Source organism: Arachis stenosperma, chromosome 5 (genome assembly GCF_014773155.1).
Source record: "Arachis stenosperma cultivar V10309 chromosome 5, arast.V10309.gnm1.PFL2, whole genome shotgun sequence".
Taxonomy (NCBI): domain Eukaryota; kingdom Viridiplantae; phylum Streptophyta; class Magnoliopsida; order Fabales; family Fabaceae; genus Arachis; species Arachis stenosperma.
In genome coordinates this window covers 1,201,276-1,345,454 of record NC_080381.1, presented here as the reverse complement: position 1 = coordinate 1,345,454, position 144,179 = coordinate 1,201,276, and the positions used below count along the sequence as shown (strand labels likewise).

The window sequence follows — 144,179 nt, the reverse complement described above, 5'->3', positions numbered from 1 at the left end:
TAATAGCATAAAACAAAAGGGTGCTGAATAGTCTGTATATAAAAGGAATCAAAGCAAGCACAGAAGTCATTATTTCTCTCTGCTGCTATGATGAGACTTTAATTTCCATCACATGATCCATGTTAATGAATTAAATACACGGTATGTATTTCAAAATAGTAATGCCATTTCAATATTCTTAATTGGTGGAAACTCAGGTGCAGTCGACTTCACGTGAAGTTGATACTTGAGAGCCGTTAGATGATAATTTTTATCTAATGACTCTCAAGTATCAACTTCACATGAAGTCGACTTCACCTGAGTTTTCACCTTCTTAATTTCTTCCCTACACCTTTCACAAATTCCGGTTTGTTGTGCTTATAATATACGCAACGTAACACCGTATGTTAGATCCAATTCAGATAAATAAGTTGTATTTGTACATTTGGTACTTCAAAAATTATAGACACAGTAGCATGGTTGCTCTTACTTAAACTAGAAGGCACAGTTACCCATGCCAACTAGATGAGAGCAACCTCTAACTGAAAATGAATGGTCCATACAGTTGGGTTGTCCTTAATGGGAAAAACACTTTCTTCATGGCCTGCTCGCTGTTCACATGCACACCCCAAATAATAATACTTATGATTAGGTATGAATATGATATACCAAGCTGATTCAGTTATTGCTGACTCAGCAGGGTGGTTAGGCTGTTATTACAATTTACAGCACCGGGTATTCAGTTAGGAATGAACTCTCATCTTGTGCACTCCTCATCAATATTTCATAATGTAACTACTTATTCATATAGAAAACTAACAAGTTACATTATTGTGCTATGAGCTTGCATATAAACAAATTTTGACAAGTCAAACGTTAATTAATATAATGCTTTAAATTTGATATGTTATTACCTAAATCTAAACTTCCAATCACCCACCTCTACCCAATAACTATACTTTAAAAGACTTAACTATTTCTGTTTTAAGCATATAATCCAAGATTTGTTCAATATTGACAATTTTGTTGCATTAATATATGGACAGTAGTTAGACTCCATTGGTTGGTGTACCTGTTGACAAATATCTAAAAGCTAAGGTGAAGACGATATCAGAGGATATATGAATTATAAAATAAATTTGATTTATACATAATTAAATTGATGAAATTATAAATATAATTTTTATAATAGTCTATCTATATATCTATATATATTAGTTAAAACATGGTTAATTATCTGAATATTTTTATTAGGTAATTATATCAGTATACCAAAATTGAATTCGAAAAAAAAAAAGTTTACATTGCAGTGCTGTACAAAATAATAACATTAGATGAGAGATGGAACATAAACAGAGAGGAAGTGTTTTAATTTGTTCATATACTATTAATCAATCATTTTAAGTCTTAAACCTTTAGTTGATTTGGCTGCAGATACATTGTACCTCTAATTCTATTTTCTTCGGTTATATGTCTTGAACTCATATTTGACAGCTCATGCGTTGATGTCTTGATGATATATAATAGAGGACTTTGTAGCCTTGGTCAACACCCTAAATCGCTAATTAATTATTAATAATTAATCATCTAAATTAAAACTTAGACTGAACATACAGGCCTATGGATCCAATTACACGGTGGCTCTGTTATTAATAATTCTGTACTCCATTCTGTTGCATGGCTTCTCTAATCTCTAGTCTATATATGCCAAGACCTGCATGTATTGTAACAAACAATTCAATAATATTCATTCACTAATAAATCCATATCATCACCTTTGATCAAATTCTCTCTGTCTTTATCTTTCTATATCTTTGTTCAGTATTCTATTTTATTCTATTTTTAAAATCAAACTTAAATTTTGGCAATCTTAGTATGGATTTAAACCATTACAAAATGATTCCTAAGCATTTGGCCAACCACGGCTAGATTAAAAACTGCTAAGAGTGTGTGTGGTTCAAATATTATTTTGTTATAAAGATTCTATTTTTATGGGAATCAAATATATCCAAGAGGAATGTGAAAATTAAAATGATGATATTTTGATTCTCTGAAATCAAATTTGGTTGGGAATACCTTTTCAAACTTTGAAACAAACATGAACATATGATATTCCTATCTTAAAATTTCTATGAATTATTTATAATTCTCCCAATCACACACACCATAAGTGGTTTAGCGTTTAATTTTCAGTCACTATTAAAATAAGGAACTTAATCAGATAAAGATACTTAAAACATCTTTTTTAAAGATATTTTTTAGTAATTAAAATTTGATAAATATAATCAATTAAATCGTATAAATTTTGTCAAAATTAGATTAGATAAATTCATTTTTTTGAAAAATTGATAAACCAAACATTAAACCGATCTGAATTAATATTTTTTTTATTAAAAAATACTACAATAACCTTATTATAGAAAATGACTAAAATACTCCAATTATATATATAATTTGACTAAAAGCGGGTATGAATGGCTACTGAAGAATAAATTTGGCTAGAATGATAATGAAAATTGGCTTTGGCTTTGGCGCTTGAGAATACCGGAAAAGATAAAGTGTCTGCTCTGGCTTTGCCACAACAACGGAGTTTTCACAGTTAGTTACCGCTTTCAAAGAGGTCTTACTACTTCTGATTTTTGTCAGAAATGTTATCTTGCTCAAGAGGATATTAACCACTGCTTTAGGACTTGCCAAAAAACTCGTCAGATTTGGATTAGCTTAAATTTGGGAATGACCGCTGAGGACTCTAGTTTGGATTTTGTGTCTTGGATTCGTTCTAATCTCAACAAAAATGAGTTTCTCTTTGCAACGGCCTTTTGGTGGATTTGGAGGGATAGGAACAATGACATCTTCCATCAAGAGGATACACGGAGTAAGGAGAAAATTGTTCATTTGGTTAAACATGCTGCTCGAGATTTCTCTAATGTTGTTACCAACCAAAAACATATTATTCCTTCTTCTTTGAAATATAACTGGGAACCACCTCCAATGAATGTTTGTAAAGTGAACTGCGATGCAAGCGTTTTTGAAAATGAGCAATTAGCTGGCTTTGTATGTATTATTAGAGATAGCATGGGAATTTGGATAAAAGGTTGTTCTGCCAGTATACCTCTTTCTAGTGTTCTCTGTTGTGAGCTTCATGCTATTTGGAGAGGGCTTGTTATGGCTTGGGATTGCGAGTGCAAAGAGGTCATCTGTGAAACTGATAATCTTGATGTGTTTCTTCTTGTTTCACGAGGCACAACCAGCATGATTAGGAATGACTCTGATCTGTTTGACAAAATCAAAGAGATGCTCCAGCGCAATTGGACAACTACTTTAGTTCTCATCCAGTACACAGCAAACAGAGCGGCTGATTTAATGGCTAAGACTGCTGCTTTAAACAAGCATGTGTATCTAGAGTGGTTACTGCCCCCTAATAATTTAGACATTATTATTAGAGAGAAGTGCTACTCTTTCTCTTAGATCTTTTTTCTTTGTGTTATGTTCAGTCACAAAAAATTATATATATAATTTTGAGAACCCTAAATTCTAACATATGACAACAAAGAGAGAAGAGAAGAGAAGGGTTAAAATTTGGAGTTTTCAAAATAATAATAATAATAATAATAATAATAATAATAATAATAATAATAGTAAGAGTATTTTAGTCATTTTTTATAATAAAAATATTATAATTATTTTTTACAAAAAATATTAATTTAGACTGGTTCAAGATGTATTTTATTAATTTTTTTGTTAAATCAATTTATCTGATCTAATTTTGACAAAAATAATACGATTTAATAATAATTATATGTATTAAATTTTAATTATTAAAAAATATTTTTTAAAAAAATATTTTAAGCATTTTTATCTGAATGACTTCCTTAAAATATCTGTCATAAAATAAGTAAAACAATTTAATGTGACAAGTGTATATATTAAATATATAATTATTTATGATCTTTTATTTAACAATTTGATTTTTCAAAATAAATCATTTTAAGACAACATTAAAAAAGAGCATGTAAAGATTAAAAAAACTTTTGAAAGAGTATTGCTGAAAAATGTTATTTGCATTCTAAATTAGTCATTATATATTTGTGAATAAATATATATATATATATATAATTTAATTTATTTTTAATATATATTTTATATTTTAATATATTCTGTTATAATCATACAACATCAACATAACTGAAAAAATATATAGCGGTATCAAAGGAATATATGTGTAATATATTAAAGCTATTAACAAGTTTTACTTGTATTAACTTTTTTGACAAACTTTGTGTTTATGCGTGAGGGATCACGTTACTACCTAATTTCCTATGCTTTATTTTATTTTCTTATTTTTGCCTCCTACACTTTGCTTTGATTTATTGTGTATATGTAGAAACTAGAAAGAGACGTGCGGAGACTCGATTGTTTCTCTTATTTGACGAAACCAATTTCGCTAGGTAAAATGGTTCATACTCATATTAAATACACATTATAATGTTTGGTTAGATTCTATGCTGCATAATATATATTTAGTTCTTTTTGGCTCCTGTCCATGCATATTATCATACCTCTTGACTTATGTTTTGTTGATTAGTATGATTACTACTATTAATTAATTTAATTTAGTTGGTGGGTTATCCAAACAGCGGAAATAGCCCTTAAAAATATATTGAAAGTAAATTAAATGATGTAAGATGTTGAAAATTTGCCGGCATAAATGCATAATTCACCATCTTCAGTTTCCAATTTGACAAACCGTGGTTATATGATGTCACAGTCACACCCCTCTTTGAAGAGCATATCAAACCTTGAGCATGTTAAACTGAGATTCTATATATAAATTGTCAAACATGTGACTTTCAGAAAATTTGAATAAGAAGAATAAAAAAAAACGTGTCACCTGTTCCTCCATTAGAGCATTATTATTCTACCTAAGCATATTAGAAATCGCAATACATTAATAAATGGTGCATGCTGATAGACCTTATGCACGGTAACCAAACTTTCCAAAAATTTAAACAAAAACATATAGAAACAGTGGTAAACTTTCCGAAAATTCAAACAAATAAATATAGAAATAGTGGTGTTCCTATGTAGACAGCCAGTCCAAAGGTATAGTTCGTCGCGCTTGATGGATTCGTCTTTTTTTAAGCTGGGTGAAATATACGGCGACTTTTTTAAAATGACGACAATAAATACCTATAAAAGTACTTCAATGCTAAAGTTAGAATGAGTATAAGATGATAAAGAGGATATTCAGAGTGAATAGTCTCCCTCTTTGTGTAGTTAAGATTTTGTATTTATAGAGTTATTATACTATAAACGATTATTCAATGAGCCTAATATTGTGAAACTGTTAAGGATGTTAGCCTGATTTTGTGATAACTGTTCCTGAACGATATTTGATCTTATACAAAAAAGTCGGTTAAAAAAGAAAAACAAATACCTTTGATTTAGCACGCGTTTTATTTATTTTATTCAAATTTTGATTTATAGATATAATTGGGTCAGATTATAGCTAACGGATCACAGTCTCCAAACTTGACCTGTGATATTTTTTAATAAGATAGGTTGAGCTTTCGACCTATAAATTGGAATCGTAGTAATAGTAGTAGCCCCCAACTCCAAGTAGCTCAACTTGTTGGATTGAAAAAGAAAGAAACAAGAAAAACATTGTAGTGAGAAAGTTATATTGAAGATTGTGAATGATCAAATAGATAAAATAGATAAACAAATAAATAAATAAGGATGGATAAAAAAGTTTAGAAAATGAGAGAATTATGTCTATCTATAAATCGATTATGCAATGAGTGGTAGCCTCCAAACTTAGTCAGTTATTACATCGACACTTGTTGAAAAAAAAATCAATATAATTGTGTGGGGATACTTTTTCGCTTGAGAATAATTTTTCATTGGCATGCATATATAACATTTGATTGATGCAAACTAAAAAGTTTGAAAATATATATTTGCTTTGATGGAATTAATTGTATGATTCGAAAATATAATGATCAATTATCTTGAGAATTGTTTCGACCCACAACAATTTATTACCGAATTTTTTACTCAAAGCAATTAATTATTGAATATTGAGTGAATAATAAAGATGCATGTGACGTAAATAAAATGTGTTAAAAGTAAAATGCATAAATGATTGTAAAATAGAAAAATAGAAGGATGAACCAATCACCCATATATCAAATAACGGTAATTGCTAATAGGGGTGGCAATGGGGCAAGTAGGGGCGGATTTTTGCTCTACCCGCCCCGCCCTACAAAAATCCGTATCGAACCCGCTCCGCCCCTACCCGTAGATAGTAAAATGTTAAATCCTAACCCGCCCCTGCGAGTACCCGTCCCGCTCCTATCATTATTAAATCCAACAAATAAAATTAAATTTTAAAAATTATACAACCATAATTTATATACATAACATAAATTAAAGTAAAATTTTAAATATGATACAATATTATTAATCATTTTACTAATTATTTTATATATATTACATATATTATATATTAAAAATATATATATATACCGGGGTGGGTAGGGCGTTTAACCTAAACCCGACCCACCCCCACCGCCCCTTTAAAACCCACTTCGGTGCGGGGTGGAGACCCGTGGATTCGAGTAGTGTTGTCATCCCTAATTGTTAACTAAGGTTGTTTTCGGATTGATAAAAAAGTCAAGTTTTTTTTTTCAAATTGATTAATAGCCAATTTTATTTTTGAATAGATTGATTGGTTGATTGATCTTGATATATGAAATTATAGCATACATAAATAATGATGAATTAGATACTTCATAAGTAATTCGAGTATATAGAGTAATAGATACTTCATAAGAAGCTATGATGTATTAAAATTTGATATAATAAATTTATATGAACAAACTAGATTATGCATATATATGATTTTTATCGAGGTAGAAATGACTTAGTAATTTAATTTGTTGAGGTCACTTACTTTTTATTGCATTTTGTTGCTGAGCTAATAGGTCGGCCATTATCTAAACCTCAAGTTATAGCGCAATATTTATAAGTTATAACTCGATCTGAGTTAGTGGAGGAGGAGGTGAAGTTTGCTCACCAGCGCAATCATGATTGAGGTCCTAAAAAAAGAGGAAATAACAATGAAAAAAGAAAGGTGAGTTCTATCTAACCCCCTCTAAATCAACATGTAAATTACCCTCTATCACGTGTCATATTTTAATTGAATGTTTAGTTTAATTTGAGTTAATTTAACCCAATAAGAGTTAACATCTTAAATAAAGTAAGGTCAGTTTGTAATTAAATATTTTTTTAAGATTGATAATTATATAATTTTTGTAAATATTAAAAAGTAAATTTATATGTTTTTTACCAAATCAGTATTAATTTGATTTGTTCCACCCTTCCATTGAAGAACACCTCCCTTGGTGAGTGAAGAACATTTTCTCCCTTCCACTGTTCTTTCCTACTCAAATTCGTTCCTGCTAAGCTTCGTCTTCGCCTTTTTAATTTTTTTCATTTTAGTTATTTTAAAAAATTTATACATGTATTTGACTGGAACGTAATTTATGCACATTCAATGGTAGATTTTCGGTAAACAAGTTTTATGGGACAAAATTAGATATTTGGACTCTATACGGTGCAAAGACTCGCATCTTTTGAGAGGACTTCCCTACTTAGATATATTGTGAGATCGAAAGGCTATGATTCACTGGTTACTTTCTCTTTTCTCTTTGTTTTTTTCTTTTTGTAAGACAGACATGTTATCCTCCCATCTTGTGCCATTCTTCCCATATTAATGATACATTTCTTTCCAAATCTGATATAATTTCTTATCATAAATGCTTACAGTTTTAAAATATGACAAACCAAGAGTGGACCAGGAAGTTGAAGTTTACGAACCTATATTGGTAGGATTCATTGAAGCTAGACATCAAATATTCACTCATTGAAAGTAGAGCAGGTCCTTAAGTTGGTCCTGCTGCTTCCACTGCATCAACTAATGCCTTCCATAAATTAGGGTTCTCTGGAAGCATGATTTGGAAGAGAAGTAAAGATTAAGTTTTTAATATTTTAGTAAATTATACAATTACCCATTTTGGACTATAATTTAATTTTAAAATAGTTTAACCATAGTTAACATAACAACCAATTAAAAAACAATATGTCACAGAGGATAATTTACATGTTATTATAAGAAGGGTACGGTATAATTTACCAAAAAGAAAACGTGGGATAACTTAAAATTGACAGAATTTTTCTATTTCTCCTCGTCATGTCGGCCATTTTGTTTCTGGTTTAATAACTTGCCCATGCGTTGGACTTCTATCCGCAACAACCCATTGATAATCAAAAGCTCAGCTTGAGTGAGGAGAGGAGGAGGGTTGCTCTGATCATCTGCTATAGGTCGTGACCTGCAAAAAAGATGTGAAAATAGGATAGAAGAGATGATAGTGGAGTTAGTTTAAAACTTCAGATCCCACTATGGGAGTCAAATGTTTCTGTATAGATAGTCAATTCACCAAATGTTCCTATGCAGACAGTCAGTCCCAAAAGGTATAGTTCACTCTGCTTGATGTCTGGACTCGCCTTCCCTTAGACTGGATGAAGTATATGTCGACTTCTCTTAAACGGCGGTAATGGGTACCTACAAAGGCATTCTAACACTCAAGTTAGAATAAGTATAAGATGATAGAGAGGATATTCAGAGTGAATAGTCTCTCTCTTTGCGTAGTTAAGATTCTGTATTTATAGAGTTATTGTGCTATAAGTAATTACTCAGTGGGCCTAATATTGTGAAACTATTGAGGATCTTAGCCTGATTTTATGATAACTGCTCTTGAACGATATTTGATCTTATATAAAAAAAATCTGTTAAAAGAAAAAATACGTACCTTTGATTTAACACGCTTTATTTATTTTATTCAAAGTTTAATTTATGAGTATAATTGAGTCGGATTATAGCCAATGGATCAAATGGTACATAAACTTTCAAAATTTAGATGGTAGATTAAAAATGATATATAAATATAAAATAAAATTTAAATTTAAATATATCCATATAAAATTATATTAAATAAATCTCAATATTTAATAATCAAAATTAAAATTGATGGAACTGCTTGAATTTGAGAAAGGGGTTGAATTAAGTTAACTTAGAAATGGAGTTTTTATGCTCTTTTTTCGTGAAAGCTAATTATGCAGAAGATTTTTTTTTATTTTGTTTCTAAAACCAGAGAGAAACAGAGAAGGGAAGAAGAGAATGAGGCCAGCATGTATCCTAGTTCGATTTTTAGGTGCCATGAATCCTACATCCAGCCTCCGCCATAATCATGGTGGAATTTTTACTATAATTAATCAGATTACAAACACAAATACTAATAAACTACAACCTAATTCATCTAATATCTTCTACTAAATTTTCTACTCCAAAGCCTAGCTACCCAAATACTGTCCCAACTTGAAAGGAAAACTCACAAATTCAATCTATCACCAAGTGCTATCCCAATTTGGTAAGGGAACTAAACTTATAGTTCAACAAAATCAAATTACACAGAAATATATTTCTTTGGCTGTTTCATGCATCTCTCTTGCCTCTTTTTTATGGCTTTTTCAATTCAATTTTATAAGTTTTTTTCTCAATTACAGAAAGATGAAATTAGATAGTCATAGCAAAGAAAATCTAAAATGAAGCACAAATTGAAGAAAAAGAATTAAACTTAAATATGTTGAGATGATACTTTTGTGTCACTCTCTTTTTCTTGTCTTCTAACTATAAAGTGAGGCCAGTTTTATAGGATGAAACTTGCCCTTTAAATTTCAACGTTGCCTCTTTCAATTCCTTTTTTGATTCTGCCCATTAAAGCTGTCTTTATTGACATGCAATACTTTTTTTATTCTACTCCATTAACTCTGCTTATTGAGGAGCTGCTCCACCCATTCTGCTATCTTTGAATCTGCTGTCTTTTTTGATATGCACAACATTTTTATTTTCATGCCTTACCAATTGCTATCTATAATTCTAAGTTTTTGTTTTGCTATTTCAAATTTTGTTGGTGATCTTCTGCATTTTGATATTGTTTTATCCTTGTGTCATTATTACTTTTTTAGAATGCCAACTGTCCCTTAATAGCGCCAAATATCCTTCTTACTTTTTTCACTTTTGTTCTAACCATGAGCATTCGGTTCTCTCTCTTGGTTCATAGATTCTGATTTCTTTCTTCATAAACAATTAAACATATAATAGACTAAAGCTTTGAAGTTGTAATACTTGAAGTTGTTAAAGAAACATGTAAATGAGTCTGCATCACTTATTAGCACACACAGTTAAACAAACTTAAACTTTAGCTCAGAATATTTATCATCATTTATATATAAACTCAAAATCAATCTAACTCAACAAATATTAACTAATTATACATGACAAAAATTCAATTTATGATTATTTTCCCCTTATTTTCATATTATAAAAATATTTAGTGATTCCTTTTACAAATCAAACATACCAGAAGCTAAGTTTTCTTGAAACTTTCATTATTTTCCAAATTTTTGCAAAACATCTACTCATGTTTCATTTCTGCAACGACATAAAGCTCCACATTAAACTAATGTTGAATTTGGTTTCAATTGTGCATTATAATTAAGGTTCTTAATGGCTGCGTTAAAGGACGACGTTTTGCGGTTGTTAATTTGTTGTATTAATCTGTTATAAAGCTTTCAAACAGTAATGTATCGCATATTCACTTTCTTAACAACCACATCCTGAAACTAGTGTTGATTAAGTGCATAAATATTAATTGCCTAAGAACGGTTAAATTTCTTGTATTCACATATTTTAATTAAATTTTTATATTAAATAATTTTTTTAAATATGTATTTACTAATTATTTTTTAGTTAAAGAAAATAAATAATAAGAATTTAATTGAAAATATTTATCTAATATAAAAAAATTTAATTATAAGCTTTTTAATCTATAAATATTTGGTTTTAAATTCGATAAAATTATAAGCTCTAATAGAATAACTAAATTTATATTTTATTTTCTAATGAAATTTTACAATTTTTTTACCCTATTATAATTAGTTGGTAAGACGTTCATCCATTGTTTTTCAAATTTGTAATTTAAAGGTATATATGCAGTTGAAAGAATTACATATAGATTAATAGATACTAAACTTTCAAATTAATTCATATGCCCTTAAAATGCCATTTAGCTAATAATTTTATATTTAGTAATAGCTAGGTATTTTGATCCGCTTAACCAGAGGTCTTGGTTTGAACTTAGGATGATAAAATTAAGAGTTAATTTTCTATATTTAGTTTCTATAATAACTTAGGAGAATCAAATAAAGTAGGTACAAAATCTTTGAGGGAAGATATTTATTTTTTAAAGTTATATTATGTGTACGCTAAAATCAACTATCAAAGTGAGCTACCAGTATAAAATACATGCTAAAATATAAATATAAATTGAAAATAAGTTAAACCACATATGTATTTATACATAAATACATTGGTGGCTGATTTTGATGTATAAATATCATTTTTGATTTTTTTTAATAAGGATAGAGAATTAATTTTTAATTAGTTAATATTAATTAATTTTTTATTTTAAAATTATTTTTTCAATTTTTTTTAATTTAAGGTTTAAGATTAAAATTTAAGATTTAGAATTAAAATTTTAATATAAAAAATAAAAAAATTAGTGATATTACCTGAAAAATCTCTTTAATTGAACTTATTATCAAATTAGGTTAGTACACTTTCTAGTTCTTAATTATTAGAGATATATAATTATTTACGTATTTTTTTATTAGTTTAAATTTAAAAAAAAAATTAATATCATGGCATAACATAATATTAAAACTTCTATAATTTAAATGTGTAAAGTTTGATCCTTAGCTTGCAGAGTGTAAATTTCAAATTAAATAAAAAATTTTTAATGTAAGACAAATAAAAAAAAGAAAGCATTTGAAATAATTTACATAAATCTAAAATAAAATTCTTATATAAAAAAACTTATTAAAGGTATAATCATACATGTGTTATTACTATCATTTCACCAATAATAATACAGTTTACTAGTAATTCAAATTATTTGACCAGCCACAACACATAATCAAACAAATTATGTGAAAGAAACACGGCACGTATTTGAAATTGAATGAAAAAAGGTGATCAACTCCACAATAAAGGACACAGAGAAGATTGATCAATGAGCAGGTAAAGGCCAGGGCCAGGCTGCTACATACAACCATGCATGTCTTCAGATAATATATAAATCGAAATTTGCAAACAAGAAGAAAATGACAAAGTTAATGACCACATTGATGAGAGAAGCATCAACTCGAATTAATTATATATGCGTTAGCCATGACAACAAAACCAGAAGCATCCTAGCCAGCTGCTAGTTAATAGTTTAGGGTAATTAATGAATGAAATGTATGCATCAAGCCTAGGCAAATAAGCAACATACAGATAAGAAATTTCGGAAGAAAATTCATGCATAGAAAGAAGAAGGTCGCGCCTTGAAATAGGTCACACTTACAAAATCCGAGCCTTTTCATCAGTTGCCGTGTTTATTATCCATGAACAAAAAATGATGGTGAAAAATCTGAAAAACAAACTTTAAAAATTATTAAATTATTTAAAATACAAAAATATTATTTATATATTAAAATTAGTTACTAAAATCAGCTACTAATATATTTATATATAAATATCTGTTATTCAATTTATTTTTAATATGTATTTATATTTCAACATATATTTTAATTTATCTGTTGTTCAATTAATTTTTTAAAAATTTAAATTAATAAAAAAGATAAATAAATAATTATATTTGTGACAAAAAGAAATAATGAGAAGCACAGATTTTATATCATGCCCTAGACCTTATTAAACATATATATATATATATATATATATATATATATATATATAAAATTTCCATGAATCTAGTAGTAATTCCCAGCATGCAGGTTGCTTCCTTCATGTTTTCATTTGATTATTAATCTATTATTTATTATTAATTTTATAATTAATTAAAATATGTCACATATTTTTTTTATTATAATTAAAATAAATTTTTTTTCTAAAATTAAAGAGCTATTTTTTCTATTTTTCTTTCTCTATTTCTCTATTTCTCTGATTCTTTTATCTGTTTTTTATATATTATTATCAATAATTAATTACAAATTTGACAATCAAAATATAATATAATATTCTTTAATTGTAATTAAAATTAAAATTAAATAGCTATATTATATTACTAATTTAACAACCAAAATATGTCACATGACACTCTCTCATTAAATTAAAAAAAATATTTCTCTCTAAAATTAATAAACTCCATTATTATATCCTCTTATCTACCTTTCTCACTCTATATATAATTTATAATTTATATTACTAATTTGACAAACTAACATGTGTCATGAAATATTCTTTCGTTACAATTAAAATAAAATTTTTCTCTCTAAAATTAACAAACTCTTTCTCCTTCTTCATCTTTGTCTCTATCTTTTTATTCTACAAAAAATAAAATTAATAAAATAACATAATTTAAATAAATTCATAAATTATAAAAAATATATTGAATTTATAATTAAATATTATTAAAAAATAATTTTGTAATATTATTCATATAAAAATATTATTATTATTATTATATGCATATTTTTTTATTTTTTATTAAATTTCAAATTTTTACCGCTTATCTTTTTAATCTACATTTTTACTTCTTTTTCTTCTAAATATTTATTTCATATAACTTGAAGATAATACTAATATTGTGATTAAATTAGAATCAAGATTCAATTATTTTTTTTAAAAAAATTGAGTTATTTTTATAATTATCAATATAATTTTTTTATACTAATATCTAATTATATTTTTATATAGATAAAGAAAAAATATTATTTTTAAATGACAAAAGTAAAAATTAATTATTTTTATTTATACAACAGATTTAATAGCTAATCAAATATAAAAGTATATACATTAAATTCTTTTAAATTTTAGATAATGAATATTAAAATTAATTATAATAAAAAATAAATTATTTCACATAAAAATAATAACTAAAAGATTTATTATTTAATTTTTTTTATCTACAAAAATTTTTATCTTTTTAGTAGATGAGACTTTTGTCTCTTATAATCTTATTATAAAAATAATTTGATTATATAAATTTTTATGTCATAATCTATAATGTTAAAATAAAGTTAACGTAGTTTTAAAAAATCTATATTTTCATGATTATTAAGGATAAAAATATTAGTTTATTTATTAAATGTAATTTAAAAATGAAAAGCAAGCAATGGCATTACATGTTGAATGTTGACAACTATATATAAAAGCACCACATATATCATGAAATGCTCAAAGCAACACTAGTGTTCCTAACAAGAAAATTAATCTCTCTTTTGGAGTTGAAACATCATAACCATTATTGTGTAACATCTGAAATCAATCAATGGGAAGGTCACCATGCTGTGATGAGAGTAGCGGTAATGTAAAGAAAGGGCCATGGACAGCAGAAGAAGATGAGAAGCTGATTGATTACATAAAGAAACACGGTCATGGAAGTTGGAGAACTCTTTCAAAGCGTGCTGGTCTCAACCGATGCGGTAAGAGCTGCAGACTCAGGTGGGCTAACTACCTTCGTCCCGATATCAAGAGAGGCAAATTCACTCCAGACGAGGAGAGGATCATCATCAACCTTCATTCTCTTCTTGGAAACAAGTCTGTATATATATCACATATATACTTTTTTCATTTCATTTTTTTAAGATAAAAATTCAGGTGCAGTCGACTTCACATGAAGTTGATAGTTGAGAGCTGGTAGATAAAAATTTAGTCAAATCAGTCAAATCATCTAACCGTTTTCAATTACTAACTTCACGTGAATTCAACTGCACCTGAGTTTCCACCTTTTTTTTTAACTTTTGGAATAAGTGGTTTTAATCGAATTATTTCATTAATTATGTTTGTTATAGGTGGTCAAAGATTGCAAGCCATCTTCCGGGAAGAACTGATAATGAAATAAAAAATTTCTGGAACACTCACATAAGGAAGAAGCTTCTGCAGATGGGTATTGATCCAGACACACACAAGCCAAGGACTGATTTCAATCACCTCATCAATCTCACACACTTGCTTGCAGCAGCCATGTCCTCCAATTCAGGGAATCCTATGATGAATATGAACACTCCTACTTGGGGGAGAAACCCTAATATTGCTCTACAAGGAGATGTTACTTCTCAATTATCCCAACTACATCTGTTGCAAAATCTGTTGCAAATTATGAACAGCAACACATTTGTTAACATGGGGAATAGTAACCCTAATTATAATCCTTCCTTCAATAATTCATATCTCAATGAATCAAACACACTCCAAGCTGTTGGATTGAAAAGTGAAGGACATGCAAACAACCCTCAACACGGTGGTGGTGCAGTTAATAACACGCAAGAGATTTCATCACAAGGAAATGAAGAAGAAAATCCATTGTTGCCAGCATTAGTAGCATCCTCTCCAGTAGTCAGTGATGGAACCTGCAGCAGCTTCAACCAGATGGAGAATAATAATAGTAGCTGTTACAACACAGCTCCAACATCCAATAATTCCAACACAATCTTTGATGATTTAGAGATGCTCCTTCAGGATGATCAAACATCTGATTCCTACTGGAAAGATATTCTAAAGTATGCCCTTGCATTGTTCCTTGTTATCATATTCTATCTTTTCTTCTTCATAGATATATATGGTCATGTGCAGTCGACTTCACGTGAAAATTTAGTTAAATCATTTAACGACTCTCAATTATCAACTTCACGTAAAGTTGACTGCACCTGAGTTTTCACCTTCACCAAAACCATTTCATGCATTTTTTTGATAAATGATGCTTATATTATCTTTCATGAATATTCCTCTTGTACATTTTTTTTATAATATAAAGATAATTTTTTCCTTCTTTTTTCATTTTTATTAATTACTTATAATACTAAAGATAAAAGATATTTAAAAAAAATATGTGCATAAAATGATGTATATAATATTATTTATTTTTAGAAAAATATTTGAGTAACATATTTTATGTCCTATGTCTACTCTACTTTCATCCTTATCCTGTTGAAAAAGAAGGGGGTTATGCCAATTTAATATTGGTCTATTAAATATACAACAATAATACAAAAGAAATATATTTATGGTTTTTTTTTTTAACTTAGTTCTGAGTTCTGTATTTTTTGTTCTTTCTTCAGATAACCTGATATTTTCCTTGTTACTGTGCAGCTTCACATCTACATATACATCTGCATCAACAAATTCATGGTAGAAGAGAAGATATCGAATCATGGATTCACTTTCAATACAATCAATTTACGGGTCACAATACCACTCACGTATAATGAAGAAATAAATTCTATACATTCTATTCATTCTTTTTTTTTCCCCTTAAGAGTTATTTTTAAATTTATGGCAGGTCCAAATAATTGTAGTTTCTGTACAAAACCAAGAGTAGAGACATACACAACATGCATATTTATTTACATGGGGAGTGGTATATTATTTGTCTGGTTTGATAATGTTCTTAGACAAACTTGTACTACATACATATATATATATATATATATATATATATATATATATATGCTATTTTTTTATTCTCCTCTTCCAAATAAATCATATATACTTTTGTGTTTACGAGTCAAGCATGCAAAACTGCTTTGGCTGCTATTGATTGTGTGACAAATCCAAAATCTATCGACTTAGATTCTCTCTCTAAGTGAATAGGCATAGTTAATTAAAATCAGTGTAACTAATTATCTTTTAAATATTGTGTTTTATTAATTTAAAAAAATAGTTTTTTAATTTTTAAATAATAAATTTTAAAAAAATGATAAAAAAAGTTAAATTTTAAAACACAAATAGTATTTTTCAATTAAAATATGTAGCTAATTAAGCTTTTGAGTTTTGACCTTTTGTATAATGTTTAAGTCAACCACGTTGCCAATATTTCTCGCCGGCTAAAGAATTTTCAATGTAAGTATCATATCAAATTATGAACATAGAGAACTAGAGCAGATAGAGAGAATGTTCATATATAGTGGTTATGAAATTTTAACAACACTTAAAAGATATAATAAAAATTAAGTTCTTATTTGTTTATTATTTAATAATCTTCTTAATTTAAAAGTAAAAAAGAAAGAAAAAATAAAAGGTATAATCAAACTAATAAAAAAAAACATGACCTTAATTTTAATTATACTGTTTAAGTGTTGTCAAAATTTTCTAATAACTATGTCCACCATAATAATAATGATAGCTGCCATATAATTCAACATAATCCGGATAAGATGACAAAATCTGAATTTGCCGTTGAAACTTGAAAAACTACAGTAATATGCCTGGATATTATAATTGTTAATTAAATGTTAATCTAATTTGATTAGATTTTGGAGTTACATTATTATAACTATGAGTATGTTAAATTATAATTGCAAACCTAGGCTGATTATGTTTTGGAGTTTGATGATAAACGTGAATATGTTAGATTATAAATTGAGATCTTCTCCTTATTATTTATAAGTTGGAGTATGCTTTTTAATAATTAAAAAGTCAATTTTAATTCATGTTTTGAAATTTGATATAAGTTGCTTTGAATAGCTTTGTTTATTTCAAGTTTGATTCACGTTTTAGAATTGTTTATAATTTGAATTTTAAAATGTGAATATTTGTATCTGAAAACAAAATAGGAGGTGAGGTGAGTTTTGTAACTGAGTAAATATATATATAATTCATATGAGACAATACAAATTATATAATGAAATGTATCTATATTGTTAAGGGTATAAAAGGAATAACAAAGTGTGATACCTAGTCAATCTATAATGAAATGTATCTAAGGCAAGCTAACGGTGGAGGCTGCCAATAATCTAGTACCTACACCTATGCTCTTTTCCCTTAAGTTATATTCGACAAATTTCAGAACCATTAAGGGATCCAAAATTGGAGTACTGCAGTACTTCACTACTACAAGGTCAAATTTGTCATATTTAGTCTTTGAGGCAAATGACACGGACACGGATATATACGATATGAAAATTAATAAATTTAAAATTCTTATATGACATAGGATATGGTGTATATATAAACTATAAAATATTTTTGAGATAAAATATAATTATATTTTAATATTTTATTAATATATTAAAATATAAATTAAATTTTTAATTATTTTTAATATTTTTAATTATATAAAGTATTTAAAATAGTTTTGTTTTAATAATTAATAATATATATTATTTTTAAATTTATTTTAAGAATATATGTTAAGAATAAGGTTAGCCGACACGTGATGATATTTAGGTGTATAAATATATTTGAAAAAGAATTTTTTATCTTTTATTAAGACACGTTTTAGACATAAAAAACACGCGTATCAAACAAATGTCGATGAATATCATATTCAAAATGTGTCGGACTTGCAAATACGCAAATCATTGAAATGTCCATGATTCATAGTATTTAGAGAATAAGGTTTCACCATTTATGCATTGTCCAACGCACCAAACTGAAAGACAGTCATCAAGAAAATACTTACGTTCATTACAACAACTGGATTTAATGTTTTTGAAATGGAATAACTATAGGTTTCTGGATTTTACAAATAAAGATTGAGTGAGTGATTTAGATGATAGAAGATCAGTTGCAGGCTATTGTATGTGTGTACTTAGAGAATAATAATCTAGTGTTCTAAAAGTGTATGTCGTAAGAAGTAAAAGTAACACATAATAAGTTTAACGTAAAGTTTTGGCTTCCACACAAACAAAACTTATAATATTACAACAACTACTTAAGAAATTCAAAATGCTACAAATATTGTCACCAATTATTTATTGTAACAATTAAAGTGTCTGTCTTCTGGTTGCTAATCCAATTCTTCACAGCAAATACAAACATCTCGAAGTAAATCTTTATTAATGAAAAATAAAAAGAAATTGTACTGTATTCACTATAAAAAAACCGTTAAAAACTTTTAAAATTATGGTCATATATTGTTCTTCACTATTACCGTCAGACATAAATAAAAAATATCAAAATTACCGTCGAATAAAGAAATCTAACACATAATTGGTCGCTATTTTCACACAAAACTGCATTTAAAATGGTGTGATATTCCCACAAAATCCATATTAATTCTGACTATTTGAAAAATTTAGGAATAAATTTAGAGTGGGTGACAAATGACAATCCCACCTAATTTTGGGGGGTTGTTAAAGATATAAAAGAAACCGTAATGATTAATACAGGATCAGTTAGTTTAAGATCACTTAGTGATTATATATGAGTTATTACTTATTAGTTAGCTTGTCTTTTCCTTTGTGGAAGCCGGGTTTGTTATGTGAGCTATTCTCATTGGCTCTGTTGTTAACTGATTTTTTAGTCAAAGCCCATTATAAGAAAAATTGTGGCGTTTTTTTCTTTTTCTTTTTTTAGTTTAGTGGGTTTAAAACCGCCACAAGATGATAAAGCATTTTTATCGCATATAAAGATAAGATATAAATTATGTACAAAAAAAAAAAAAAAAAGATAAGATATAAATTTATCATAATGATTTTGTGAAAAAGTTATATGCATAAAATGTTACTTAGCTTAAATTATATCGATATTATTTTAACCACCCGTTTGTTTTTAAGCTAAAAATAAAGGTGGGTGCTTCGATGTGTCAATGTTAATTATTAGGATGCAACTTGTGATGATCAAGAACACAACATCAGTTATATATGGTCCCCTCTAAAGCTATAATTTCTAGAATAATCGTGACTTGATATATATCGTCCAGCTAGATGATTCTAACAAGAAATCCCATGTCTCACATACATGTCATATCCATGAAATTAAAACCGAAAGTTGATTAGTGGAGAGATTAAGAAAGAGATAATAACTACGTAATTGAAACTAAATAGTAGATTATTTTTGCGCATAATAAATTGATATGACGCTGTACAAAATCTAAGTGTAGATCTGATAATATGACTGCAACAAACTAAATTTGTTTTTTTTTTTTTTGGCAATAGCTGAAAAATGATTTCATATTGTTAAAAAAATAATTAATAAACTCTAAGGCAGCCATATTTCTCAATCTCTACTTATATTATCAAAATTAAGTTCTTTATTTTATTGTGTCAATTATCCATCATCCTAAGATTATTGTTACATATGATTATTTATGTATGTGTCTTTTTATTATTTTAAGTTTTATGGTGATTTTATAATATGATATTAGAATTTTAATTATCTAAAGTCTAAACTTTAAAAAGAAAGATATTATAACTCTAACATATTTTAAAAATAAAATTTCTAGAAAGCATATAAATATGAAATATTTCTCAGTTCATGAGTTAATTTTAGTATTGAGTTAGACCATTCAATTTTAATTCTAATATGATATTAGAATTACTTACAAACATTCATATATTCTAAATGGTCATTTTTAAATGTAAAATTGTATTATAATTTATAAGTTTCATATCTTTTTAAGGATAAAATCTCTAAAATATTTATAAGTGTGAGCTGAGACATCACTCACCTAATAAATTAGTTTTTGAGATAAAATTAAGCTCACTTAATCTCAATTCTAATATAATATCAGAATTTATGATGAATTAATTTTTAGGTTGTTTCTAGAGTCGAATTAAACATATTCAATTTTAATTTTAATAAAAGAAAAATTTATATGTAAAATTCATGGTTGATAAAATAAGTGATGATTATTCTAGAAATTATGAATAACTGCTGCTGTGTGATTGATTAATCACAAGTTGCATCGTGTTATGTACCTAAAACATTATATATCATCGAATTGAAGCAGCACCTTTTGTGAACCTGAAAACAAAGGAGCAGTTGCAATAATAGATATATATGTGTGGCGCCGTGTTCATTATATCTATCTTGTGCAAAACGTAAACAATAATCTGACCTAATTAGTTTCAACGACAATTGTAATTTTTGTCATCTACTCTAATCTTCTACGTTCATATAATTTGATGTGATACTTATTAGATAGAAATTTCTTTAGCCGGCGAGAAATAGTAGTCACTTGGTTGACTTAAACATTATTCAAAAAGTCAAAGGCTTAATTATAAGCTTCATAGATTTATTGACTATGTATGCCTATCCCCGTTAGGACTTAGCTTAGCATCTAAGATGATTTTGGGTTTGTTACAAGATTAGAGGCGATATTGAGTTAATACTCAATTTGACCCTTGAAATTTCAATTGACTCAACTTGAATCTCTAAATATAAATAAGTGACTCACTTAACGTTCTAGATAAGTGTGCTGTTAACGAGGATTAAAGGCTAACGTGAATCACTTATTTAAATTTGGAGGCTTAAATTGAGCTAATTGAAATTTTGGGAGTTAAAATGAATGTTTTTAAATTTCAAAAAACATTTTGAGTATTAACTCAGAGAATATTACAATTAAAATAAATAAATAAATAATTTTTAGAATTCAGAATTATAAATAATATATATGTAACTATTTTTTTTGGAATTAATTAAAGGAGAATCAAAAGAACCAATCAAATATATATTAAATTACAAGTATTTCTAAGGAATACAATTTGCCAAATATGCATGTGTATTTTTCTTGGTTTTGTGCATACAAACTACAATTATTTGGAATAAAAAAATAATGAATGAATAAATAAATTATATATGCATAATTTTTTTTTCAAAATTGTAAATTGATTTTTCTGAGACTGAATGATGATTCCTTCCATCTACCACGAATTCTCTGAGGCACATATTGATGTCAAGCTGAAAAATAACAAGAAAATATATATCAGATTATTATCTAAAAGAGCCTCTATAAAAAAAATAAAAAATAAAATTAAACAGAAATTGGAACGATTATAATATGTTTACATTATGCTACAGGCCATAGCCAATCAAACACTTGCATGTTTTGGTGAAACTGCACCGTATGTACCATATGGTTATGCATAAGAATCTAGTAAGGTGGAAGAAAGAAGTTAACTTGACGTGAAGTTGATAATTGATAGTCGTTAAATGAATTGATAGGTTTGACTTAATTATTATCTAACGGTTTTTAACTATCAACTTCACGTAAAGTTAACTGCACCTGAGTTTCCAGCGTCTAGTAATGCATGCACCTAGAATCTAGAGCAATATAATCAGATAACAAGAACAAGGGCATACTCTAGAATATCTTTCCAGTAGGAGGCAGATGTTTCATCATCCTGAAGGAGCTTCTCCAAATCATCAAAGATTGTGTTGGAATTATTATTAGGTGACTGTGCTGTGGATGTTGGAGCTGTGTTGCAACAGCTACTATTGTTATTCTCCATCTGGTTGAAGCTGCTGCAGGTTCCATCAGTAATTACTGGAGAGGATGCTACTAATGCAGGAAACAGTGGATTAATCTCTGCTTGATTAGTAGTGTTGCTGAGTTTGTTATAGCATTCAAGCTCTTGTGTATTTGTTGACAATCCATGTTGAAAGAAGTCACTACTGTTGTCTGATTGAGATAATAGACCAGTAGTAGGGTTTGATTGTGATCCATATTCTTCACTTTTCAATCCAGCAAAAGGTTCTACAGTTTGAAGGATGTTTGACCCGTTAAGATAAGAATTATTGAAGCTGGGGTTTCCTAAGGGGAAATTAGGGTTATTCCCCAGATTAACAAATGTATTGCTGTTCATAATTTGCAACAGATTTTGCAACATTTGTAGTTGGGATAATTGAGAAGTAACATCTCCTTGTAGAGCAATATTAGGGTTTCTCCCCCAAGTAATAGTGTTCATATTCATCATAGGATTCCCTGAATTGGAGGATATGGCTGCTGCAAGCAAGTGTGTGAGATTGATGAGGTGATTGAAATCAGTCCTTGGCTTGTGTGTCTCTGGATCAATACCCATCTGCAGAAGCTTCTTCCTTATGTGAGTGTTCCAGAAATTTTTTATCTCATTATCAGTTCTTCCCGGAAGATGGCTTGCAATCTTTGACCACCTATAACAAACATAATTAATGAAATAATTCGATTAAAACCACTCATTCCAAAAGTTTAAAGAAAGAGTTGACTTCACGTGAAGTTGGTAATTGAAAACGGTTAGATTATTTGACTAATAATTTGACTAAATTTTTATCTAACTGCTCTCAATTATTAACTTCATGTGAAATCGACTGCACCTGAATTTTCACCTTAAAGAAATGAAATGAAAAAGAAGTATAAATGTGATATACAGACTTGTTTCCAAGAAGAGAATGAAGGTTGACGATGATCCTCTCCTCGTCTGGGGTGAATTTGCCTCTCTTGATATCGGGACGAAGGTAGTTAGCCCACCTGAGCCTGCAGCTCTTACCGCATCTGTTGAGACCAGCACGCTTTGAAAGTGATCTCCAACTTCCATGACCGTGTTTCTTTATGTAATCAATCAGCTTCTCATCCTCTTCTGGTGTCCATGGCCCTTTCTTTACATTACCGCTACTCTCATCACAGCATGGTGACCTTCCCATCGATTGATTTCAGATGTTACACAATGATAGTTATGATGTTTCAACTTCAAAAGAGAGATTAATTTTCTTGTTAGGAACACTAGTGTTGCTTTGAGCATTTCATGATATATGTGGTGCTTTTATATATAGTTGTCAACATTCAACATGTAATGTCATTGCTTGCTTTTCATTTTTAAATTACATTTACTAAACAAATTAATAATCAAATGGAAATATTGAGGAAGCAACCTGCTGGGAATGACTTTAATTTTTTTTGTATATTGAAAAAATATTGGTGTAATATTCACTCATTAGATTTGATAATGTTTTTTAAAATTATAGGAACAGGACAATACATCCTCTTTATATTGATAATACACCTCTTTGTATAGTATATTTTAGTTTAAAATATACAATATAAATAAGACATATTATTTTACTTTCACAATTTTAAAAAATACTATAAAATCTACTAATTGAATATTACACCAATATTTTTTTAATATACCAAAAAAATTAGCCGCTCGAAATTACTAGAGTCATGGATATATCCTTTTTTTTTTCCCCTTCCCTTACTTTTCAATATGATGATATATGGATTGCTTAGTTTAATAAGATATAGGGCATGACATAAAGTCTGACGATTGTGCTCCTCATTACATAATAAGGATTAATTCTTTCCAAATGCAACTTCTATTTAGAGATTTATTGTTAGCTAATAAATTATTATATATATAAAATATGATTTAAATTTTTAACATTTAATTAGTAAATTAATTATGAGATCAATTTAAATTAGTTTTATACTTTTCATTATTTCTTTCTCTCATAAATATAACTATAAATTATTCATATGTTCTTTTTATCAATTTAAATTTAAAAAAAAAATATTTGGTGACATTTCTATTTGTAAGTGTAAAGAGTATAACAGACTTTAATTTTTATGCGTTATATATTAAGAATTCAATTTTTATATATGTAAAAAAAAAATATAGATATTTAATTACATATTGTTATATTATTAAAAATAATTAATTTTTAAATTTATAAATTTAATTAAATAATTATGTAAAATTATTTACACGTTCAATTCATCAAATTAAACTCATAATTAATGTAAGCTTCTATATTTACATTATCATTAAGTTTTTCCATGTAAATAACATTAACTTTTGGAACAAATAATGTATATAAAAATTAATTACTTTTATCTATATATCAAAAGCACATGGAATTGAAATTTAATTAATAAAAAATAAATTCAAACATGAATAATCCAATATAAACTCTTTACAATATGCATGTAATAATTCAATCTCACCGTTCAAACAATATATATCCACTAATAATTAATATACCACGCAAATGATAGATAAATATTTTCTTGAATAAGGATTATATTAAAAATGTTATTTATATATTAAAAATTAGTCACAAATTAGTTATATATTTTTTAATTTATTTTTAATATATATTTTATTTTTTAATATATATTTTTTTATTAAAATTTATTTTTTGTGGTTGATTTTATGATGTCCTAATAATTACTAAAACATTAAAATTAGCCCAAGATCGTATCAAAAAGCAAGTTGCTTGATTTAATGGGGTCTCCAATCTTAGTTGCATTGTTGTTTTTGTTTTTAGTAAATTGACTAAATTCTGATTCAGGCTTTGACTCACCAATTCTCTCAACATTTGACGATTTTCGATACAATCGAGACAGACATAAAGTAGCTACAGTAGAAATGAACGATCGGCGGCTCAAATTTAATATGATCACAACGATGGACTCTGCACATGGATTATTTCAGCTATATATGTTTTCAAAATTATATGAAACGAGTCTAACTTAAGTTTAAAAATTAATTAAAAAATTAAAAGATTATTGAAAGATATAATTATTTATGTTATATATTTTTATTTATTTAAAATTTTAAAAAATAATTTTATAATATAATATTAAAATTTTTTGTTTAAAAAATTTAGAGTTCGATTTTTAATAAATTTTAAAAAAGCATAAGACAAATAAAAAAATGGTGTAAAAAATTAAATAAATTTAAAATAAATTCTTTTATTTGAAACAAATATTAAAAAGATAATTAATTATGTTTTTTTTTATCAACTTAAATTTTTTAAAAAATAATTTTATGATAAATATCATCCATTTATAATACATCTCTTTAGATTTACAAGTGATTATTTTGAGCGTGCTTATTTTTAGTTAAGTGATTTTATAATATTGGATTGGATTAGATTAGATTTTATAATTTAATAGGGACTTTATTTTTTAAAATTTTAATTTTAATTTTAATATAGTATCAAAATTAAGATAGTTAGAATCGCGTTTTAACTCATGAAAATGCACGAGTTTGTGTTTCTTCATGTAAAAACATAGAGTTGTTTAAATTGCCACTTCTGCCGTCATGTTGCGTTTCAGATTGAAAAAGTTTTTTTCTTAGCCTTAATTGCAGTTCGATCTAACCTAATCGCTCAATCTAAATAGAAGACCATAGAAAATAGGGGAGTTCTAGCAAACTAGCAATAAATTTTTTAATCTCTTAACCTCTCTCATTTTTACAGTTTATTTCTATGGAGAAAATTTCAAAATTTCACTTCTCTTAAGTCTTAATTTCTGTCTCTCTCTCCCTTTGACTCTAACTCTCTATCCTTCTGAAATTTGAATTCTGCGTGATCGAAATTCCCAATTTAGAGTGTCGCTGACTCACCGTGAGATTTGCTGTCGGTGTTGTCGAATCGCACTGGTGATGGTTGGACTGCGTAAGCATCATTTTGCGATTGTGACTTGTGAGATTCTATGACTTGTCTCTTTATTTCTGGTTCGCCTCTCTAGTTTTGGAGTCTGGATCACTACTACTTTTCTCTTCCCTTCACTGCTGCTAGTTTAATCTGTTGTTGTGCTTGTTTATTATTGATTATATTATAGGTTGAATTGCTATCGTCTATCTTTATTAGCTTACTGATTATATGGTAGGTTGATTATATTGTTCAATCTAAAATCTGGTTTTATGTGAATTATAGTATCTCTACGTACACGTAATTATAATATACCATTATCAGATACGTAAAATAAATCTTTTCAATTAGACATTTGTTCATACCCTGGCCCAATAATAAAGGCTCAGGTCCAAACGAAAGGCCTAGTCCAGAGGATTGAGCCTTGCTGAGCACCGACCTTCGTACTAAGAAGTCGGTCTCGACTACGATTTGCTCTAAAGAAGTCGGGACGGAGAATAGTTGGCAGATTAACATCAATTCAAATGAGTAACTGCTCCTAAAATCTCTCTAACCACTTCCACGAGCCATATCTTAACCTTCCTAAGATAATGGGACGATTAACACCCTAAAAATATGGCACTATTCCAACGGTGGTTATGGGCTCACCACTATAAATACACTGACACTCTTCAGGTATCTCTAAGCCCAATACATTCTGAACCTGCTCACACCCTTGCTAACTTAGGCATCGGAGTGTCTTTGCAGGTACCACCCCCATTCACTCACGTACACAAGTCGGAAGGAGGTTCCAGTGTGCAAACCTGCTCGGAAGTTACCATCCGCAGACGATTGGGCCGGCCAAATACAGCCCAGTCCATTAATCTCCGGTTACCCACCGTAACAACATTTATTTTCAATTAAAATGTCTAATTGATCAAAATGAATATTTTTATTATTAATTTAGCTTTAACATAATATCATTAAAGTATGCAATACAGAGAAATATGGTACTGGTGGCATGATGATTTTTTATTTATTTATTATTTGAATTTATTTTAGTGTTGTATAAATTTGTAAATTGTAAATTTATATTTTAATTTGTGAGTTGAGTTACGAATTTGTGTTATGACTTTTAACTTGTTATTATATATATTAGTTATAGTCTTTTAAATAATTTAATTTATTTAAGATTTATTTTATTATTTATAAAATTAATTTTTGCTATCAACTTTTTTGTCATAATTTTTATATTTTACGAGTCACATTTATGTTTTGTTTTACAATTCAATGAATTATAATTTTAAACTAAATTAATGAATCAAAGTAAAAACTACCAGTTTATTACCTTAATCAAAACCTATTAAATTTAATATAATCAGACTACTCACGAATGATTATTCTAGCAATTAAACTTTATAATTCAGGTGTTTATTTATGGACATGAAAAAATTCTACATCTCTTAAAAAAATGATCTCTAGAATATTTATAAATGTAATTCACTCATAATCCGTTATACTAGTTTTTGGGATAAATTAAAAGCACTCAATTTTAATATATGAAATCTTAAATTAAATATATGAGTTTCAACCATATCTGTATGAATGCTTATATAATGCTACATATATATGTAGGTAAAATTAAGCAAATTAAAGGTAGGTAAAATAATCAATTTGGGTTGGTCGAGTAATCAGTTCATTCGTCTACTTAAAAAAGTGTTGGGGGTTCAAATCCTGCCTTATGTATGCAGCAACCCATTGGCCAATGATAAACCCTTAAATGGAGCTCAGATATGCGACGAATTAATTTTTAATCTGTCGGATTGAGGAATACTGTGGGTAACAAAAAAAAAAGATAAAATCAATCTCATTCATCAACTCATTGTTAATGGTTTGAACGAAAACTATGAATGCTCCTTCCACAAATCTAAATTCCCTTCGTTCATATGTTGTATAAGTGAATAAAGGTTTTTATTAGAATTGAGATTGAGTGGACTTAAATTTTCAATATTAATTTATGATGAGATGAAAGATATATTTTTTTATAAACCTAAATTTCCTTTATTCATGAGTCAATTAGTTATATATGCATGTGAATAAAAGTTGTTATTAGAATTGCGATCGAATGTATTTAACTTAAATTCAAAAACTACTTTATAAAGTGAGAGATATTTCATAATTATAAAATATTTAGAGATTTAGAGCGTAAATATTTATAGAAAAATAAAAGATACCATATTATAATTAAAATTTAGTGGGCTATTTTATAAAATAAAAAATATTTCACACTTATAAATTATCTAAAAAACTTATTCTTAAAAGACATAAAATTCATAATAATTTTGAAATAAGTCAATACTTTTAGTGAAAAAAATTTAAAAAACATACAGTTTTTATTAATTTAAATGCAAGGCAAATATAAAAAGAGTAATGCTATATACAACCACCAAAATTAGCCACCAATATAAAATATATGTTAAAAATATAAATACATATTGAAAATAAATTAAACCACATATATATTTATACACAAATACATTAGTGGCTAATTTTAGTCTACAAATAACATTTCTCATATAAAAAATATTAATGCTTTCTCTTAAAAACGTATCCCATGTATTGAGAAACTCTATATATCCACTTTCTTCTTTTTTTTCTATAATTTTATTATATATAAACTAAGATCCTAATCTGATTTGTCATGGCTCACGCATAATTGAAGTGGCTGCTTTTCTGATCAGTGTAGTGTGATTACCAAGATTAATTGAAAATTATTATAACATGTATGCAGCAGTCTCTACCTGCTCTTTGATCATTGTTCTGGGTGTCCTTATCTTCATTCAATTTCAAATATTCTTGGATAGAAATCCGTGTTCCCTCCATCATCAGTATAGTGTCATATATTTTAGAGGCGGCTCCCTGGCCTAGGGTCTCATCATCACTAACATATCAAATTTTTTGGAGCCATTCAGATTCAAACCCTAGCCTTCTTCATCTTACTTACCTCGTTGTAAACAAGTGTTATAAGCAATTGCTCATACTCTAATTTATTGTTAATTTTGATATTATATTATATGTTTCTAGCTATGTCATCTAGTTGTTATTAAATATATAATTATTTAAGTGTGTTTATCTAAATTTAAATTTTTGGATTAAATGATCTCATAATATAACATATAAAAATTAATAAAAAAAAAATTAGAATTCGATCCAACTTATTTATAAAGGAATTTAATTATGAGAAAAAAATTTCAATTGCTTATGTGATGAGTCATATTCTGCTTTTTCATTACAACTAATAAGTATTTTTGGAAAATAATACTCTTCTATTTCAAATATAGAACACAATTTTTAATACCAAAATTATCAATTAGTCTAGATTAGAAATAAAGCAATAATTATTAAGAGAAAGGAGATTCTCACGTAATACTAATAATAACTACAAATGATCAATATATATTTTTACTTCATACCTTAAGATTATATAGCACGTGAATTCTTTTGTTACATTTACAGAACTAGAATTTGTATTTTATATATATAAGAAACTGTAAATATTCAATATAAAATTAAAAATATGAGAATATATATACTTATATAGAGAGAAAACGGGGTATTCAAGCTAGAATAGTTGTCATGAAATTATTTTTTTTAAAAATTTAAATTAATAAAAAAAGCCATTGTAAATGGTTATATTTTGAATATTTATTTTAAATAAGTATCTCTTTTGAGTTTGTTCAATTTTTGTATTTTTTTTTATTTGTCTAATTTTTTTTTTAGATTCGCCAATAATAAAATAATCAAACTCTAAAAGTTTCAGATATAGAATTTTAATATTATGTTATGAAACTATTTTTCCTAGAAATTTAAGCTTTATATCTCTAAGTACTAAGTAGTGTTGGTCATTAATTATTTCTATTTTATGCTACAAGCAAATTACCAACTTCAAAACGTCATTTAAAGCAAAAATTAAGAAGCCTTAATTATAAGCCTTAATGCACACATGAAACCAAATTCAACGTTCGTTAATCTGGAGCTTCCTGTTATTTTATAAATGAAACACGTGTATACGTACACAAATGGTCTAGGAAAATGGAAGTGGCAAGAAAAATTAGCGAAATTAGCTTACAAATGTGAGTTACTAATAGTGATGAGCTTTATTGGTGTTAATAATTTAACTCATGGACGCATATAACATTGTTACGTTCTTGTTCAAGTGATTATAGCTAGAGGTGTGATTTCAAATAAGTGTGGGTGTGGCACGTTATTTTCGTCTTATTTTACTTGAAATTAAAATCACGTGTTTGATTTTTTTTTTTAATAGAATCTCAGTTAGATTGTTATCTGACCTCTCAGATGTTAGATTGCTCAAGGTTTAATATATATTGTTCAAAGAGGATGTGACATCATATAACCGCGATTTGTCAAATAGAAGCATGATGATGATGGTGAATTATGCCGGCAAATTTTCAACTTCTTGACTCATTTACATCCAATATTTTTTTGGGGCTATTTGGCTATTTGGATAACCAACCAGATAATTATTTGATTAAACTAATAACAATCAACGAAAACATAAGTCAAAATGTATCAATGTATGATATCTATCGACAGGAGCAAAGAACTAACCTATATAATAATATGGTATAGTATCTAACCAAACATTTTAATGTGTATTTTTTACGAACCATTTTACTTAGCAAAATTGGTTTCGTCATAATAAGAGAAAAAAGTATAGCTTGCTGGGTCTCCGTACGTCTCTTTCGATAATAAAGCGAACTTAAGATAGCTTTTGGTAGAGAGATTAAGACTGAAAGATTAAGACTGAGAGACAGAGATTCAGAAGAACAGAGATTGAAATAAATCTCAGTATTCTATTTAGTGTAAAGTGAAAAATAGAAATTGAAATAAGAATGAAGTTCTAATTTAATTTGTACAAAGGATAAAATTGGAATTAATTAATTGAAATGAATATATTTTAAGTATAAAATGTTATTAAAATTTCAATATCCGTCTCTAAAAATTTCAGTCCCTCGTGTCCCTACTTTTTGGAGGTACTGAAATTTTAAGGATAGAGACGAAAATTTTAGTATCAGTCTTTGAGCTAACAAACATAATACTGAGTTTCAGTCTCTCGGTCTCTGTCCCAATACCTCAAAACAAACGCTACCTATAAGAGAACAAAAAAAATTATTAACTAAAAAAATTAAAAAACTTTTAAGTATACCGTCATATCGGTATTTAAGTAATTTTTAATCGTTCATCTTAATTATAAAATATATATATAATATATATAATTAAAATTAACGGTTAAAAATCACTGATACACCGGTATGACTGTACACTTGAAAATCTTCTAAAAAAAACTACAAGCAAGGGAAAGCAAGTTAGTAACGTGTTTCCTCACGCATGAACACAAACTTCGTCGAAAAGGTTACTGCCCTAAAGGTAGGTTAGGTATGCTTTAATGTAATACAAGTAAAACCTATTAAATATATAATTTTTCCCTTGTTAACGGTATTCACCTAATATATGAAGAAAGTCAATTTCTTATAATACTCTGTCAGATCTCTAATGGTCTATATATGACCTCTATTCTGTGTAAAAATTAATGGGTTAATTAATTATGTTGTGTACCTTATTGTTCTGAGATACATATATATGGTATAGATTCATTGATCATAATCTATTGGTAGATATAATATGAACATTAATAAAACTGTGATCCATTTAATATTGAATAATAATTAATATGCAAAGTGTGGTTTTTTATAGAAATTAATTAAAAGATTCACAATATATGTTGAAGTGCAGTTTCCACTTGAACACTCGTTAGTTTAGCAGAGTCACCTTACTTGGCAATGCATTAGTCTACAATAGTTTTGATGATTATTTATTAGTATTTAGTGATTAGGGTGATAACGCATTGGCCTTCACAAAGTCCTCCCGAAACGTATTAGTAAAAGAGAAATGATGATGTTTATATTATATATCTTTTATTTATAATTTTTTTTGTATATCTTCTATATTGTAATAAAATAAATTGTTTATATTTTTGTATGCTTTTTATTAATAACTTTTAATATAAAAAATATAAAATATATTAAAAGGTTTATACAAACATTGTGCATCATTTGTATCAATTCATAACTTTTTGATTATTTCTATTTATGCGTCATTCTGTTACTTCTATTATCAGATTCAAATTTTATTGTATCGTCGAATTGTAATCATGTTTCGAATTATGTTTTATTTTTTCAAAATTACAGTAGTTTATTAGACCTATTCAGTTCTCAGCATGAAAAATTACCAAAATATTGTCCTCTTTTGGGATGATAAAAATTGTGTGTTTTAATTGGACAATTAAACATACAAAGCAGCATTGTTAGTTCTTGGTAAGCAAGAATTGAGTCACCAAGACTTGGGAGACTTTAAAAAATGAGGCAATTAAAGGAGTAACTTACCTTCTATTTTAGAGAGGGTTCGATAAAATTCACTATAAAACAATTACTAATTAAAAATACAGATTAAAAAAAATTTAATTTTTTTCTCTTTTATTCACTTAACGAATTTTCTTGTAAGCTTTTAGATGTTTGTTAATAGGTATACCAACCGATGGCGTCCACATGTTCACATACTCCTGCAACATTTTTTTTTAATATTGAACTAAGTTTGGGTTATACGGTTAAAATAGAAATAATCAATGTCGTAGGCAGATACTTTGTTAGAGGTGGGTGAGTGGAAATTTAGATTTAGGTATAACGTACGTGTATCAAATTTATCAAAAAGCTAAGAGTTGAACAATCAAGTATCGAAACAAAACCAGAATATTATAACTTAACATTCGTTGACTTTCAAATTTGTTCATTCTTGAGAATAATTCTTGTGTGGTGTTCCAAGTATACCAACTATGAAATTAGAATATCATCAAACTATTGCCTACAAAAGAAGAAGATCCCAAACCAATGAAGGCTTCAACACTACTCCAAAAGCTAGACTGTGAAGAAAAGTGGTTTTTTAATAGATAGTTTTAGACACTAAGGAAAACACCATTACGACTAAAGCATAAGACTAGGACTAAACATTGTAGTGAGTGATATTCAAACGATAATGCTTTTGTTATAGCATCTTGTTTCACGGGAATTTTGTTTATTTTATTTTATGTTTGGATTTGTTGGCTTCCTATTGTGTTCTGCTATGGGGTACATTTGTATAAAAATACAATACTTTTGGGTTAATAAGTTTGATTGACTGATTGAAAATCAATGCCAGATAAACATGAACATAACACTAATCTGATGCTTGAATCCTGTTAAAGCATTTGTACGGGTTAATCAACAAAAATTTTGGTTGAGATTTTTCGCAAATTGCTGCCATTTTTCAATTTTTGGTCTGCTATTCAATTGCATGTTTGCAATTAGAGAAAATTGGAAAATAAAAGTGTATTTAGTTTGTGTTTTGAATTTTAAAAGGTTATGGGAAAAAATTAGAAATGGGAGAAAAAGTTATTATTTTCACTACTTGCGTGTTTTTAGAAAATTCTAAAAATAGAAAAACAGATAATAAAAACAAAAAATAAAATGCAACCAAACCACTTTCCCACAACAATATTTTTGGTGGATAGATTTGGATTTTCCTTTTCTTTTGGATGCGCTTTGTTTTCGTTTTCATATCCAGAGCATGTATACAATCCAACTCTTAATGGGCCTCTATCTTTGGCATCTTGTATTGCAAGTCCTAAAAAAAAAAAAACTATATCTTGTATTGTTGTGTTAATATTTAATTGGAGAGGATTTGGTCCTCTCAACATGTTAATCTCAGCTGAACGGTGAACCAAAATATACAAGGTTGCTCAGTGTTCTTAGTGACATGCTGGTGGGAAGAAGGAGACTTTTGACTCTCATCAACACCTCGGCGGTGAGACAAGAAATCCATGTCGCATGGCATCCTCCTCCTCAAGGTGTGTTAAGGGACGAGCAAGGAAAATGAGTTGCTAGGTTCATGTTAGTGGGAGCTGGGTTTCTTAAGTGCTCAGACAAATATTAGGGGATGATTTTAGAGGGGCTATCTTACCCATTTACTTGCAAAAAAGAAATGTTAATCTCAGCTAGAACACTATGATGCACAGCCAGTTTACATTGTTCTAGTGTGAAACCAAAAGCAAAGCACAATAAAACGCTATTCTTCAATGCAGTGTGTAGAATTACATTCGCTAACCAATACCAACTTCCCTACATATCGAAGGTTAAATAACAAAAAGCATTCAAAAGACGACAGAAATAAAGTAAAAATGATAACACAGGAAGAACTACAATGGATCATACTATGAAAGCACATATCATGACACATAGCCACCAGGTCACAGAAAAATTTAGAATCATGCAAGCACCCATTAGCCTTTAGATTAATATAAATGATCATGTACCTTATTTTTCTGCTTCTTACACTGGACCATAAAAAAGATCAACTACACTCGCATCATTTCAGTACCTAATAACTTCTCCATGGGCACTTCTATCAATCAAGATCATTGAGCAGTGCCTACTTATTGATCAATTGCACAGCATATTAATATGAACGTAGTAAACTTAGTAGTGAAATCAGTATATAATTCCATTTAACTGAGTTGATTCAGTACAGCACAATGCACTAACCCAAAATCCGAAAATATATGTTGTTTGCTAATCTACATTATGCACCTCAATAGATGATAAAACTCGAGGTTAAGTATAAGGAAATTATGAAAGGAAAAGAAAATGAAAACCACTGATCATGTGCATCAACAAGAATCTCTTTCCAATATATCAAGCCGAAGAATACCAGTAAATAAGCATCACCATAGAGTAGCACTTATTGGGTAGATCTCTTGCTCATAGTAGACAAAACTCAATGCTTGCTACCCAAAAATGAAAATAATAATAACTTGGTCAAACAAAAACAACTGGAGAAAAAGGCTATCTTTGCTAATAATCCATCTCAATTGCACCAAAAAGCCGTAAGCCAATAACACGAATGTCCAATTCAGTTTGTTAATCATATATTTATACCCCAGCACGACACTGGTGCTGAACATATTTGCTTCAATTCCCAATAGATCACAGTTATTAATCAGGTAATGTCTTTGCATTTTATCAAAGATAGGCAGAAAATAAGAAATTAAGAATTCTAAAAGTAAATCAGATTCAGCCCAAAAATGCCTACAAACTGAGAACACACTACTTTTGAAAATGCACTGTAAACACGGAATAATCAGTATTTCATTTTTATATAGAATATGCATTACCCCACATACAACCAATTAAACTGCACCACAACCTTAGACAATATGCATTACCTCAATTGTAGCCGTTGCATCAGCTGCATTTTTCCAGACTTTTTAGCAATAGCAACACAACCACAATTGACAACCGCAATTGACCACATTTTAAGGCATATTCAGTAGCAATCTCTTATAATAAGGAACATCATGACTTAGTAAACAAGATAGCTATCAGTCAAGTGTAGGTTATAACAACTAACGATAAAATCACAATCATTGTGAATGCAGAAATCAAGAAATCCAAAACGAGGATAGAATTGATCAAAGGAAGAATTAAGGCATCGAATTAAATGCAAAAACAAACAACGTAAAGCAGTTTCTAGCATGAACTTAAGCCTCAAAATACAACTTTCCTAAAGCTTCAGGTATTTGAGAACTATCTATCTCCTGAGCAATGCTGTAAGGAATATACATGTTAAGAGGTTAAAAAACTAGCACAAACAACCCTACCAATTCCACCACTGTACCAACTGGCTACCCCTAAACAGAATGTGCAGCTCATGTCTAACCACCAACTGGTTAATGGGTCCAGTTTGCAAATTCAGGTTACCCAAAATCACCAGTCAATGACAGAGTGCATTATATGAGAAACACATTATTCGTTTGGGAAAAAAAGTAAAGAAAAAGAAAAAGAAAAAGAAAAATCCTCATACTTGAACAGAACTCTCTTTCTCTTCCATGCCAAGACTTGAAACTTGAAGGTTACCCTCATCCCCATCTCCACAAAAACTACCGCTCACAATGGACCTTGAATCATCACAACCCTGCCAACACCTCTCCGAACCGGCACTTTCCTCCGCAATGGCACCCGCTGTGCCATCCTCTTCGGTTTTCTTGCACAACACATCACAGAAAAAATCTGTCAAGACAGCCTCATAGCCAGGCATTTTTGCATACCCTGGGAAGTAATTGATGTCAATAATAAGGTACCGATTCCCATACCGGGAATCCCTAATGACATCAAAATTAAAGAGGTTCAGCTTCATCACCTTCCTCAATCCCCGAGCAATGTCCGTGACAAAGCTCAACGGCGGCATCTCGGTATCACCCAAATGCATCATCTCGTAGTAACTGTCATCAATAGTCTGGTTCGCCGCCAAATTCGACACCTGAGAGAACGAGAGGACCTCGTCCGAGACCTTCTTCTCTTCGGAGACGTCGGGGAGGGACTTCCTCTTCACGCATCTCACGCGCTCGCCGACAACATACACCTTGAAGATGACGCCGCCGTGGTTAACGAACTCCTGCAGAACGATCGGTGGCTTCAGCTTGTTGAGGCCATCGTGGCTGAACACCAACGCCATCTTGTGCGACTTGGCGCTGCCGTCGGCGACGAGCGGCTTAGCGATCACCGGAAACTTCAGCGTCTCCCACGCCTGCCGGTCGAACAGTGTTTCTTTGTCGTAGATCACGATCTGCTTCGGGATTCCAAATGTCTCACCGCTGCAGCGGCACTCGATTCTCAGCTCCGAAACCACCTGCAGCATCGAAATCCGGTTGTGGAGCCGCTCGATCGCCTCCGGCGAGTCAAGAACCGCCGCATTAGGGTTCGCCGCCGCAAATTCCCTCAGCTGGCGCTTCCAGTCGTCGCCGTATAGCTTGTGGAGGAGGCAATCGAATGGACCCTGCTCCGACAATGGTAGATTTGTGTCGACCCTTACGAGGTCGATACCGCGCGAGCGGGCGAGGGAAACGAGCGAGTCGCGGATGAAGCTCTGCTGCTTCTTCGGTGCGAGCGCGTAACCTATGCGGAATCTCCTCTTCCCTTCTCCTCCTCGTTCTTCTCCTTCCGCCATTGAAATCCCTTTCAGTGGTGCTGGTGGTGGTGATTCTCAAGAAAGGCAAGAACGCAAGCAAGGCTCATGCGAGCCGAAGAAAGAATCGCATTCGCAAGAAAACGAGAGATAATAGCGCGAGATTTTGGAGATTTGGGGCGAGAGAGGGCTAGGGTTTTCTCTTTTTGTTTCTTTTGATTTTTCGACGTCGTTTCGATGGAAGAAAAATTTGCAGAAAAGGAAGCTAGAGAAGAGGAAAATAGAAAGGGGAAAAAGGATATGTACGAACGAGGGTGTGGATATATATAGCTTATACACTAGGGTTAGAGTGAAGGGTGGGGTGATAACATAACCTGGCTTAGTTAAGAAAAGGAAGAGGATCGGGGTACACGTGGCGTTATTACTTGGTGCGCTCTGTGGATTCGCGCCGCTTTATTATTGAGTGAGTGTGTGTTTCTGTGTGATACTATTACTGTTACAGCAGAGTCAAAGTCAGAGCCTCATAAGATTTGGAGGGTGCATTGCTAGGATTAACTCCAATGGAGGAGCAATAATTATTAATTAAAGGGGAATAATTTTATTTGTGCGGAGACTTTTTGACTTTGGTCTTCCCAGCTTAGACTAATTAATAGCGTTAGAAATTGCTCTTATTGAACCATTTTTCCCCGTGTTAGGAAATGTAGATGTTCGAGAAGAAAGTGGAAATAAAATATTGATTATTGTTTATACAAAATAAATTCAATTGCATAAATATTTTGTGTATAATTTTCACTTTCAATGCAAGAATTATATTGATAAGTGATCTACACTTTTTTAAATGAAAATATTTTTTCTCAAATAAGTGTTTGGTTTTTTTACTTTTCAAATGAATTAAGATTGGAGTTATAAAAATTTTAAAAATATCACTAAATTATTCTTAGTAACAATATTTATTTTCTTTAATTAATTTACTATTTTATTCAAATATGACTAAAAGATATAATATTGTCACATAATTTGTTAAAAAAATTAAAAATACAGAATTGATTAATATTTACTGAAATATAAAAAATATTAATTACCTAACATTATATTTCTATTTTTATAACATCCAATTGCACCAGAAGAAGCTAAAAAATCTTTCATGATAGCTAGGCTGGGTACCCCTACTGTAGGTGGGTCTTCAAAATTCCACACTCTTTGGCCCGGTGCACTATCTTGAATTATCCCATGCCATTCACGGGATGAAAATATGAAATTGAGAGGTTCTTTTTTCCCTCCTCAGAGAAAAGGACCTTTTTCTCCCGACACTTTGTCCCCCCTTCGTCTTTTTAGGGTCCTACTACTTTCTTAATTTAATTTTAAGTTAAACCATTAAAAATATATTGAAATTATTTATTGTAGATAAAAACATTTTTAAATTTTATTATTGATAAAAATATCATCAAATTATTTTAAAACGTGATAGAAATATACGTTTATAAACTGAAACGTTATATAACAAAAAAAAAAAAAACAATGTAACAAAGAAAATTTTTCACGTGATGACAAGTGAATTTTTCATCTTTATAAGTGAGTCATATTACGATTTTTCATTCAGAACAAATATTTATCACGAGTGAATATTTTCTGCACATTTTTAAATTATTTAAGAATAACTTTATCCATAACAAAATATATTAACATTTTTGTCCGACACTTAAATAATTTCAATGTATTTTTTTGTGAATTACCCTTAATTTTATATGTTAATGTTAAAAACGGTTCTTAAAAGATAATGTATAAATTAATTTAATTTGTTCAAATATTCAACCATTTAATTTAATCTTTAAAATATTAACATGAATTAATTTTACTTTTAAATTAAAATTACTTATATGTATAGCATTCTTCTTTTGTTAATTTCTCATTAATCTGTCACTAATAAACATGTAAAATAAAATTTATTATATATTATATTTTTAACATGTCACTTGACTTTTAATATTAACACATCATTAAAAAATTATAAAAGAATAATTTGACTCGCATGTTTTGTTGGAACAAATTAAAATATTAAATCTTTTAATACCAAATTAACTCATACATAATTTTTAAACATCAATCTTTTAATTTCAAAAGTTTAGACGAAGATTCGTAATTAAGATTCATCAAATGGAGGGCCAAATTAAATTCTTTGGCTGGAAAACAACACAAGAATTCTTTGATGGTGGTAATTCACACGGACAAATTATGTTTGCGTCATATATCTCTATATATATACTGACAAAAAAAATTTTAAAATTTGTCTTATTTAATATTTAAATAATTTTAATTATTTTTTGTTAATTTTTTTTATTATAATATATATATATATATTATTTATTGTTCATATATTTCGAGATAAAGATCGTTTTAAATTTTGTAAATACAGTGAGCAATGTAGTAATGTATATGAAAATGAGCTTAATTAATCTTAGGAATTTTAATTTTAATACCCTTATAATATAAAAAATTTTAGATGATCATCTAATAAAATTCACATATTTAAATGATTTTTTAAATAATAAATTCAATAATTAATTATTTTTAATAATATAATAATATACTATTAAATGTGTATGTATATATACATTTGCTTCTTTCAGTTAATCTTAATGTATATCTAGTTATATACACAAAAAAAGGTTAAAATGGAGGGAAAAGAAGTCTTGCTTAAAAAATGTAGCGAAGAATTGAGTTTTCATTGTTAGAAAAATCACAATGCAGTTTATTTTTTCAAATACTTTTCAATTGTTTTTTTTTTTTTTTAATGCACTTTTAATATATTAAACACATTAAAAATATTAAAACATTAAAAGTAGTTAACTTTTTTCAGTATCCTTCACAAGAGTTAGAAAAATAAGAGAAAACAATAAAAAAAAGTTTGTGTGTGTGTTTGTTATATAAAATAATATAATATAAAAAGATATTTTTAAGTATTAAAAAATTAAAATAATAAAAACATAATATCTTATAATAAATATTTAAATAAAATAAATAATTTTAATGAAAATTAATTGATTTTAATATATTCTAACATCTCTTCTCAAATTCAAGTGATAATGAATTTAAAACTTATTTAAATTTACGAAATAAAAAAATTGTATAAATTGATGGAACGAGTGCAGATGAAATTGTTGGAAGTGCAGACATAACTGTTGAAAGGAAGCGCATATAGAACTGCTGCAAGAAAGTACAGACGAAACTGCCGCAAGAAAAATACAGACAAAACTGCTGAAAAGATAGTGAACTGTCCAAAAACTGCCGAAAAAGCGGCAAACTGCGAAGAGATGGTAAAATATCGAAGGATGACGAAAAATATTTGGTTTCTCTATGAGAATAGGTAAGTAGTGGATAATAGTAGTGTTTGATTCATTAGACTTGAAAAGACACGAGATAGAAAGGATAAGTTAATTTGGGAGGTGAAAAATATTAAAAGAGTGACAAAAATGTAAGAAAAATGACATAGAGAAAAAAGTGTGAAAAATATGATGATTCCACCAAAAAAAAATTTATCTTCTTCAAAGAGAATATCATGGTCCTGATATCATGTTAGAAAGGTAAGAGAGAGTAATAAAAAAAGATTTGTATGTATATTCAAGTTGTATAAAATGATACAATATATACGGGTATTTATAAATGATAAGAAAATCAAAATAATAAATATTTAAATATGTTAAATAATTATAATAAAAACTAATTTATCCTAATATATTCTAACAACAAGTGCTTAGTTAATTAATTCCACATTTAAATATGGGCAAATGATCAAAATAAATCAATTGGGAATCAAATTTACCGGATTACAACTTTTGGAGATTGCATACGCAAATGCATTTTTTACAAAATTATAGAAACCGCGATAGGGTCCCATTGATTCCAAAACCGCTACATCTCCCTAGCAGTTTACGTTGAGATTCGTAATAGTCAGAAACTGCGACAAGGGACCAATGGTTTCTTCATATTTGTGCAAATATGCATAAACCGCGACAGGAGTGTAGCGGTTTATGCTTTAGTATAAATACGCTAGAGGGAGTAGCAGATTATTCACTTTGCACCATTTTAAAATTTTGAGAGAGAGGGAGAGTGAAAATTTTGGTGAGAAAGATAGAGTTCTTAAGGCTTAGAAGATTTGGCCATTTGGATTTAGCTAGGCGCGGGCCCACGTCGGACGAACGCAGCCTTTACTGACTCAACGACGTTGTACACGTTGCCGGCAGCATCAACGAAGATGTAAGTTTGTTTTCTTTTAGTTATTAAATTTCATATAACATAAAATGTAGTATTCGGATTGCAGTAGTTAGAATACATAATTTAAGATTGGCCAGTCTAGAATTTCAAAGTTAAGACATAAAATTTAAAAGTAGGGTCAAATGTTTAAATAGAATGATTATCCTCTTATATTTGAGATATAGGGTTCAAATTATAAGGTTTATAGGGATGCTGTTTAAATATCGTATTTAAAAATTAAGATTTAAAATTTTAACTTTTAAATATTTAAGTTTAAATTTTAATATTATAATTTTAGTTTTTAATATTTAAAGATTAAATTTTTGAAATAGAACTTAATGGTTGTATTTTATATTCTTAAAATTTAAAATTATAAGCTTTGTAGTTTTGTATTTAAAGTTTAAGATTTAAATTTTAAAAGTATAAGTTTAGTATTTGATTATTTTAAATTTTATATTGTAGAATATATGAATTTAAAAGTTGGACATTTTTCACTTGTTGTAAAATACATTTAGATATGTTTCAGATTGAAATGTAGAAGTTTAGTAATTTTGTTTTCCAATCCTCGTATATCTGCGCAACTGCCTTTTGTTTTACCATCCATACCTTTTGTAACTAGGCTTGAATTTGTAGGTTATTTTAGTAGCTTCTTACAATACCTCTATCGTAACCGCTGCATTGGCTCTAACCAACAGAAAGATCCTTGCACAAATGACATGGTGATAGAGCTGTCGGTGATTGCTCGAAATCAAAGTAGCCAAGCAAGTGTGAGGTCCGTTATACCTTCTAACCTCTCAATTACCCTTACACTGCCGAAGTGTAATGCGAATCATCCACGCGCAACAGTTTCCGAACTCCTTATATCTCCCATGATATTTCAGATGATCTGACTCTATCACCCGGTACTCAACTCCACGATGAATGCTATAATCTTTAATACTTAACATAGCTTCCTCCTTAGTTTGGAAATATTGACCAATCTGAAATTTTCCAGAAGGATTTCTCTCGTGAATTGTTTGACCTTCAAAGGTGGGATTTATGTCCGGTTGCTGGCCGACGGCTTCCAAGTTCAGCATTGAGAAATGTGGAAGGTGATGCTCTGACCCAGAATTGGATAGCCCCTGATGTGTTGGTGGGTTCCTAGGAGTATCCTCGTCATTGTCCCCCAAGATGTGAGCTGGCTCATCGTCCGAATCATCCTCTCGCATCGCATTTTCAACCCGATCCGATTCATCGTCACCTAAAAGACCGGGAATCAAACCTGGTGACCTAGCTATCCCAACTGGAACAGATGGATGTTCAACCAATAGACAACCAGGTACAACGATAGGCAATGAAGTAGAAGCACCCCACCGTTGTTGACTAAGGATTCATTGTTGATGCCCCAAAACTGTCGACACTATCTTCCAACTTGGCATACAACTCGTGTATTCTCATTTCCAGAAAATTGCGCCGACAATGAAACAAAACCTGCATGTCTTCGTCCGACCCTATCACAAATGTTTCATACTGCACACCAGTTGATACAACCACAATCAGAATCTTGTAGAACACCTTCTTCACCTACTTCGCCCCACACAACCTGCCTTTTGCAATATACTTGTCTTTAGTTATAACAAAGTATATGTTGACCGGATAAAAACACTCACCGCTTCTTTATCAGTGAACTTAACATCGTGTCTTTTGCTTTTTTTTTTTCCACACCAATGTACTATAACCAAAAAATTCTCCCCACTATCCATTTGTGAATTTGTGAAAATGACTCTTTACCATCACGCCACTCCCTCCTGGTTGGTATTTATAGGTGTTTTTTGTGCATGCATAAACCACTGGACCCCTGTCGCGATTTATGACTAGTACGAATCTCAACGTAAATCGCTAGAGAGGTGTAGTGATTTACATGCATTTGAAATTCGTGATACTCCTATCACAATTTCTATAGTTTTATAAAAAAATGTATTTGTGTATGTAATCTCCAAAAATTATAATCCGATAAATTTAATTGCCAATTGATTTATTTTGGCTATTTGCCCTTTAAATAGTGTATATTAATTTCATTCACAACAATGTATATGTTACTTGACTTTTGGGGGCTTGAAAGGACCAAATATCAAATATGCATGGCTGCTACTTTCTGCTTTAATTTGGCAAGAGATCCTAGCATATGCTATAAGAATAAAGCATGATATATGCTTAAATTCCCATCAATTGCATATATATAGTTGTATGTTCCTACTAAAATTCTACAGAGAGTGAAATGAAATTGATCCTTCTAATCTTTGTAGCCATATGCTTAAATCCCTCATTGCTGGCTACCATTAAAGTCACGATCATTAGGACCATTCTATGTCTCACAAAGTAACTGATCATACTCACTGGAGATTCTTTGCTTTATTCCTAAGACACTCTTTGTTGCTTAAATTAGGTTGTGATATTTAAAAATATTAATAGAATATTAGAAAATATGTATATATAACACTGACAACAAAAATAATCAATATAAACTAAATATATTTTAAATTACTTATTTATAATATTTAAAAATAGTTTTAATAAATGCCTTAAAAATGCTTTTAAAGAATACCAAAATAATTTTCTTTTGTAGAGTTCAAATCTAAAACAACAATTTATAATAAGAACTCACTTTTTAAAATATTCAATAATTTTATAGGACTTTTTTTTTTGGTGATCTACAATATTGCTCAACAGGATAATTAAGGACTAATCTCTCACAAAACTAAACTTTATTTAAGGGGTTTAACCCTAGCTAATGTTAATTGTTACATATATAAACTGATTTATTTTAAATATTTATTTATTTTTTTACCCCGTGCCAAACGGAACCATACCGGAATCAAAGAAAGCAGAAGCATAAGTATATTATACGAAAGTGATAATAACAAATTAAAACAATTAGAGAATTTGAATATCGTTGCCAAATTGGCTTTAAATCCACTTGTGATTTGTAAAGAATAAAGTTAGCTCAGAAAGAAAGAAAAAAAAAATCTCAAATATTACCTGAAAGGTAGATAAAAGATGCTTATTACGTTTCATTCTATTATATTGGAGGAAAACTTAGATTATTTTTTTTAATATATTTTTATAAAAATTTTTAAACAATTATAATCGTAAAACATTATTTTCATTATTTTGAAAAAAATTAACAAGCATAAACTACAACAGAAAAAATCTATATTCAAAATTTTTAAAATTCAAAACAAAACATAAGAGAAGAAAAACCAAAAGTGATTCCACAAAAAAAAAATGGATAATTAAAAATATATTTGAATATAAAAAATTAACTATTAAATTATTCATCTTAAATTTATGTATAATTATATGTATTGTTTATTTTATTTTTAATTTTTATTTTATATTTTAATATATATTTTATATCAATAACTAATTTAATAATTGATTTTTTTTATGTACCATAGTTGATATATAATATTTCACAATATCTTCAGGACAACAATTAGAAGAAGATAAGGTAGACAATCTAGAGGACTTTATTTTTTAAACAAATACTTTCTATGGCCTTTAATCATACAGTTTTATATATCCAAGAAAAAATTCCTCTCTTCTAAACTTTTGTGAAAAAAGAATACCTAACCTAAGGAAAATCTTTATTATTTTACTTTGTTAACTTTCTCTGAACATTTTGGTGATAGTGATATTATTACTCATGCATAAGATAAGAAGGCACATTCCATTCAAATTAAAGTAAATATTCTCTATACTACATGGTATATGCAACTTTTCTTCTCATAAACGGTCAATTTGGTATTGGCTCCATTGTCAATAATTGATAAAATGGTGAAAGAATAGGAAAAGAAAAGAATGCAAATTTTTATTGATTGATTGAATTGTATTATAAATTATAAATATAAAATTAAGTATATATAGAACATTGTCTTATAAAAGATAAAAATAAATAAAGATAAGATAAAAATAAATAAAAATAAGATAAAAAAATAAAATAAAATAAAAAATACTAAAATTATAATTGAATTTATGTATTCTCTTGGTGGTACACGAAACTTTTTTTATTGTTGTAATTTAATAATAATCTAATCAATTGTTAGGAAAATTTTATATAGGACTTATACAGTTTAAATCAGGCACTTCGGTTTCATTAATCATTTGACTATGTAAAGAGATAAATTTTCTTAAAGTACGAGTAATAAAAGTATAAACAAAATAGCTATTGAGGGGCCAAATAACAAACAAATAAAAATTTTGTCCTACATGCAAATAATTGTATGTGATTATGTAAGCCATGTATCTAGCTGATATGTCTTCAGTTTAAAATTTAAGTTACTTTTTTTTTTGGTTAAATTAAATTGTTCAATATATATATAAAATAAAGTTAAATATGGAGACACGTCAAACTCAAATGCAATTGGAAAAAATTACTCAAAGATATGAACTCAAGTATACAAGTTGGGATCTGACTAAAATTCTGTTAAATAGTAATAAAAATTAGTTTGATATTTTAATTTGTGAATTTTAAATTTTTATAAATTATTAATAAATTTATTTTTATATTTTTTTATTTATGGTAGTTAAGTGAAAAAAGATTCTTATTAAAAATGATGTCACAAAAAAAAAAGTAATTGTAATGCAAATATTTTTTAAAGAAAAAAATGACGTCAAACAATAAATGAAATAAAAGAACATTAATAATAATGATGATGACTACAGTCGAGATAACGACGATGATAAGTATGGTTATATAATAAAAATAGTAGAAGTAGAAGTGATAATTATGAAGATGAATAATATAGTGATAGTAACGGTCATATCCTTGAAAAGAACTTTGTGGAGTTTAAAATTCCTACAAAATATAAATGATTCTCCACAAAAATAATTACTATTACTATTTTATAGATTTTTTAATAAATAGATCGTATTGTTCCAAAATGAATAAGTTGAGAAATGGTTCCCACAAAAATAATTACTATTACTATTTTATAGATTTTTTAATAAATAGATCGTATTGTTCCAAAATGAATAAATTGAAAACCGAAGTATCTATTTTTTTTTTTTTACAGGAATAGTCTTGTTCTTTTGTGAAAATAAATGGGGATAGGATTGGTCTTTATTCTTTTGTTTTTTCGGCCTTGTTGGGCTCTTTTTATTGGTCTCCTTAAGTAGTAGCATACTCAGTAGCGAAACTCTCAAAAATTAGATTTGGTGCTCCATATCTTTTTGGTCAGAAGAACTTTTTGGTGCATGGTATATTTTTGGGGAATAAACCATGGAAGTTTAAGATTTACATAATTTATTTTTCTTTTGGTAGATTTTATGAACACAATTACTATATTTTGGGGGCAAACTAGGGGTACTCCTTTTTGTTATTGACCCAAGAGAGGGACAAAGTTCTCAAATGCAGCCCAATCAAGTTTTAGACTCTTTAGTAATGAAGGAGGCTCCTTATTTGGACTAGAGTTGGGTTAAAGACCATAAATTTGAACCCTAAATCTTCTAACCATATCTGACTCACAAAATAAAAAATGGTCCCTTCTAATGATTTGTTTCTTAGTTATATAATATAATATTTTTTTATATATTAATTATTCATATTGACATGTATTATATTAAATAATTTAATTAAATATATCGAATTATTTAATAATTATTAAATATTATCTTCACATAAATACATCTTTATATGAGTAATTTTTTTATTTTAAAATCGTTTTAAGATATACGTAATGGTTAGCTCACAAAATCAATAGACTTATTTTTAAATTCAACTAGTAATTATAAAAATCTTTATAAATGGATATAATAAAAAACTTCACAACAGCAAAAAAATACTTGTCTTTTAAAAATATGCACTAATTTTTGTTATTTGTGCCAGCTCACTTTTGCTCTCTCTATAATTTTTCCATAGATAGTAATAATAAGTTTAACTTGATAAGTTAATTGATTAGGCTCAACTATGTATCGTAGCTTAGATAGCGTTTGATGGAGAGATAGAGACGAAAAAATTGAGATTGAGAGACAAAGATTAAGAAACAAAAATTGAAATAAATATCAGTATTCTGTTTGGTGTAACTCCGCCTATGTTACACTTGCGGTACATAGCCGGTCCCAAGCCCGGATAAAGGAGGGGGGTTGTGTTAGGTTTTCGACAACCAACATAAAATTATAACCGAACCCCCATGACATGAATCAAAGACATTATTGCGATAAAGCTAGGTCGTTGCCCGGAAGCAACGCGCCGTATGGCTCGAGTACGGTGTCGAAGCAAGAGCCGCTGCATCGGTGCGCGGATGTAGTGTTAAATGAGCAAGGGTTCTCGCGTTTTCGTGAACAGACGAGGGTAAATAAGCTAGTTCACAAAGGAAAAGGTAAAGGTCGAAGCGACAGAAGGTTGAGATTTGGGACATGGAACATAGGCACTCTAACAGGAAAGTCCATGGAGGTGGTGGACACCATGACAAGGAGGAAGATTAACATTATGTGCCTACAAGAAACGAAATGGGTTGGTGCAAAGGTTAGGGAGTTGGATACTTCTGGTTTCAAACTTTGGTATACAGGAAAGGTGAAAAATAGGAATGGGGTTGGAATAATTGTGGATAAGCAGTGGAAGAAGGACGTAGTGGATGTCAAGAGGGTGGGAGATCGGATCATCTCTATCAAACTTGTGGTGGAGGGAGGTGCTTTCCATGTGATTAGCGCCTATGCACCGCAAGTGGGTTCGGACGAACAACACAAGATAAGGTTTTGGGAGGATCTAGAGAGTTTGGTTCAAGGCATACCTTTGGGAGATAAGATTTTCTTAGGAGGAGATTTAAATGGCCATGTTGGGAGAGAAGTGACTGGATATGGGAGTATTCACGGAGGCCATGGTTTCGGGGTGATCAATGCCGAGGGTAAAACTATTTTGGACTTTTCCTCAACTTTTGATCTTCTCATCGCAAATACATGTTTTAAAAAGAGAGACGAACATCTTATAACCTATAAGAGTGGCATGACAAGCTCTCAAATCGACTTCTTCTTGTTGAGGAGTGTCGACCGGAAATTTTGCATTAACTGTAAAATTATCCCGGGAGAGAGTTTGGCAACACAACATAGGGTGCTCGTCATGGATTTTCGCGTTGAGCAAAAGTTGAGGAAAAGACATCATACGAAGAACCCAAGGACGAGGTGGTGGCGGATGAAAGGTGAGGAACAAAGAAGCTTCCTAAGACGGGTAGGAGAAGAGGCAAAGTGGGATGGGAATGGAAGCACGGAAGAGATGTGGAGGGAGATGACAGAAGTTATTAGAAGAACAGCAAAAGAAATTTTTGGTGAATCTAAAGGAATAGGACCAAGAGACAAGGAGTCTTGGTGGTGGAATGCGAGTATACAAGAAAAGATAAAGATAAAAAGGGAATGCTTTAAAGAGTGGTCTTTATGCCGCAATGCAGATAACTGGGAAAAATATAAGGCGGCTAAAAAAGAGACAAAAGTGGCTGTAAGTGAAGTAAGGACAAGAGCATATGAGGGTTTCTACCAGTCTTTGGGCACGAAAGAAGGAGAAAAATGTATATATAGAATCGCAAAGAGTCGGGAAAGAAGAACGAGAGATTTGGATCAGGTTAAGTGCATAAAGGATAAGGATGGAGAGGTGTTGGCTCAAGAGGAGAAGACTAATGAAAGGTGGAAGAGTTACTTCTACGAGTTATTTAATGAGGGACAGAAGACTCTTCCGAGCCTTGGTCGATTATACACAAGGGAAGAAGATCAAAACTTTGACTACTATCGAAGGATTCGAGACTTCGAGGTAAAAGAGGCTCTAAAGCAGATGAAAAATGGCAGGGCAGTAGGACCTGATAATATTCCGATTGAGGTTTGGAAGGGTTTTGGAGGAAAAGGCATCAACTGGTTAACCAAGCTTTTTAATGAGATTTTAAGGTCAAAGAAGATGCCTGATGAGTGGAGAAAGAGCACCTTGGTACCTATCTACAAGAATAAGGGGGATATACAAAGTTGCGGAAACTATAGAGGGATTAAGCTTATGAGTCATACTATGAAGTTATGGGAAAGGGTGATAGAACGGAGGTTGAGAAAAGAGACACAAGTAACAGAGAACCAATTTGTATTTATGCCAGGCAGATCTACCACTGAAGCGATATACCTATTAAGAAGGATGATGGAGAGGTATCGTAGTAATAAAAGGGATCTGCACATGGTGTTTATTGATTTGGAAAAAGCGTATGATAGGGTACCAAGGGAGGTCTTATGGAAGGTTTTAGAAAAGAGGAGAGTAATGATCGCATATATTCGGGCAATTAAAGACATGTATGATGGGGCCACAACTAGTGTGAAGACTCAATGTGGTGTGACAGAGGAATTCCCTATTGGTATAGGATTACACCAGGGATCATCCTTAAGTCCATACATTTTTCACATTAGTCTTGGAAGTACTCACAGAGCACATCCAAGAGCCTGTGCCATGGTGCATACTTTTTGCCGATGATATCGTCCTTATGGGAGAGTCAATGGAAGACTTAAATACGAAGTTGGAGTTATGGAGAGAAGCTCTAGAAGTGTATGGTCTGCGCATAAGCCGTAACAAGACGGAATATGTGGAATGTAAGTTCAGTCTGAGAAGAGAAAACTCCAATATAGAGGTGAAGATTGGAGAAAACATCCTACGAAAAGTTAAAAGTTTTAAGTATCTTGGGTGCATCATACAGGATAATGGTGAGATTGAACAGGATGTAAATCATAGGATCCAAGCAGGTTGGTCAAAATGGCGGAGTGCATCTGGGTTTTATATGCGACAAAAAAGTGTCTTTAAAACTTAAAGGTAAATTCTATCGCACCGCTATAAGACCGGCTATGCTGTATGGTACGGAGTGTTGGGCGGCTAAAGGGGAGCACGAACATAAGCTGAGTGTGGCAGAGATGAAGATGTTGAGATGGATGAGTGGTCATACGCGATTGGATAAAATAAGGAATGAAGATATAAGGGAGAGAGTTGGAGTAGCACCCATTGTGGAAAAGATGGTTGAATCGCGTCTCAGGTGGTTTGGACATGTGGGAAGAAGACCGATAGAACATCCAGTCAGGAGGGTGGATGAGATGGAAGATGGACAAAGAGCGAAAGGCAGAGGAAGACCTAAGAAGACCATCCGTGAGGTGGTCAAACGAGATCTACATGTAAACGGTCTCTCTGTAGACATGATACATGACAGAGTACAATGGCGTCGTTTGATTCATGTAACCGACCCCACTTAGTGGGACAAGGCTTTGTTGTTGTTGTTATTCTGTTTGGTGTAAAATGGGAGACAAAAATTGAAATAAGAATAAAATTCTAATTTAATTTGCACAAAAGGTAAAATTAGAATTAATTAGTTGAAATGAGGGTATTTTAAGTATAAAATATTATTAAAATTTCAGTCTCTATCTCTAAAAATTTTAGTCTCCCGTGTTCCCACTTTTAGAAGGTACTGAAATACTGAAATTGTAGAGACAGAGATAAAAATTTTAGTACCAATTTTTGAACTAACAAACATGATACTAAATTTTAATCTCTTAATTTCTATCTCAATATTTTAAAACAAACACTACCTTAATGAAATAGATATATAATAATTCAGCACATGTGAGATGTCTACGATATTGCAAATGAGCATGTGTGCAAAATAAAAGGAATCAAATAATATGCTTTTTTTTTTGGGAGAGAATCAAATAATATGCTAGGAATTATAAAAGAACAAGAAAGTAATTGTCTAATTGACCTGTATATCAAACAATAGTCATTGGCATTCAGCGACCTTATCCCTCAAGTTATTATTATTTGGGTGGGTTTTAATCATCGTATTTTAAGCAATCTTTATCATTTTTTTTTAAAGAAGATACAATATAAGCTTCTTAGTTTTTTTTTTAATATTCATCATGGATTCTAAAATACTAGTACATTTAACACTTTTTTTTTCTTCTAATTTTATAATTTAGTATTAATTCAAAGGAGATCGAATTTACCAACTTCTAATTAATAGAGTCACAAGAATAGATTTTGTGTGTTCTTTATTGTCAAGTTTAGTTGGGAGAAGGGTGTTGGGAAAGAGACAAAAAACGAAAAGGGAGAGGATTTCAAGGGTTTTTGTTTGTTTGGATATGAATGGAAATGGAGGTGAAGAAAAGGAGAAAGTGAGAAAGAGAAATAGTAATGGAGGAACCGGTGAAGTGGAACACTGCAAAACGCACATGGCCGCATTGGAAGCTCCGCACTCATTAAGGATTCACACTCACTCCCAATACCACGTGTTTTATTCCTTCTAATCTTTCTACCCACGTGCCACCCCAACCCCCGCTGTTAATTAAAACGCACCAAAACACATTAATAATTAGGGTAACACATTAATAATCTTTCAAAGGATTAGTATTATTGTTTATTCTAAATTGGTTTTTGTTACTGATTTGTCACCTTATAATAATTTTTATTGTCATAATTTAATCTTAAATATTATTATTTTTTGTTTGTAATTGACATTTTTATTATTAATTTAATAATTATTATTTTTATTTTAATAATGAAATGGTCATAAGTCATAACATGAATACATTCATCAATTCTATATCTATAAAAAAAAATTTATATTTAATTTAAAAAATAAACACATAATAAATTCTATTTCATATCATATATTTTATATTTATAGAATTATTATAAAAACATACGTGATAAATTTTATTTCACATTGAACATTTTGTAATAATAAAATTCTTATACCTTTTAAACACTTATTAATTTAAATGTTAGAGTATTTTTTACAGGTATCTACCTCCTATTTATTCTCTTATTGTCGACGTATATCTCATCTTAATAAAGAACTTATAAGTATTTATTGACAGACAAATTATACACCAATCAATTTCAATAAGAACAATTATAACTATATTCATCCAAATTGTTCGGAATCAGAATGATTTAGTATAGAACCATCGTAAATTATTTTAAGGACAATTTAATATGATTACGCAAATATACATAATTCGATCCAAAGTAAACTGATTTATTACAAGAAAAGACACTACATAAAATTATTTGAATTAGGATGCTTTACCAAAAACAAGAGAAATGGATAAATTAATTTCACTCAAATCGATTTAGTAGGAAGGTGTTTTCTATATAAACCAATTTCACCTAAATCGCCTTATTGTGAGAAAAGTCTATAATTTAGATAATGATTTATTTCACACGTCTTTTGCTTTTTTAAAAAGAATCCCCCAATTTCTGTACGAATAAAGTGTTCGTAATGGATAATAGAAATTAAAAAAATTAACTATATCAATAAAGAGATTTAAAAAAAAATTAGCGTATACAATTTTTATTGATTTCATGCTAGAGTAAAAATAAATTTTTAATTTATTAATTTTAAAATGATTGTAATAATATTAATGTAGTTATAGATAAAGTTATAATAAGATTTTATGACATATGTTGTATAACATTATTGATATTAATAAAGTTATAGATAAGATTACAAACGATTATCATAATTTGATTCAATTACATATAGCATACTAAATGTAAAAATGTTATTTTGTGATATAGTCAATTCATCGTATTAATTATAAGACTATCAAGAGATCATAGAATATATTTTTTTACGATCGCATTATTTTCTATTTGGAGACTATTAGACTATACCACTTAATTAGGCTCAATTACAATTGATTTAAATTTGATTAGCCTCTGATTAGTGTATTTATTTGTCACTGTGACACATAGCAATCTAAAACTCACACATTCTATATGTCATTCGATGAGTGTATTATTATTTTACAGGATGTTACTTACTAGTTCATACTTCCGATTTATGGCAATTATATCAGTGGATGTTTCATAATTTTGAGTTGTACATTTTTAGTAGTAGACCATCATAAATTTAATTTTAAGAGTTTTTTGGGTGATTTTTTTTTGTGTGGAATGCATCAACAAGTTCACTATTGTCTATGCGTTATTTTAAGATAGCTTTATAGTGCTCTCTCTTGATGCGAGTGAGAATAATGTTAAGATGTATACTCAAATGAGGAATATTTTGTAATTTATTTTGGGTGTAAAACGAAAACATCATCATTTCATTGTATTTACTAATTCAGCGTCAAAAAAAAAAAAAAAAAAAAGTCTAAGGACCACAATACTGACAATAGTGACCAAAAACTCAATCTTAAAATTTACTATAGTACAATTAGAATTTGAGAGACTAAATTAGTAAAAGCCTTAAATCGAAAAAATACTATAAAGTAATGTTCTCGGATAATATTTTTGACTACCTTTAAAATCATTCACATCTTCAAAGTTTCTCTAAGTCATTTTTCGATTTGCTCCTCATTCTGTTCAAATACCAAAATTAATCGTAAGCAGAAAATTTGTTTTTTTTTTTGGTGACTAAGCAGAAAATTTGTTTAGCCATTTAAAAAAATTATTGATCTATCTTAACTCAACTTATTTACAAGCATTTATAGTTTTTAAGTAATAACATATATCTTTAAAAAATATATTAATTAGATCCTTAAATAAAAGTCAGTAACATAAAAAAAATATAGAATCAACATTTGGGTCGTCTTAAGACTCACACAATTCAATCAAATTTTATCTAGATCTATTATCTTATAAATTTCCTTTTCAATCTGCAGTTTCAATTTCTTATAAAAAACAAGTGTGTGATAACCTTCTTATTCTTGTTAAATGCAAAGCATTTGTTGGGGCCATGTGAAAAAAAATTCTCAATACTTTAAAGTGGATTAACAAATATTTCTAAAACTGTCAGAGATAATTATTATGTATTTATAGTTATACAACTTCCTTTACAAGTAAAATAAGGGAAAAGAGTAAAACTTATATTCGTTGTTCATGTAAATTTTTGGGTAAATATATTTTGTTTTAAATTTTAAAAAGTTGTTAAAAAATTATAAAATCTAATTTAATTCAACTTATTCTTGATATTTAAAATATATTTAATTTTATCTTTTGATCAAATTAGACGAGTTATTTTTTTTCATGTTAAACTTATTTTCCTACTTATATTACATCATCCTTATTTAAATTAACTACAAATGACAAAATTTAAACCATAATTTATGATTACCCTTAAATTGGGAAATAAAACCACCATTTGTTTTGTAATTCTAGTCACAATAAATTAAGGATAAGAACTATAATTTTACTTTTATTCATAAAATAAATGATAAATAAATTTTTGATTAATTAAACATATAAAAATATTTATTATTTTTTAAAATAAAATATTTAAGTTTTTTCGAGAAATTAATTTGTCTTTATATATTTTAAATAAAAAAATTTAAATGTCTCGTATTTTAAAAAATTAAAAATATTTTTATATTTTTAATTAATAAAAAATTTATGTGTCTTCGAATTAAAAAATTAAAAATTTATTTATCTTTTTCACTTATTTATATACACTTAAACGGTATATTAGAACCACGATTTAACATCTTATATTTATTATAAATTATAATTCAGTGATAAATTATTAATTATAACCACGAGTAATATCCATTTATTTTTTGTGATTTTAAATCATAATTTATATAGAGTTAAATAAGATTGTGATGTAACTAAAACTAATATAGGAGAATCATGATAATAAAAACAAAAATAATATTTATACATTAGAATTAGTTACTAAAATCAATTACTAGTATATTTGTATATAAATATATATGTGACGTGTGGTTTAATTTATTTTTAATATATATTTATATTTCAATATGTATTTTATACTAATAGTTAATTTTGATGGCTGATTTTAGTGTACATATATCGTTTTTCTAATAAAAAAAAGAATCCCACTAAAAAACTAATGGAATATTTGTACAATGTGTACAATAAATTATTTATCTGGCTCAATATGAGTTAAAAAATAAACATCAAAGATAAAATACTATTAATTTTTTAAATACAATACACTCATATTATCCAAAATAACCATCCAGATACCACGATAATAAACATCTAATATCTTATTGAATCAAATATTCCTATAATCAAATATTCATATTGTATAGAATATAGATACTCTGTTAACTCCCTATACTTCCTCTAAAAAAATATAGGAAAATCATGCGATTTAGTTTATTTTTTAACTCATTCAGGTAAAAAAAAAACCTTGAATTAAAAAATAAATAAAAAAAGAGTGGAGTTTGTTATTTCGTTATACTAGGCTTTTGGGATTCATAAATAAAAACCTTAACCACCAATATTGTTCCTATTAGCTCATTTTTTCTATTTCTTCTTTCTTCTTTCTTTTCTCTCTCTCTCTTTCTCTCGTAGGATAAGGCACAAAGAGAAGTGAGAGAAGGAAGGAACACCAATTCCATTTTTCGTCTTTTCCCTCCTTCGACCGTAAGCCACCCTCAAAAAGATAAACCACACCATGGGGAAGGAGGGTGGCGACACCGTTGGGGAGGTACTGCCGCCGCCGTCGCCGTCGTCGAAGTTCCCATTGAGCGCCTGGGAAACTGCGGTGGCTTCATCGGTGGTTTTGGGATTCGCGGCCGGTATATGCGGCGTATACCTAACGATGCCGGATTCCGATTACAGCTTCCTTAAGCTCCCTCGCACCCTTGAAGATCTTCAACTCCTTAGGTAAAAATTTTATTCGTCATTTTTTCTTAACCTTAAACATTTCATGTAAGTTTAAACATTTAAACACAGAAGAGAGAAAAAAAAAAGAAAAAAGAAATCTTTGACCTACCGACTATTTTTTTATCCTACATTTTTTTCATACCATTTTTTTAAAAATTTTCCGTTCAAGCTGGATTGATAACTTCCTTGATTATTAATAATTTGCTGTAGTTTTTTTTTTTTTTCGGATTAAGTATTCTTAGACAACAATTATGAATCTGACCAAAGAGCGTTAATTTATGTCAAATAATGATTCACGCACAATATTTTAGGGTAAATGCTTTGAGGTTTGATTTTCAGCTGATTCTGATATAATGGTATCATCCAGTCCGTGAAGAGAATGTGATGATGGCAAATAATGATTTTTTTTTTTGTAGGATTCATAATTATATCATAGAAAAAATATATATTTATTGTGAATATAAGCTTCTTCCTTTCCTTCTAGTACTAATAGATCTGGAGATTATGGGGGTAGATTCTAGTGACTAAAATGAAGAGGTTGATTTTGAGTTTAGGTATATTGTAATATTTACATTTGTTATTATTGATGGATGCTAGTGTTGCCGATAAAATTTATTGAAGGGTTATGATTTGGACCCAAAAGATGCAACTTTTACTTGCAAGAATATTCCAGTTGAAGGTTCACGGACTAAGCATGAATTTTAATTATAGTTGTTGCTCTGATCCCTTGAAGAGAATTAATATTTTCTCAATATCAATATCTACCACCAATAACAATTTTTTTTTTGGGGAGGGGGGGGGGGGGGGGAGAGGGGAGTATATTAACCTAAAGAAGGTGGTCCTAGGTTCAGATATATATGTATTATTATCATCATCATCATTATAACTAAATAACAAAGTGCGAATCAAGCTACTTGAAATGTGGTTCCATTGTGATGACTTCCATCTTATTGAATAAGGTTCAAGAGTAATAATGTTGCTTTGCCGAGAATAACACAGATCATGTAATTTTACAAAAAATGCATTCCCATAGCTTGACACTGCTCCTAGCTTTGTCTGCATATGTAATGGATAAATGGAGGAGAATGGTGATTATTTGATGCAGAGGGTTGAAAATTTCAACTACATATAGCAAAACCTGTATGCTATATTTTACTGAAGGTGAACTACAATAGTAACATTGATTATTAATTCAAATTCATTATGCAATGTTCTTGTACATTTTCCCATCAACTTTCATCTTTGCTCTTAACATCAAGATGCATCAAAATGATGGTATTGGTATTTATTCTGTTGAGAGCAACAACATTTGACTCTGCCTTTCTTGTCTTGGATTGGTTTCAACTTGCTTTTCTTTTTTTGGGTGGGGAACATTGATTTATCTTATATTTATGTTAATGCATATGTGGGAAGGGAAGTGTTGATAACGTCAGTTTTTCATCTTTGTAGAGATAACCTTGAGAACTATACAAGTGACTACACTGCACAAGTCCTGGTGGGATACTGCGTGGTATATATTTTCATGCAGACTTTCATGATTCCAGGGACTGTGTTCATGTCGTTGCTTGCTGGAGCTCTTTTTGGAGTCTTAAAAGGCGTAGCTCTGGTTGTGTTCACTGCCACAGCAGGAGCTTCTTCATGCTATTTCCTGTCAAAATTGATTGGGCGACCCCTTCTCTCCTCTCTTGCACCAGAAAAATTGAAATTCTTTCAAAATGAGGCATGGTTTCCCTTCTTTGTTTCTCTATATAGCGGATTTAATCCTATCAACTATCTGAAATAACATGCTTGTTTTTAAAACTTCCAGGTGGCTAAAAGAAGAAAAAGTTTGTTGAACTACATGCTTTTCCTGAGACTGACTCCCACCTTGCCTAATACATTTATTAACTTTGCTTCACCAATTGTTGATGTTCCTTATCATATTTTCTTCCTGGCAACTGTTATTGGACTCGTACCTGCTGCATATGTCACTGTCAGGGTATGTAGCTATAGACACTACCACTCGTTTATACTGATGTTGTAGCAAACTTGTGCTTTTCCAAAGTATTCCTTCGATTCCATATTCACAGGTTGTTTTTACTTTGGTGCTTCCATACATGAATATATCTGAAAACAAAGAGAAGAGAAAAGAAGTATCGTAACCTAGAAACTGAAATAAAGTTCTCATTATACTTGTACTTAATAATTTCACATGTTAATTTGTATTTGTGTTTTGGTTATGCAGGCTGGGTTGGCTCTTGGAGAGCTGCAATCAGTGGGGGATCTCTACGATTTCAACTCAATTGCTACCTTGTTCTTCATAGGTCTTGTCTCGGTTACACCCACGCTAATTAGCAAGAACGAGTCATAGCCATTGACGAAGTGAAGAAGCTTGTGCTGCGAGCCCCTGGATATTCTGATAAGCTAATGCAAGTAGTTCAGTACTGTACATATTTGATTCATAAAAAGGGAAGGAAGTTGCAATTGCAATGAAGTTCTTTGCTATAAGGATTTTTATTGTAAAGTACTGAGATTGTTTTGATGATGGCTCTCAGTGTCAGTGTGGCAAGAAACAAGCGTTTGGCTGAATTAGTTATGGTACATTGTTCATAAGTTTGTTTATGTGTAAAACATACGATTATGGCTAGTTTTTAATGTTATCCTGTTCGCATTGTACAGTAATTTGGATAAAATGCTCATTTCCGAATCACTGTCTTCCCCCATCATTCAGGTTGCGGATTGTCATTAGTTTCATCAATGAATTTTAGAACTTACAGTAATAACATACTCTTTTTTCTTCATTTTGAAAATAATGAGTAATTAAAAATATGGAATACACGTCGCTGAGAGTAACATGCTTCCTTAACAGACTTATAGGAACAAGTTCTCTAACGATTTTACCTTTATTTTATATTTATAGAAACTTTCCATATAATTATCATAGAATTTCAAGGATAAAAGAGCAAAAATTAAAGAGAATTCTGTAGTTAATGCGGTTAGGCAGCTACTTGTAGGCTTCTTGTAAATTGCCCGAAACTTTGGACAAAATTCATTAAGAAAAGTCGGCAATTAAGCACCCATTAATGATTGAGAAGCATTTTCCAACAAAGAATTTGGCACACAAATTCAAGTATTAAATGGCTTGAACCGTGTGATTTCCTTTATTAACAAAGAGGAAAGCAGGGTCCATTCTAACGTTGCTTTAAAACAAGGACTTAAAGTGATATCACATTAATTAATGAAAACATTCTAGAAAGTAGAATTACATATCCAACTTTAAATGAAATGAACGAAGAAGAGGGAGGGGGAAGGGGTTGAGAATACTGTTAAAAATGGATTATAAAAGACAATATAGTTAAGCTTTCATCCCTTTATCTCTATCTACTGAATTTTTTTTCTTATCCGAAAACCCTTTTGCTATAAAATAAATGCACCTTCAATCCCACTGCGTGGTTATTAACTGGGAACACTGTCCAGTGAACAAGTCGCTTTTCTTCCAGCACACGCATGTTTGCTCATCAGCCATTAGAGCCAGGGAGGGCTAACAAGTTTTGTAATCTAAAATCCCTTATAATACTGGAAACGTGCTACCTATTCTTCTTCACCTTCTTATTTCTGAAGGAGCTATCTGGAGTACGACTATCAAGCTTGCGTTTCATCCCAGCTTGTTTTGATGAACCACTTTCTTTGAGCATTTTTGCTTTGGCTTTTCTGGCAGCAACTGATGGTCGTTTCTCCGAGCGTCCTTTTGATTTTTCTCCTCCATGAGCTTTCTTCTTGAAATCAGATTTTGTTGCACGCAAACCCTGGTAAGATGCATTGGATTTTTTGTTTGACCTGTTGATGCTGCTTGAAGGAGACGTCATAGCCAGAGACTTTCTCTTGGCTGGGGTGCCAGGAGCTTGTGCTGGTGATGGCTTTGGCTTTGGCTTTGGCTTTTTCGATGGAGTGGAATCAGCCTTGGCATGACTGAGTCGTAATTCTCGGTCTCGAAGCTTCAAGTTCCGTTTCTTGAGTGCAGAATTAGCAGCTTCCTGCAGTTAAGACAACCCAATTTTAGTTAAAATTTATGGACATGGTTCTAGAGGGCAAGGCTGGAAACAATTTTTGCTGCTCTTTACAGGCAATATCATCCCATTCAATACTAACCTAATTACACCTTAACTGTTACAGCACTCATGCATATTACATATCACCATTGAACTATGTACCTAATTAATAATTATAACCCCCAACCCCGCAAAAAAACAAAAAAGGAAAAAAAAAACTAAAGAACAAATAAAAAACAAGTACAGTTAAAAATAAAAATCCTGTTGGGATAATATATTTGGGTTCAAAATGGCATCTAAAAATTTTTTCAAAACAGCTAACCCATATGAAAATAAGGAAACAAAGCCTCAGGACAAACAATAGTCCAATGCAATTACAATGACCTATGTTCCGGATTAAATGACGGAAAACCTCTACTTCTCAGAAACAGATAACACAAAAAAGCAATCACATAATATGATGGTTTCTCACAGAAATATCAAGTCACAGACAGCTCTGAATTTAACTAGTTATAACATGGTTATTAGCCTAAGCTTTAAGAGCACAAAGTGAGCATACTTGATAAAAAGCATATAGCTATTCGAGCACCAGAACAGCCTACCTTTGTTTTAAACAGCACATAGGCAATACCCTTTCCAACATTAAGATGAGGATCTCTAACAACTCTTACAGCTTCTACACTGGTTCCCAGGTTGGGTATGCTACAAAATAACTGATATAGTTCTTCATCCTGGAGAGAAGGATCACATGTTATATCTATTAGCCTCTGTAGACCCTCAGACATGATATAATTGTGAGACCTCAATCATAATGAAAATTATTGACAAGAAATATACCTTCACATCAAATGGAAGGTTGCCGACAAACAAAGTTCTCTTGTTATCATAAAGTGGAGTACTCTCCCCTTTAAGTTTCTTGCGGGGCGGGCATGCCCTATCAACACGAATATGATTCCCTTCAACCTACATCCAGATAAATAAACAACTTTATAACTTATAAGCAAGCCATCACCAAAATATACAAGGTAAATACAATACCAGATACAATCCCACATAAGTGGGACAAGGACATACCACTGCCATGTTGTGGGACAAAGATGCCTGAGCAGATTCTTCCGTTTTGAAAACAATGTAGGCATGAACACTTGCAAAAAGTAAACAAACATTCATCAATTAGAAATCCCTAAAAATGAGCCCTCCTTAGCAAAGCATTAAACCAATTCTTTATACAAAGAAGGTCCTATATTCCTATTCAATTGAAACTTATAAAAGAACTGCATTTTCTACAAATTAGCACCAATACATATTGCAATTGAAGTTGCAGCTTGGTAAATTGTTCAGTTTAGTTCAGCTCGAATACCTATCAGCAGCATCATTGATTTTCTTCGCAAGGATAGCACCCTTCCTAGGCTTTTTAGTCTGTTCAATACAAAATAGTACAACGTTAACTCAGATTCCAAATTGAAAAAGGATAAAAAAAAAAAGCATTTAAATCTTGAAAGAACACCCAAAAGATAAAAAAACCTACGTCTTGTATCGGAACAGAACGAATCCTCACGGATTCAACCTCACCGAACTTCTTGAACTCTTTGAGCAGGGTCTTCTTCTTCACCTTGAGAGGCAAATTTCCAACGAATACCGTTCTCAAGAGCTTCTCCTCATCATCAAACCCTTCCTTCGATACCATCATATCAGCAGGGTCATGCAGCAACTTCCTCTTGTTCCCAACTTTTCCGTTCTCCAACAAAGACGCTTCTTTTTCTTCATCCACCACCGCACCGTACTTCCTCTCCTCCCACTCCTTCTCAAGCTCCTCTCTTTTTCTCTTCTTCTTCTTCTTCTCCTCCTTCCCCTCATCGTTCTTTTCAATTGCCAAGTCAGAGCCTTTGGCCTCTTCAATTGACTCGTGGTACTTCCTCTTCTTCCCCGAAGCTTCGCTTGCGGAATCGGCGGAGGGCTTCTCCTCTAATGTTTTCCTTTTCCTCTTCTCCTCGCCGGTGTCGTGTTGTGCGGATCCGACATTGTTAGGGATTTGAGTTTGTTCGTTTGATTCCTGAGAAGGTTGAGTGGGCTTTCTCCGAAAGGGGTTGTCGTCGGAGAATAAGGAAGCGAGGGCGGTGCTTGGTTCCGGAGCGGCGGCAAAGAGCGAGGAGAAAATTCCGGCGGCGGGATGGGGCGAAGCTAAGTCGGTTTGTGGAGGGTCCTTTGGTTTCTTTTTGCCCATTGTTTGAATTGGAGAATACACTGAGTCGAAATTCGGGTTTGGGTGGCAGAAAGAAACCCTAGAACTGGACTCTGATTTAACAAGGAGAAAGGTGTAAAAACTAGTCTTAGAATATATATATATAAAACAAAAAATAACAACTAGTTTACTGGCTACTATTATAGAATTATTAATTCTTAATGGTTAATTAGTTATTAACAGTTTATACACAAATAGGAAAAGCCAGCTCAAAAAATGTATTTGTAGGAAAAGTCATGGATTATATTATATGTGAACTAATAATAAGTTCAGCTTATTTTTTTATTGATTCTAATTTAACTTTGTGTCACTATTATAACTAGTGGTAGAATTTGAAATAAAATTTTGGGGTGATAATTGTCAAGATATTTTTGATACAGATCGTATTTAAGATAAGTTCGTCTAACCTTATCTCTCTGATTTGGGTGATATTGCCAGATTTAAAGCCGTTTTCCAGTGTTTCGTTCTAAAGAATTAAGGTCAAACTCATCAGATGCAACTCTTTAAACTTTTGAAGGTTATCTCACTTTCTTCGTGATTCATTAAAGTAGAAAAATTATCTACAGCTGTCGATACTGTAAAAATTATATGTTCTCCTTATTGAATATTAGCCTTCCTCTTAAAAATATATCAATTCTTTGATTTTTCATGATTATTTTATATAAAAATTTTAATATATATCCTGTAAAATATGTAAAAAAGAAATTAGAAGTATAAATATTAAAATTTATAATATTTATTGAATTTTTTTATCAATTTATGCAAATACAATAATATCAATACTTATTGAATATTTTTATCATATAAAAATTTAAATTAAATAAACAGTAAAATATAAAATAATACTAAATTACATAAATAAAAAATACCTAATTTTTATATTTGAACTCAAAGGTAGAGAGAATGTTGCATAAAAATACCTAATTTTTATATTTAAATACAGATTTTAGAGTCAATGTTTTGGCGGAGTGCATTAAAACATCCGTCCAATTTTTGCCGGAGGAGTACAGTGCAGCTCTAGAGCAAATGGTATTTAAAATCAATGATGCATTCTTGGTAAGATGGGCCAAAAGGCAAGGTAATAATTATTGGAATTTGAGTTTTAAAAAAAATAAAGTGAAATTTTTTTTTGCAAAGTTTCAAAATATTAAGATTCAACATGCTTCACACAATGAATTTAAATTTATCAACAATTAAAAAAAATAATTAATAAATAAAACGAAAGTAATAAAGTCTTGTGATGCTAATGAGAAGCTGCATGATTACCAAAATGATATAGGTGTGCAACTTTAGCAACCATTATAGAGATGAGGCCTTATATACAGCGCTGGAGACGGAATAATACAATAAAAAATAAAGACAACTTAATAAGAGTTATTTTAGCCCTAGTATTTAGTGGGAAAACTTTCTTTTTAATTTGGTATTAAGACTTTGTTTTAGGTGTGATTTTTTTTTATTTTGGATATTTTTGTATTAATAGTAATGACTTATTCTTGATCATTATCCTTGATAGCAATATTAAAAAAAATATGACTGAAATGTAGGATTTATTCTGTATTTTTTCTCTCTTCAAATTTTAGAGGAACAGTGAAAATAACAAAAATAGCAAACACTGGAATAAAACAAAAATTAAAAAACACAAACTAAATAATTTACTTTTTCGAAATCACTCCAACCTTTAAACACTAGTAAGGTTGTCGAAATAACATTACGACTCACAATGTTGCCTAATCCAAAAGAAGTTGCAACCATAAGCCTCTAAATAGAGGTCCTTAATCCGGTTAATCATTTTGCAATTAAAACATCACACAAGGACAATTATCCTACAGACCTCCTACCAGATAATAATCAGGTGAATTTGGTGACCTAATCTGTAAAACGGATTTTGTTGGATTTTATCGAATATTATCCGACAATCCAATTCAATGAAAAAAAAAATTACGAGTTTAATAAATTGGACAATCCTCTCTGCCTCCTTCTTGCTTCTTGCTCTGAATTTCTGCTGTGGCTAATTCAATTTTGATAAGTATTAGAAATATAAATTGGATTAGAATTTGATCATCGAATAACGAGTTTAACAATAAAAACATCTTCAAATCAATACCAAGAGTACGACTTAAGAGAGGAATCAATAACCAGTAGTTCAGGAAAAAAAAAAATAGTGGTCCTTCATAATGAAATTGTGGTACAATTAGGCCAGCTGTGTATCGAAATTGAGTAAACAAGAGCATTAAACAACTGGATTAAGACATAACAAAGTTCATGCATATTTGATGTGATGAGTGGTATGTTAATATGACTTGTTCAAAAATCAAAGTGTATATTTTTAGTTTGCAGCGTCCTAAAAGAAACACACAATTTTATAAACTTTTATGTGAGTTTTTGAATGTATATTCTAGAATTAATGTTTTGATAGAGTGCATTGAAATTTTTCGTTCAATTCTTACTGGAGGAGTATAGTATAGTTTTAGAATGGCTGGTTTTTAAAATTAATGAAGCAATTTTGGTGAGATGGGTCAAAAGACTACTGGAGGCTGAATTTTGAAAAAAATAAATTAAAATTATTTTTGCAAAATTTCAATAATATTAAGGTTCAATATGTTTCACATGAGGAGTTCAAATTTATCAACAATAAAATTTTTTTTTTATCAATAATCAGAATAAGAATAGAAAAGTCTTATGGTGCTAACGAAACTGTGCGATCATCAAAATAATTTTCGTGTGCAACTGTGACATTGATTATAAGAATGTGGTCTTTTATACTGTGTGGAGACAAAATATTTCAATAAAAAGTGGAGACAACATAACAAGAGTTATTGTAGCTCTAGTATTTAGTTGGAGAACCTTTTTTTTTTATTTGGTGTTAGTCCTTATATTAGGTGTAATTTTTTTATATTTTGGATATTTTTATATTAGTAGTATTGTCCTATTCGTAATCATTATTCTAATATTCTTCATAGCAATGCCAAAAAAAATATAATTGAGATGTAGGATTTGTTTGGTGTCTTTTTTTTTTTTTTGGGTTGAGTTTGTAACCCAACGATCGAAAAAAAACTTAACCCACATAATTTATATACTACTCCGTCATTTTTTATTTTTCTTTTATTTTTATATATTTTCGACAGTATTTAAACAAACTTGTAATGAGTGATTACATCAATATTCATTGTTCGTGTTATAAAAAATTAAGAGTTTCATTCAACCGGAGAGCGATGGTGCTTTTAATGTATCTAGCATGTAAAAGAAGGTAGCTTTCATCCTCCAGTAGGGATCATAAATGGGAGCTAAATGATTGCATGTAATCAAAATTGATATTTTTGACATTTTTTTTCTTTTCTTTGGCCTCCATAAAATTGTCTTCTCATTCGCTGAAGCAGGTGTGATATTATCACATTATAAAACAAAAAACAAAATAAGATCTTAGTTTAATCAATAGAAGTAGATATTATCACATTGAAGCATATGGTTTTTTTATTTTTTATTTTCCATCAATTATGTGTTCAAATTGTTAATCATATAGCGTAAAAAAGAAAACCAGGTGCGTTGTCGTCCATTACATTAAGTAGATTATGATACTCCTCTTCCCCACATGAAATGACATGTTGCAAATCCAATTGAAGGATTGAACAACAATACTTTGTTTGTTTGTAGAACAAGAGTTCACTCTAATTCATAAACCCACTTAAGATATTTTTCTAATGGAACAGTGAAAGTGAGCGTGATCTATAGTTGTGATGAGATTGCTTACTGTGCAATTAACAAAAAGATAATCCCTGATTGGATTGTGCTAATTTTAATTAGCCGGCATGTGGTTGTCTCTATCAGTCTATCGGTGAGATAAGCTGCTTAACACTAATCTAAATATACTTTTGGATACTGTAGTTTAGTCGGGGAATTGATTAATATTGACGAATTGAGCTTTAATCTTAATATTAAAACTTAAAAGGAGGAGTGAATAAAGTGAAAAGCAACTTGAAAAGTAACAACGGATTAAGAAAATCAAAACCAATTTTGGTTCAAAAAGGTTAAGGTACCTCTCTCTGTTTTAGAAGAGTAATGGCCTAATAGTGGATGAGTTTAACAACTAATTTATTCAGTATCCATTTTGTACTAATTTTCAGATCTAAAGCTACATAGTAAACGAGTACTATAAACGTAGAGTCCACAACTAATCTAAGATTTAGCTAAAAATTATCTCAGAAGAAGATAAAAGATCTGCGTTACTATTGATTATGTAGACATGGAAAGATAATGCCTAATAAAACAAGGCTAAGGATGCTGGGTAAAAACGATTAGCACTATTATTAATTGCATTAACAAAATTTTACAAGTCGATGTCTATCCCAATAATATCTATCATACATAATTTAAGCGGGATCTACAAAGTTATATTAGAATGTTACAGTCTCCGGAAGTGGCGAGATCGGAGGAGAAGGGTGAAGGGACAGAGGCAGCCATTTACTTTTCAGTCTCTGATATTCTATAACTTGGAGCTATTTCCGGTTAGACATATCAAACAACAACGATCCTTATTTGTAACTTTCAGATTCAAATGCCATTTATAGAAAATATAGCACTCTCTACAACCTCTAAATACCAAAAATCACTTTAAAACACAGCCATTAACTTCCTCCTCCTCCTCCTCCTCCTCTTCTTCCTCTGCTTCCCACATGAAGTGGGCGTAGGATCCCAGCACCGTGCTGCACATAAAAAAATATCAATTATTGTTGTAATTACTAATTACTTTACTATGTGATTTATTATTATTATTATTATTATTAAGAAAAGATGGAGGAAGTACCAATCATCAGGAGCAGCGTAAACGGCCTGGTCAAAGTAAGATTTGGCTCTCTCTTCATCTCGCTGCGTCTCCCAAATCAGCGTTCCGTACAGAGAAAGAAGTTCGCCGTCGCCGGGATTAGCGAGGATCGCTCTTCCGTAATATTCCTCCGCTTTCGCCGTGTCTTTCTCAACCTGCAATTTCATCATCCATCATCAGATCCATGAAATTTTCCTCTTACACCTTTTTAGGTGAAAGGATTCATTAAACGAGTGCACTAGAAATTGAGTTTTCATTTTTCAATCACCTCGTGCAGGAATTTCCCGTAGTTTCTAAGCAAAAGAGCGTCCGTAGGGTTTGACTTCAGCATTTCCTCGTAGTATGCGCCAATCTTCATCCTATCGCCGCCGTTTCCTCCGGTCACGGTCGAGATTCTTCTATCGCCGCCGCCGTAGCCGGATCCGCCACCGAATTCTTCATCTTCGTCCTCTCGCACGATCACCGGGAAAGGGTGCGTTCCTCTTCGTTTCAGATCCTGGATAGCGCCGAATCCTTCGCTCGCGGACCGAATCGATGACTCCGACATCACTCGGCGGATTCCGTTTGGCGGAAGGTCTCTACGGCCGTCGGAGTCTAAATGTATCGAGAGGCTCGGCGACTGAACACGGCTGTTGTCACCGGAGAAGGACGCTTGGCGCGGGAGAGCGAGGCGAGGCGAACAGTTCCGTACCGGATTCAGGACCGGCACGGATCCGGTTCTTATGAGAGAAGCTCTCATAGCTCTTATGAGAAGTTTCGAGTGTTTGATTTTTTGGTATTGTGTGTAAGATAAGAGGCGATCACCCCCACCTACTAGAAGAGTTGAAAGGACCCCCTTTATTAAGGGGATTTAATGGAGGGGCAAAAGGGGTATTTAACCTTATAGTGTATGATTGTATTGCATCTGAACCATTAGCAGTTTAGCACCGCTGAAAGGGTTGACCCCCTGATTCTACTAGATTATGACACGTTTTTGTGGTCACACGTGTACCCCCCAAAATAGCAGGCTTTTTCAGCTAATTTATTTCTTGTTTTCTAATTATTGTGTGAATAACAAAAAATACGAGGAGATTTTAGTATTATTTTACATAAAGTTTTCTTATAACAAATCAAATGTATCCTCTAAGATTAATAAGCATGGTACTTTATTTGATTTGCTTTATCATATTTTGAAGGAAATACTAAAGCCAATTTAATTATTATTGTAAAAATGTTATATGTATATTAAAAAATTATTTATCAAAATAATTATTATATTTTTAATGTACATTTTATATTAATAATTGATTTAATTGTTAATTTTGAATGTATATTTAAGATTAACACTATTATAGTGTTGAGTACAAGTTAATTATGGAAAGTTCTAAAGGAGCAGAGACTTTTCTGTGGGAGGGAGGAGCAAGAAAATTGATTCACGGGCAGTTTGTGAAATGGTTTGATGGAGTCCAAATTCTAAATAGTAAATATTACGCCACGTAGAAAAAGATCACGTGATGGAGTATTGAAAAGTAGTGAAGTGAAACTTACATAAAGAAGAATGTGAAGTGAAACTGATGTGGTGAAATACTTTCATGTAGATGTAATATTGTCTTTGGTTGGTTGTTCTTATTATTATTATAAGTGGTTACTCCAATAAAGATTTAATAATTATCATTATGTGAAAATATATTATTTTAACTATTATATGATAAATTATTGGATTTGATTTTATTTGAAATAAAAATGTTACTTTTATTTAAAATATTACAAAATAAATAAGTTATACTTTTTAAATAAAGATCATCATAAAAAAAATGATTTTAACATCTTCATAAAAGTAGTTACCTTATCATAATTGGTGGGTAACTTATGTGATCAATGCAATGTGAAAGTGTGTGTGCTAATGGTTCCTGTTGTGGCGGGTTTAACAAGAATGCCATACTACTCTGCAACTAAAATCATGAATCAATTTGTGTTAGAAGAGCTAATTATATGGAATGAATAATCAACTTGGCTTCATCGAGGGTTAGTTCATTCGTTCGTTTAAGTAAGTGTTGGGGTTCGAATTCTTTCTTGTGTATGCAGCAATTCATTAGCCAACAATAAACTCTTAAACAGAGCTCAGATCCGCGACGAATTAATCATTGAGCTATCGGGTTGGGGAATACCAAAACTATATTTCAATTATACTAATTATTATTTTAACATTGATAAAAATATACTATGTTAATCTTTAACAATCTTAGATAAATCACTTGACAAAAAAAATTGACAGATTAATATATGATTTTTTTTTCCTCAAAAATTTATTTGATTGTACGTGATTAATCTAAAAAATCGATTTAGCATTAACTCTAAAAAGAATAAAATTTAAAAATGGATACATATTAGGTGAAAACTTATTTGCTTGTTTGATCTAGGGTTATCATGTTGAGTTATTTTCTAAAATAATAAAAAATAGATAGAAAACGTTGTCTTTCTCTCAAATTGAATTCAAATTAAACAAAAACTTTAAAAGGCTCATGCTCTGCTCTCAAATACAACTACTCACTACGAATTATAAATATATAATATAACAATTAAATCATATCCATATTTCTTTTTGGGTGACAACACTTTTGTTTCTTCCTATTAGTTAGGAAGTAAATTTTGATATTATATCTTTAATTTACAATCATGGAGTTGCCATATATAAAAGATTCAAGTCCTCCTCCTAAGAAATAATTGGTAGGGACATTAAAATAGGGAAGAAAATTCCGAGACTCATCACGTCATTATTATTGTAAAATCTCCCGTCAACGGAATGGGCAAATGGTATGGTAATAAGAGTGCTTGCTGTGGTTTTCGTGCGAAAATGGTTTTGCATTGCATGGAGATTGGAGAATACAGACAAAATGGTTGAAAATGAATCTTAAAAAAAGGAGAGGACATTGGATAGTAAACACTTCTAGGATAAGGTTCATCTCCTTTGTTCCATTTTTGCACTCTCCCATTTCGATTGACTTTACAAGATAAGATAATTATTGAATTTCTATGCTTCAATTTTTATTTTTTAACTTTTCAACTTAAAATTGAAAAGAAAAATTATTGAATTTCTTAAAATTCATTGATTTTCAAGAATTTGTTTGAATTAAAAGGAAAAGAAATATTTTACAATCACAATATTTAAACTTTTAGAAAATATGCATATACCCACCGAAAAATCTAAACATATGATTTTGTCAAAATTTTGATACAATTCTTCTAATAGTTGAAAAAAAAAATAGAATGCCTTCCATAATATATATAATAGAATGCTTTTCATTGTTTGTTTATTTTCGTCATAGATGCTTATTTATCAGTTTTTTTGGAGATGAAAGATCTTTGTGAATATCAGTAAATATTAATTGCAAAAAAGTTTTAAAATATATAACACAAAATAATAAATATAACACAATTAACCCGAAAGTTAAAATATAATATAAAAATCCATTCATATCATTTTAAGGTTGTTTTTATTAAATACACAATAAATATATTAAAAAATTAAAAAATTTATTTCTTATTTAAGACTTATTATATTGATACCCTAACAAGTGGTTTTAAAACTGAGGTACGGCGAGATGTCGCTTGAGTCACTAATTTTGATGAGATTAACAACTCCTCTATGGTGAAAATAGCGATAAAAAGAATGCACCTCTTACTCTTAACGAGTCTAGAGAAAAATAAATACACAATTTATTTTATATTCAAATAAATTTTTATTACATGAGTTATTTATACTAGTGGGAGAAGAAAAAACCTTCATAACTTGAACGATGTAGGACTAATATATAACATAAAGTTCACTATCCTAAATAATATAGGACTTGTATTCCCTTGTTATAATTAACTAATATAATTAACCTACTAACTCTATTTGCTCCCGCGTCAAAAGCACTTATTAATTAATTTCTTAAAGGGTAAAGTATATTTTTTGTCCCTAAAGTTTGACAAAAGTTTCAAAAATACTCCTATGTTTTATTTTGTTTCAATTTTGTCACAGAAGTTTTCGATTTACATCAAATATACCCTCGACGGCTAAATTTTCAAAAAATTTAAGATCAATATAACAATAATGCATGAAAATTATGCTTGATTTACTTGTGTTGATGATTGATTTTATGAAATTATTATTGAATTGGTCTTAAATTTTTTGAAAAATTAGCCGTTAGGGATATATTTGATGCAAATCGAAAACTTTTGGAACAAAATTGAAACAAAATAAAACTTAAGGGTATTTTTAAAATTTTTTGTCAAACTTTAAAGACAAAAAATATACTTTACCATTTCTTAAAATATTTAACTTTTCTATTTTTTAGATTCATTGACAATTTAATGTATTTATGTACAAATTTTGTGGATATACTAAATTACTAATGAACCTAAAAGTAGTGTGTAAAGAAGAGAAATATTATGAGAATGATGGATCTTTCAATTTTCATTAATGTCCAATACAAACAGGGTTTCAGCAATGCAAACCATCAAAAAAAATTTGTAGACTTCCATACACACAATTTTGGGCTCTTGGTCAATAAGATATTTGTGAATCTGCTACCTCAACAAAAATTGATGACTCTTTTGGATCAGTGGGTTTACCAATAAGTTTGGATGATGGACATATATGTATCAAACACCGAATTAATGAATTATCGATATACCGGATCTCTTTAAGTTGGGCTCTTAATATCTGTTGGGTTTATCAAACTCTCTATATTACAGAAATGGAATTCAAATAATTAATTAATTATTTTACCAAAAAAAGTAATTAATTAATTAATAGACACCGAACAATAAAAAAAAAAAGAAAGAATTTTAGTGTTCCGGACACGATGGTATATTAAGAAAATGATGAAATAGATGTTAATTTGTAGGATGAAATCTTAACGTTAACATATTAGTCATATAAAACATACATAAATGGAATGTGTGTGTATATATCAAATTAGCTTTTGAGTTTGTTAGTATTGAGTTTATGATTATTTCTTTTTTGGTTAATATTTTTCGATCATATTTAGGTTCCAAGTTTTTATGATTTGGATAAAGTCAAAGTGTTTGGCCTATGAATTATATATGTTGTAATTTGCAGACTTTTCCAACTAAGCTTGCCGTTGTCGCAGTTGTCGTTTTCAAAACCAAAGCCACAACTTTGGACTGAGTCATTGTGTACTTGGCAATTAATTAAAGCGGAAGATAATTAAGCTCTCTATACAATTAGGATTAAAAAAAAAAAAAGAAATCTTGTGTTTCTTTGGAATCTTTACATGGACATTGTAAAATTTATTTTATGGTGTGTCAACTTTTTTTTCTTTTTATCCTTTGCAAATCAAACCTATTAGAACATATTTAAGAATTTTACTAGGTAAACAATACCTAATTAACTAATTACCAGTCAATTTGTTAATAATTAGTAATTCTGATTTTTTAAATTATTATTAATTAGTAATTATTTAAAATTAACTATTTAACAGCTGTTTATTTATATTTTTCCTAATGATAAAGGCCAAAAGGAGAGGGTAAAATAATAAACAAGCTAAGAGGAGGGTAACACCACAAAACTCAGCCTTGTGTGCAATGTCTTTTTCTTTCTTGTAATGTTAGATTACACATCAAGTACTCAACGTACATACACATGTCCTGTTTTCCTTTCAAATGTTCATTATTAATATTAATATTCCCTTCAATGCATACAAATATATCCAGAGAGACTATGAACCTTTCAAAACTTGCTTATCGTCATTCTTCTTCCCTTCTTTCACTCCAATTTCCTTTTTCTGTTTTCTCCCAAAAATCCCATCCCTTCGTTCATTTTTCTTGTTACAAGCGAAAAACCAGGAGTTAATACTCAAATAAAATTTTGAAATTTGAGATCGAATTCAATTTTACCATACTCTTAAAATTTTGATTGACTTAAATTGAATTTCGAAATTTATAATCATAACTCGGCATTAACTCTTGATCTGATTTTTATTAACGACGTGTTGATTTGATGCATTAATTTACTGTAATTTAAATTTCTCATTCAAGTTTCATGTGATCTAGACTTATGAACTTTCAGAAGTTTAGCCACTACTTGTAGAACTCCAAAATTTTTTAAACTGAACTTGTTATTGTTGTCTTTGTAAGAATGTTGGGGAGCCAATCAAATTTATAAGAAATCTACTATACATTTCACTCATTTGAAATCTAGACAATAAGTCTAAATCTTGATAAATTAACGTGCAAAATTAACATGCTAATTCAGAGACCAAGCGAGTTACTGTTGTAAATTTTGATATCCAATCTGAGTCAATTATAATTTTAAGGATTAATTTGAGCTCAACTTAAAATTTCAAAGACAAATTGAATATTAACTCAAAAAGTAAGTTTGTTTCACACCAATTAATTAGTTTATTAACATTAAAAATAATAATATGTATTTCTTCGAGCTTAATCACTACAAGAAATTATCAAAATAGTGGTCGATTGTGGTGGTCGTTGTAACTTTGGTTGCTAATTAGAAAATAGCAACCAACACCGGTTGCTAACCGTTAGCGACCGATCTTCAACCAATGCTACCAAATTAGTACAAAACATTATTGGTCGCTAAATAGGTTGCTAATAAAATCGACGACCAATTTTTCAGTTACTAAATTGGTTGCTAATGTCTCTCTCTAAAATCTAAAATCGATCATTGTTATTGATTTTCTAATTATAGATTTTTACTAATTTTACATATACCATTATTAAAATTCGATTTTCATAAATAATTATATTTCAACAAATTATAAAAAATATCAAATAGAGATGAATTTTTTAAATAAATATCTTGTTAGTACCTGCAACCAAACGCATTGGAAGAGGATGCCACCGAGTATGTAACTGCTTTGAGAGTGATTTGAAACCTCATGTGCGTGCTTCAGTTATAGTTGCAAATTGGAATAAGGTGAACAACCAGTAAAAAAAACAAATCATGAATATACAAATTAAGAAATCGAGGCGTTTCTTGGTTTTGGAAACCTGAATGTGAACGATTTTTTTTTCTTTCGTTGGAGGTCCGAGATTGAGAACGGGAAGTGATGGCTCACTGAAAGATCTTGTTATTTGTAAACATGTGTATAAACTCTAGCTACAGATCTGGACGGTGATAAGACGATTTGCGAATTCAGATGACGCCAACACTGCCGGAATCTCAAAGAAGAAGGCGACGACGCCAAGATTTCAGAAGACGGCATTGCAATCAGAAGATGATGAAGATGGCGCTGCGACGAATAAACGACAATGGCGTAGGTAACTCAGAAGACGGTGTTGTGCTTCTGGTGAGTAACTCGGTAACTGAAGGGAGAAAATGAGAATGGTGTGGGTGAATTAGGGTTGGTGACAGTAATTTAGTAACTATTTTATTTTTTTAAATTAGCGACCGATTTAGTGACTAATGAGTTTATAGTGTTTGAATTGGTGACCAAATAATTTTTCATCATATTTTTCGATCGGTTGCTCAATTAAAAAATAGCGACTAACTTTATTCTGATTGTATAAAAAGGTAATCGGTCACTAATTTGATTGCTATTAGTGACCGATTTAGCGACCACTGCCTTAGCAACTACATAAAATTTCACTATTTTTTTATTGGTTGCAAAATCGGCCGCTAAATTAAAAATAGAGATCGATTTTGTGACCAAGAGCCCCAAAGACATGATTTTTCTTGTTTTGGTTGCTAATTCGGTTATTAAATTAAAAAAACAGCAACCGATTTAATGACCAATTTTATTCTAGTTGAAGATCGATTTAGTGATTAACTTTTTTTTTGTCCTGAAAATTTTATATTGGTCACTAAATTACTTGTTATTAGCAATCAATTTTTGAAGTTGTTAAAATCGATCGTTATTCTAATGATTTCCGACGGTGAATGATTATTTATGAGGATATTTATTTATTGTTTACTGAAAATTTTCTTATAACGACTAAAAATAACTCAAGTCTACGTCGTTAATTATAAAAGAAATTTATCGCATGGGTTAACTTCCTTTGAATTAAATTTATTAAGTTGCATATTCAAATATGGTGTTCTATTATGGATTGATTCCATGTGCTAGCTAGGTACATATAGGGAGACGAATAACACTAAAAATAATCTAAAAATACATGAGACACCATGTCATCACCATGAATTACGTACTTGCATACATTATCATTTAATACCGTTTTCTCGAAGACGAAAAGTACATAAATGTGACTATTGAACAAATATTTTGTTACGAGAAAAATATAACTTGGGATGAAAAATTGAAAATAAATCGCAGAAAGAGTAGTCATGGAGATTATCTATTACAATTGTGATCCACCAAAATTCCATATGGTGATGAAGACTTGCCGGCACAAACAAATTGGGATGGAGTAGAAGAGAGTGAGAATTCTAGTGCGTTATTATTGTTTTTGTTAATATAAAAATCTAATTTTATTATAAAAGTATAATTGACACAATAAATAAAAATTTTTATATGTTTTTTTTTTTTTTTTACTTTAGAACGAATGGTATGGATAGATAATATTTTAAATCTTTTAACTTTACAAAATGCGATGAATATAATGAAAAATTTTAAACTTTATAAAAATGCATTGTGTACATGCCCAAAATTTATATTAAATTGTGACATGACACAATTTAGTATGAGGGTGAAGGAATGTACTTTTCTATTACATCGTTGATTTACTCAAATGACACCACCTACTAAATTGTGGTAAAATACGACGATGTACATGAAAGAAAAATATAAAAATACATCAATGTAATTAATTTGAAATAATTAGGACATTCACCTAAAATTTTATTCCAAACAATTTATTTAGGTGATTTATCCAAATTTTTAAATACTAAAAATATGAGATTTCAATTTCCACCTATAACGAAAGCATTTTAATTTTTTTCTCTGATCTCTCAACCTCATAAAATGCATTTGATAGGATATTTTTAAAATACAACTATTATTGATAGTTCAACCAAATCAAATATTCTGAAATTAAATGAAATATAGTTACAATGTTTAAGTTTTCTTATATTAAAAATACATGAAATTTAAAAATATCCCATCCAAATATATCTTAAATTTTATTATTTTACTCTTAAAATATACTATTAACTATTTTTTTAATAAAAGACAAATTAGTTTACCTTAGTCATACAACACCTTAAAATTAATTGATTATACTATATGTATACTAAAATCAATATACATATTAAAATATAAATATATATTAAAAATAAATTAAATTACACATATATTTATATATAAATTTATTGGTGTCTGATTTTAGTGTAGGAATAATATTTTTAAAAATGAATACATAGTCAAAGACGTAGTAATTGACTAAGAGTGAGAGCATAACAATTTAATAATTTAAGAAGGCCACTTGTTAATATGTACTTTTTAAGAAAACACATTAAGATTATTATCAATAAAAAATTTAACATTTCTTATTGAATAAATACATAATAAGTATATTTTTGGATTAATAATATTAAGAGAGTGTTAAAAGCTTTATGAAATTAGAAGAGAAGGAAGAGATGGTAAGATGGTGAGTTAGGTGCATATAACTAGGCACGCCACATTCCCACCAAACTACATTTATAATGGGTTGAAAGTTGAAGAAACTCCAATACGTTCCCCCTTTGTTTTGACCCTTTGACCCCATGACCCCCTCTTTTTATATTGTGTGAATAATAAATGAAATTAGAGAGAGAGAAAGGTGCGTGCGCGTGTCAATCTCCTAAACGACAACTACCTCCTTCCTACCTATCTACCCTCCACACTCTTTGAATGCCCTTCTCTTCTCTCTCTATAAATCAATCTACACTTTCTTCACATAACCCCCCTTTTTATTTTCCACTCTTTCAACACAGATTAAGATCATAAGATGGCACCCTCATTCGACCAGGCCGCTCAAACCGTTTGTGTAATGGACGCTTCGGCCCATTTGGGCTTCGCCCTTGTCCACACACTCCTTCATAGGGGCTACACCGTTCATGCCTCCTTTCAAACACAAGGTATGTGTATCTCCCCAAATGGGAGTATTATTATTCTTATTATTTCCTCTTTTATCTTAATTAATTAATTACTTGTTAATTAGGGGAAGATATGTTGAAGGGGATTTCTACTGACCCAAACAAGCTTAAGATATTCCGCTCAGACCCGTTTGATTATCAAAGCATAATGGATTCCCTTAAAGGCTGCTCTGCTTTGTTCTACTCTTTTCAACCTCCTTCTGATCAACCTGATTATGATGTAAGCAAGCAAGCAACCTCCTTTATTTTTACCCTTCCTTGGAATTGTTATATTATATTATTATTTAATTTATTTATAAGATAGAGTTAATGCATGCAGTTTCTGTTGGGGAGGTTGTGGTTGGGTGAAAATACCAGCAGTGTTTGTTTGCGTTAGTCTTTAAACTTTGGGATATAATATAGCTTCCATTTATTGTGGTAGGCATCATTTGCCTGAATTTTCCCAACTTCTTCTATTCCATGGCAACTCTAATTTCCCTACCCAACGCTTAAGATTATGACAACTAAGCACTTCATACTTCATTCACAGTTTTAGTTAATCATAATAATGTAGCTAACCCATATGTCATTGTCGTCCATTCACTTGGTTAATCCCCCACCCTTTTTTTTAATTTTTCTTTTTGGGTAAGGATATAGGAGTAATATCCTTACTCCAATAACTATCCAATTATATCATTGCTTCTTAGTAATCATATGGAACACATGCAATGGTTCTAATCTCATTAGTAACCAGTGTATTAATTAAGAGAAAATTAAACCACATTAATATTCTTTAAAATATTTTTACTTCCTTCCAAGTTTGAAAGTAAGCAATAAACCAATGAGCCGACCGTCCAACCAAATTAATTTGGCAAAAGAAAGTTGTCAAAAATTGTAAAAAAAAGAAGAAGCTGTAAATACGGTAGAAATTGAATTGAATTGATGAGTTGTCATGTACGCAGGAATACATGGCTGACGTGGAGGTAAGGGCTGCACACAACGTGCTTGAAGCTTGTGCACAAACAGAAACCATTGAGAAAGTTGTTTTTACATCCTCAGCCACCGCTGTTGTTTGGAGAGAGGATCGTAAAGCCATGGAACTAGACTTGGACGAGAGGCATTGGAGCGATGTCAATTTCTGTCGTAAATTCAAGGTATAGTGTCTAACATCTTAGCTTCTAGACAAAAGAAAATTATTTTCCATCTAAAAGCAAAACTAATTGACTACGGTTTAAAAAATATTTCTAATCTTTATTAATTTGCTCGAAAAATAAATCGTTTTTTCATAATTCAAAAATTTTGGTTTCCACTAGTTGAACACCGGGTCTAAGTAGTTTTTTGTTATTTGGACAAATAATTAAAAAGCAGAAAATACATTTAGTTGGTGTAAAAAAAACGTAAATTAGGAATTGTACAAAGTTGAAAAGTAGAGAAGTGAGGAATTGAAAAGTTGGAAAAAGAAAAGCGATAATTAATTAATGAAAAAGTATAGGTAATCAATAATATTGGTAAATAATGTGAACAATAAATATATCAGATGTTCATTTTAATATTAAGATTTAAATGAATAATTTAAAAGTATAGTATATTTTTATTTTATTAGTGGTTGTTCATGTTATTAAAAAAAATCATTGATTATCTAACATTATCGTTGATTAATTAATGAATAGTTGATATCTGTGAAACAGTTGTGGCATGCAATGTCAAAGACGATGGCAGAGAAGACAGCGTGGGCCCTAGCAATGGACAGAGGGATGAATATGGTGTCAATCAACGCAGGTCTTTTGATGTCCCCTGATCTCTCCATCAGCAACCCTTACCTCAGAGGAGCCGCTGAGATGTACGAGGATGGTGTCTTCGTAACCGTTGATCTTCCTTTTCTCGTCGACGCACACATCTGTGTCTACGAGGATGTCTCATCCTACGGTCGTTATTTGTGCTTCAATCATATTATTAACACCCAAGACAATGCCCTTCGCCTCGCCCGCATCTTGACCCCTGATGCTGCTTCTTCCTTGCCTCAAAGGTTACTCACTTTTTCATTTCTAAAATATTTTATTTAATTTAATTTACCTTTTACGTTTTTGGAATTTTGGTCACGTTGACTTTTGTATTTTAGTGTAGCATATTCTCAGGTGACATATTTGACCAAATTTGATTTTGTGCAGAGAGGAGTGTGGGAAGAGTTTTATAGAGCAGAGAATAAGCAACAAGAAGCTGAACAAGTTGATGGTAGACTTTGAGGCTTGAATTATGAATTGAATGATTTTTGTTGGAAACCAAAGAGAAAATACATACTGTGTGTACAATGTTACCATGTTAATTATTAGTAGAATTATTTGTTTGTATGTATGCCCCCATGTCCCCATGATGAGCCACAAAATGAATTTATCTCATTTTTAAACTACAACAACAACAAAATAATTATTTCTTTATTATTTATATTTATTTCTTTATTTGTGCCACATATTTGTCTGCAGTTTTCAATTCCTTTGTTTATGGCTTTATATTTTCTTATTTTTGGGGAAAAAAAGAAAAAAATGTGTTAAATAGTTGGCAATCATCAACTTAATTAATAATTACATTATTTATAGTTAATTAAAATACGAAGTTAATTTGTGTATATATACCGATAGTATAAAAATATTTACACTACAAACTAATGGATTAAAGAAAAATATTATCAAAACATCAAGATAATAATTTTTTTTTTCACAATATTAGATAATTAATTTTTTCTCTTATATTTAAACCAATATAATTAATTTCATTTTTTTTATTAAAACGATTACCTTCTAATATTTTACGGAATATATTAACCCTATATATATGCAATAACCCTCACTAACCCTCACTATAAAAAAAAAAATCAATCTCTTAAATAGTGATAGTACACCATCATATTCACTGTACATTTATCTTGTAAGAGAAATATTAGAAAATCAACAGAAATTATTTTTAATTGATAGTTAACAAATAATATTAAAAATGTGAACTAAAAATATGTTATTACTTATTAGACTGCTAAATTAAAGGCAATAGACTAATAGTTAAATATACTCATCAACAATAATAAATTCGGCTCGTACTCAAATTTTGTTGATCTTCCAATTACTGCTTGTCCTAAAAGTATATTTTAAAATCACAATAAAAAGGAATATTTGATTAAAAATTATTAAAAAAGTAACTTCTTTTACCTTTTTAATATATTCAATATATTAAAAACTATCATTATATTTTTAACATGTTCCCCATATAAAGGGAAAAATTAACTAAATCTTAAATAGAAATAACATGCAAGTTATTTTGTTGGGCCCAATTAAGATGAATTTTGATGTGGCTACTAGGGTAACATCAAACAAAAATAAAATAAAACAAGTTGATGGCGTGACATAATAGAATGTGTTGGTGGAGCAAGCACATGTGGTTGAGTATGAGAAAATTAAATGACCCATCAAAATGCATGGTAGAGCAGAAAGCAACTGCAACCAGGAGACTCTGGAGTGGACCAACACAAAGAACCTTAGCTGGCTTATAAATTCATAAATCGGATCGGTCGGTGGTGGAAAACAGAAAAACTAGAAGATGATGAAGAAGAAGAAGGACTACTAGCTAGTTCCTATGGTTAAATTAAATATAGTTGGCAAAATGAAAGCTAAGACTGTGGTGGCATTGCCATTATTATTGCATAAATGCATATGCAATTAAAACCAAAAATTAAAGCCCTTTTAATAAATCCAGATAATAATAATAATAATACAAATAAAATAGTAGAATGATTTTATCAAGTTATTTTTATGACTAGGTAAAAGTTGTGTGAGAGTGTCTCGTATTGAGATTTGGATACTCTAAAGTTTGAATTTTACTTTAGATAGTAAAGTGTGATCTCTCATCATTGATTTTATAGGTGAGACTAAGAATAAATATGAAAGAAAAACTATTCAAGGGTAGAAGATTACATTTTACTCTTTAAAGTAAAATTTAAACTTTAGAGTCTCCAAATTCCTCGTATTGATTTGATGCATAGTTTTCATCGTTATTAGATAAAATATAAAATCAAATATGTTCATGCAAAAAAAATATATTTCTTAAAATATATAGTGGAATCGAAGAACATGATTAAATTGAGTTGTGCAAAATGCGATGAATGTTGGTAGGTTGACCATACCATTTTTTTCAATCAGCATTTGATGCGAGCTTCTTCTGCCAAAAGTAGTTTATCAAATGTTTTCTTTTAAACAATAAAACGTAGTTGGGTTTAATTTTCGGCCACCTAATAAATTTGTTCCGCGTTGAATGATCGACTTTTCTCTTCTTCCTAAAATTGAATGATGTATTTATTGAAAAAGGTCAACTAATGAAACTACAGCATGGCATACTTCATGATTGTTGCTGGAAGCAGAGCAGAGATGCAGATCTTATGTTGCTGTTTCATTTAATTTTCCTTCAGCCAAGTAGTTAATTAGTCGTTTCGTTTCTTTATCATACATCTTAATTTGATGAGAATAATGTGAATCGGAATATTCCCTAATAATACTTTACTGTTTTTCATTAATTCGTAGTTGATAACTGAGAATTATATAATGTAAGATTGTGCTATTTTTTTCCATTTTTCTTTCCTGCTTAGTCATGTTTTGAAAATAATACTTACGATTTGAAGTGTTTAACTATTTTTCTGGGGTACATATTAATCATCTGAACCATTTTATTCTTCGGTTCTTCCCCCTAAACACATCAACAACACTGTTCAGCTAATTCCCTACATATGTTCATTGAGTTGACTTCCAGCTGCAATTATATTAGGAATAGATTCACATGGGAAAAAAAAAACATCTTTTGAAGAGAATTGATACTCATTTAAAAAAAACAATACATCTTTTGAACGTCACTTTGTCTTTTTTTTTTTTTCACAATATTTCTTAACTTGGTATGTTAAAGAATAATCAGTGGTGAATCAGAATTTTATTTAATAATTTGTAGTTGGCTAATGAATTGCGATATATTTAAGATGTACGAATCGGATCAGCCAGATAATATACAAAAAAAAATTCTAGATATTTGATACAGAGTCAATCATTCTTTTTTCTTTGAGATATGGTCAAAATTGCATTTGGATTGGAATAGTAACGAAAAGTCTATTAGAGATAAAAAATTGCTGAAGAAAGGATAAAATGTTTCTTTTGTTCTTCACTTGCTTATAAGCGCACAAGTTTATTTTTTATTTATATGGGGCCTAGGCCCGTTAAGCTGACAAGTTATTTACTAAAAACTAGCTTAAGGTATTGGAAGTTCTGACAGATCTTACGTTGGGCTATGGGCCATTAAAGTATTTTAAAGAAAATTGGGCCTAGGGCTTTGACCAATATCTAAGATGGACTAAACCCATTTGTTCCGGCGTTTTTGTTACCGTGGTAAAGAAAAGAAAAGAGAAGCCTTTACGATCCAATCCATGATGAAAAAATGATTTTCTGTTTTCGTTTGCTTTTGGTCATATGATTTTTCTGCTTTTTATTTCTATTTTCTTTTCTTTTTTGGGTTTTTTCATCACATGACCGAAAAGAAGAAGCAGAAAATCATTGTTTATAAAAGAAAATAGAAATAAAAAGCAGAAAATCATATGACAGGGAAAAAAAGGAAAATCATGAACAAAAATTGTTCATGGCAGAGGGAGCAAGGAGTTAGTACTACAGCACTCCTAAATAAATCCTAATTTGCCATCCTCGAAAAAAGATATAAAAAAAAAAATGAAAAATTTGTCGCACTAAAAATGCTAGTAATAAATAGTTCCTGATGTAATGTAGTTAGTTACATTTGTATCTGAAAATAAAAATCTAAGAAGAGGTTGTGTAAGTAATAATATCTGTTATGTCTTGTTCATTACAAGACAATGCCATTATTTCGGCAAATCTTACTAACACATGCCTTTGAAATTAAATCCATTTTGGGATTTGGGAACCAAGCTACTTCTGTCTCTAGATCTAATCCAATTCATACCATCTTCTTCTTCTTCTTCTTCATCATTCATAAAATTCTTAAATTTCATCTCTTTCGGATACTCCTAGGACTACCACTAACACTAGAATCATTTCTCCCCTTTCTCTCACCTAACACACACTAAACTCAACACACTTCTCAGCTTGTCCTCGTTTTCCGTGAAATTAGGGTTTTCCGATCCCCATTCCCGGCGATGGATTACAGCCGAGACGGCGACGTCGTTCAAATCATCGCCGGCGCCGCTAATGACCCTTCCGTCTGGGCAACCGAAGAGGACTACAAATTCTGGAACAACGAAGGTGACAGCACGCCTTCCAATTCCGGCGGAGGAAGCGGATACGACCAGAGGAAGAAGGCAAGAAGCTCTCAGGACAACAACGCAACGACGTCGTCGAGCAACAACAATAGCAACAGGGCGAAGGCCATAGGGAAGATGTTCTTCAAGACCAAACTATGCTGCAAGTTCCGTGCCGGAACCTGCCCTTACGTCACCAACTGCAACTTCGCCCACTCCGTCGAAGAGCTCCGCCGCCCTCCACCCAACTGGCAGGAGATCGTCGCGGCTCACGAGGAGGAGAGGGCCAACACCGGCTCCGACACTGTTGTTCCCGCCAGGGAGGAGTTCCAGATTCCGATTTTGGGGTCTTCCAATTACTCCGGCGAGTCGCAGCGGTCTTACAAGGGTAGGCATTGCAAGAAGTTCTATACAGAAGAAGGGTGTCCCTATGGGGATAGTTGCACTTTTCTTCATGATGAGCAATCCAAGTATAGAGAGAGTGTGGCTATAAGCTTGGGCCCTGGTGGCTATGGTGGTGGAGGGGGTGGTGCCGGTGGAGGAGGTGGTGGTGGAGGTACTGGAAGTGGCGGTGGTGCCAGTGCTGGTGCTGGTGCTGGTGCTGGTGGAGGTGGGAATGGGAATGGGCCTAATTCGAAGCCTTCGAATTGGAAGACGAGGATTTGTAACAAGTGGGAGATGACAGGGTATTGTCCCTTCGGAAACAAGTGCCATTTTGCTCATGGTGCAGCAGGTATTCTTTTCATTTGCAAACTAGGACTTGAATAATGGCTATTTAGTGCAGTGGAAGTTTGGAATAATCGTTTTATTTAAGTTGTCTTAGAATTGGAAACTCATAAATGCTTTGTGTTGTGGCGGTCACATATCTCCGTAATTGTTCTTTCAATTGCACCTTGATATTGCGTTGTTTCATTAGAAAATACAGATAAACATGCTTATTATCAGAGACTAAAGCTTATGTTAGGTTCCTTCTAAAATGAAAACAGGGTAGTATGTGACATCCTTATAGCTCTTAGATAGATGTTCAGTAGTAGAAATTGATCGAAACTAAACACTTTTGGCAACTTCTGCATACATAGTGGAAGCAAAGTTGATGAAAAACGAAACTTAATAAAAATATATGCATGCTTTCTTGTCTGTTCCTTTCAACTCTTCATAAGTGAAGTTGAACCTATACAAGAAGAAACTGATTCGGTTTAGAACCATGCACTAGGTTTCTTTCAACCATGACAATAGCCTCTTTCAACTTGCATATTATGCTTGGAGAATGCAACAATAACTTCAAGAAACAAGAAATGAAGTAGATAAACTATTTTGAGAAACCTATTTTCTACCTTCCTTACATAAGGTATATTTTTCATGATACTGAGAATGGAGATTGAATTTAAACAAGGTACCATGATTATTAATAATTAGATGGCATAAAATGTTTTCAACTTCTCATTTTGGAATTAGCAATAAATAAATAAGAGAGTCAAAATCAGCAGTCTGAATCAAAAGCCAACATTTTGCTAAATCTAGGCAAGTTTCAGGAAAAAATGCAAATGTGTGTGAATAACTGTTGGGAAAGATGGTATTTTGCCCAAGTCTTGCTCCCTTCAATATATATTCTATCATCTGATGGCTTTCCCCGAGTCTGTGTCCCTGTTAAGTTCTGTGATTGCTTGTGTGTGGAATTGGTTAGAGAATGAAATTTGCAGCAATTAACTTGAGGGTAGGATGAGTCTTGAGCTCATCCTTAAGGTTAGTGTTGTTATGTTGAGGCCTGGGTTCATGAATATGCTAGTTATCGTCTTCTACGCACAAATTCAACGAATGCCAGCAGTAACTTTTTGTGGCAATGAAATGCTCCTCTGTATTATTAATGGTTGCAATAGAATTTCTCAATTTCACTGTCAATCACACTACTTGTCCTTGAGTATAACTATATTGCATTTAAGAACATTTTGTCTGATGCTGGCACATAGCAACTTAATTACTCTCTAACACTGGTTCTGTCGAAATTGTATCTAGCAAGCCACCTACATGGAAAAAAGTTTGACTCTGGTGTTATGACCGCAGAATTGCATCGGTATGGAGGTGGGCTTGTAGAGGGAGAAAGTAGAGACCCTGCTTCTGCTGCTGCTCCCGACGCGAAGCAGGGAGGCGTACCTTCAAAATCTCCTGCTGATAATGTGGTTGCATCAGTTACCCCGGTTGCTCATTCGGATTCGATGTATCACATGGGAGTTTCTTCGTCGCAAAGGGCTACGATTGTGCTTCAGAGGCCTGGACAGAGAGCGCACCAGAAGTGGAAAGGTCCTGATAAAATCAGTAGAATATATGGTGATTGGATTGACGACATTGAATAGAGTAGAGTGGCAATCCATGCCTTTGTAACGTGAAAAATAATGGAACAGGACTCGAATGATCCTATGTATTACCATGAAACCGAGTATGTAATGTCCCGTTTGGATGAAATGTGATGTGATAATGTATGTTTATGTTCTTGTTGGAAGAGGAAAGAAAAGAAAGAAAAGTGAAACAACCTTGTTTATGCAAGGATTTCCATTCGTATAATTTTTTCGTTCAACTAAACAAACATATTCGAGAAATCACATGTAGGGGGACCCTGCCTAACGGTTTTTTACAAGGGAAAATCTTCCAAAGAGGTCTTTCACTGTCACCAAACAATGGTTATAGGAGTAAAGGACCCCTTCTGGTATAAAATATAGGAAGGTTATCAGGTGTACTAGGAACACTGGTGTTCCAGTTGTTTTAACCGTTGATCTGAATTATAAAAATTATATATAATATATATTAATTAAAATCAACGGTTAAAACAACTGGAACACCGATGTTTTCGGAAACACCTGATAATTTTCCTAAAATATAATATATGTACACGTATTATTTTTAATAGGTAGATTTGTTTTTAGGGCAATTTACTAAATTAAACAAATTGGTTGAAATTTTTACCCAAATACATAAAATGGATTCCTCCTACGTGAATGTGCAAATTCAATTATATGTAATCCGTGGGAGGTTAGGACGGTTTAGGGATTACACGTAAACCGTGGGAGGTTCCCACGGTTTATGAAGAAAGCAAGCTATGCATAAACCGTGGTAGGTTACCACGGTTTATGAGGAAAAAGAGATGAATGTAAACCTCTATGACCTACCACGGTTTATGTGTAAGGAGAGTTGTGCATAATACCCTGAAAGTTGCCACGGTTTACAGTCACTGAAACTCTATATATATGTGAGTGATTGAAGAAGCTCCATGAGAGATCATTTTCACAATGTCAGGTGAGGGAGAGAGTTTTCTAGCCTTAGTGCATTGCTGTGGCAAAATTAAAAAAAGCAAAAGCGTGGGTGTGAAGTTCACTGATAGAGAACCACTGAGTGTTTTCATCAGTTCGTCAAGCTCCTTATCAGATTTGAAGAACAGCATCTTGCAGAAGCTTGGCGTGTTTGGTAGCAAGTGGGTGAAGAAACTATACTACAAGATCCCCATCGCAGTTGTCTCGACCGGTGTTAAGTATGATACCTTTGTGGTTAAGGCTGATGAAGATCTTAGGGTTTTGTTCCATTGCGTAAGGAGTTTTCCGGAGATCAGAATCCATGAGTTGTTCGCGAAGTTGGAGGTCGGTGTTGAAAGTTCTGGGGCATCCGCTCCAGTTCCTGGCTCCACTGCCGCCGGAGGTGCATCTAGTTCCATGCCTACCGTCAGACCGTCTCATCAACCGATAGCATCCCCTTCATTCACAGTGGATTTAGGCCGAGGAGAGGTTGTTGGTTCTGTAACTTTGGAGAATGCAGCAGTCGATGAGCCTCCTCACGATGTCGGCACTGGGGGTGGCCTGTTAACTTATATGGAAGGCTTTGGTGGACCCGATCGAGTAGAGAACGCAATGTGTGACGATGACTCTGAGCAGGAGCCTGTTGATATCGCAGGGGACAGTGACGATGACACAGGTGCAAATCCACATACGCAGCATATGCCTTCAAGTTCTGCCTCTCAACAGTACCCTCCACACTTCTCGACACTAAACTTGGATGCTCTGGCTCAACAGGAGGACGGAGGTAACATAGTCGGGGGCTCTTCTACAGAATTTCAGATCGGGCAATCATTCCAAAACAAGGAAGAAGCTGTGCTGAGTGTGAAGGACTATAGCATCCGGCGAGGTGTTGAGTACAGAGTCATTGAATCAGATCATCTGAAGTATCATGGAAAATGCAAGGAATTCGAGAAGGGTTGTAGTTGGTTGATTCGAGTAGCCCTGCGTGCACGCAAGGGCACTTGGGAGGTTAGGAGGTACAACGGGCCACACACATGCTTGGCAACGTCTATTTCGAGTGATCACCGCCAGCTGGATTACCACGTTATCTGTGCGAGGATTCTTCCGTTGGTTAGGGCAGACGCTGCGGTTACGGTAAAGGTTTTGCAAGAAGCTACAGAAGCTGATTACGGGTTCCGGCCTAGCTACAGGAAGGTCTGGATGGCCAAGCAGAAGGCAGTGGCACAAATATATGGCGATTGGGAAGAGTCGTACGCGGACCTACCACGTTGGATGTTAGGGGTCCAGTCAACAATGCCTGGAACAATCACGGTGTTGAAGACCTCTCCCGTTCGGCTTCGTGGTGAGATTGACGAGTCGACGGTGTACTTTCACCGACTTTTCTGGACATTTCCACCGTGCATTGAGGCATTCCGTCATTGCAAGCCCCTTGTCAGTATTGATGGTACCCACCTGTATGGTAAGTATGGAGGAACGCTGCTGTTGGCAATAGCGCAGGATGGGAACTCGAACATCCTGCCGATTGCATTTGCCCTTGTGGAGGGTGAGAATGCAGAGTCGTGGTCATTCTTCTTGTCCAACCTACGAGAGCATGTAACTCCTCAAGAGGGTATCCTTGTTATCTCCGACAGGCATAATGGAATCAAGGCAGCGCTTGAGGCACCGGAGAACGGCTGGCTCCCTCCCCGTGCTTTCCGAGCGTACTGTATTCGTCATGTGGCGGCCAATTTTGCCCTTACGTTCAAAGGTAAGGACTCAAGGAGGATGCTTGTGAATGCTGCCTATGCAAAGACTGAAGCAGAGTTCTATTACTGGTTCGACATCATGTGCACTGAGAATCCAGCAATGTGTGACTGGGCCAACCGGATGGAGTACGACAAATGGACCCAACATGAGGATAGCGGTCGAAGGTTCGGGCACATGACAACCAACATTAGTGAATGTGTGAACTCGGTGTTAAAGGGAACTCGCAACCTCCCGGTCACATCTTTGGCTAAGTCAACTTACGGGAGGCTTGCTCAGCTGTTTGTGGTCCGCGGACAGGCAGCAGAGGCACAAATTGGTGCTGGGCATGAGTTTTGTCAGGCCTTGGTCAAGGCTATTGATCGGAATATAAGAGACTCTAGGTGCTTCACGGTGACGTTGTATGACAGGCATCAATCCGAGTACACGGTCGCTGAGACAACACCAACCGGGAGCTTCTCACTGGGAAGCTATAGGGTTTCCCTTAAAGATAACACATGCGACTGTGGCCACTTTCAGGCGCTACACTATCCTTGTTGCCATGCCATTGCGTGTTGCGCATACTCCCGCCTTAATTGGGCGTCATATGTTCACGAGGTATATCGTATGAGTGAGGTTTTCAACGTTTACAAGCAGGGTTTTTATCCACCTATCCCTGAAGGACTATGGCCTCCATATGGAGGGCCTACTATCATACCTGACCCTGACTTGAGGCGTGCAAAGGAGGGTCGTCCGAGGGCAACCAGGATCCGTGGTAGTATGGATCAGTCTCAGGAGAACCAACCTAAGCGCTGTGGGTTATGCCGTCAGCCTGGCCATACGCGCAGGAACTGTGACCAGCGAAGACAGCCTAGAGGAGTGTAAGCCTAGAGATCATGCCGTTTATGATGCGTTCTATGTGGTTTTAGTTTTTTTAAGCTATGTATGGTTGGTTAAGTCTTTGACTGCCAACATGTTATTTTAATGCGCTAATTTCGTATTAGTAAATTGCGTTTAATTATATATGTTTGAACTGATTTACTATTCTATCGTTAAAAATGCGCATGATAATTCTGAATGAAATAACATAACATTATACAAGTACAAATAAACTGACAAAGTTCATACTAGACATGAAAATAAACATAACATTATACAAAACCATAAAGATAAGAAGTCTCACTAAGATGCTAAGTAAATAAACTGACAAAGTTCATACTAGACATGAGCATATGACATAACTAATCAGAATCCTCAATGGTGTCACTATCATCATCGTCAAACTGACCAAGCAGGTGACCTCCTGTGCCACACAATGGAGGACGTCTAAGTCGCCTCGGCCTCTGATCTGCCGCTGGTGCTGATGGCTGTCCGGGAACAGCGCTAAATGCGGAAGCAGGTGTCCCTCCTAAGGTGAACCAGGGATCAGACGGGGATGCTGCAGGCTGGTTCAGGTCAACAGGCAGCTGACCCTGAACGTCGTCAACCGGTGGCTGCTGTACAGGGAACTGGGCAGGGTCATCAGCCATCTGTGGCCTATAATGGGTACCATCATCATCCCTGAGCATGTCTGCTATATCCATGTAGAACTCTGACTGAGTAACGGGATCATCGATCTCCATCCCGACAGCCGCCGTAGTAAACTCAGCAAATGCAGGTGGAGGCATGTTCGCAAAGAGCTGAGAGCTACTACCCACGTCGAACGTCCGCTGATCCATAGCTGACGCTGAAACACCTACATCCTCACCAACAGCGTGCTGCGAGCCATCATCCCCAACGGATGGTCCTGGACCTCGAGCCCCTGCACGACCATCCCGCCCAGGCTGACGTCTGGCTCTGCGTCGAGGAACACGATACTCCGCTGCATCCCCATGCTCAGGTCCAGGGAGGTCCTCCTCCAAACGGTGGGCGAACTCCCGCCACTCTCGATCCGTGGTCCTGGTGCCTATGCGACGACGGCGATCGACTCGCCTGTTATCCGGTCTGTCGTAAACGTGCACCCTGGGAGGAGCCTGGGACAACCCTCTGTGACGTGCCTCCTCAGACAACAAAATCGGCCTCGGATCCTGGAATGCATCATCCGGGGATAGGAATCTGTGCGCCACACGGCACCACCAATCCAGGTACTCTGATGATGGACTGGGGTCAGCGACTCGATCAACCCATATGACTGACTGAACCCGAGAGTCCCAATACTGATGCCACTCCCGGTAATATGTGGGGAACCACCGGTCACCACCCCTGCCATCCTTTGCATGTAACCAATCTATGTTGAGAGCCGGCTGAGGGAGATGCTGAACACCGCCGAACTGTGGTAGCACCCTATCAACCTGGTGCCACTCAATCGCCGCAAAATATATCAGGCTAGTGAGGGCAGTCCAAAGCCTACGGTGCTCCTCAACTAGTATCTCGGGATGAATAACAGCAGCAACCTCGACAGAAGAGTAAGGCTCCCACAGAAACTGTATCAAAGCAGTTACAATGTCGTTAGAACAGGAAATATAGCATAAACCAATGCAAGTAAGATCAATATCTAAGTAACTCACATCATGGACACGCAATCGATCCAACAAAAGGCGTGCAGAAGCTAATCTTTGGGCCCCTCCATCGTTTCTCGGCATAAACGTGGCCCACCTACGAATTTCATTCAAATCATGTCAAAATGAAGAATAACACATCATGTTGAATAATTCAAGAACCGAAAAAATAAAACCTAACCTGGAAGCAAGAGGAAACCCAAATCTATCAAATCCACTCGGCCTAAGAGTGGGAAACCTCCAGAAAATCCAAGACTGTAGAAGCTGAAGCGGCCCAGCCAAGTTAACAACGTTTCTGTTTGTTCCACGACAAAGACATCTATACAACCAGCAAAGCGCAGCCGAGCCCCAGCTATATCTACCCAAGTCGTCCAAAGATGCCAAATAAGGCAACCACCGAAGGTGGACCCTGTTTGCATTCTTGTCCGCAAACAGCTGAGAGGACAAAAGCATCAGAATATAGGCACGAGCGTATACACGCACGGTCTCATCACTAGCATCTGCTGGGAGAACCCGGAACCTCTCATGGAACCATGTGTAGCACACTGTCATCTGCTTAACTTTACTCTGTGGAGGTAACTCCCCAAACAACTCCCGGAACCACACCCATGCTGGCCTACCGTGTTCCATAAAATTCTCAAACTCGGTCAGACACCCACTAACGGGCTCACCATCGATCGGCAAACCAAGCTGATATGCCACATCTTGCAGAGTAATACTGCACTCCCCAAAAGGCATATGGAAGGTGTGCGTCTCAGGACGCCACCGCTCAATAAATGCGCTAAGGAGAGGCTCATCGACCCAGAACCACTGACTGTTAAGCCTAGCCAAATGATACAACCCCGCTGTCTCCAGATAGGGTATAATCCGATCATGTAACGGCATATTCTGTTGTCTTCTGACGCCGCTAATAACCCTACCAAGCTGCAAAATGTGGGTAAAAAAAACCTTCAACATAAATCCATCACTAAAACCATCAAAAATAACTTATAAAAAATTACTACAATAACAATAAAAATAATAAAATTAAATTCTACTAACAATAACCATGGTCATAAAAATTTCTAACCTACGAGTAATATTTCTACTAACAATAACAATAATAATTTTAATATTTATATAAATAAGTCTAACCAGAGTAACAATAAGGATAAACATAACAAAATATATTTTTACCAACAATAATCCTAATAATGTCAATTTCTATATATTTTTTACATTTATATTAACAATAACCATAACAATATCAATATTTATATAGATAATATTAATCAGAATAACGATTTAAATAAACACATAAAAAAATAATTTGACAAATAACAACGCTCATAATGTCAACATTTATATAAATAACATTACAAGCAATATTAATAACAATGTTAATGATAATAACTTACCTCTTCAGCGAGGTATCCTGCCACGTGAGCAACGCCATTTAGTCGGTACAAGCGATCCTCAGACTCCGCTGGCTCCATCGGATTCCTCCTTCAAACCTTCAAAGCTTTTCCACAAGCTCCTCTCAACACAACAACTTTCCAAATTTTTGGGTGAAGCAAATGAACCGTGATAGCCTTCAACGGATTACATATTTATATACTACAACGCATAAACCGTGGGAGGTTAGAGGGGTTTATGCATATGCTAACTTCTTCATAAACCGCGGTAGGTTACCGTGTATTATGCTCATATCATTCTCTTCATAAACCGTGGTAACCTACCACGGTTTATGCATGCAACGCAATGTTCATAATCCGTGGGAACCTCCCACGGTTTATGTGTAAACCCTAAACCGTTCTAACCTCCCACGGATTACATATAATTGAATTTGCACATTCAAGTAACAGGATCCCATTTTATGTATTTGGGTAAACATTTCACACACTTTGTTTATTCTAGTAAATTGCCCTTGTTTTTATGTGAATTTTTTTTAGATGATGAATTGTAAAATTAAATTTTGATATTATAAAAATGTTATTTTTATTTAAAATGTGGTTAAATAAATAAATTATATTTTTATATAAAATATTTTTGACATTTTTATTTGAATAGTTTCTTTTTTAATATAGTAACTATTCTAATGAAGATTTTATGATTGTCATTATGTGAAGATATTTCATTTTGATCTTTAGATGATAAAGTATGTTATAATACTTAATTTTTTTAATATTATAAAAATGTTATCTTTATTTAAAATATAATTAAATATATAAATTATATTTTTTTAAAAATAATTACCATGAAAAGATATTTTTGACATGTTCGTTGAAATAGTCCTTTTAATAGGTGTGTTGACTGTTGAGACATGGAGGCAAAAAGTGTTGTTATTTTATATCCAAAATTAGTTATGGAACATTAAGGGTTGTGGTTGTTACAAGTGAGAAAAGTAATGGTGCATATATTAAATGAAAATAAAAATAAAAGGAAAGAAGGTTGATCATATTCCACGTTTGCAGTGCTGAAAGTACTCTCATCCATGCAAGAGAGGAGAAGGAGAAACAGCATAACAAAGCAACATCATTCCTTTTGATTTCTTTTCATCCATCCATCCATGCAAATAATGCAAATGTTACTATGTCGTCTTCTTCGTCTTCACCATCATCAGAATCAGATCACAGAGGAGGAACAGCAGCATCAACAGCATACAACACACCACCAATACTCGTAGCTCTCGTCCTCATCGTCCTCGTCATCTGCTTCGTCTGCTTCACCCTCGTCTACTTCTGCCGCTGCTACTTCGTCAGCATCATCCACACCCTCGCCTTCCACCGATCCCCCTCCGCCAACGCAGCCACCACCACCACCGCCACCGCCACCGCCAACACCATCAACAACGCTTCTAATTCCCCCTTCATGGGCCTCGACGCTTCCCTCCTCCACGAATTCCCCACCTTCCCTTATTCCTCCGTCAAGGATCTCCGCAAGGAGAAGAAGTACGCCCTTGAATGCGCCATCTGTCTCTTGGAGTTCGAGGACGACACCGTTCTCCGCTTGCTCCCCGTTTGCCGCCACGTCTTCCACCAAGAGTGCGTTGATCTCTGGCTTCAACGACACAAGACCTGCCCCGTTTGCCGCACTGATCTTGAAACCAGAAAGTCTTCTGCTTCTTCGATTACTCACGATCATGACAGGCAGAGTGCTGCTGTTGGAGGAGACCACGGTAATGGTGATGATGACGTCTGCATTGACGTCAAAGAAGGCGGCGACGATGACGACGGTAATAACAGATTCTTGCGGTCGCATTCGACGGGGCATTCAATAGTTATGGTTAGAGAAGAAGGAAGAAACGACGAAGATGATGATAGGTATAGGTTGAGGTTGCAGGAGGATGCAGAGTTGAGAGTTGTTAACAATGATATGAAGAAGAAGAAGAATCACCAATACTCGAGAAGCTGCGAGAGTTACAAGGAGATGATGATGATGATGGCGGCGGCAAAGCCCCTTGTTCCGCCTTGTACTAACTGTGGTTATGTTGATCATCACACTCTCTCTGTTCCTTCTTCTTCTTCGCGTGTTGGTGCTAATTGATACTTGATTTAATTAATTTCTTAGTATATATATATAGCTATCTATGTATATTAGAATATTTTTCTTGTTAATCCGGTAATAAAGCCTTTAGGAACATAATTTTTACTTAACAATAGCAACACATATTTATGTATACTCAATTTAAGTAAAAACTCAAGTGAAGTTGACTTCATATGAAATTGATATTTGAGAGGCGTTAGATGAAAATTTAGTCAAATCAGTCAACTTATCTAACGACTCTCAGATATCAACTTCACGTGAACTCAACTGTACCTGAATTTCCACATTCAATTTTGCAATATCTCATGTGTCTTTTGAACTTGTTCTTTTGCTTTTCAAGGTGGAATTGGGACACTTACAAACTCAACGCATAAACCTATTTCATAATTCATGACACAAGTATAGAGATAACAACTTTTCTAGATAGTTTCAATTACTATCAAAACATAATTCATCCACTTCATAGGATCATTTTTTAGACTAAATATTTGGATAAAAGATGAAATGATAGGGGGTTTCACTTCAGTCTTATAACACTAATTTCATTTTCAGCGTTAGGGTCTGTCGCTGCCAATGTTTTTTCCAATTATTGATGTTATAAGATATTGCTTTGACTATTTGAATGACACCATTTTTTAGCTGTATTTGTACTTCTGATGCAGTCTGATACCATTCGTGGAATTAAAGCTGTCACTACTTTGAAGAAGCATTTAATTGAGGATTTAAACTTGATATATGCTTTATCTCCATCTTTAATTATAAATTATAATTTCTTTCAATAAATTTTATGCAGGAAATATATCCTGACAGAATTGGTAAACTTGTTTGCTGATATCCTCTGTGTCATTTTTGTTAGTCTTTCTATCTTTGCTTGTATTATTTATATCCATATTTACCAACTACCGTTGGATATTAAATTATTAACAGTATTTCATATGTTGATGTTAATTTTGTTGCAAGCCATTGGCAGCTATAGAAATACTTTTTTGCCCCTCTGTGTTGATCAATTCAACTGATTTGGCATGCAATTCAATTTCATGCTATATTTTTAAGGTAAATACTTTAATAAAGATTAATAATTGTCATTGTATAAAAATATTTCATTTTCACTATTAGATGATAAATTCTAAAATTTGATTTTCATATACTATAAAAATATTATTTTTATTTAAAGTGTGACAAAACAAATAAATTAGGCTTTTTAAACTAAAATTATCATAAAAAATATTTTTGACATTTTTATTAGAATAGTTGTCTATTTCTAATGCCTTGTAATAGTGTGGTACCGGTTATTATAAACTATAAACTATAAAGTATAAAGTGAATAATACAGGGTTTATTAACGTTGTTGATAGAACATAAATATCAAACAGTAGCGGTCTACTTGTACATGCAATGATTCAATTGCATGTTATGATTAATTCAATTAAACTGTTACGGTAGAACTTTAAAATTAGGTCTAAGCTATGGTCGATTCAATAATATCCTTTCTAGAGGCATATCAATCCATACAGATCGTAAACTAGATCATATCCACCGAATATCTATTCGATTTTTTTTAGTTAACCTTTTAAATACTATAAAAAAAACTTAATACGTGTTCAAAGTATCTTATATTTACTTTTTTTTTATTAAACAGACAAAAAGGAAAAAAACCATAGACAAAATTAAATTAATTGATGGTTAGATTCATATCTAAATTTATTAGATGTTAAAATTCACTCCATGATTAATTTCAATTTCAGTAAATGTTCGCTAGAAGTAACTGCTCTAACCATATAATTTGTAACATTATTTGTATTCTTCTAAATTAAAAGAATAAAGACTCTCCAATTTCAATTCATAATTTTTTGTATATGTTTTGTCAAATTCCATTATAAAATATTCTTACCAAGTATTTTTTAGTTTACCAAAAAAAGAACTTCTAAACCGTCTGTTTCACAAATAACCTCACGAAATCCACTATCTCAAACTAGAAGTAAGCCTCTCCAAAAAAATACTGTACACTTCGATTTTTTCAGTACAACATTTTTTTTGAAGTACTGAGACAGAGATTGAAAGACTGAAATTCAGTATCATGTTTGTTGGTTCAGAGACTAGTACTAAAATTTCTGTCTCTGTCCTTAAAATTTCAGTATTTTAGTATCTTCAAAATGTAGAGACACAAGGGACTAAAATTTTTAGAGATGGAGATTAAAACTTTAATAATATTTTATAAATAAAATATCCTCATTTCAATTAATTAATTCCAATTTTATTCTTTGTACAAATTAAATTAGAGTTTTATTATTGTTTCAATTTCTGTTTCTCACTTTGCATCAAACAAAATAATAAGATTTATTTCAATCTCTATTTTTTAGTCTCTATTTTTTAGTTTTAGTCTTTCTATCTCTGTCTCTCCACTAAACACTATCTTATTAACTTAAACTTCAGAATGTTTTGTAAGTACAACTCCGTTCCTATAAAAAGATCAATCCTGAGTGAAAAATCATCAACTATTGTCCTGTGTTCTACTCTTACAAATTTATATTTCACATAATCCAATTGAATTAGACTGAGGTTTTACGAAGGACTAGTTATAAGGTGGTATTATGTAGTATATAATATGAGGTAGTGAATTGGCAATTTCAAATTCTGACATACATTAGAAATTGTGATGAGTTATATATATAACCTTGAGGGCACATAAAAATTAACGATAGGCATGGATGTGGTTGCACATGCAATTGCATGTTATGGTCTGTGCACGGACATTGATAGATCATGAAAGAAACTCACAACTCATTGTTTGATAGTTGATAAAACTTCATTTTCAAGAAAGTAGAGAAAGAGTAATATATATATATTTATATATATAGAATGGGAGAAGAAGAATGTGGAAAATTGAATGACATGATTTCAAAATGTGAGTGCTTGCAGTTGCAGAGGTGAGAGAGATGTACTTTTTCCGTGAAGGGAAGGCTTTGCAAACCAGATTCACATGGTGAGATCGAGGGGTTCTGACACATTGGACCGTGGTCCAACCTCTCCTCACAAAACTTCTCTCTCCTTTATATGTCTTCATCACCCACAAAACGGTATCTTCTTTTCTCTTTCCTTTCTTCTTCTTCCTATCAACCCCATTATTTTACTAACTTCTTCTAAATTAAGTAAATGTAATTCACAAATTCTCATCCATCTTCTTCATTTCAATTACTTACTTTTCAAATTAAAACTTTCCAAAACTAATATTATACTATTAATTAGGTAAGAAATAATGTTAAGTGCACAATAACACAACGTTACTTTATTTGACTTAGTACATATATATATATATATATATATATATATATATATATATATAATATTTACATTTATATATTCATTATATCTAAAATTACTTATTTATTTTAGTAATAATTAATAAATACAAAATTTAAAAGTTTGAATTATTTTAGATTAATTTTTATTGTTTCTCAATTATTATAAACTAATAATAAGGATTCTGCACTAATTTTTTAACCAAAATAATTACATTCATGTTATATATAAATTTAGCCATCAAATTAATTATCAATCTAAAATACATGTTAAAATACAAAATATTTAATATGTGAAATAACATGTATATATATACATAATTTTTTCATTATAACTCGATTGTAACTACGAAATAATAACAAGTAAAGTATCGTTTTTAATTTGTCCTCAACGTTTGGGATAAGTCCTGTTCATACCCTGGCCCAATGATGAGAGCCCAGGTCCAATCGAAAGGCCTGATCCATTAGATTAAGCCTAGTAAAGCACCACCTCCATGCAAGAGGTCGGTGTCAATCCCGACTTTGTACGAAGAAGTCGGTTGTGAGATTAGCTGGCAGATAAATACTCATTCAAATGAGTAACCGCCCCTAAAATCTCTCTAACCACTTCATAAAGCCATATCTTAACCTCCCTAAGATAATGGGACGGTTATTATCCTAAAGATACGGCACTACTCCAGCGGTGGTTATTGGCTCACCACTATAAGTACACTGACACACCTCAGGTATTCCTAAGTCCAATACTCTCTAAGACCTGCTTGCACCCTTGCTAACTTAAGCATCGGAGTGTCCTTGCAGGTACCACCCCCCATTCCCACGCGAGCACAAGTCGGAAGGAGTTTCCCGAGTTGTGGACACACCAGAAAATCACTTCCATCATACACTTGGGCCGCCAGACGCCATCCATTGGACTAATCTCCGGTTACCTACCGTAGCATTGGCGCCGTTGCCGGGGACCCGAGAGATCATCCATCAATGGCGGAAAGATCCCATGAAGAAGGCCATGTCGAGACAGATTCTGAGCAAGAGAATCTAGACGTAGGCCATGGCAATGAAGACAATGATCAACACCGAGAGGGTACCTCCGGAGTGAAGAATCCGAAGGTAAATTCGTCAGATGGACGTGAATCCGAAAAAGGCGGACCGTCTCACGTAACCGAACTAATGAGTTTGGTTCATAATCGCCTGGAACAATTAGAACAAGAGCGGGAGAGGCAAAAGGAAACCGAAAGGTACCTTAGGGAGGAGATGGAACGGCAAAAAGAGTTGGAAAGAAAACTCTTGCAGCTAGAATCCTCTCTCAAGAACTCCCGCGACGAAGGAGAAGATCGACTCCCAGGCGGAGAAGATCCTTTCAGCGAGGACATAATGAGGGCAAAAGTTCCAACGAACTTCAAAAGCCCTGAAATGGACCTCTATGATGGAACTACGGATCCAAAGCATCATCTTAGCAACTTCAAAAGTCGGATGTACCTGGCTGATACCTCCGACGCTACGAGATGCAAGGCCTTCCCGACCACTTTATCGAAGGCAGCGATGAAGTGGTTCGATAGCCTTCCCCCGAGATCCATCACTAGTTTTGAAGACCTCTCAAGAAAATTCTTGATGAGGTTCTCAATCCAAAAAGACAAAGTAAAACATGCACCGAGCCTCCTGGGAATAAAGCAGGAGGTCGGAGAGTCTTTACGAGCCTATATGGAAAGGTTTAATAAGGCATGTTTGGAGATCCAAGACCTGCCCACAGAGGCAGTGATAATGGGGTTAGTCAATGGACTTAGAGAAGGCCCCTTCTCACAGTCCATATCCAAAAGACACCCCGTTTCTCTGAGTGATGTACAAGAAAGGGCTGAAAAGTACATCAACATGGAAGAGAATGCAAAGTTAAGAGACTCGAGTTCACGACCTGGACCTGCTTCCTCCTCTAGAGAGAGGGAAAGGGAAGTCAGGAAGAAGGAAGAACCCGGTCTCGAAAGACCCAGAAAGTATCACTCTTATACTCCTCTAAAGTCTTCTATAGTGGATGTATACAGAGAGATCTGCAACACTGAAAGACTGCCACCCCCAAGGCCTATCAAAAATAAAAAAGGGGGAAGCCGCAGCGAGTACTGCGAGTACCATAAAATATATGGTCACTCCACCAACGATTGTTACGACCTCAAAAATGTGATAGAAAAGCTGGCTAGAGAAGGTCGGCTTGACAGATATCTCATGGAGAGGTCGGACAACCATGGAAAGAGAAAGCGAGATGATATGGATAGGAGAGATCCTCCACCACAGACCCCTGAGAGACATATCCATATGATCTCAGGAGGATTTGCGGGAGGCGAAATCACCAAATCTTCTCGCAAAAGACATCTGAAGAGAGTCTATCAGGTCGGGGATGAGACACCCGACCTCCCCACTATATCCTTCACAAAAGAAGATGGGCAAGGGATAATCCCCGGGCATGATGATCCCGTGGTGATAACTATGATCCTAGCCAATGCCCATCTCCACAGAACCCTAGTAGACCAAGGAAGCTCGGCGGACATCCTTTTCAAACCCGCCTTCGACAAGCTAGGGTTAGATGAAAAAGAATTGAGAGCTTACCCCGACACCCTATATGGGTTAGGGGATACGCCAATAAAGCCACTGGGATTTTTACCCCTTCACACCACCTTTGGAAAAGGGGAAAAATCAAGGACTCTGAGTATAGACTTTATAGTCATCGATGAAGGGTCAGCCTACAACGCCTTAATTGGCAGAACTACCCTTAATCGACTCGGAACAGTGGTATCAACTCCTCACCTCTGCATGAAATTCCCGACTCCAGGAGGAATAGCAACGGTGAGGGGAGATCAAAAATTGGCAAGGAAATGCTACAACGAAAGCCTGAATCTGAGAGGAAAGGGCAAAGAAGTCCACACCATAGAGTTAGGTGGGACAAGAACCAGAGAAGAGCTACGACCTCAGCCGGGTGGGAAGACCGAGGAGATACAAGTCGGAAAAGAGGAAGGAAAAACGACTTACATAGGAGCCAACCTAGGGGAAACCCTGAAACAAAGGTTGGGTGAACTCCTAAAAGCTAATTCCGACCTCTTTGCCTGGAAGGTTTCCGACATGCCTGGGATTGATCCTGAGCTCATGTCTCACAGGCTCTCGGTTTACCCAGGATCCCGACCTGTACAGCAAAGAAGACGTAAACTCGGCCCAGAGAGGGCCTCCATAGTAGAAGAGCAAGTACAGGCGCTCCTGGAAGCCGGCTTTATCAGAGAGGTCAAATACCCAACATGGCTAGCCAATGTAGTGCTAGTCAAGAAACAAAATGGTAAATGGAGAATGTGCGTCGACTATACCGACTTGAATAAGGCATGTCCTAAGGACCCTTATCCCCTACCGAGTATTGATGCCCTGGTGGACTCCAGCTCAGGGTACCAATACCTATCGTTCATGGACGCCTACTCGGGATACAATCAAATCCCGATGCATGAACCCGACCAGGAGAAAACATCGTTCATCACACCAAAAGCCAACTATTGTTATGTGGTCATGCCATTCGGATTAAAGAATGCAGGAGCCACGTACCAAAGGCTGATGAACAAAGTGTTTTCCCCCCATCTAGGGAGCTTAATGGAGGTGTACGTCGACGACATGTTAGTAAAAACCAAGCAAGAAGTCGACCTCTTAACTGACCTCTCCCAAGTCTTCGACACTATAAGGTTGCATGGGATGAGACTAAATCCCGCAAAATGCGCCTTCGCAGTAGAAGCAGGAAAATTTCTAGGGTTCATGCTAACACAAAGAGGGATTGAGGCCAATCCCGACAAGTGCAGAGCTATCCTAGAAATGAAAAGTCCGACTTGTTTGAGAGAGGTTCAACAGCTCAACGGCCGGCTTGCAGCCCTCTCCAGGTTTTTAGCAGGATCAGCACTAAAATCCCTTCCATTATTCTCCCTATTAAGGAAGGGATGCCAGTTTGAATGGACTCCGGAATGTGAGGAGGCGTTCCAAGAGTTCAAAAAATTCTTGAGCCAACCTCCCATCTTAACCCGACCAGCACCGGGAAAAGACCTCGTCCTATACTTATCCGTCGCAAACAGGGCTGTCTCATCAGCCCTGATCAGAGAAGACGAGGTCGGGCAACACCCGGTCTATTTTACCAGCAAGGTTCTGCAAGGTCCTGAACTAAGGTACCACAAACTAGAGAAGTTTGCTTACTCCTTAGTAATAGCCTCAAGAAGGCTAAGACCTTACTTCCAGGCTCACACAATAAGAGTCCGTACGAACCAGCCCATGAAGCAAATCCTTCAAAAGACGGATGTTGCAGGGAGAATGGTTCAATGGGTGATAGAGCTCTCCGAGTTCGATTTGAGATACGAAACTCGGACTGCAATTAAAGCCCAGTGCCTCGCCGACTTCATTGCAGAATACGCAGGTGAACAAGAGGAAAAACCAACTACATGGGAACTCTATGTAGACGGGTCCTCCAACAAAACGGGGAGCGGCGCAGGCATAATATTGGTAGATGGAAAAGGAACCTAGTTAGAGGTCTCCTTAAAATTTGAATTTCCAGCTTCAAACAATCAGGCAGAATATGAAGCCTTGATTGCAGGATTAAAGCTAGCAGAAGAAGTTGGCGCCACAAAGGTGACAATCTATAGCGACTCACAAGTGGTGACTTCCCAAATAAGTGGGGAATATCAGGCAAAGGACCCCAATATGAAGAAATACTTGGAAAAAACCTTGGAACACCTTGGGCACTTTGCGGAAACCGAGATCAAGCACATAACTCGGGATCTAAATAGCAGAGCTGACGCCCTGTCCAAGTTAGCAAGTACCAAACCCGGAGGGAACAACAGAAGCCTGATTCAAGAGACCCTACAAGAGCCCTCGGTATCAAAAGCAGAAGATGAACGAGAGGTACTTGAGGTAGTCGGCCTAAACCTCGGATGGATGAATCCCTTAGTCGAATACCTAAAATTCGACATCCTCCCTAAAGAGGAAAAAGAGGCTAAAAAGATCCGAAGGGAAGCACAACATTATACTTTGGTGAGAAACGTCCTTTACAGAAGAGGGATATCAACACCATTGCTGAAGTGCGTACCAACCTCAAGAACCACCGAGGTGTTAGAGGAAGTACATAGTGGAATCTGCGGAAACCATCTCGGAGCAAGATCACTGGCCAGGAAAATAATCCGAGCAGGATTCTATTGGCCGACCTTGCAGAAAGATGCCACAGACTTTGTGAAAAAATGCCAGCCATGCCAGATGCATGCAAATTTCCACGTAGCTCCACCAGAAGAGCTCATTAGTATAACTTCCCCCTGGCCTTTTGCAAAATGGGGGATGGATCTGTTAGGTCCTTTTCCCCAAGCACCAGGGCAAGTTAAATACTTAATCGTGGGAATAGATTACTTCACAAAGTGGATAGAAGCAGAACCATTAGCCACTATCACTGCTCAAAGAAGTCGCAGGTTCCTCTACAAAAACATCATCACAAGGTATGGGATACCTTATTCCATCACCACAGATAATGGAACCCAATTCACCGACGCCACCTTCAGAAGTTTGGTTGCCAGTATGAAAATCAAACATCAATTCACCTCGGTAGAACACCCACAAGCCAATGGGCAAGCCGAGGCAGCTAACAAAGTCATATTGGCAGGACTAAAGAAAAGATTACAGAAAGCAAAGGGAGCTTGGGCCGAAGAGCTCCCTCAAGTATTATGGGCTTATAGGACAACCCCTCAATCCACCACAGGAGAAACACCCTTCCGACTAGTCTATGGGATAGAAGCCATGATTCCCATAGAAATCAATGAGCAAAGCCCAAGGGTAATTCTCCATGATGAGGTCGGAAACGTACAGGGGCACAAAGAGGAGCTCGACTTGCTCCCCGAAGTCCGAGAGAACGCCCAGATAAGAGAAGCAGCATTAAAGCAAAGAATGGCTACCAGATACAACAAAAAAGTCATTCGAAGAACATTTGCTGAAGACGACTTGGTCCTAATCAGAAACGACATTGGAGTCAATAAATCGGGAGATGGGAAGCTCGCCGCAAATTGGAAAGGGCCATACAAAGTCAAAGAAGTGTTAGGGAAAGGTTATTATAAAGTAACCGACCTGGACGGCACTGAGTTACCAAGGTCGTGGCATGCTTGTAATTTAAAAAAGGTACTATAGTTAAAAGCGAACTCTGCTCCCTGATGTACTCTTTTCCCAAACTTCATGATTTTTTCCCAAAAGGGTTTTTTCTGGAGAAGGGTTTTTAACGAGGCATCATAGTAGAGGCTAAGGGAAAATATGCTGTCAGAACCCTTAGTAGCAAAAAGTACCTTCTCCATTTATAAAGATCTTTTTCATTTCATAATATCTCTTATAATATCCTCCTTTATTTCTATAAGTCTTTCTACGAAACGCGCCGACTTAAGCTCGACAAAACGTGAAAATCCCATGAACCGACCTAGATGGTCGTCAGGATAAAACGACGAGGTACAAGTCGGTGTAAAGAGGTTATACAAGTCGGTCGTAAAAGCTCGGGAACCAACCCGACTCATAAGTCGGAAAGAGATCCCGAGTAGGAAAACTTGGAAAACTTTGATCCACAGATCAGAGTATAATACCGAGTAGAAGAAAAACGCATCGCAAAAATAACCTAAGTCATGAAAACTCACTAAAACGAAAGTTGAGTAAAAAGGATAACAAAAGAGATATGAGAGCCTGAGAAAGTTTAAAGTTTGCACGAAGGCCTTTGCACGAAAAGGCTCAAGAAAACGACGCAAGCAAACAAAAGGTTTTTCCGAAAAAATCAAACATATCAAAATAAAAAAGCATGCATACGCGCAAAGTAACTCAAACCCTTATTCAAAAAGGGGCGCCCACTTTGATTAGAAAACCCTTATCCAAAAAAGGGAATTTATTTTGCTCAAACCCTTGTCCAAAAAAAAGGGCAACAAACAGAATATTTTGTTTACGGCCTTAAAAGGCCAAAAGCAAATTGTTCACAAACCACCAACAAATAAATATAAGTTTAAAAAAGGGGGACCCACAGGCCGGGCCCCCATATAGCCACAAAAATAAAAAGAAGTCATTTCTTGGAAGCTGCAGAGGAATCACCACCACCAGGAGGAACACCACCAGGACCGAGAGGAAGAACGGAAGAAGAACCGGAGGCATCTGCAGGACGAGGAGGAGACTCGATAATTCTCTGTCCCCGAGTCTTCAGGTCTGACTCGGAAAGGACCTCGGGGACGGGAGGATCAACGATGGCGCCGTCAATAACCACCTTGTCGGGATGGAGCGGAGAAAGATCAAAGTCGGGAGCAACAACTCTGACTTGTTCCAAGAAAATCCTCCAGGACTCCTCGGCACCATCGGCGATAGAGTCCTCCAACTCGGCATATGCGTTCCGAGAATTCAGCAAGTCCTTCCTCACGGCCACAATATCTTGAAATAAGCTGTGGTAGCTGTCTTGCGCCGTCTTCCTCAGATTAGCCTCCAAGGTACATTGGGCCCGTAGCTTACCCTCCTCCTCCTTCAGGTGATCCCTCTCCTTCCTCAACCTATCTCTCTCCTCTTTAAGCTCCTTTTCATGTTTTTCAAAAATACGAAGTCTCCCCTCTAACTCCTCAACCCTTGAGGTTGCACCCAAGGAGCTAAGGGGAGCCTTCTCGAAAATGTCTAAAAGCTTGCCGCAAACACCCGCCGTCCTAAAACTCTCCTCGGCCATGGTGGTGAGGTGGTTTCGAACAGAAACATCATCCATATGTATAAAAGGATAGATGTTCTTTCGGACGAATGCCATAGCATCCGCCTTAACCCCACCATCGAAGGAAGAAGAGCCAGACTCTGAAGTCTTGCGCTTCTTCTTCTCGGGTTCGGAGAGAATTTGGGCAGAAGGGGGTGGTCGGGGCAAGCTCGAGGAAGAAAGTACAATAAGTTGAGTAGGAGTGCCAGTGTTCTTAGGAGGAGGAGGCGGAGGGGGTGGAGAGATGACCACCCCGGACCTAGCCCGGGACTTCGCCTTAGCCTCCCGGACCCTTTGGTAGGCCTCCTGAGCATTCTTTTTTGCCATATCTACAAAAGAAACAACCAATTTACAAGTCGGTAAAATACAAAGTCGGTATAATACAAGTCGGCGGAAACTACTCGGAAATAAAGAATGCATGCACTACCTATTTGAGACTGAACGAAAGTCGGTGTTCCCTGAAGAATTTTCCTGGTATCCAAATATGGGGACCTCCCCCACGCTTCTCGGAAAAACCCTATAATGGCCGCCTCCACCTCGTCTAGATCATCTAGACCAATCTTTTCGCAAGGGGTGGCCGGCAGCCAATAAAGGGGAAAGCGAGGGGAGGAATGCTCGTCCAGGAAAAAGGGATGGTGACCCTCTACGGCTTGAACCTTGAAGAAAAAGTTTTTGAAGTCGTGGAAGGATTCGTCAAAAAGGGTGAAAATCCTCCGACCTTGAATGGCCCGGAAGGATACCCATTGTTGTTTATTGTTTAGCCCACTAAAGGGCTTAGTCATATGGAAAAGATAAAAGAAGATTCTCAAGGAAGTCGGGAAGTCCAGAGCGTGGCTTATAAACTGGTAAATCTTCAAGAAACCCCAGGAATTGGGATGAAGTTGAGTAGGGGCAACCTTACAGTGGTGCAAAACGGATACCTCAAAATCCGAGAAAGGAAGAAAAACACCCAAACGGGTGATCATGCATTCATACATAAAGAAAAAAGGAGGGGCTGCCTCATCAACTCTCCCAAAACAGACCCGGTCTTCAGGACCCGGGATTATTAGCTCATATTTGGGCTCGTCCTCGTCCGAAGTACAGAGCCTATGATGAGTACGAAGGTGGGTGATGAACTCAGCGTCAACCAACGGTTCCTCCCCAAGGACCGTATCGTCAACCCACTGAGAAAGAATGTCTACAGAAGCCATTTTTTACAAAGCAGAAAGTGGCAGAAAACCTACAAAAAGGAAAAAGAAAAAGAAAATCAAAAAACAAGGCCACTAAAGAGGGAAGATTCGAAACTAGAATCTACGGGTCAACCTATCTACTCGCCAAACAAACATGCAAACATAAAGCATGGCATAAATAAAACAAAACTAACCTTTATCCGAAAATGAAGGTAGGGGAAAACAGAAGCCTTCAAACGCAAGAATGCAGCACGAACAAGATAAGGAGAAAGTTTGAAAGATTGCAGAAACGGAAAATGGAAAGAGAGGGAAAGAATTTATAAAAAAAGGATAAGGGGCATAATGGTAAAAAGCGAGGCAGTCATTAATGAGACTGCACCGTTACCAAAGCCCCCAATCCCTAAATGATCCCTCAACGGACACGACGCTTGAAGTGACGTAACTGTCAGAAACCAAAAGTCGCGAAAATCACGTCGGTTTCCAAGATCCGTGCTCTTTCAAACAAGTCGACTACGAACCCGAGTTGAATACTTGAACCCAAACCTTAAAGAAAATTTGGGCTCAAGTAGGGGCACTGTTCATACCCTGGCCCAATGATGAGAGCCCAGGTCCAATCGAAAGGCCTGATCCATTAGATTAAGCCTAGCAAAGCACCACCTCCATGCAAGAGGTCGGTGTCAATCCCGACTTTGTACGAAGAAGTCGGTTGTGAGATTAGCTGGCAGATAAATACTCATTCAAATGAGTAACCGCCCCTAAAATCTCTCTAACCACTTCATAAAGCTATATCTTAACCTCCCTAAGATAATGGGACGGTTATTATTCTAAAGATACGGCACTACTCCAGCGGTGGTTATTGGCTCACCACTATAAGTACACTGACACACCTCAGGTATTCCTAAGTCCAATACTCTCTAAGACCTGCTTGCACCCTTGCTAACTTAAGCATCGGAGTGTCCTTGCAGGTACCACCCCCCATTCCCACGCGAGCACAAGTCGGAAGGAGTTTCCCGAGTTGCGGACACACCAGAAAATCACTTCCATCATACACTTGGGCCGCCAGACGCCATCCATTGGACTAATCTCCGGTTACCTACCGTAACAAGTCCCAAAGTTGTCTCTAACGTTTTAATCGTCCTATTTAAATGATACATAAAAATAAATTTTAATTTTATCCTTCAATAATATTAATTTTTTACTATACATAGTATTTAATTATTTTTGGATCACATCTAAGTAAATTACACTTAATCATATTATTTCATTTTAAATAAATTAATTTTTTTATAATTTTACGCATAAAAATTTTTAGTTATCATAAAATGTTTGTAGAATGATTAGTATATAAACTTGTGGAAAAGAAAAAATAATATATATACAATAAAATATAAATTATACTTTTTGTCTCTAATGTATCAAAATTCTTTAAAATTATAAAAAATAAATTTAAAGTAATGTGATTAAGTGTAATTTATTTATATGTAATTAAAAAATAATTGAATACTATGTACAGTAAAAAATTAAAATTATTGAAAGATAAAATTAAATTAAAATTTATTTTTATGTATCGTTTTTGTCCCTAATGTTTTCGTCCTATTTAAGTCCTAACGTTTTAAAATCGTCTCAATTTTGTTCTACCGTCAATTCTGTTAACGGATCCCTAACGGCGACAGGACAACATTGAGTCAATTTTAAAATATTAGGAACTTAAATATTGAAACGTTAAGGATAATTTTGGGACTTACTCCAAATGTTAAGAATAAAAACGATACTTTACTCAAATAATAACTTAATTATTAAATTAATTATTCATTTATTTCAATCCGGTAACTTTAAAATAATTCATCTAATTATAAATAATAAAAATTCATATACAGTTATTTTTAGATAAAATTAATAATTTTTAAATATTAATTTCTCATAAATACAACTATAAGTGACTTTTTACCATTATAAAGACCCATATTTTTACATTCTACTTGACCGAAGTATAACTGGTTGGACGAAGAAGAATCGAACTTCTCTTCACAAAAAACCGAAATATACCTCGAAATGCTCAACAATACTGAAACAACAAACAAATATATAATCTAATTTAATAACTAATTTTTGTATACACATTATATTTTATAATAGTTGAATGATGCACGTCAAGTCTTTATTTTCCATCAAACGAGGCGTTAATTGGATTCAGTTACATGCATTTGTCTGTTTTAGATGATACGCATTACATTAACTGATTGACTTAGCTTGAAAGATTATTTTCCTAATTGTGAAGTACATGGTGGTCCTGACGATCATTAATGTGATTACAATCTAGCATATCAAAGGTATAACAAGTTCTTAAAAAGATCAGAAATAAAGCACACTATTCACTTGAAAATCAAAGTAACAACGGGTCGGGAAGTACGCACCATGTAGTAGGGGACAGATGCATTTGTCATAACTCATAATAGAAATGAAGTTGCATCCATATACATGACACATCAAAATGACTAAGCTTTGAGGAAGAGGAAAATGTTGATATATGCAAATGACATGTGGAATGTAAACTCTGTATTGTCAAATTAGGAAGCCATAATAATAATTTTTGGGAGGAATCTCTACGTGGGGCATGTGATGTATGTATGTATGTATGTATGTATATGCATGCGTTATGCATATATATACACTTTCCATATCGATTTGGGTCCCTCACTTCACTCTCTCATTGCAGATTCTCTGCACTCTTTCACAGCATCTATCCAATTAGGGAGCCAACCAAAGCAAATTGCAATTGCAATTGCAATTACAAACAATCACTCACTCACACTTTTTTTTATGAGGTTGCGTTTATTTATAAAGACAGGACACTGAGACATAAAATTATGTTTGATAGAGGAGATATAGATAAAGATAGTATGTTCAAAGATACTGAATTAGTAACATAACTTATTTTTTTATTATTTTTATAATTTTTTATAATTATATTTTTTTATTATTATATTTTTTATCTCAAATTTTTTATCACTAAATAAAATACAAAAATACAAAATTTTATGTCTATATCTATCAGTGTCTTATCCTATCCTGTTCTAAAAAACAAACGCAGCTTAATTTACTAACTTTGTTATTGCTGAAAAGTGTAACTCCTTTTCTGTGCAGGTCACGTGCTGCATAATCTCATATCTAAATTTACCCTTTTCTAAATTTTTTTTTTTAATCATCAAGTTAGATTCTGATATAAAAGATTGGGGTGGTGTGTTATGTTACATTGAGAAAGGTTATTATTGTTGAGAGCAAAAAGCAATGGCCTTATTAGAAGATCATCATCATCTTTCATCATCAAATGAGTTTTCCAACTTCGTTGTGTATGATACTATTTCTGCAACCCCTTTTAGCAGCCATGGAAGTTCATCTACTTCTTTCTTGGTAGAAGAAAACAAGGTGGAAGAGTATGGAGAGAGGACAGCAACACGAAAACGGCAATCGGGTGAAGCAGGGCAAGGGAAGAAGAAGAGAAGGAGAAAGCCAAGGGTATGCAAGAACAAAGAAGAAGCTGAGAATCAAAGAATGATCCACATTACTGTTGAAAGGAACAGAAGGAAGCTGATGAATGAGCATCTTGCTGTTCTTCGCTCACTCATGCCTGAATCCTATGTCCAAAGGGTTTCTTTCAAAACCTCATTCTCTTCTCAAAAAAGCTTTTTGAAAGAAATGATTTCATGATTCATAACAAGTATACTAATTGAAAATTGAATGATTTAAAATGTTAATTAGGGTGATCAAGCATCAATAGTAGGTGGAGCTATAGAGTTTGTGAAGGAGCTAGAGCAGCTGTTGCAGTGTCTTGAGGCTCAAAAGTTGAAGCTTGTACATCAAGGAATGGCAGCACAACAATCCAACAAGAATAACAATGAAGATGAGTTGATGATGATGATGATGATGGTGATGGGATCAGCCCCTTTTTCCCATTTCTTTGTGCATCCTCAGTTCACTTGGTCTCAGGCTCCAAACAAATATGCTTCCCATCACAACAAAACTAACAATAATAATCAAGCAGCCATGGCTGACATTGAGGTTACTTTGATTGAAACCCATGCAAACCTCAGAATCCTCTCAAGGAAAAGCCCCAAGCAACTTTCAAAGTTGCTTTCTGGTTTTCAGAATCTCTCTCTCACCATTTTGCATCTCAATGTCACCTCCATGGACCCCTTAGTACTCTATTCCATTAGCGCCAAGGTATGTTAATTCTGTTACTATTATACTTACTATTTGATTAATGAATAATGTTGTCCTTATTTAGAAAAATTCATTGTTTATTAATTCAAATGAAGGTTGAAGAAGAATGCCAACTTGGTTCTGTAGATGACATTGCAAGTGCAGTTCACAACTTGCTTAAAATGATTGAAGAAGAAGATTCCCTTTGCAGTTTATACGGTGAAGTTACCAAATCAACCCCCTCTCCCCTTCAAGACTCACTAGAGAATTCAAACACAGAATATTCTCTTAGCTAGCTCTGCTTTTTCTTTTTAAATTTATTGTCTGTTTTAATTAATTTCTCAATCAGGTGTGCATAGTTTTAAGTGTTAATTATTCTAAGAACTAATGTTGTTTATTAGAGTCCTTCTAAGTACATGTTTTGAGAACATTTTGCACCAAACTTGAGAGTGGTTTAATTTTGGTTAAAATGTAAAAAAGCAAAGGGGAAAAAATAAAAGTACTGACAAGGTTTTATCTTGTTTGCAGTGCTGAATGGATGTATTGTCCTACATTGCCTTAACACTAATAAGTACTTCACTTAGCTTCCTTTGTTTTCTTTCTCAATATGATTATTATAATATTAATCTCAATTTATTTATTAATATATAAACAAGAATGGTTTTCATTAATTGTCTAGCTATTTGGATGAAACTATAATAACAACAAATGCAAACCAAAATAGGCATTTTAATTTCCACCGTATGATGGTGTTGTTGTACTTACATACATTACAAACTTTGTGTTTAAAATAATATATAATATATAATGTATGTACTTGTTAGTTGACTTACTCACTTACCCAGGAAAAAGCTCTCTATTATTATACAGCAGGAAGATGAAGTAGAAAACAAAACTGGCCAGGTATCTAGGTTGTGACCACACTTAATATTTTTTTTTTTAATGTTTATTTTAATTATTTGAGTTGTGGACCGAAGGGATAGTAAATATTTTAGATAAGTCACCAGCCATTACTTTGTCCAGAAAGGTATAATATAAGTAATAAAAAGAAAGAATCAGCTTAGAACATTTAAAGATACATTTTGGACTCATTTGAGTTTGGTATAAGTGGTTATTGTCTTTGTTAGAACTAGCGGTGTGCATGGCTCGGTCCGGTCTGAAGATTTGATCCGGTTTTGAATACTTTAAAGACTAATTTGGTGTGATTTTATTGGGTCTAGGGCCGGCTAAAGATCTCAAAAATAGACCTGATCATTATTTCGGGTTGGGTCCGTGTCTTAGTTTGGGTCACCCGAACTCGACCCGGTGGCCCGGTCATCATACACAATTAATATTTTGTGTTATTAGTGATGGATGATGGTTATTTTTATGTGAAATTTAAATATTGTAAACCTTAATATTTTGTGCTATTAGTCATTATAAGACTATAAGTTAATGTTTTATGTTTAAAATGTATAAGACTTTAAACTAATGCATAATATTGTGTTATTTGTATTGATTTAAATATTTGGAGTTATTAGACAATATTAGTATTGATTATGGTTATACTTTAATTTTAGAGAAGAGTTGGTTCTTGTTATATTTTTCTAAGTGAATTTTACTATGTCAAATAATGGTTGGAGTCTTGAAATTTGGATATTTTCACATACTAGCTTACAAGAAGGTATCAAGATAATGTAATGTTAATGGCCCGATTTTTACCTGATATAATCATGACCCGAAAGTGTATAAGTTTTATTGGATCTAAAGTTGGATTCAGGCCTAACCAATAGGCCCGTTATATATTTCGGACTGGGTCTGTGTTACAACAAATCCGATTTCATCCGACCCATGCACACCCCTATTAGAGATGTGGGTACAAATACATTGAATCATGAAAAAATGTAACACATTTTTTTTTTTTGCATTTTAATAAAGTAAAATTTAACCAATGTTGCTATATATCTTATATAATAATTAAATTTATTTTGTCAATCTATATATAGAGGCATGAATCATGAATACTCATTCGTAAAAGTTCTATTAAGCTCAATTAAGGAAAAAAGGGATTAAGATTTTAATTTAGCCCAATAGTATATATTCTCATATTGTTGGCAAAGAGAAACAAAATGAGAATAATGTATGGATGTAAATTAATTTCATTTTGAGGCTCTACGACATGGTGTTGGTACATTGGGATAAGTGATACGTTTTTTTAATAATTTTGAAAAGAAATGCAAAACTTTGGTTTGTTTTAATTCTTAGCTTCCAAATTTGTTTCTTTGTTTGCAATTGATGTGTTCATTAAGACAGAGTGTCGAGTAGTGAAAGCTAGAAGCAGATACAGACATGCATGGATGATTCCCTACATAACTTTGTTGTAGTGGGGATAGATTTCTTTGCAGTGTGGTCTTAGCTTGCAAACTGCCAAACAATCAAATCATTATATACTATTCCCTATATATTCTTATTACTATAAATTAACTAGATAAAAAATAGATCCTAAAATTTTTACAATATATTTGAGCCGATCAAATTCATTGACAAATTCAAAATTAAATATACTAAAAAAAATGTAGTTTTAAGCTTTTATTTATTGTTCTATGAAAATACAAATAATTAATGGCTTCTTTTTTTTTTGAGTCCCCCCTCCCCAACTAATCATATGACAAAATTTGAAGTTCAATAGGACACATCACCTTCCCTTGTTGGTTACTGTTAGCATTTGAGTTTTTCTATGGATTGATAAAATTGTCCGTTGATGTAAGAATAATGTTTTTATTGTTGCATAATGTATATTAATTTTAATGTTTAAATAAATTGTAAAAATTAAATAGGTTTTATTTTTTGTGACGGTTTTTTGTCACTAAAAATAATTCAAAAAGTTGTCATGAAAATTATCGTCACAAAAAATGCAGTGATAATCATTAATGTCTAGAAGAGTGAAAGAAAAGAAAGCTCATTCAGAATAATAGAGGCCATGGAATTGGTTAACAACCTTTTAAGCACGATATTATAATGTGATAGCCCTTTTTTTCAAAACTACTCTATTTTTATGGAACACTTTCATTATCCACTAGTATAGTTTTTTCTGCAATATCAAAGCGTGGTTCGGCATTGTGAGTTTGTGACCTACCTAATTTCATAATGTTTTGAGTGCAATGCAATCATTCTTGAACTTCTTATGATAACAAAGACCCGAGAAGGTGTTAAATTAAGTCCTGATGGTGGAGTACACAAACTTTTTAGAAAATGGACAAAAAAAAGGAACTAATTAAAATACTTGATACAACAAAGGATGGATTAGATAAATGCAGTTCACTGATTCAGACATGCACAAAATAAGTTGAGTCGTGTGATACATTAGACTTATAACATATAATATATATGTTTGCAAGGAAAAATAACAAAAATTAGTTAATTATAAGCCAAAAATTCGTACATTCAACAATTTAAAAACCGCATGCATATGCAAAATTCATATTAATTAGTTGTTGACTGCTTTTTTTTTATTTATTATTTAATTTTTTCTCGTATTTATCTAAATATAAATAAGAGATACATAGAGAACAAAAGATGAGCAGTAACTAAGTCTACATACAATCTCACCACCCACGATATTTTCTTGATTATTTTGAGCAGTTTAACTTTCAGAAACTAATTATAGCATCTAACTAATTTAGATTTATTGAATGAGCTACTCGTCTACTTAAGCAAATATAGACACATCGAACCTAGGGGTGGGAACGGGGCGGGTAGAGGCAGGTTTTTGCTCTACCCGACCCCGTCCCACCGTACAACAATTCGTCTCACTTCTATCCGCGAGTAATAAAATGTTGAACCCTAACCCGTCTCTGCGGGTATCCGCCCCGCCCCTACTCGTCCCGCCCCTATAATTATTAAAATCTAATAAATAAAATTAAATTTCAAAATTTATATAACCATCATCACATACATAACATAAATTAAAGTAAAAATTTAAATATGATACAATATTATTAATCATTTATTAATTATTTTACATATATTATATATTAAAATTATATATATTATATATATAGCGAGGCGGGTAGGGGCGGGTATTACCTAAACCCGACCCCGTCCCGCCCCTCCCAAAAATCTGTCCCGCTAAAAACCTGCCCCAATGCGGAGCGGGTAATTACCATTCCCGAGCAGATAGGAACGGGGTGGGTACCCACGAATTCGGGTGGTGTTGCCATCCCTAATTCGAACCTCGTTTTATGTATGCAACAATTTAGTTGTTTATAAAGCATTGTTAAATAAAATTTAAATCTGTATTCGATTACTTTTTAACCGAACAAAAAATTATAGAATCTCCTAGTTGTTTTCCTTGATAACCCAAATGCAAAGGCAAACGAGATATAATATCTCTTATCTCACTAAGATCGAGTATAAATGTATAAGACTATTTATTGGACCAACTTGTTTACTTTAGTCGCTATTTATTAGTGAGCTAAACTTAAAATTATAGCATGCTTAAAGTTGGGTGAAAACTCAAGTGCAGTTAATTTCATATGAAGTTGAAAGTTGAGAGTCGTTAGACGACAATTTAGTCAAATCTGTCAAATCATTTACCGACTCTCAACTATCAACTTCACATGAAATAATTCTTCTAAACTATTTTGTTGTTTTGGCGTGTGAAAAAGAGCAAGTATCGAAAGCAGGTAAAGATGATTTGAATGGTTGATGATGGCGGAATCATTCACCATGACTGTATTAAGAAACAGGATTAGGACTTAGGAGAGTTAGGACAACCACAAGTCACAAGTCACAAGTCACAACCTAGTCTAACCCGAACAAAGAACGAACCAATTCATTCCCCTTATTCACCATGAATCCAACTATATGTCTCTTTCATATTACTAAACAGGTTCCTATCATTTCATTTCATGATATCAAATCCATATGCTTTTAATCGGTGCTTTATTATTATTAACGCGCATATATGTATGACTTTAACACAGTTTAACACACAAAAGTCTTGTAACATAAGTACTACATGAATACACATCAATGTAATTTTACATTGTAAACTGAAATATCGACTGATAAAGATTTTTCTGTTCCAAAAGATACATATATGATTTCATAGTTTGATTGAAATTAGAAAGAAAAATGAAAGGGAATCTAAAGATTGATCATCCTCATGGCCCAATTGGAGTGACAAGCAGACATAATAATTTAAGGGCTTGTTGTTCAATAATGAAGATTGGAGAGGACTATGGTCCTTAATACCAACCCTGTGTGTCACCACATCATAAATCAACATCATGCACACATTCATGGTCTACTAATTGGATAGCACAACCAGCACATTATGAAAGGGAAACCTTCAATGTGCCTTCTCCATCCTTATATAGTATACATCATTTTCATCTCCACAATGTTTTAAATGATTCAACTAATATATATTTTTGATGATATAGCAATCAAAATTAATATTGTAATAGTAGTACTTTTATTGTTAATATAGTTTAATACTGTATTGTTATTGAGAACTAGAAATTACCACTGATGATTCATTTGATGATAGAGAAATTCTTGGATAAACCACTCTCTAGTATACACATTTAAATAATTCATTTAATGTATAAATGCATTGTTTAAGAAATTGAGATTAAGATTCTATTACTAGAATGAGACTTGATAGAGAAATCATGTGAAAACTGAAAACAGAATTATGAGAAAGAAAGTGCCAATACTTTCAGTTACCGGGGTGATAGTTCGATGCATAGATTTGGAGCATCATCATAGCAAGAAGAAGAACAACATGTGACTTCCAAGTTCCAAGAATATTGCTACAACAAAGATAAACATAATAATCATCACACTGGTTAATGTACATATAAAGATTCAATCATATCTAGCATTAAGATCTTCACACACAAAATTGGTCAATCTCCTTTTCAATCATCATCATCATATCTATATCAGAAAGAGAATTGAAATTAACATAAAAAAATAAAATAAAATGAGACACTTGTCATCATAAAGGTAAAATCCCCTGCCTTCCCCTGCAATTTCTTCCACTAAGAGAGAATCTTCCACCTGAGAATGATCTCTTCATTGAAATTGGACTCAGAACACAATGCAACACTCTTCTTCTATAGCTTGATTTGCTACTTTCACCCATTGATGATGATGATCTCTTTGAAGTGCCAACTTCTTCATTTGAATCTTGATCATGATTCATGTGAAGAACATCAGCTACTGAAAGTGTAACACCATTTTGAAAGGAATGGTCCATAGACACTGATCTTCTTATTGATTCATAGTAATCCTCATCTCTAATCTCAGCATGCCTTCCCCTCAAATTCCCCAAGTCACTGAAAGCTCTGAATGCATTATTAGTCTTTGGAACTTCTCTGTTACCATTCAGTGCACCTTCGTCCGACACCACATCCAATAATTCATCACTCTCCCTTGTTCCATTATCCACATTTTCATCTACATGAACCACATTCTCAGAAGAACCTCCATTTCTTGCTGAAGAAGGTAGTTCCAACACCTGGGGTGCCGGCGGCAGCGCATGAAATGGCACTGCAGCATTGAAGGTGAAAAGCGTGGCGCGGCAAAGAGGGCAATTGGAGTGAGACTTGAGCCATGTATCAATGCAAAGAATGTGAAAAGCATGGCTACACTTTGGCAAGAGCCGAATGCTCTCGCCATCTTGGAACTCGCTGAGGCAAACGGAACAATCCGTTACCTCAACGAGTCCTTCGCCTTTCTTGTACTTGCAAACAGTTATGGTCTTGATGAGTGCCTCATCTAGACCAGTTGTTGAGGCATGCCATGGCTCATGGAGTGAAGGGTTGTGGTTGTCTTCCAAAATCTCAACATTTGTTACTTCTTCTTCATGTTCTGCTGAGGATGATTCTCTTCTGCCACAGTACTTGGAAATTATGGTGTAGTAACTCACAAGGAGAAAAGCACTTGCCAACACTCCAATGATTGCAATAACAAGAGGTGAGAAATTCGGACCTGAATCTTCATCAGGGAATTCAAATGGAGGAGGAGGAGGTGGAGGGTACACTGTATAACACCACTGTGGACAGTACAAGCTGCAAAATCCTTGAGAACAGTCTTTGCTGTTCACATATGGAACCCAAGTTCTTGGGTTGCCAAGAGATGCCATGACATCAGAACCTTACAACAAAAAATAACTATATACTAATATTTAGTACTAGTATAAGCCATCTAATAATCATGGGGTTTTAAAGGAGAAGAAGAAGAAGAATATGCTATGAATTATAAACCATTAACTACCACCGAGAACAATTGAAATGGAACTTATGATACAAGAGAATAGGAGGAGCTTTTCTTGTTCACTGAAGCAAAAACACAAACAGAAGATGGGCATGAGATATGTTATCATGACATGAAATCTAACTGGTGGTTGATATTGTTATGAGAAGCTTTTTATCTGATAAGAATTATTAACTAGCACACAAGCAAAAGATAAGAGGGGGTAATGTTGTTTCTTATAAGATTATATGTTTGCAAGTGAAAGGGGGCAAGAAGACAGTGAGAATGTGTGTTTTCTATGAAAGGGGAAAAAGATAGCGTGGAAAAGGGGCCAAAGACAATGAAAATGGGAATACTTTTACTTTTTTTTTTATTTCCCCTTTTTCTTTTTTCTGTTCATAGCTTTCTCTGCTCTCTAGTTTTTATCTCTTTTGGTTAACTTACAATGGTTTGTTGTCTAATAAGGACGTGGTGGTCAAGGTCATGTTGGTTGAGAATTTATTAACAATAATCATTTCATTATTTATTTATTTATCTTTTCTTGATGAATTGAATGAGTGCTTTATAAAGTGAAATCTAAAATTAGCTCCAATAAGTTCATTAATGTGTGTTTGTGGAGCCAATTTTGGCCGTCACGTTAGCTTTGTCATTGTGCTTTGACACAAAAGTGTTAAGACTTAAGAGTCATGCTTTTGTTGCTATGAATTCATTCACCGATGTTATGTACCACTTTTTTTTTTTTTGTTTCCCACGGAATCTCCCAATCCGTCAGGCTAATGACTAATCCACCGCGGTACTGAACTCTATTTAAGGGTTTGTCGTTGGCCAATGGGTTGCTGCATGCACAAGGCGAGATTCGAACTCCCGACACTTGCTTAAGCGGACTAGTGAGCTAACCACTAGACCAAACCAACTTGGTTTTATGTACCAGTTTAATGTTGATATTTTGGATATAAATAAGGAAAAGTCTATGAGGCAGAAACTTTTGTGTTTTGTGGTCAGCATTTACTTATCAAAAGAAAAGTGAGTGATCTCTTATCATTAGATGTAATCTCACACCATTAAAAACACTATTGATGGCCAATTGATGGTTACAAAACACAAAAGTTACTGGCCCTATCACTCCTCTATAAATAATTCAAAATGAAATGTCCTAATAACTTGTGCAACTTGGTTAATACTTGAGTTGAGTGAAAGTAGATTGTACTCTCTTGAAAGAAAAATAAAAGATCTCAAGAACAGAATAGCAGGGAATTGATATGTTTTGGTAACACAATGACAAGGTACCATTTTTATTATTATTATTTTTTTAATTTTTGGGTGGGCCTTCAACATATGACTATTCTGTGTTATTCTACTTTGCATATATTCTCCTCATGATTCCATCACTGAGTATGTTGCTCCCCTAACTAAAGCTCCAATGTGGGACTAACTTGTTCCTAAAGAAATACAAGTTAGATTATCATTTTTCCACTTTTTATATGAAAAAAAGTAGGAGATTATATTTGCCAAGTTACACTAAACTATATTTGCTAGTCAACTTTAGATTACGAGAATATATGCTCGGAGAAATAAAGTTACAGTTAAAAATTAAATACTTGGTTTGTGTCTTAAATCAAGTTAGAGTCAGATATATTTGTGACTTGTCACCTAAAACCTAACCAACCATTTTGCTCAAAAGTTGGGACCATCATCATCTTCACTTGCTAGTTGCTATCTATGTAGGAGGGTTTCCCTCTCTCAGAAGCTACCCATTTAATGCACTTCTTGTTCTCATCTAGGAAGTGCCATATCCAATGATATATAACTTGCATAGGATATAGTATATATGTAATTAATAAGAGTCTTTGGGTCTAGCTACCCTTGTTGTGATCACAAGAAGCAAAATAAATTAAAATAGGTTGTGAATTGTGAAATTGTGACTTTATATTTTGTTTTTCCTTCCTTTGATGCACTTCCATTTTCAACCATTCCGTCACAAAATACTACTGTATAATAATAAGGGAAAGTATGAGGAGCCAATGAAATATTTGTACAATGTGTACAATGGAGGTTTATGGAGAGTTAGAGATATAAACCACTTGAAGTACTCGGATGATTATTCTAGATAGTATGGGAGATGTTCATTTTGTAATTTAATAACCCATTATACACATTATACAAATAGTCTATTGTCTCCCTAGCAGGATCCAATAATAATAATAGTACTTCAAGTGGTTTATATATTGAGTTATTTTTTCTTTAGATAGAGGAGAAAAGTATATGTTCTTATAAGTGGGAGAATATTATTTTTCAAAGAGATAACGAGAGAAAAAAAAGAGAATCATTTAAAAGAATGTCAGGTTCTTATCTTATCAGACTATAATGTAGTTAAGAAGAATCTAAGGCTATAGATTCATTTTGACACTAACAAGCAATAAACTTAAAACACATTAACAAATTCTTTGCAACAAACTAAAATGTATGTTAAACCTGATACTGTTATTCGTAATAAAAGTCGCTGAAAAACATGAGTAGGGCCCAATTCTTCTACTAGTGCCATGCAAAGACATAATCATATGCACAAAATCCAATGCATTATTGATCCAAGTCCTTTTGAGTCTTTTGACAAACAGCAAGACGAAAGAATAAAGATGACCTTCATGGAGCCCCTTTACCTTTTTTGGTTTTCAGGGAAATTTTACTTGTATTTAACTATTTATGGTATTAATAAATAAAAAGAAAACTCTTAATTGAGTTTGAGTTGGTTTTATTTTTAAAAAGCTATTAAATTACATATGAATTTGTTTACAAAATTTTCAATATATTCTAAGTGAGAAACGATGATTATATAATTTTTTTTAAGTCTAATTTTTATATATAAAAATATATTTTTTTATTTTTTATCTAGAATTCTTAATTCTAAAAATTTTGCCTATATCATTTCTCAGCAAAGGAAAGCTCTTGATTGAAGCATGATTTCACGTTGTAACCCAACTTCAAAGTTTTACTAGCTCTTAGATCTTATTGTTGTTTATGTGGTCAAAAACGAATCTTTTTTACTAAAGAAAGCTAGGAGCACATGCATAGCTTGAATCCAAATGACAATCATTATGGTAACCATTGTGGCTTTGTTACTCAATAAAAAAATTGGCAAATCGATGAGTCAAGATTTTGATTAATAATGTTTATTGAGATCGAGAGAGAGGTTCGATTAATAGATTTGGCAAGATGTTTGTTTATAAGAATTCGACGGTAAAAAAAAGCTTAAATTAATTTTGAGAGTTATAATTCAATTTGGGATTCACTTGATGGTAGAATAGTTTTTACAGAGTGATGAATATTGCTAAGGGAGTAGTTATTAAGACATGCTTGGCGGAAATTGTTACGAAAGAAAATCTCATGCACTAACTTGTTTTTCATTATTGAAAAGAATGAAAAATTTTTTTGAAAATATTTGTTGAGTTATAATATCTTATATATTATGTATTTTTTGTGTATTCTCACTAAAAAGTAATTATAATAATAAACCTATTATTAATAACTAACTAGCTTCACAAACGGCAACAACAAGAAACCTGTATTCAGCTTCTACAAAAAATTTGACAACTGTGGTTTGCTTATTACTCTTCTAACTAATGAGAGAATTTCCAAACATAAAGTAATAACCAGAATCGGAACGAAGAGTATAACACATATATCAACTGCAAAATATTTCAACTGAGCTGTATGGAAGCATGTATATCTAGATGAAAACAACTTGACTTTGGAAAGACTAGAAGAACTACAAAGGAAGTTAGTTCAATTTTAAAATGAAATATTTCACCTGAGCTGTATGGAAGTAAGGGGCTAATGTATATCTAGATGAAAACAACTTGATTTTGGAAAGACTAGAAGAACTACAAAGAAAGTTAGTTCAATTTCATAAAGAAAAGGCCAGTCCACTGAAACAGGTATCCGACCACTGACCTTTTGAATACTCTTAGTTTGCTATGTTCAGTACTTAGTTTGGATATAAAAGACAAACTTGGTGAAATTTTTCCCACTATGATTACTTCCACTTCAACGAAAGAAGTAAGTAACAATACTATAAAAATTTTATCATCTGAAGTAAAAAGTTCAAGAGCAAGAAAAATAAGTTTTTTTTATTATTAAAGAGAATGAAAAATTCTCTTTAAAAATATTTGTTGAATTATTATAATTTATATACTATGTACTCATTTTTACTAAAAAATAATTATAAAATAATAAATTTATTATTGATAAAGAAATAATCTAAGTAACAGTTACTTTATTAAGTTATCATCGAATTAACAAGTCTCATTAGAGAATTGGTGAAAGATATTTATAAATAAAATAACAAACAAAGATTTAAAGGTTGAAATTCTTTTTCATAAAAAATTCTTCCATGTGTATATACTTTCTTCTTAATGATTTGTGTAATTCTCGTTAATGCAATTTATTTTTTCTAGCAAATAGTCCAATTATTTTACATTTCTAAATTTGTCATTACTTTTTTATTTACATTTACAACAAATTTTATATTCAATTATTTCAATTTAGGAGTTCTATTAATTTTTATTTTAGTCCATCTTTTATAAAAAAATTAACAAAATCTTTTCTTCTTTATTATGACAAAATTAAAGACTTTAATGCATGGTAAATTAGTATCTATAAAAAGAAGTTAGATTTTATTTTTAAATATTAGATTTCAAATCAACCTAAAATTTTTTTACAAAAATCCTTTCCATTCTGATTTGTAAAAAATCTGTTAAACAGTCTTAAACTTTTAAATCAAAGTGTTTTGTGATATTAAACAAGACGTGAATCAAGACTGGTTGTCATTGTTTTTGCATGAATTTTGTGAGGGATGGAAGCAATAGCACTTTTCCTTCCGAAATAAATTTATAGGTACGTTCACTCTATGATTATTTGGTAATTATTGAAAAATTACCATATGTTCATAACACACAGTAGAAGAAAAAAAAATAATTTAAAAAATTTATTTTGTGCTTAAACTTTATTTCAATAATAAATATATAGTTGATTAGATTTAAATATCTGAGTACACTAGTAAATCTTTTTCTCCTGTGATTGTATGAAGGCTCTATGCATATTCATATCGAGACCAACATTTACGGCAAACTCTTTAACCAATAGATATCTGATTTAAATTGAGACAACTCTTTGCACACTATAAAATTCTTCTTTAAAATTTAGACTCACATACATTTATGTGTGTAGAGGTAAAGGAATAAAACCTTGTGTTTTATTCTATATGCATTCCTCTACTATTGGCATATATATATATATATATATATATATATATATATATATATAGTATGAGATTTGTTATTGATTTTAAATTTGATTTTCAATTCAAATTTAAATAATATCTTAAAATTTCAAATCTGAATCTTTCAAATTTTATAAATCATATCATAACAATTCAAAACATAATCGATTTGGATCTCATCCAAATTTATAATTTAAATTCAGAAATAGAATAACTAATTATTCTCAAATCTCATTTAATATTCTCAATTATCATATTATTGTTATATTCTTAGTGCTAGCAAAGAATACAAGAATACAATAATATTCCATTTAAATTAATATAATTATTTATTTGATCAAATCAAAATAATAATTAAATAATTCTACAACAAAGATTAGAACACTCGTTAGTGTGTGACCCCATAAGTTCAATACTAAGCGGGTAGTAAATTAGTCATACTAATTTTACTAATCAAGATTGGCGTCTAGCAACACTCCTCAACGACCCGATAGTATGAAGTAATATATTTTTACTAAGAACCTCAGAAGAACAAAGTATAATTTTTTCCATCTTTTCAACTATTAGTTAACCTTTAGAGTATGGTTTAATTGTCAAACTATAACTTGTTCCCATTATTATAATGAATTGTGAATGACTTAAAAAACTCATTTCTTCGTTCATTCAATCCCCTTAGTCGAGATTTTATTCATCTCAATCATTATAATCATAGAGCTCAAACTCTTTATCGAGAGTTAACGGATCCCTTATTAACTAATCATTAATTCTACGGGTATTTAAATCATACCCAATATCCATTCAACTAGCACCCTAGGGTATTAGGTGTCCGGAATCAAAGTATAATAAATACATTGTTAATTACGATGACAGTCGCAGGTCAAAAGAAATTCTATTACTATGTTCATCTTGAAAATATCCTATTGGCAAATATACGGTAATTATAACCCTTATGAATTCTCAAAGTGAGTAAGTTCAATGACCATATCTTTATATGCACCATCTATATATATAACTTAATAAATGAGATATATTAATTTTTATCCAATGAATTCCATTATATATATTGATCATTTCAAATTATTAATGTCATTTTTAATAATCATATGACCAAGAACAATTTAGATTAAATTATAAAATATTTATTTTTCAATATTATGATAACTATCACAATGATAAATCTCTAAATTTAATCAAAGACGTTATTATATTAACATTTTAATATAATAATAATAACAAATTATTTGACACATAATTAATTGAATTGTGATCATACTCCTTATTCCCAACCATTATATTCACAAAATTAGAGGAATATATATATCTTCTCTTGGTTTCGAACTAGGTAACAAGATAAGAATTGTTGGCAAAGAGAAAGAGTTAGAGTTGAGTTTTAGTAAATATATAAAAATGTGTGTTTTCAAGTCTATTTGTGTGTTATTCAGTTGCAAGCATGTTTTGTGAATGTAAGCTTTATTAATTTTTTTTTGTTCATAATATCCCTCAAATTGACATGTTAAGAACTAATTCGTCACGTATCTAAACACTGTTTAAGGATCTACCGTTGACCAAATGAACAAATAAGCTGATCACTCGACCAACCTAAATTAGTTAATGTAAAGTTTATTTATGTGCCACTTCTTGCATGTCTCTATATGATTTTTGGCATAGCCCAAGCATAAATGCGTTCAATAAAAGGAAAAAACTATTTATATACATATACCAAAGTCTTATCGTATAATGATTTATGGTTGAACTTATTAGTTTCAAACTCAAATGTACATTGTTTGCAACTTCATTAATTCGCAAGATTATTGAGTTACACCCTTAAAAATGTGAGTGGAAAACTTGCTTAGAAATAAAGAAACTATATATGAAGATTTATGTCGAAAATTGATTTCTTAAAAGCTTTTCAACCACATTTTTAAGGGTATTAGAAAAAGTGAACATGAGTGAAAAAGGAGTTATCCATCAAAGTTGTGTATAAATGAGGTAATCCAGCTCCAAGAATCAATTATAAGAAAAAGGGTTAGGATTTATGATTTTTCCAGCTGAGCATCAGAATCATGGATTTCCTCCTTTTCAGTTTCAGCTTCTTTGAGCTTCTCTTGATCCACCAATTCAGGAGCTTGGTCTTCATCCCTTTCAGTTGGAGCTGCTTTGACTTTCTTTTCACTCAACTTAAGACGAAGTGGTCGCTCCATTAATTCCTGCAAAAGGAGAACACAACCAAGTAGACAATGAAACTCAAAATAACACAGAGTTCATCTTAATTAAGAAGTAATTTGGATAAACAACTCAATTAAGTTTTTTTGAACAAAAAACTTAAAACATAAAGAACTTATATTAAAAACAGTTTATAAATAAATTATTTTATACTTGAATTTTTATCATAAAAATACTTATTTTCAAATTAGTTTATAAATAAGATTGATTTATAACTTTTGAAAAGAAAAAAAACTCAAATTGTTTTGACTTTTTCAAAAGCTTTGAAACAACTTTTCAAAAAATTAAAGGCATATTTAAAAAATTATATCAAACAATATTAATATAACTTTTTATAATTAAAAAAATAGTTTTTAAAATTTGTCAAAAGGAACTCTAAGGTAGTGTTTGGTGGAGAGACAAATACTGAAAGACTGAGATTGAGAGACAGAGACTAAGAGATAGAAACTGAAATAAGTTTTAGTATTTTGTTTGGTGCCAAGTAAGAGACAAAAATTGAAACAAGAATAAAACTCTAATTTAATTTGCACAAATGATAAAATTGGAATTAATTAATTAAAATGAGAGTATTTTAGGTATAAAAATATAAGTCCCATGTGTTCCTACATTTTGGAAGCACTGAAATACTGAAATTTTGGGAACAGAGACAGAAATTTTAGTACCAATCTCTGAGTCAATAAACATGATACTGTATCTCAGTTTCTCAGTCTCTGTCTCAGTACTGCAAAACAAACGCTCCCTAAGTACATGACAAAGACTAGTTATATTTTGCTTATTCTGAAAACAAAAGACCGTGGAGGCATGACATGTTAAAATTTATGATAATAATTTAAGAACAAACTTCAAATTCATATACTATTGTGAGAATGTACAATAAGAAGTATTTAATAATGGGCGAAGAATGTAATTTAATCGTAATGACAAAATCAACCTAAATAAACATAAAAATCAATACGAAATATACTTTATATTGATACACAATACCCTAAATATAATCCAACACTTAAACATAGATACCTAATGTCACATAAAAGTATTTCTTCTGATGAACAATAATTTCAGCTAAAGTTGCTCTCTGTATTTAGCATTAAGGACTAAACACAATTAATCATCAAAATAATGAAATTGCAAAATTGAGAAGTACCTTCCCATCCAAAGCAGAAATTGCAGCCTCTGCATCCTCTTTTGTGAGGAAAGAAACAAATCCATACCCTGCAGATCTTCCGGCAGGGCTCTCAAAGACAACCCTGGACGAAACTGGGGTTTTGAAATTATCAGTGAAGAATTGTCTGAGAACGGGTGATCTTACTTTCCATGCAAGGTTGGCTACATATACCACGTGACGTGTCTCGCCGGCAGGGGGACTCGGAGACGGTGGAGGAGGAGGCGGCGGCTTCTTGAATCTCTTGGCAAGCTCTATCCTTATTTCCCTTCCTGATATTTGCTGAATCACAAAACACTTAATGAGCCTCAATGTAAATCATACATAGATATATTGATTTTTTAAGGTAAAAACTTAGGTGAAGTCGACTTTAGTTGATATTTGAGAGTCTGTTATATGAAAATTTAGCCAAATCAGTCAAATTATTTAACGACTTTCAAGTATTAACTTGGCGTGAAGTCGACTGCACTTGAGTTTCCTTTGTGCGTGAATAAAACTTACATGAGAATTGAACTTGTGAACGACAGCAAGAGCCTCTTCCCCTGAAGCCATAGTAACGAAGGCAAAACCCCTGCTCTTGCCTTGTTTGTTCTTTATGATCTACTATAATACTTATTTAAATTAGAGACAAAACCATAACTTAACGGGTAATAATAAAAGAATGTTGGCCAAACAAACCTCGACGTCTGTTACAGTTCCGCATTGGCTAAACAGGTCTTTGATGTCAGCAACGGACATAGACCAAGGTAAGTTGAAGACATAGAGCTTCTTCTTCACGTTTTTGGGTTGTTCCTGAGTTGTAGGTGTGTGTGGTTGTGCTTCTTGCAATGTGGAGCAGAGGAAGGAGAATGATCTTGGTGTGGAGGCATTGAAAGAGAAGGAGAGAGAAGAGAGGTTTGGAGAGAGATGAGTGTTGTTGTTGGAGAAACGGTGAGAGTGAGATGCGAATATGGAGAGTGCTGACTCTAATGTTGCTGCCATTGACTTTGGAACTGAGATGAGAATGGAACAGAAGAGAAGAGAGAAGAGAGCAGAAAGAAAGAGATAAGAGGTTTTGGGAGGATACAATGTGTCCAAGTATCACCATTTTGCTGCTCTCATAAGTCAATTTCATTACAACTGGATAACCTTATTCAGAAACATGCATGGTAAATGTAAATATAATTTGTATAGATTAACCACTAGTATATTTTATTTAGATAAATAAATATATATTTGCAAATACAATTAAAAACCGTAGAAGTTTTCATAATTTCTATACCTCAAAATTTTTATTTTTTTAAATAAAAAAATTAATTTTAAAATTAAAAAATTTAACTTTTATATCCCAAAAATTAGAAAATTTGATTTTTGTATTTTTTATAAATTAAAAGGTTCAATTTTTATATTTTAATTTAAATAATAACATATTTAAAATTAATACTCTAACCATTCATAATATAGATAATAACCATTATAAACCCAGTATAAAAAAAATGTTAAAAATAGTCCATCGTTTACAATAAATATACATACTAAAAAAATAAACATTACTCAAAAGGTTATATTAAGTAATTAATAATTTTTTATCAATATAAATAATTACTAATTAAATAAAAACACACTATACCTTTAAATTATTTATCTAAATCTTAATATTAAAATAATCATTCATCTATTTAAACTATTATTCACATTATTTAATATTTTTATTATCTATCTATACTTTTTTTACTAAAAATGTAATTTGTAATTTGTGTAACATGTGTGGAAGGCAATCCCAATTTATTTAGGTGCTACTTTGAAGCACAAGATGACAAAGCATGAGGAGGGAATCATAAACAGTTATGGAAGGAATGTCAAAATAGTCAACAAAGAAGCTGACAAGGCATGAGGAGGGTGATTTTGTTCCAATTTTACCCCTGCCCCTTATGTATATATATATTGCTGGCAGCCACTTCTTCTCTTTCCCGCCAAATTTTCCCTCTTCCTCGCGTCTCATGTCCCAACGTCACTGTTACTGTACAAGGTACACCTTTTCAGAAAGGAAAGCACTCCTCACGTATCTAATCCCTCCAAAGACCAAATCCCTTTTTTTATTATATTACATTTTATTTTTTCTTATGACAAAAAAAAAATAGAGAGAATTCATTTTCTTATGTTATTGAAGATTTATATACCGTTGAATATTGATTATTTCATGATTATTTTTTGTTTAATTTATTTTTTATATAAAATTTTAAATACTAAAATTATTTTTTTAAAAATTAAGCATATTTTTTAAATACTATAACATTAAGCATATTTCATAATAAGAAATGAACAGTAGTAGTATGTTGGTGCAAGCATCCAAGGTGAATAATTAATTATGTGTAGGGCTGCCTAGCCTAACAAAGTAAAAACAAAATCACACAGCATCCAATTTTATTCACACTTGAAACCCACTCTTCCCAAAGAAGCAAAGGAAAATGGCACTCAGCAACAATGTGATCGGAGGCATAAACCTAGTGGCGGTGATACTCTCAATCCCCATAATCGGCGCCGGCATATGGCTAACAAACGAGCCAGCAGACTCGTGCGTCAAGTTCCTCCAATGGCCGGTCATAATCCTCGGCATTCTCGTGCTTGTGGTGGCTCTGGCGGGTCTGGTCGGAGCCTTCTTCAGGATCCCCTGCCTCCTTATATCGTACCTTGTAGCCATGCTCGTGCTCATAGTGTTGCTGGTCATCATGGTGGTGTTTGTGTACATGGTCACCATTCGTGGCCATGGAGTGATAGAACCCAACCGTGCTTACTTGGAGTACCATCTGGACGATTTCTCTTCGTTCCTAAGAAGACGGGTGAGAAGCTCCTTCAAATGGGACCAGATCAGAGCCTGTCTTAGCTCCAGTAACATGTGTGCCGACCTCAATCAGAGATTCCGAATGCCTCAGGATTTCTTCAACGCACATCTTACACCAATGCAGGTACGAACTTACATATAATTATTTAATGGAAAAGTACGAGGAGCCAATGAAATATTTGTACGATGTGTACAATGAAAGTTTATGGAGTATTATGAATAATATCATGACATGGTATTAGAGCGCTAGATCCGAAAGATCAAGAGTTTGAATTTTGGTGAACTCCAAAAACAGTTTAAATTTTTGGAAAGATGTTTATTATTCCTAGTACTTGGATGGTTATTCTAGATAGTATAGAAGATGTTCATTTTGTAACTCAATAATCAATTGTATACATTGTACAAATAGTCTATTGCCCTAGTAGAAACCTTATTTAATAGCTTTAAGATTTTAATGGATCAATTAATGGTGGTGTGGTGTGTGTTGTAGTCAGGGTGTTGTAAGCCCCCAACACTATGTGGGTACACGTTTGTGAATCCAACGTATTGGATAAGCCCGATAAACAGTGCGGAGGACATGGATTGCCTTCAGTGGAGCAACGACCAAACACAACTTTGCTATGCGTGTGACTCCTGCAAGGCTGGTTTGTTGGCTCATCTCAGGAAAGAATGGAAGAGGGCCAATGTCATTTTGATCATCACCATCGTTGCATTAATCATCATATATTTGGTTGGCTTTTGTGCTTTTAGAAATGCTAACACTGAGGATCTCTTCCGCAGATACAAACAAGGCTATACTTAGAACATCATGTTACTATTTACTCTTTCTATTAGTTGCTAGCATTTGTGTTGATTCCAACTTAGAGAGAAAACTGATGCTTTCAAAGGGCTCGGGTAGATTTGTGGAGAGCACCGAAAGCTTCATGTCTCGGGATTCCCAATATGTCTATCATTATTAGCAAGTAACTTTTAATGGAGCTTTTTCACGTGTTGTCCTAAGCTTTATCCAAGCCAATAACTGTTTTAAGTTTAATAATCCTATAGATTATGAACCTTTAGATATTACCATGTATTATTAGATCTTCGGGAAACTCTTATATATGTGGCGTAGATCTTTTATGCTTAAAATCAATTAGAAAACAATTGAATTGTTTTTTTCAGTTAATATTTATTTTTGTGTTTAAAATTTTTTTTACTTTTAATTTTATTCAGCCACTGTTTTATTAGATCTTCGTCCTCGTCATTAATGTATTAGATAATAGTAAAACTCTTATGTTACATAAATCTTTTATGGTTAAAATCAATTAGAAAACCATTGAATTTTTTTTCTCTCAATAATTAGTTAATATTTACTTTTGTGTTTAATTTTTTTTTTCTTTCTCTTAACTTTATGTGTCCACGGCTATATTAGCCAATTACTAATTAAAAATAAACATGTTATATGTATACTAAAATTAGTCTTTAAAATTAATTATTAATATAAAATATATATTTGAATATAAATACACATTAAAAATAAATTAAATCATATATCTAATTTTAATGATTAATTTTATTATATAAATAGTATTTTTAAATTAAAAAATAATTATTTTTATTAAATTCTTTTCTATTTTAATGCATGCCAACAACAACAAAAATTTCACATTGATCCATAAATTCATCTCAATAGAATATATAAATTTAGTTATAATTTCAGTCTATATATTTTTAGTTTTATCTTTTTAATTATCATACTAATGTACTCTTTACGTATTTTTTCAATTTTATTAATTTCCTAAAAAAATTGCTCTTAGGAGGGCTAGATCTAGTTCCAATCTAATCTTGACCATCAAGATCCATCAATTACTTTTCTTTTTTTTTTGTCATGATCCATCCCCTACTCCTTTTTTATTTGTTCTTTTACACAACACACACAACATTCACACACACTACAACTACTATCGGTCCTATAACTTCTGAACTTAGTCAGGATTCCAACCCTTTGTTCGATGATGAGATGGGCCTAAATATATACCAACAAATATTGGTGGGTATGTGCACACATTAGAATCCATCGGGCCTGTAATTCTTTTCTTTTTATTTGTATGTTGGGTTATCCTATCTTTCTAAAACCAAGGCAAGGTGTTGCTAAAAATAAGTAACAAGGACTTTTTTGTATTTACCTTAAAAGCCCTATTTTATTTGGTTCTAACAGGTTAAGGTTTTTCATTACTTACAAACGGGCTCCATTTATACAAACATTTATTGTTTTCAAGGCCCAAAATAAGACAAACCAAAATTAAAATAATTCGACAAGGTAAATTACATACCATCAAAAAAAGAAAAAAGCATTGCAGATAAAATGAAATTCCTGAATTCAACCCGCCAAAATACAGTATAATTTAACTTGAATGAGATATATGTCGATAATAACGTCTTAATATTAGGTACGGTGCATTGCATTATTTATTTAATGAAAGCATTGTATGTATCTTGAGTTACATTATTAGCAAGGTGAATAGAAAGAGAGTGAGATGAGGAAGAAGAAGAATTGGTATTGGGTAGGTTGTGTCAGGGCAAGAAGGCCTACCACACTCAAAAATTGAAGAGCATAGCATGTGTAGTGTGTACGGCCACTCTGACAAATAAGCATAAGCAGAGCAATTAGCATTTAGCACCTTATGTGGTCGTTTTATGTATGTATGTGTCGCCACTCACCACTTAGACATTGATTCCCATATCCACTCATCACTGCCCATTACAAAACAACACTAAATACCCATCCCTACGCCTTCTCTACTTCTCTATTACTTCCCTTTAATTCTTCCCATTCCATTCCCATGCTTTTCCCACCTCACACTAAGCTTACTACAATCTTCATATGCTAATTTGACCAAATTATTTAAGAAAATATGTGTATATCTTTTCTTATGAATAGAATAATATTGATGAATTAGAGAACTTGTTGTTGGGCAACCGTGGAGAGTTCTCGAGGAGATTTTGAGGAGAAATCAAGTAAGATAACATAAAATGAGAAAATACCACATCCAACTCAAAACTTTACAGTGTCAAGTTAACGAGTCTCTCATCTTATAAACTCCTCACTTTTCATTACTTTCTTTAATGTGGGACTAATTTCAACACTCCTCACACTTGCAACACTAACACTTGTTACATGTTAATTGTTAGGAAAAGTATAGGTAGACAATAAAAATATTAAACAATGTGAACAATAAATATATCGAATATTTATTTCACTAGGTGTGCAAATGGTTATTCTAATATTAAGATTTAGGTAAGTAATTTAGAAGTGTAGTATGTTTCGATTTGATTAGTAATTGTTCATATTGTTCAAAAAAGTTATTAATTACCTAGTATTACCTAATTGTTAATATAGATTATTTATGAATTAATGATGATTTGAGAGTGGAACAAAATTTGGATGTTTCACATGTCCAAGTCTCTTTTCAATTGATTTAATCAACAAATGGTTTTCTACTTGCGTGTCTTGTTATATATGTGTTTTCTCTTCGCATTGAACTGAGAAATGATTTATGAGCAAAATAGGCAACAGAAAAGGACCTAATATTGTAATCCATTAGGGATTGTCTACCCCAAAATCATCCAACCATGATGATAGAGACCCATGTTCTTGGAGCAGCTGGAGGAATATAATTTCCTAACAACGTTTCATTATACACCTATCTATCACCAATGTGTCACTCTTGATATTTAATCGGTATTGTTTCAATATTTAAACTATATGGTAATTATGTTGTATCTCATGAATTGAAGTTGATGTAAACAATAAATAAATAAATTGAACTACAAATATGTGTGATACCAAAAATATGGGAGAGAGATGTTTTAAATAATTTGGCCCTCCCACTGCACCAATACAATTTGCACTTCCCTCAATTTCATGCTCACATTTTTTTATTACTTATATCAAATATTACAAAAAATAGTTGCAATTCCTAGTTTTATCAAAAATTGACTCTCGTGTAACGAATTATATCAAAATATCCGACTAATAAATCTTGAAATAGCACACTAAACATTTGGGGATAAATAAATATGATTTTTTATATATAAATATGAAATAGCACACTCAATTTTGTGAATTTACCAAATAAATTAGATCTCAGGTGTACTCGAGATCAATACATTCAAATTCTTTCTATATTTCGGATACAGTATATTCTAAACATATAAGTAAAAAATATTATTTGTACACCAAAATTAGTCACTAAAATCGGTCATCAATAAATTTTTGTATAAATACATGTATGATTTAATTTATTTTCATAGTGTATTTGTATTTATATCCACTAATTACATTCGAGATGTATTTTAAATTTTAAATAGATAAATGTTTAAAAAATTATGAATATCGATTTATTTTATTTACATATAAAAAGAAATTCTAAATACAGAGGAATTTCTCAACAAAAAGTTAAGGGGAATAGTTTTTTTTTTTTAACTAACTTCTGACAGAATTCAGAAAAGAAAATCTCGTGAAGGCTAGTTTTGAGGCCTAAAATGTAGTTGATCCTCATCTACTACAATTGTTACAATTTCAGATCAGATGAGGGATCTGATGTTTTTTACATTCTTTTTGATGTTTTTTATAACACTAAACATAAATATTCTGTTTTTTATTTTTTATTAATTATTTTAAGAAGAAATGTATATAAAAATGGTGTATATAAATTAAAAAAAAAATCCAGGTGGAGTGTGTGATGATGTCGCTAGCACTGACCAGTGTGGATCAACTTCCATTGAAGACCAACCATGTTGATTTTGATTTTGATATTTAGAAGGCATGAAAATGAGCGAGTAATCTAGTGACCCCTCCAAAAATAATTCTCATCATTGATTGGAATCTCAGTACCATGGAAACTTGTAAAAAGCATCAACACTACCAATAATAATAATAATAATAATAATAATAATAATAATAATGTTCATCATTGATTGAAAGAGTTGACTTGTAGCTTGTAGGAATGGCCAAACCTTTCCTTGCTCCTTTTCTTCTACGTTACATATTTTTTTAGGTTCAGAATAATTGTGGCCATGACTTTATGATATTAATTAATTAATTTTGTTAAGATGAAGAAGCGACTCTTTCAGCCTTAGGAGGGTATCTTCAATGGGCAAACGCCTTGGACCATGCCTTAGACCTTTTCTTTGTAAAATAAGTATATTTTTTTAATTTTTTATACCTAAACAAAATATCTTAAATAGTGTATGTAGATATTGAAAGAGTCAAGGCTTCAAACATGTATATATTCCTCTATACCTTATGAACCTCAATAAAGTTATAGAGGACTTGATAGGTATTATTAGTAATTACTGTTGCACTATGGTGTCATAGGCAAAAAGGTATGCAACATTATTTCTCAAAGTGTTCCATTTTATTAGTACAAAATGAAGCAACATTAGAGAAAATATAGTAGAATAGTCTCTGCTTTAAAGACTAAAGAGACTAACGTGGATACTATTATTGTCACAAAGGCCAAACCAAATAATGGAGGGCTATGTCAAAATCTGTGATCCTCTCTTCTCTCTTTAATTCTTCCCTAACCATGCCAATCAAAATTACAAAGGGAATGTGACTCAGATATATATATATATATAGATGCCACCCGTGTGTTGGTAGTTCCCTCTTTAAATTTACTTATTTTATATATGGTGAAAACTCAGCTGCAGTGGATTTCACGTAAAATTGATACTGAGAACCGTTAAATGATTTGGCTAATTTGACTAAATTTTCATCTAACGATTCTCAAATATTAACTTCACTTAAAGTCGACTTCACATGAATTTTCATCTATATATATGTTTTTTAATCGAATTTTATGTGAACCACATGGAGATGTACATTGAACCATTACACCATTGTGGATTATGGGACTTGGATCTGTCGAAATTAATGCAAGAACGAGAACTAATAACCAATTAATTGTTTTTTAATTTGTAAAAAAGAAAACATCGTTGCATAATAACCAATTACTTGTGCGGTTCAAATACTAGACCGAATTAGTATAGAATCCAGTTCATCGATTTTTTGGTCGAACCGTTTGATTCGGTCCGATTTTTACCACTATGGCTTGAAGTCTCTATTGGAAGTTAAAATAATGTTATTTTATTGACGCTATGAAAACAAAATTAAATATGACTAAGAATAGGATGATGAATGAGATTGCGCAGATAGATATTATTGTATGTCACTTGTCAATACTCTAAAGCAACCTCGAAACACAAAACCAAATTAGGAAGGGGATGGGATATGTTGGAAAAATTAAAAAAAAAATACGAGTAATAGTATTTCTAATTAGGCAACTATATTTATTGGACAATAATTAATGTTGGCCCAATTAATCAAATACAATAATTATAAGCCAATTATATGATTATTTGTCAATTGTATGAACAGTTAATCCAAGTATAGGCATTATCATGAGCAGGTCTTTCAAGTTGGCGCTTAATCACAAAGATATTTTGCGACTATAAATTAGTTGCTAGTTATATGGGGCATATAAGGAATTAGGAAAGGACAACGAACTTTTCTTGCCTCACACCTTTAATTTTCAAATATATTTTGTCATATTCATATATACTATATCTTATATATGAGATACTTTTCAAAATTATTATTATTCAATTACATCGACTTATGTGAACAAGTGTAGACTAATATATCAGGTTGCAACAATAGTTCAAAAAAGGACGAAGATTGAATAGTTATAAATTTTGTTCTTAAGAATCTTATCATCAATTCTGGCTGCTTTGATTAATTAATTAATTAAAGAAGTAGAATTGTTATATATGTAACTGTACTGACTGCTACTGTATGTATATGTTCATATATTAAAATATAAGAAATATTTTAAGTGCACTGAAAATACCAGTATATCAGTTATTTTAATCGTTGATCTAAATTATAAAAAATATATATAATATATATTAATTAAAATTAACAATTAAATAACTGATACACCGGTACTTCCCAGAGCACTTGAAATATTTCTTAAAATATATATCATATTTTTACATAAATATCTACACTGCAAGTAGCGAGTTGTTTATAACTTTATATACACAAATAATAACATAACATTTGCCTAGGAGAACACTTGCTGTTGTTGTCACACGAAAGGTAATAATAAACAATGACATTATTAATTTTAATAGTTTGATAATATAAAATATTTTATATATTTATTCAGTTATATTTATATTTTTACATAATTATTTAAGAGATAGTTATATTTATTAATGTAATATTATATAATTGTATAGAATATGTATGAAAAATTATTTTATATTAAGAATGTATTAAAATTAAATTCTTCTTCTTCTTCTTATTATTATTTATTTATTATTTTTTTTGGTATTTTGAGATAAATTAATTTTGATGAGTTGAAATTGTCGTGTTGTGTTTAGGGGCCAGGTATGTGGGTGGCTAATTAAAGTTGTTTGGAGGATGTGAATGTGGATAGCTACTTGCATCGCCCTTCTTATCCACTTCTGGTTGAGACTACGAGGTCTGTTTCTTCGGATTGAGATCAATCCTCTTTCTTTTTTCTTTTTTTGGTTTGTAGTAATAATTATTTATTTTTTATTTTTTTGCATTATCCTTCGTGTAAAGTTATTTTCATGGCTTGTTTGATTGCTTCCGGAAATAAATGATTCTACTGTATGACTTCAATTGACCTCTATAACATTCAAGGAAACCTTATACCTATGCCCCAACCCTTTACTGTTTCTACTCTCTGCTTGGTTTCGATTAGGGTAACAATTCAATCAAATTTCTCATCGTCTTTCAAATTACACGTATTATTATTATTATTATTATTATTATTATTATTTGTTTGGTTGCTCGAAAAAGTGGCAAATCGGATGGTGTCGGGTCAAGAGCAACGGATTGTGTGAGACAGGAGCAGAGTTAGATTAACTATTTAAGGAAGGTGGTGTTTAACAATTTACTAAAATTATTATCTGCTGCAAAGTAAAAGTAAAAAATTTGAGTGAATGAAGATATTGAGAGAGAAAAAAAATTTATATTTTATTTTGTAAATAAATTAAACTATTAGACTAAACCTAAAATTATTATACTTTGTTAATGTTATATAAAAATCGACTGATTTTTTTTATGAATGAAAGGAAGACTGAAAAAGCGTATCCAAAAAAAAGGAGAGAGGCTGAAAAATAAAAAAACGAGCTATATCTATTATTCTTTTTTTTAAACAAAAATTAAAAATTTGGGGCCATTGTTCCCTTTTCATATGTGTAGCTCCGCCCCTGTTGTGAGGGGAGATCTGAACCCTAAACGTGAGCTCTTTGAGTTGACGGATTATCTTAGCCGTTGGAAAATCGATAAGTAAGACAATTTATAAAGACATTCCGATACTAAAGTCAATGTTTATATAATAAAATAGTTAATTAAAATAAAAATGACATACTTTTAAAAAAAGTAGATTTTTCTCTATTTATAATCTATATTCGGATTGACTCTTTACCTTATTATTATTATTATTATTATTATTATTATTATTATTATTATTATTATTATTATGGAAAATCGGCTCAGTAGAGTTGTCCCACCATAAGATTGTTTTCCTGTTCTAAGCACTCCTCATAATTAACAACTGAGTACATTATTAAAATGATTCTTTGATGTTTAATTATTAATTGTTGAATTAATTAAAATGTTTTTTTTCCTTTCTTTTTTCACACATGCATCCAACAAAAAGAAAGTAGTATTATAATTAACACTTGTCAAACATAATAAAAAAGTTGTACCTGATTTCTATAATTCCAAGTACATTTTAATCATACAAATTAAAGCAAAAAGGTTAAAAGGTGGCCATTTTTTTATACGCAAGCTTGTCAAGAGAAATGTATAATCAAAGTTGAATTTTTCTGCTTTAGAAAGTCAAGAGTTTGATATTGGTTATTAATCTTTTGATTTGTGTTAAACAACAATAGAACTATTTGAGTTGCATTATTAGTAGCTTGGAACCATAATCTAACTGCAAGGGTCAAACAAGAAGAAAAATGTTAACATAAATTTCTGACTCATCACATATATTATTATTATTATTATTATTAAAATTTAGCTAATATATATCTTTAAAACACATAATAAATTTATTATTAACAAAAAAATTTAAATATTTTTATTTAATAAATACGAAATAAATATATTAAAAAATTAGTTTTTATATTTTTAATAAAAAAATTTTAATTTATAAATTTAATAGTGTCTTTATGACACAAAATAAATAAACCCTTATTATTATTCCGTGTCTTTCTGGAAAAAAGAAAAATACAAACACGTAGGGTTATGTAGAGTGTCATATGTGAGTATTGTGTGTATGAGCAAATATAAAATCCTACATAGTTGTTGTGAGCCTCAATGATGATGAAAATGAGCATGAATGGCGAGAGTGTGGGCTTGAAGGAGGCTACCACTTTTAATTTCTTTTGCTACTTTATATATATATATATAAAAGATTAAATCACTCAGCATCATCATCTTCATCCGATCCTATTTTTTAGGGTTAGTAAATCAAATGACATCACGGCTTCGGCAATTTGATTAACAAGTGGGTACCACTTTTACTTGTACCTATATGAATATGGCTCTCTCTTTCACCCAAGGGTTCAAATATTATTATTATATTATACATGATGATCATCATGAGTAGTTGAGCACCATGCCACACAAATGCAATTCCATCCCACGTTATACTTAATTTTTTTTAAGTAAAGAGTTCAACACAATAAGATAGAGCATATAAAATAATAAAGAACAATTTGATAATTTTAGTCATGATAATTTTTAGTTATTTTTAGTATTGTCATCAATAATTATAGAGTTTACCACCACTTCATTCATCGGAGAGCAAAAAAGATCTATTAATAATATCCACCACACGTGAACTTTTATTCTTGAAGATTTTATCATTTCGTTCTAGTCAAATCGTTCAAATAACAGCAAAGAAGTCAATCACCCACCTCCTCCTCTCACCTCTTCTTGCTGCAACATTTGTCCAGTGTTGTTTGAGTGTACCAAGCATAGTCCATTTCCTTTCGAGAACGAATAGCCAAGCACACCACACTTGTCAAAAAATCTCACAACCAACAAACAAATAAAAAACAGACTCTACAAACTTATCACATAAAACACATGTATGATCATTTGGGTTAATTACACCTAGTCTACACGTTATACTTAATTCATTCATGTTTTATTTACCAAAAAAAATTATATATAAAACAAAACAAAATGGGAATAACTTATACTTTAGGGCGAGTAATAAATAAGTTAAATAAATTAATAATATTAGGGGATCATATTATGACGATGGAGCATGTCACCAAAAATAAGAATGCAAACCCTCTCTCTAGCAAAGTAAATAATGGAAATTAAAGTAATTGAGATGTGTGTGTTTACAAACATATATATTAATTTATATCTCCACTAACTATAGCAGTCTAATAATGTGCTCTGTATCAAAAGAAAAAGTCTACTAATGTGCTCCTATATGGCTACCACCATTTAAAAAAATATTGCTGCTTCTAATTATTCTATCTATAAATTAAACCACTTTGGATAGCCACAACGTGGAATAAATGGTTTAAATTTAAAAAAATTCGTACTATTTTTGTATTTTTGTATTTTTTATAATATAAAAAATAATTTTTTATTTTTCTCATTTTTATTAATTATTTTAATAAAGAATATCCACAAAAATAATATATAATATTCTTTTTAATTTTTTGCGGCCGTATGTTTTGGGGCGCATTATGAGGGAATCTAATCTCTTTCAATAATCTGGAACCCTTTTTTTCAAAAAAAAAAAAAAAACGGTGATACTACATATAACAAAAAAAATAATAGTAATAACTAATAAGTGATGCTTTGCGTATTAAAACTCTTACACAAGTCACTGTCTACTTTAGAATTTCTTAAGGAATCATACAAATATCTAACGAAGATTGGACTACGCAAGTTGTAATTTGAATAGGCTTAATAACCGCATTAATCATAATTCATAAGTTCCTAACTATATAGAGCTACAAACCATGGGTTATTTTAGTACAAGTTAGTGAAATGACACAATACAACGAGTCATGATTCCATAGTTTCTTTATTTGGGATGCATATTCATGATTGCATGTTGCTTTCTAAGCATAAGTTAAGAACTTGGGTAATTTTATTTTCCCTCTTCAACAGTGGGGCACTTGTGTTTTTTTCCCTTCATCAATTAAGTTAGTGATGTGCACGATTTAGGAAAAGCAAAGATAGAGAGATATCAAATTGTCGTCACTAGTTATTTTGTTTATAAATAACTAAATGTTTAATTTGCCTAGGAATGCAGTGGGAAGGTTCTTATGATAAAGAAGGCAATCAATAAGACAGAGACAAGATATATATAGTTTGGCATAAGGTTATTTTCACAACTCCGGTGGACTCTTATTCAGATCAATTCAAGTACTCCAATCCCTTTCATCAAACTAACATATGGATATATATGATGAATATGAAAATAATAATTAAGATTATTCAAATATTACCGGGACAGTTAATTAATGATTAACCTCTTGTTACTATATATAATGATAGTATTTTAAGCAAATAATAGGGTGACGAAACAACACTAGATGAGCATTCGATCTATAAGTCACGAAACTTTCAAATCGTAGAGATAAGGTAGCGTTTAGTGGAGAGATAGAGATTGAAAAATTGAGATTGAGAGACAGAGACTAAGAGATAGAGATTGAAATAAATCTCAGTATTCTGTTTGGTGCAAAGTGGGTGACAGAAATTGAAATAAGAATGAAATTCTAATTTATTTTGCACAAAGAGTAAAATTAGAATTAATTAATTGAAATAAGGATATTTTAGGTATAAAATGTTATTAAAATTTTAGTCTCCATTTCTAAAAATTTTAGTTCCCTATGTTCCTACTTTTTGGAAGTACTGAAATAATGAAATTTTGGAGACAGAAACAGAAAATTTAGTCTGAACCAACAAATATGATACTGAATCTCAATTTTCCAATTTCTATCTCAATATCTCAAAACAAATGCTATCTAAGAGCATGGCATAAAAGCATTAAATACTGAAAAAACAGTAATATCATAAAATTACATATGGAAATAAAAAAAGAAGAAACTCAACAAGTAAAATTCAAGTATAAAAATATCATAAAAAATACTTAATTAATATCAGAATGTCTTATAAAATTTTTTTTTTTTGTCTAATTCTATACTAATTACTAACTGAAATTAAAATCTTCGATCTTCACACTCTCCGTTCGTGATCTCTATTCTGAAAAAAAAAAAAAAATAGATAGATTTAAATGTCAAATTGGATTTGGTTAAGAGTCACACACCTAATTTAAAGAGGAGAGATAGATTGTGATGGCTATTTTATTATTGAATGCTTTGGGTAAGGTTTGTCTCACATATGCTAATTAGTTGGGGGAAGAGAAAAACAGTATGAACTCATATATGATGTAACACTAGGGACCGTTTTTTAGTTAAGATTTTGCCATTTGGTTACTCCCACTATGCCCTCATCACCTCAACTCTCTCCAACAATTTTCTTTGGTTTTCTCTCCTCTCTTTTGCTGCCACCTACATCTTATCTTATTTTTCTTCTCCTCTAATTTTACCATGTGTGTATTTATTTTATATGGATTCAGTTAAAGTGTGGTGACAGTATGTGATTAATTTATATTTAATCCTATAAATAATTATAATGTAACCTATTTCAATTTAAGTTAAAATCTTAACTAACAAATATATCAGTTAATTATATTTATTAAAAATACAATTTTTATATATTAAATACATTGTTAATATATATATATATATATATATATATATATATATATATATATATATATTAGAAGAACAAAAAGAATTACTTTTAATTTATTATCCAATGTATTTAGAGCATTTATTATTAGATAACTCATATATTTATTTCATTCTAATGATTGTTTTCATTGTATACTCATATTTCTAATTAATGAGTTCAAATACATTAATTTTAAATATAGCCAAAAAATAAATTAAATAAAAAGCACCCTGAACACAAGATAAAGAGAGTATTTATTCAAACTTAATGGACTAAAGACCTTATTTAAGTCGCATCAAACCCACCTATTAAATCATAATGAAAGAGCTGCTTCTTATCGATTGAAAACTATATACAATCACATTGAAATAAAGATATAAAAATATTATTTATATATTAAAATTAATCGTTAAAATTAATCATAAATATATTTATGTATAAATATATATTATTTGATTTATTTAAATATATATTTATATTAATCGTTTATTTTGATATATATCCAATATAATTAATAAAAATAAAGATAATTTACTTAAATAAAACAATTGAGAGTTATATTTACACAAATATAATAATCTAAAACTTATTATATACATGTTTTATTTTAAATTTTTATAAATTATAATTGCTAACTATGATTTAGCTTTTGTACATAAAGTGCGATATTTCTATCGCAGTTTATAAAGAGTATCGTTTGTGCATAAACTGCGAAATTCATGTGGTATCATATGCTATTATAAGTTGGACAAAAAAAAAAAAGAGGATGGTCTTTGTATATGCAGCATTCACAAGTAATCTTTTTGCATTTTGACCTTTAAAATTCAACAAAAAATTTGCCGCCACATGACAAATGCAAAATATCCGATAAGCACACGGTAGTAGCCAACCATTGTCAACTGTCTCCAGGAAAGTCTCGATGCCATTGTCGTAGGTTGAATAAGAAAAAATACCATGATTTCGCATTTTCTTCCTCCATAATTGTAAATGCAATGACCAAGATATTTGAGTTTTCATTTCGTGCGATAGCCAGAAGCAAAATACTTCTATATTTGCTATATAAGTGAGTACTATTAATGCTCATTAGTGACTTGCAATGTCGAAAATTTTCAATACATGGAGAAAATATATAGAAATGACGATGAAAGTACATTGTAGATTCATTAATTTGATCCCCAACTCTAACCGGAAAAATCTTCAACACTGCAATGGTATCGAGCATGGTGGACTAGACTCAAAGCATCCAATGTGGCAACTCGCCGTATGAGTCCTCCCAATCTCCACATATCTATGCTATTGCCTTATACTTTATTATCCAAACCTTCTTGTAAGTAGGTCTGAAATCATAACTGCAGCATCCGCTGTAATAAATGGAAATATCCTCGCATAAATAATGTGGTAATCAAGTTGTCGGTGTCGTTGACGAAGTGAGATGCGAATCAACCAAGTGCAACCTTTGTCGAATCCCTTGCATTTTCTATGATACTTAAGATGATTTGATTCTAACATCCTGTACTCAACTCCTCGACAGATGCTATAATCTTTCACACGCTACATAACTTCCTCTTTATTTTGGA

At 32.1% G+C, this 144,179-nt stretch overlaps 14 protein-coding genes across 20 annotated transcripts in view; 8 read left to right on the top strand and 6 right to left on the bottom strand.

Annotated features, from left to right (window-relative positions):
• LOC130983270 (ABC transporter B family member 2-like) overlaps positions 1 to 121 on the top strand; it is a 7,126-nt gene extending 7,005 nt beyond the window's left edge. The window contains exon 11 of the mRNA XM_057907486.1: positions 1 to 121. This exon is cut by the window's left edge and continues 768 nt beyond it. The gene's annotated coding sequence lies outside the window, so the exon portion shown is untranslated.
• A 14,239-nt stretch (positions 122 to 14,360) lies between these two features.
• On the top strand, positions 14,361 to 16,512 carry LOC130981973 (transcription factor MYB41-like). Its single transcript, XM_057905755.1, has 3 exons — positions 14,361 to 14,704; positions 14,959 to 15,666; positions 16,256 to 16,512. The coding sequence occupies exons 1-3, from the start codon at positions 14,436 to 14,438 to the stop codon at positions 16,296 to 16,298; spliced, it is 1,020 nt and encodes a 339-aa protein (XP_057761738.1). The 5' UTR covers positions 14,361 to 14,435; the 3' UTR covers positions 16,299 to 16,512.
• Positions 16,513 to 21,599: 5,087 nt separating this feature from the next.
• Positions 21,600 to 23,581, bottom strand: LOC130981955 (transcription factor MYB41-like). The gene is made up of 3 exons (XM_057905729.1): positions 23,238 to 23,581; positions 22,190 to 22,999; positions 21,600 to 21,787 (listed from the first exon to the last, which is right to left on the bottom strand). The coding sequence occupies exons 1-3, from the start codon at positions 23,504 to 23,506 to the stop codon at positions 21,751 to 21,753; spliced, it is 1,116 nt and encodes a 371-aa protein (XP_057761712.1). The 5' UTR covers positions 23,507 to 23,581; the 3' UTR covers positions 21,600 to 21,750.
• A 10,382-nt stretch (positions 23,582 to 33,963) lies between these two features.
• Positions 33,964 to 37,601, bottom strand: LOC130983162 (inositol-tetrakisphosphate 1-kinase 1-like). Of its 2 annotated transcripts, XM_057907348.1 has the most exons (2): positions 36,527 to 37,601; positions 33,964 to 36,370 (listed from the first exon to the last, which is right to left on the bottom strand). In XM_057907348.1, exons 1-2 carry the CDS (start codon positions 37,331 to 37,333, stop codon positions 36,185 to 36,187), a joined length of 993 nt encoding a protein of 330 aa, XP_057763331.1. In that variant the 5' UTR covers positions 37,334 to 37,601; the 3' UTR covers positions 33,964 to 36,184. The 2 variants fall into 2 exon arrangements, with proteins under 2 accessions (XP_057763331.1, XP_057763330.1); XM_057907347.1 differs by having other exon boundaries at positions 33,964 to 37,600.
• Positions 37,602 to 55,777: 18,176 nt separating this feature from the next.
• On the top strand, positions 55,778 to 58,913 carry LOC130979659 (uncharacterized membrane protein At4g09580). The gene is made up of 4 exons (XM_057903147.1): positions 55,778 to 56,159; positions 57,609 to 57,879; positions 57,967 to 58,137; positions 58,384 to 58,913. The coding sequence occupies exons 1-4, from the start codon at positions 55,948 to 55,950 to the stop codon at positions 58,507 to 58,509; spliced, it is 780 nt and encodes a 259-aa protein (XP_057759130.1). The 5' UTR covers positions 55,778 to 55,947; the 3' UTR covers positions 58,510 to 58,913.
• Positions 58,914 to 59,235: 322 nt separating this feature from the next.
• On the bottom strand, positions 59,236 to 62,496 carry LOC130979658 (nucleolar protein 12). Its single transcript, XM_057903146.1, has 6 exons — positions 61,716 to 62,496; positions 61,548 to 61,606; positions 61,262 to 61,331; positions 61,025 to 61,150; positions 60,790 to 60,918; positions 59,236 to 60,172 (listed from the first exon to the last, which is right to left on the bottom strand). The coding sequence occupies exons 1-6, from the start codon at positions 62,409 to 62,411 to the stop codon at positions 59,726 to 59,728; spliced, it is 1,527 nt and encodes a 508-aa protein (XP_057759129.1). The 5' UTR covers positions 62,412 to 62,496; the 3' UTR covers positions 59,236 to 59,725.
• Positions 62,497 to 66,705: 4,209 nt separating this feature from the next.
• LOC130982663 (uncharacterized) lies at positions 66,706 to 68,073 on the bottom strand. Its single transcript, XM_057906712.1, has 3 exons — positions 67,517 to 68,073; positions 67,231 to 67,403; positions 66,706 to 67,129 (listed from the first exon to the last, which is right to left on the bottom strand). Exons 1-3 carry the CDS (start codon positions 67,985 to 67,987, stop codon positions 67,033 to 67,035), a joined length of 741 nt encoding a protein of 246 aa, XP_057762695.1. The 5' UTR covers positions 67,988 to 68,073; the 3' UTR covers positions 66,706 to 67,032.
• Positions 68,074 to 77,010: 8,937 nt separating this feature from the next.
• On the top strand, positions 77,011 to 79,714 carry LOC130983136 (cinnamoyl-CoA reductase-like SNL6). Its single transcript, XM_057907315.1, has 5 exons — positions 77,011 to 77,269; positions 77,353 to 77,507; positions 78,229 to 78,420; positions 78,955 to 79,292; positions 79,435 to 79,714. Exons 1-5 carry the CDS (start codon positions 77,140 to 77,142, stop codon positions 79,514 to 79,516), a joined length of 897 nt encoding a protein of 298 aa, XP_057763298.1. The 5' UTR covers positions 77,011 to 77,139; the 3' UTR covers positions 79,517 to 79,714.
• Positions 79,715 to 83,092: 3,378 nt separating this feature from the next.
• LOC130979058 (zinc finger CCCH domain-containing protein 12) lies at positions 83,093 to 86,191 on the top strand. 2 transcript variants are annotated; one of them, XM_057902411.1, is made up of 2 exons: positions 83,093 to 84,288; positions 85,569 to 86,191. In XM_057902411.1, the coding sequence occupies exons 1-2, from the start codon at positions 83,454 to 83,456 to the stop codon at positions 85,904 to 85,906; spliced, it is 1,173 nt and encodes a 390-aa protein (XP_057758394.1). In that variant the 5' UTR covers positions 83,093 to 83,453; the 3' UTR covers positions 85,907 to 86,191. The 2 variants fall into 2 exon arrangements, with proteins under 2 accessions (XP_057758394.1, XP_057758395.1); XM_057902412.1 differs by having other exon boundaries at positions 85,617 to 86,113.
• Positions 86,192 to 93,666: 7,475 nt separating this feature from the next.
• On the top strand, positions 93,667 to 94,620 carry LOC130979529 (RING-H2 finger protein ATL29-like). The gene has a single exon (XM_057902990.1). The coding sequence runs from the start codon at positions 93,667 to 93,669 to the stop codon at positions 94,618 to 94,620; it is 954 nt and encodes a 317-aa protein (XP_057758973.1).
• Positions 94,621 to 109,536: 14,916 nt separating this feature from the next.
• On the top strand, positions 109,537 to 111,518 carry LOC130983011 (transcription factor bHLH71-like). 2 transcript variants are annotated; one of them, XM_057907176.1, is made up of 4 exons: positions 109,537 to 109,639; positions 110,198 to 110,462; positions 110,574 to 111,035; positions 111,131 to 111,518. In XM_057907176.1, the coding sequence occupies exons 1-4, from the start codon at positions 109,635 to 109,637 to the stop codon at positions 111,308 to 111,310; spliced, it is 912 nt and encodes a 303-aa protein (XP_057763159.1). In that variant the 5' UTR covers positions 109,537 to 109,634; the 3' UTR covers positions 111,311 to 111,518. The 2 variants fall into 2 exon arrangements, with proteins under 2 accessions (XP_057763159.1, XP_057763158.1); XM_057907175.1 differs by lacking the exon at positions 109,537 to 109,639 and having other exon boundaries at positions 110,085 to 110,462.
• A 4,524-nt stretch (positions 111,519 to 116,042) lies between these two features.
• On the bottom strand, positions 116,043 to 118,621 carry LOC130979956 (RING-H2 finger protein ATL52-like). Of its 3 annotated transcripts, none has more exons than XM_057903527.1 (3): positions 117,063 to 118,621; positions 116,717 to 116,812; positions 116,043 to 116,254 (listed from the first exon to the last, which is right to left on the bottom strand). In XM_057903527.1, exons 1-2 carry the CDS (start codon positions 118,147 to 118,149, stop codon positions 116,763 to 116,765), a joined length of 1,137 nt encoding a protein of 378 aa, XP_057759510.1. In that variant the 5' UTR covers positions 118,150 to 118,621; the 3' UTR covers positions 116,043 to 116,254; positions 116,717 to 116,762. The 3 variants fall into 3 exon arrangements, with proteins under 3 accessions (XP_057759510.1, XP_057759509.1, XP_057759508.1); XM_057903526.1 differs by having other exon boundaries at positions 116,090 to 116,254; positions 116,727 to 116,812; XM_057903525.1 differs by lacking the exons at positions 116,043 to 116,254; positions 116,717 to 116,812 and having other exon boundaries at positions 116,819 to 118,616.
• A 6,638-nt stretch (positions 118,622 to 125,259) lies between these two features.
• LOC130982641 (28 kDa ribonucleoprotein, chloroplastic) lies at positions 125,260 to 127,982 on the bottom strand. 2 transcript variants are annotated; one of them, XR_009087184.1, is made up of 5 exons: positions 127,598 to 127,982; positions 127,421 to 127,519; positions 126,902 to 127,201; positions 126,420 to 126,478; positions 125,260 to 125,741 (listed from the first exon to the last, which is right to left on the bottom strand). XR_009087184.1 is itself a non-coding variant. In XM_057906685.1 (4 exons), the coding sequence occupies exons 1-4, from the start codon at positions 127,898 to 127,900 to the stop codon at positions 125,568 to 125,570; spliced, it is 876 nt and encodes a 291-aa protein (XP_057762668.1). In that variant the 5' UTR covers positions 127,901 to 127,982; the 3' UTR covers positions 125,260 to 125,567. The 2 variants fall into 2 exon arrangements, 1 of the variants encoding a protein (XP_057762668.1); XM_057906685.1 differs by lacking the exon at positions 126,420 to 126,478.
• Positions 127,983 to 129,315: 1,333 nt separating this feature from the next.
• LOC130982600 (protein TORNADO 2) lies at positions 129,316 to 130,739 on the top strand. Its single transcript, XM_057906638.1, has 2 exons — positions 129,316 to 129,864; positions 130,231 to 130,739. Exons 1-2 carry the CDS (start codon positions 129,367 to 129,369, stop codon positions 130,540 to 130,542), a joined length of 810 nt encoding a protein of 269 aa, XP_057762621.1. The 5' UTR covers positions 129,316 to 129,366; the 3' UTR covers positions 130,543 to 130,739.
• The last annotated feature ends 13,440 nt before the right edge of the window (positions 130,740 to 144,179 follow it).

Coding starts and splice junctions, on each gene's coding strand:
- LOC130981973 (XM_057905755.1), top strand. CDS start 14,436: ATGGGAAGGTCACCATGCTGTGATGAGAGTAGCGGTAATGTAAAGAAA. Junction 14,705..14,958: donor CATTCTCTTCTTGGAAACAA/GTCTGTATATAT, acceptor TGTTTGTTATAG/GTGGTCAAAGATTGCAAGCC. Junction 15,667..16,255: donor TACTGGAAAGATATTCTAAA/GTATGCCCTTGC, acceptor GTTACTGTGCAG/CTTCACATCTACATATACAT.
- LOC130981955 (XM_057905729.1), bottom strand. CDS start 23,506: ATGGGAAGGTCACCATGCTGTGATGAGAGTAGCGGTAATGTAAAGAAA. Junction 23,000..23,237: donor CATTCTCTTCTTGGAAACAA/GTCTGTATATCA, acceptor TGTTTGTTATAG/GTGGTCAAAGATTGCAAGCC. Junction 21,788..22,189: donor TACTGGAAAGATATTCTAGA/GTATGCCCTTGT, acceptor GTTATTTTTCAG/CTTGACATCAATATGTGCCT.
- LOC130983162 (XM_057907347.1), bottom strand. CDS start 37,333: ATGGCGGAAGGAGAAGAACGAGGAGGAGAAGGGAAGAGGAGATTCCGC.
- LOC130979659 (XM_057903147.1), top strand. CDS start 55,948: ATGGGGAAGGAGGGTGGCGACACCGTTGGGGAGGTACTGCCGCCGCCG. Junction 56,160..57,608: donor GAAGATCTTCAACTCCTTAG/GTAAAAATTTTA, acceptor TCATCTTTGTAG/AGATAACCTTGAGAACTATA. Junction 57,880..57,966: donor TGAAATTCTTTCAAAATGAG/GCATGGTTTCCC, acceptor TAAAACTTCCAG/GTGGCTAAAAGAAGAAAAAG.
- LOC130979658 (XM_057903146.1), bottom strand. CDS start 62,411: ATGGGCAAAAAGAAACCAAAGGACCCTCCACAAACCGACTTAGCTTCG. Junction 61,332..61,547: donor ATCAATGATGCTGCTGATAG/GTATTCGAGCTG, acceptor ACTTTTTGCAAG/TGTTCATGCCTACATTGTTT. Junction 60,919..61,024: donor ACCTTCCATTTGATGTGAAG/GTATATTTCTTG, acceptor CCTTCTCTCCAG/GATGAAGAACTATATCAGTT.
- LOC130982663 (XM_057906712.1), bottom strand. CDS start 67,987: ATGAGAGCTTCTCTCATAAGAACCGGATCCGTGCCGGTCCTGAATCCG. Junction 67,404..67,516: donor ACGGGAAATTCCTGCACGAG/GTGATTGAAAAA, acceptor ATGAAATTGCAG/GTTGAGAAAGACACGGCGAA. Junction 67,130..67,230: donor TACGCTGCTCCTGATGATTG/GTACTTCCTCCA, acceptor TTTTATGTGCAG/CACGGTGCTGGGATCCTACG.
- LOC130983136 (XM_057907315.1), top strand. CDS start 77,140: ATGGCACCCTCATTCGACCAGGCCGCTCAAACCGTTTGTGTAATGGAC. Junction 77,508..78,228: donor CTGATCAACCTGATTATGAT/GTAAGCAAGCAA, acceptor TCATGTACGCAG/GAATACATGGCTGACGTGGA. Junction 79,293..79,434: donor GCTTCTTCCTTGCCTCAAAG/GTTACTCACTTT, acceptor GATTTTGTGCAG/AGAGGAGTGTGGGAAGAGTT.
- LOC130979058 (XM_057902411.1), top strand. CDS start 83,454: ATGGATTACAGCCGAGACGGCGACGTCGTTCAAATCATCGCCGGCGCC. Junction 84,289..85,568: donor TTTTGCTCATGGTGCAGCAG/GTATTCTTTTCA, acceptor AATTGTATCTAG/CAAGCCACCTACATGGAAAA.
- LOC130979529 (XM_057902990.1), top strand. CDS start 93,667: ATGTCGTCTTCTTCGTCTTCACCATCATCAGAATCAGATCACAGAGGA.
- LOC130983011 (XM_057907175.1), top strand. CDS start 110,103: ATGGCCTTATTAGAAGATCATCATCATCTTTCATCATCAAATGAGTTT. Junction 110,463..110,573: donor CTGAATCCTATGTCCAAAGG/GTTTCTTTCAAA, acceptor AATGTTAATTAG/GGTGATCAAGCATCAATAGT. Junction 111,036..111,130: donor TCTATTCCATTAGCGCCAAG/GTATGTTAATTC, acceptor ATTCAAATGAAG/GTTGAAGAAGAATGCCAACT.
- LOC130979956 (XM_057903525.1), bottom strand. CDS start 118,149: ATGGCATCTCTTGGCAACCCAAGAACTTGGGTTCCATATGTGAACAGC.
- LOC130982641 (XM_057906685.1), bottom strand. CDS start 127,900: ATGGCAGCAACATTAGAGTCAGCACTCTCCATATTCGCATCTCACTCT. Junction 127,520..127,597: donor GAACTGTAACAGACGTCGAG/GTTTGTTTGGCC, acceptor GTATTATAGTAG/ATCATAAAGAACAAACAAGG. Junction 127,202..127,420: donor TTCACAAGTTCAATTCTCAT/GTAAGTTTTATT, acceptor TTTGTGATTCAG/CAAATATCAGGAAGGGAAAT.
- LOC130982600 (XM_057906638.1), top strand. CDS start 129,367: ATGGCACTCAGCAACAATGTGATCGGAGGCATAAACCTAGTGGCGGTG. Junction 129,865..130,230: donor CACATCTTACACCAATGCAG/GTACGAACTTAC, acceptor TGTGTGTTGTAG/TCAGGGTGTTGTAAGCCCCC.